Raw genomic sequence first — 144,179 nt, forward strand, 5'->3', positions numbered from 1 at the left:
GTTGGTTACAGCAACAGCTGGCCTGCCTAGACTCCTCCTTCCCACTTTAGCTAACGATCTTTAAGGCAGCAAAGAGGTGGGACTCTTTCTGTAGCCGTAAAGCCATCAAGCACTCAACATAAATGTTTTTCTGGGAAGAGATTATCTTGGGAACCAAAAGGGCAATCTTTGCCATTTATCATTTTGCTAAGCATCCTTGAAGATAAGGGAAACAGTTTTCTCTCAGGAGCTGGGAGGAACTTCAGCATATTTTCATTCTTAAGAATAAAAGTTATTTTAGAGTTTAAAAAGAATCTTCATTTTCCAGCCAATCAATACAAGAATAATTTTTGATTTAGAAAATATATGTTGCAATTGGAAGTGGCTTTGGTATGCCTGGGCATTTTGCCTCCCTGTCCTCATCTTGATGACTTCTGTAATTATATGTCTTTCAAATGCAAACTTGCACCTCTAGGCCTTGGAGTATAGTCTAGATGCCAAGCATATTTTGCCTGGAAAAAGAAAACGAGAGAAGTGGCAAAAAGGATAATTAAAGCTAATACTAGCAGCCATTCACTGGACATTTGTCTTGAGTCAGGTACTACAATAAATGGCTTTAATTAATTATTATTTAATTCTCCAAACAGCTGTATGTTCTAGGAACTAATATCTTCATTTTACAGATGAGAACACTGAGGCTTAGAGAGGTAAAATGACTTTCCCAAGGGTCATATGGCTAGTAAGTAATAGAAATGGAGATTAATACCCAGGCTAGTTGCACTCTTGTGCCCATGCTTTTAACAATTGTACCATATTCTTGTTTTGATAAATAAAAATGTTAGAAACATGGCCCCATGAAATTAGTTTACAGTTTTCATCTCTCATCTTTGTCTTAGAGTATGTTGACCTCACTTGTTTGAGTGAAGAGGGAGAAGGTGGTGAAAACTTGAGGCTAGAAGCCTTACTCAGGTCAGGCCAAGCAAACCCCCTTACTTTATCTCAGAACCTCTGAGTTGCTCTACTGGCTTCAAATGGCTTTAAATTGCTCTACTGGCTTCAAAATGAGGTTTTACAGAGAAACAGATTTAGTATTAAATCCTGCCTCACTACTTGATAACTTTGGGGGCCTCATTAAGCCTCCTGACCCACAGTCTTTTCTTCTGTAAAAGGGGTTACTTTCTGCTCCACAGGACTGGTGCAAAAATTTAAAAAGACACTGCACATAAGAGAGAGTATGGAGTACCCCTTAGAGACCAAACCACAGCGTTAGACAGTCTGAGTTTGAATCGCAACTTCCCTGACTTACCAGTTGCCCGACTTGAGCTTTCATTGCCTCATGTATAAAATAGGGTGTGTGTTGGGGGTGTTAATGATAACACCTACCTCATAGGTGCTGCTGTGAAGGCTAAGCAGGTTAATACAGGTAAAATCTTTAAACAGGGCCTGGCCCATAGTAAGTATCTTATAACTGTGCTGTTATGCAAGGTATAAATGACACACACAAAAGCAGCTCTTATTGCTACAGTGTTGGCCACCAGTCCCACTTATCTTCAGGAATAGTTCCAGCCTACACAGTTGAGAACTCCTTTAAACTAGACTCTTTAAAGCTTGGCTTAGATTTTAAGTCGCAAGCAACTTGCTATAGTTTCCCCCAAGTAGGGAGCCATGGGCTTTATGCCCAGTAACATCCTATCATTATGCCCAGGCAGAAGGAGCAAGAAGAGAGAATGAGACTGTATCCCCAGGATTCTGATAGATGCTGGGGCAGAGGGGCAGGAAAAGATATTAAAGTCATCTTGGAGGAGCTCTCTCTGGAATTGTGGTGGTTTCCCATCCATAAGATTTCCAGAAACAGAGCTGTTTTAGCATCCTGGCACTTGTTTCCTTCCTCTCAGGCCTCCTGCAGGACCTGGGAAATGGTCCCTTTCTCCTAAAAGGCACAAGATGGGCCGCACAGAATGATCTGAAGGCTGTGTAACATTCACCCTAGACTGGATTCCCTGAATAGGGATGGAGTGGGGAGGAGTGCTGAGGATGACAGGGGCAACTTTTCATTCTGTTATAGAAATCTTTCAGAGGGATGCTTTATGGTTTCAGTCTGTGCCATGACGCTGTTGCCATGTTAGGTACTGACTGGCTGCCCACCTGGACAGATTGTAATCTCCATGAGTACAGAGACCGAGTCAGTTCAGCACCATACACCAAGGCCAGTGCTTGGCTCAAAGAAAATAAATGTTTATTGAATGAAAACTGTGTTCTCTTTCTCAGAAAGGCTGGGGAACCTATGAGGAGGGAATGGTTTGCAGGAATACTGTCACGGCACACACATTATTCCCCAAAACTGGGGGGGAGGAGGGCATTAAATTCCATGGTCCATTGGTTATCTTAGTGCCAACTTAGACAAAAATCTTTCCTCAAATCTTCCTTCTCTCTTCAGCTTTTCTGCCAGACAAAGACAATTTATAGCCACATTGTTGTTACAAGGGTTTTTTTTTTTTTTTTTTGTCAATTTTCTTCTTCCTACAGAAATTTGATTGCAACTGGGTATAACATTTATGTAAATTTCAAGTGCCACTCCTATTTGTCTCTGGGTTAACCTAATGGTTTATGTTAATCTCAATCAGGTCTGCCACTCAGACCTCTTATCCCCTTCACCTTTCACCTAATTGCCAATTTTCCTTGAGGACCCGGCTATAGAAGTCCTGTCTATCTCTTCTTCCCCTTGCTTCATTCATTTCTTCACTGCTATATATTCCATCTGATTGTTCCCAGGAGCAGTGAGTGGATGATTTCATGTGTTCCTAACACATGATAACTACATGCAACTGCCATGAAACTGTGCTTCCCAAATGGTCTATGTACATGGTCACATGCAATAACAGGGACAGATCTCCCAAACCCAATGTTAAGTGAAAGAAGCCTGACACACAAAAAAGAGCATCCCACAAGATGCCATTTCTATGAAGTCCAAAACCAGGCAAAATTAATGTGATTAACCTGTGGGCAGTGTAGGGGGACAGGGGAGGCAGTGACTGGGAAGGGGAAGTGAAGGTGCCTCTGGAGTACCGGTCATGTTCTGTTTCTTGATCTGGGTGCTGGTTACAAGAATGTGTTCTATTTTTGAAAATTCATCAAACTGAACACTTATCATTTGTGCACATTTCTGTATGTAAGTTATACTTTAATGAATATTTCCCCAAAGAGGGGTCTATTGAGCCTTCACTATGTATGAATTCCCTTGCTGGGTGATATTAGGGATTATTTTCCCTTTCAAAGAGATTAAAAAAATAAAACCTGAAACAAGCAAAAGACTCTTTGGGTTTCTCTTTGATGGTTAGGGTGGCTACAGCCAAACCCTAGTTCATTTCTAGGCTTTTCTACAGACTCTTCCAAGCCCTTTTCAGCCCACCTCATCCTCCCTTGCTCAAATGCTTTCTTTTCCACTAAGTGTTGTTAAATATCCTCTCTTCCCTTGCATTGATATTTATCAATTTCTACTGAATTTGCCTTGACTCCTTAACTTCAAACTCTGAAAAAGCAAGAACTAAGTCGAGATATTTTGTTGTAAATACAGTATAGCATGACACAGGGCTGGGTACAAATGCCCAATTCATTGGGGTCTGTTTTGTCCTGCAGCTATGAATTGAGCATTTGTACACAGGATGGGGAGCATTTCCAGGACAAGGAGAGAGGGTTCTTCCATGATCAAGATAGATTTGATTTTCCTTACACTTCCATTTCTAGACCTACCCAATATATTCTCTGCTTTCACATGTAACTCATGACCAGTAGTTTTCCAAATTTCACACTGGCATAACGTGGTCTCTCCCTTGAATTCAATCCAGTAACTCAAATACCTGTCCAGATTTGGTGGGGCTGTCATTTTAAAGAATCAGTAGACCCTGGGCATTTTGGGATATAACATTCACAACTTCAACTGTGTATGAGTGGGTCTTAAAGGCTCATGACATGTAGAAATTTGTAATTTTGCTGAGGCATAAATTTGAATTGCACACACTTCAAGGCTGGTGTGATGGAGCAATTGGCTTTGTAAAAATGTGATGATTCTTAGGAGGAAAACAGAAGTTGTATGGAGGAAATTATATGCCGATTATGTAATTGCGGGATTTGTGAATTGGAGAGGAGTTGGAGATGAAGTTTTCTTTATGCCCTTCCTGAATGTCAGGGGTTCGTTGTACTTAATAGTCAGAGATCTGGTTCTTAGCTATTTGTTACTTTTTAATATTCATTTGGTTAAACCTTTCCTAAATGCATGGCATACAACTAAATACTTTTTGATAGGTGGAAAGAGATCCAGAAGAAAATAATCAGCTTTTTTATAAGGAGAGAGAGGGAAAGATAAAGCGAGAGAACGAGACGGAGAAGGAGAGCAAGAGAGAGCGAGAGAGAGCGAGCGAGAGAGAGAGAGAGAGAGACAGAGACAGACAGCAAGCAAGGAATGACATTGAGGGTCAAGAATTTTGGTTTTTAGTCCCACCTTTGCACTGAAATCTAGCTGAACTGACTAGCTTTGTGACTTTGGGCAGGTTATTTTCTTTCTCTAGTCCTTAGTTTTCCCATCTATAAAGTGAGGAGGTTGGAGCAGATTATCTCTTAGGGGCTTCCAGACATGACATTATAGAAATTTATGACCTAAAGCTGCATTTCTGTTTTCATTTCAAGCTCTGTTCTCAGTGATGCCCTCCAGAAGAGATTTATAAATGTCATTGCTGAGTACCCATTGAGATAAAGCCATCAGAACATGACGCTGCACTCACAAGCACTTTTTAACCCCAGAAAAGCTTTGGACAGCTCCTAAGGCAAAATTGCCTTTAAATACACCAACAACCAAATGAGCAAATGATTCACATATTTTCATCAATTTGGAATTGGAATCTTTTAAAAAAATTATTTGGTTTTTCTTTTGACTGCAAAAAGAGAAACATTTTTGTACTTGTTGTTATTTCTTCTGAGTTCTAATGTTTAGTTTCTAGAACCAGAAAAGCAGACCAAGGATCTGCTCTTTATATCAGGAGTCTCAGTGAATGGAGTGAAGTGGCCCAGAAAGGTTGCTGGCTCAGGAATTGGGTGTGGAAGGTGGGGATGTTGTCCAACTTGGAATCACAAATGAGATATAACTGGAGAAAATAATAGAACATTTTCTCTCACTAGATGGGGGGAAGAAATTGAAGTTTAAAAAAGAGAAGTGGCTTCTGTTCAACATTTATTTCAAAAATGTATATTGATACACAACCGAATACACAAGCCATAAAAATGAAGGAAATCCTGTCATTTGTGACAACATGGATGAACCTGGAGGAAATTATTCTAAGTGAAATAAGCCAGACACAAAAAGACAAGTACATCATAACCTCACTAATATATGGAGTCTTAAAACATTGATCTCATAGAAGTAGAGAGTAGAATCGTGGTTACCAGAGGCTGGGAAGCGGGGTAGAGGGGTTTTGGATAAATGTTTGTCAAAGGGCACAACATTTTAGTTAGATGGGAGAAACATGTTCAAGAGATCTATTGTACAACATAGTGAGTATAGTTAATAACAATATATTGTATTTTTGAAAAATGCTAACAGAGTAGATGTTAAGAGTTCTCACCACAAAAATGATAACTATGTGAGGTAATGCATATGATAATTAGCTAGATGTAGTCAATCTTCAATGTATATATACTTTAAAACATCGTGTTGTACATGATAAATACACACAATGTTATCTGTCAATTCAAAATAATAAATTATTTAAAATATATATGTAGTTAGAGATAAATAGATAGAGATGGGGAGAGAGAGAGAGAGAGAAAGAGAGAGAGAGAGAGATAAGGTATCTAATACGTGCCAGGGGCTGGGGATAGAGCAGTGAACAAAATTCAGCCTTATGGAACTGACATTACAGTGATTGAAAGAGACTAACATTAATAAGCCACACAAATAAATGTAACAAGACCTAGGAAGAAGAGATAAAACAGTGCCTTGGGGGCGTAAAATGTGGTGCTTGACCTGGTCAGAAAAATCAGCCGATGCCTCCCTGAGGGAGTGATGCTATGGTGAGAGCTGAAGAATGAATAGGAGCTATCCAGGTAACAAGTTGATAGCATGTTTAAAGGCTGTGGCAAGACAGAACACAGTCCAAGGAATTGAAAGTGGACCATTGTGACTAGAGAGGAGAACATTCAGGAAAGGGTAGTGCAAGATCAGGCTGCAGCTGTGGGCAGGAGTCAGGCTGTGCAGGATCTTTGTCCTAAGAGCAATAGAGTCATTGGAGGGTTTTGAGAATGGGAAAGACATGGTTAGATTTGTGCTTTTACTCTGGCTACTATGGGCCTGAAAAGGAGATGTGGTGAGAGACAAGGCTGGAGGGAGTGTGGGTCCACCTATGAAAGGGCTTGAACAATAGGTTAAGAAATTTGACTTAGTTCTGCTGGCATTGGGGACTTACCAAAGGCAGAGCGAGTAACCTGGGTCCACACATGAGACCAATTGTAAGAAAGTCTTGTGTGAACTCAACAAATATTATTAATATTTTGTAAATACCATAAAGGGGTAAATGAGAAATAGGTGCCCCGATCTTCACTCTCCATATTCTGAAATTGGTAGCTGACCTAGAGAACCACTTAACATTTTTGGCCTTCATTTAATAAGAAGTATGATGCTATTTCCCCCAAACACTTAACTCACTGGAGAATATAACAAAAATATAATTCACTTTTACATAACTCTAATTCCACAGGTATTTATGGAGCCCTGCTATGAGGCTAGTGGCTTGGTTCATAGTAGCAGTTATCTGATGCTGTATAGCAAATTATCCCAAAACTTAGCAGCTTAAGATAAAACCACATTTGTGATCTTACAGTTTTTTGGGTCAGAAATTCAGGCATGGCTTGCTGGGTCCTCTGCTTCAGGGTCTTTCATAGGCTGCAATCAAGGTGTGAACCAGGGCTGGGATCTTATTTGAAGGTTGGACTGGGAAGGGATTTGCTCCCAAGCTCGTGACGTTGTTGGCAGAATTTGGTTTCTGGAGATTTATTGAACTGAGAGCCTCAGTTCCTTGCTGGCTGTTGGCTGGAGGCCAATCTCAGTTCCTTGCCCCGTGGGCCTCTCCATTATGGCAGCTTGCTTCATCAGGGTGTGGGAGCCAATGAAACAACAGGGAGACTCTTGATGCTTGCTCGCAGGAACTTTACAGTCTTCTTGTATGTAAGAAATAATTGGCAAACAAAATATATGACAGACTGTCATTAAATGCCCAAATGTATGATAATAGGCCACAGAGGATTCACCGAGCTTGGATGAGGCGGGTTACTGACGCAGGGAGGGGGAAGGCATTCCAGATAACGGGTGTAGTGTGTGCAGTGATGTAAAGACAGGACAAGTATGGAGTTCAGAGAACAGTAAGGCCAATGGCCTGGGTGGTGGAGCAGAGTACATGTTTCTGGGTGTAATAAAAAGCAGTAGAAGCAAACAGCAGATTCCAAGTCTGCCTTCAAGATTTAAGAGTGAAACAGAGTTGTTTGAGAAAAGAATTGTCATCTCTTCGATGATTGTCACTGTCTAAGAGCATGACCACGTGACTGGTCCTCAAAGGCATACATTTTGATGAACATATACTTTGACAAGAATTGTGATTTTTAACATTTGGAGTGTAATTTTATTTACGTAATCATTGCTACTTTAAGGATTATTTTAACACTCCCCTTTCAGAACAAAATAATTGAGTAGCAGGTCTTCCTTTTCTTACTTTACATTTCTTTTGTTCCCAAATATAAGCAGGGGAGCCTTTTCTTGTTGTTGTATATGAATTCTATTTGAGGTCAATATTAGAATATCCTTCCCTCATGTCTGATCCCTTAACCCTAAGCAGGCTCACCCCACTTTGAATCCACAAGACTGTAAACTAATAAAAGAGCTATCATTAATAAATAGTTGAAAATTATGGAGTTGGTGCATTTTACTTGTAGTTCTTTATGGGGATTAAAAGTGATTTGGGGAGGTGATTTGCTTTTTCCAGACCCTAGCACAGTGACACATAGCATCTGATAAATGAACCTAACAGATAACTGACTGAGTGAAATACCAATGATTTTTAAATGTGACAAGGAATTTGACTTGGTCTGGCACAATTTTACCCAGTTCCTCGTGTAAAATGAAAAATCAATCCAGATATGGGTTGCATTTGTATCATTTAAAACTGCTCTGGGGGATCTCCACCTCCCAGGTAGAGGCTCCGTACAACAATAAGCCAGTTTATCAAAGATGGGATTTACTGCTCGTTGTTTTTCTATTAGGGAGGAATTACACTAAGCCCAGCAGCAGACATTTTGTGTTACCATGGCAGCCCATATTTCCTGCAGGGTTGTGACCCCTAATGACTACAGTGGGAAGGCAGGAAAAATAGAGACTCTTTGAAGATTAGTAAATAAATGCATTACTTATGCAAACCATCTCTGAGATGGCCCCACAGTACAGAAGAGAAATGAGGAAGCTCTTCAGATTGAGCAAATGGTTATATGTAAATACCTACATTGGAAGAAAACAAATCACCTTTCATTTGATTATTTCTTTAAAAGTCTGGTTGGTCTGATAATGCAAGTAATATAAATTGGACTTCATACTGAGAAAATAGTATTATTGTGCATGAAAATACAAACAGATGTTGATGTTTTTCTTTCATTCCTAACAGCTATTTTTTTCCCCCATTGGCTCTTTGGATGTAATATGGTTCCTGAAATGATTTTGCAATGTTTCTTGATGGATTACAGACAGAAAAAAATACTGAGCATATTCAACTTTATGTAAGCATTGGGAATGCAGTCCACCTTTTCTTGTTGAAAGCGGTTCAGTATTGTTTTCAATTGACTTGATTTTTCTTAATTGACCTGCTCCATTTTTGACAGACAATCAAACATTGATTTGGGTCTACTAGTTGTAAGGTATTTTCTCAGTACGTATTTCTCTTGACATCTCATCTGCATTTATCCATCCAGAAAATATTTATGTTTCTTGAGTATCTACTATACTATTACTGTTCAAGACATTGTTCAGGTGAAACTGGTTCTAAACTTGTATTATTTGGGTAGATCAAATACAAATGGATCGCATTTTCTTGCTATATCTCTATTGCTTTTTAAAAGAGTTTTATTGAGACCCATGAGGAGAAAAATACGATATAAAGTGGATTTGCCACACATCCACTTTATGTCATATTCTTTCACCGTGTATTTATATAATATATACATTGATATTTATATAAAATAAATATTTTATATATTTCTTTTTACCATGTATCTATATAAGAAATATTTATTTATTGGGAAGCTATCATGCGCTAGACAGAGCTCCAGCTATTGGGGATAGAGTTGTGGACTAAGACAGCCTTTGCCCTGAAGGCTAACATAATATAGCTATAGTTCCATTGGCTCACTTGGACTTGGAAGTTTGCCCTGCTGGTGTTCTAGCAATCAGAAGGTGCAGCATTTGGGAGAGTGTTTCCAGTGGTAAGGTTCATTCGTGCTGACCCATCAGTTCCTTCACCTGGTTCTCCTTGTATCAAGCGTATGAATCCAGGCTAGGCAATATTCACTTCCTTTTTATTACTCAGTCCTCCTGTAATATTTTTTTACTGTGTCTTCTGTGCATTCTTGCCAGTCAGGAAGATTTTTCAGCTATTTACACTCCATAGCAGATATTTTTTAAATCATAGGAATATTGTTATTTTATTCCACACATTACCTCTGTTGCCTTCTTCAGAGATTCTGATACATCCTTTCTTTGTGCTCCAATGCTGCCCCCCTCCCACTTCAAAATATTGAGACTTACTGGAAAAGCCAGTCTAGGTTCACAAACCAGCCCTCTTAGACTTCCATTCTTCAATTTTGGTTTTAATTGCTTTCAGCAGATCTAAAAGGAATCTGCTGGATGTATTAGCCAGTATTTAAAGTACCTTGGCCAAAGGTGCTAAACCAAATTTTAAATGTTACTACTCTAAGAGGTAGCATTTAACATGAAGCACGTATAGGAGGTAAATTTCACTCCCCAGACCTTTTTTTTTTTTTTTTAGAGAGGCAGGGTCTCACTCTGTCTTCCAAGTTGGAGTGCAGTAGTGTGATCATAGCTCATTGCAGCCTGGAACTCCCGGGCTCAAGTGATCCTCCTGCCTCAGCCTGTCCAGTAGCTGGGACTACAGGCATGTGCCACCCTGCTAATTTTTGTTTTTAGAGAGAAGGTCTCACTGTGTTGCACAGGCTTGTCTCAAACTCCTGGGCTCAAGCAATCCTCCTGCCTTGGACTCCCAAAGCTCCAGGATTACAGGCATGCACCACCATGCCCAGCTCCAATTTCCTTTTTCATAAAAGAAACAAGAACACCAACCATGTACACAAATCACTATTGTTGTTACACCTTGGCGTAAAGTTATGAGGTTTCAGTTGAAACAATCAATTCTTTGTATGAACAAATCTATTCATACCAATTCCTTCTCCACATCATCCCCAGGGGTTGCTGGAGAAGAGAAGGAAGTTAAGACTAGACAAGACCATAGTGGGAGGGGAGTGTCTTGGAAAATGGGAGGGATCGATTGGGCTGAACACTACTGAGAACTGATATTGTGTCTCCATGCTAACCAGCTGAAGGGTGGTAAACCTTGACTTGGATGACTTAGCTGCAGTTCATTGTGCTTGTAGATATTATTATGGCTATCTATCTCTTGGCCTCTGACGTAGCCTCCTACTGTCTAGCTGTAAGGCTGATAAACACTTCTATTTATCAGGTGAGGGCCCAACAGAGCATAACTCTGTTCCTATCTTTCAGAGACAGCAAATTAGCATCGTAAGTCGTGGTGCAAATATTTATGAAAGTGTTTTCCAACTTTAAGACTCTGATTCTATGATAAACTCTTTGACAGTAGCTTTTAGAAGAATTAACGTAATATTATGTCCCTTCTTGCCTTCTGGCTTCCCATAAAATAATTCCACAGAACCTTTCACACCACAGCCTGAACAGTAGCAGAGGGCATTTTTCTCTGCCCCTTTGCAAATTCTCTGATATGACTAGGCTTAATTGCTCAGCAGCTGTGCAGCTGTCAAACACAGGGTTTGGAAAGTGCCAGGGACTGGCACCAGGGAGCGGGCATATGGAGGGAGATATGCCAACAAGAGGAATGTCGTTGCCTCCACCTTGCTGCTACCTGTACCCTCCAGGTTCCAGGCAACTTTCCCAGACATACCAGTGAGGCTTGAAACCAGAGAAGCAGAATTGTTGAATGTGGATTGTTCTAGCCTGCAAAAGGAAATGGAGGAGGGGTACCCCACCTTCTGCACATGCCAATGCGTTTGCCTATGGAACCTGAGGTTGGTAACCCTCTTGTCTGTAGGTGTGGCATCACGTAGAACCAGGAGTGAGGCTTCAAATTTGTTACTGCCTCAGAAGTGAAGTATTAGCTGGAGGAGATAATCAGGAAATGAGCGAATACCCTTAGTGACTCACAGATTATAGAGAAAAATATTTCAAAATTATATATGGATGGACTTGTGAGTAGCCTTCTTTGGCTGGACTGGAAGAGCTCATAATGGAAAATAGACTTTAAGAATGTTTGTAGCATTCAAGAATTACTTTGTGGCAGTCTCCATGACAAGCCTGCTGGTAGAATCTGATGGCAATTCTAGGGGGAGGAAAGAAAAACAGAGCTGTTGAAAGAAATTGGGGCTCAGAAAACGTAAAAAGACTAGAGAGGCGACAGGATGATTGATGTAGCATGTGGAGCTACCTAGGGGCTCCCAGGAGAGGATTCCATTAACTGACCAGGGGTAAGTTCGCTGGCAAAAGCCTGAAATCGAGGAGCTGTTGTGAGGGGATATTTCTCTGGCTGGCCACTGGGGCCCAGGGAAGAGCTCTTTGGAAGTAATTCAGATGAGGACACAGTCACTGGATCAGGGCTGGAGTGGCTGGGGCTGAGACAGGTTTGCTTTACATAAAATCAAATTTTACTTCCTGATGTAAACTATGTATACTATGGATGTAAACATGCTGATAGCAGGAATTTTAGGAAATACAGAATATTAAGCAGAAACTAAAAATAACTCATCGTACTACTACTCAGAGATAACCACTATTGATATTGAAGTACATCCTTCTGGATGTTTTACTTTAAGCCCATATATAGAGAGAGTTCTTTACAAATTTGTAATTAGTATGTTTTATGACGTGTTTTTAGCCCTCACATAGTAACATGTTGTGATTGTTCTCCACCTCTTCACCTGCCTGAATCCTACTCACCTTTAAGGGCCTAACCTAAGCCTCATTCTCTCACAGCAATTTTCTCTGAACTCTAAGCAAGGTGTTGTCCTCACTCTCTGGGCTACTGTGGCACTGTGTTCTTGCCATTTGACAGCACTCGTCACACTTGTTCATTTCTTATCTCTTCTGTGTGAGTACAAGTCTGCCTTCATCACTGCTATATCCCTAGAGTCTAGCACATAATGGGCAAAATTTAAAAAAAAGTTTGTTACATACATGAATGAGAGCACTTCTGATCTGTAACATGGTGGACCTATAATTGAGGGCCAATATGAATGAATTACGGAATCCCAAACATGGGTTCTATGCTGTGATTAAGGAGAAGAATCACCAATGAGCGCTGGAGTGCTTGACTAATGGATGGTTTCTCTGTGCTAAGCTAGCTTCACTTACAAGGCTATGCACCCACAACTAACTCCATCTGAATATGGTTTGAACCCTAAAGGCTCCTTACTTTGCAGTCAAGTCACTCCCATTCTCCACTGGCTGATGAACCTGTGATGTGGGGAGACGGTTCCAGAATCATGATGCTGGAGTCGGGGAAATGTTATGGTCCAGAGGCCACTGTGATATAGGAGGGTTTCAGTTTCCCCTTCCTGTCCCCTTAAGTGGTAGTGGTGGTGGGAGGAATGGTAAAGTGTACCAAGAGTGAAAGCAGTGGGAGAGGCCTGGACACATGCATTCAGTAGGCTTTGCTCCAGTGTGGAGGGGATGCCAAAAAGCATTCAATGGGTCTTTAAGTCCCGAGGTAAAGAGCTGCTACGCACAGTCTGAAAGAAGCATGTCCAGTTACTGAGAGGACTTCTGCAGCTCAAGTGCTTGCTGGAATGCTAGCAAACTTCATAGAAGAAGATTTTGATCTATCTCAGGAAAGTGAGACTGTGAGACCCAGTTCTTTGCTCATAGCAGAAGTGCTATTCTATATGTATATAAATAATCCAGTCACCAGCTAGTTTCTTCTCATACTTTTGATGAATCTGGAGAATAATAGACACTTTTGACTACAATTTCATTGAGAATAGTTTTTCTTAAAGTCCAGTAGAGTTTCACAGTCAATTTCTGTTATTAGTATTTGGTTCCTATATCAATGAAGTCAATGACACTTGTTAAAGCATGGTAAAGAAGACTTTATTTTAGGACCACCACGATAGGTATAGGGATCACTGCAATGGGACATTGTAGTAGGTGAGAGAAATTGGGCTCAACTCTGAATACAGCCTGGGTAAGTGGAAACTTGCAGTTAAGGAGTAGGATGGGGGTCAATGGATTAAAAAATTACAAAAACAAACAAACAAACAAACAAAAAACCAACATCGGGGGAAGGGGGTTTCTGGCTGAACAGACCTAACAGGACATTTGCTGAAGACAGGCCAGGGTGATCAGACATCCCTTGGGTGATGGTGGGTGACGAGGAATCCAATCAGATATTGAGGGTGATCAGACATCAACGGAGGGGAGGGGTGTTCTTACTAAACTGCCTTATCAGTGTTCATTACTAAGACTGGATTTTACAACAAAGTGCACAGATGAGCCAAGGACAATATTCAGGAACACAGCTATAGTTTGGTCAAGCAAAGAATCCTTGTCAATATCTGATAACAAGAAAGAATTGTAAAGCGGAACTCCTAAGCGTTTGATCATCTCAAATGACTCTTCCCTGGCATTTAAAGACCAGCAATCTTTGCAGAAGTAGCAAAGCACCTTTAGCCTTCAAGCAGTATGTGTTTCTTGTACATTTCTACGGTTGATTGCCTCTTTTATTTTTTTCCTTAGAGACAGTGTCTCATTCTGTCACCCAGACTGGAGTGCAGTGGCATGATCACAGTTCACTGCAACCTTGAACTCCTGGGCTCAATGATTCTCCTGCCTCAGCCTCCTGATTGGCTAGGACTACAGGCATGTGTCACCATGCCCAGCTAATTTTTTTTAAATTTCATATAGTAACTACTTTTCTTGTTTTCATGTTTTCAACCAAGTTTAGGACTATGCTGAAATGTCCTGTAAATCTTGAATATAATTGCATTTAGAATTCTTTCTTTCTTTCTTTTTTTTTTTTTTGAGACGAAGTCTCTTTCTCTCCCCCAGGCTGGAGTGCAGTGGCCGGATCTCGGCTCACTGCAAGCTCCGCCTCCCGGGTTCACGCCATTCTCTTGCCTCAGCCTCCCGAGTAGCTGGGACTACAGGCGCCCGCCACCACGCCCGGCTAATTTTTTGTATTTTTAGTAGAGACGAGGTTTCACCGTGTTAGCCAGGATGGTCTCGATCTCCTGACCTCGTGATCTGCCCACCTTGGCTTCCCAAAGTGCTGGGATTACAGGCATGAGCCACCATGCCCGGCCTAGAATTCTTTCTACAAAGATTAACTTTTCTAACGTCTACCACACATTACTTCACCCATTTAACATCCTACCACGTGTAAGCCCTGTGCTAGGAGCACAGTGACAGGTGCAGGAAGCAGAGCTTCTGAAGGCTTTAATGTCGAAACTCTTCTTCTTGGGTTTTAGCGACCCTTTGGATATATACCCAGAAGCTGGATTGCTGGATCATATTCTATTTTTGGTTTTCTGAAAAACCTCCATACTGTTTTTCATAATGGCTGTATTAATTTACATTCTCACCAACAATGCACAAGTGTTCCTTTTTCTTCACACCCTTGCCTGGTGAACATTTCTTGATAAAGTTCCAAACAAAATGAAGTATGGGCCGGGAGCGGTGACTCAGGCCTGTAATTCCAGCACTTTCGGAGGCCAAGGCCAGTGGATCACCTGAGGTCAGGAATTTGAGACCAGCCTGGCTAACATGGTGAAACCCCATTTCTACTAAAAATACAAAAAAAAAAAAAAAAAAAAAAAAAAAAAATTAGCTGAGTGTGATGGTGCACGCCTGTAATCACAGCTACTTGGGAGCCTGAGGCAGGAGAATCGCTTGAACCCGGGAGGCAGAGGTTGCAATGAACTGAGATCATGCCACTGCACTCCAGCCTGGGCAACAGAGCGAGACTCTGTCTCAAAAAAAAAAAAAATGAATAAAGTATGATCTTTCCTGTCCCCCTGCCCTCCAAGCAGCATCCTCCAATCACTGGAACAATTAGAAAACTAAAAATACTCAGTTACATTTTCAAAATGCCCTCTAGGGAGCATTGATGATCCCCTGAGAACTATGGCTCAGCCCAAGGATCTTGCTTCTTTATGCAAAGTTTGTTCCTATCTCAGGACCTTTGCACTTGCTGTGGTTGTCTGTCTGGAAGGCTCTTCTGCTAAGCATTTGGATGACTCTTTCCATCTTCTCCCTCACATTTCTGCTCAAATGACGCTACTTTAGAGAGCCCTTTCCTGACCATTCTGTCTAAAATAGTATCCCTACCCCATCTACCTCTACCTTTTCACCTTCTTAAATTTTGTTCATGATACTGTAACTATTGGTATCTGACATTATCTTATATATCAGTTTTATGGTGTGTTTATTGCTTGGCTCTTCCACTAGACGCTAGTGACTAGGAGGAAGTGTGCTAGAGGTGAGGGACTTCTTCTGTCTTTTATATGGCTGTATTTCCAGAATCTAATAAATAGTACCTGGCCCGTAGTAGGTACTTGATAAATATTTGTTGAAAGTATGTCTGATTATCGGTTGGGTGTGGTGGCTCACACCTGTAATCCTAGCATTTTGAGAGGCCAGGGCAGGTGGATGACTTGAGGTCAGGAGTTCAAGACCAACCTGACTGACATGGTGAAACCCCTGTCTGTATTAAAAATACAAGATTAGCCGGGCATGGAGGCACATGCCTATAATCTAGGTACTTGGGAGGCTGAGGCAGGGGAATCGCTGAAACCCAGGACATGGAGGTTGCAGTGAACCGAGATCACGCCGTCACACTACAGCCTGGACAACAAGAGCAAAACTCAGTCTCAAAAAAAAAAAAAAAAAAAAAAAAAAAAGAAAAGAAAAAAAGAAAGTATGTCTGATTATCAACTACTTCCCCTCTTTTTTTTTCTTTTTTGACGGAGTCTTGCTCTGTCGCCCAGGCTGGAGTGCAGTGGCGCATCTCGGTTCACTGTTAGTTCCGCCTCCTGGGTTCATTCTATTATCCTGCCTCAGCCTCCCAAGTAGCTAGGAATACAGGCGCCCGCCACCATGCCCGGCTAATTATTATTATTATTTTTTTTGTATTTTTAGTAGAGATGGGGTTTCACCATGTTAGCCAGGATGGTCTTGATCTCCTGACCTCGCGATCTGCCCGCCTTGGTCTCCTAAAGTGCTGAGATTGCAGGCGTGAGCCACCGCGCCCAGCCTGCTTCCCCTTTTGTGCACTCCCATGCAAGTTTGCCACATAGAGTTCAGCACTATTATGTGTTATGTGTGGCAGCAATGAGGTTGGCAACAGTTGTCTTCCCTGTGGCTTTCTTTATTATGAACAGGTACCTAAGCATCCAAATGCAGTCAGCTTACTAACTAGCCTGTTGCTTGTCCACGCCATACTTGTATTTGTCTTTTCCTTCTGTTTCCACCGAGGGCAAGCATTTCTAAATTAGCATTTGAATGTCACACAAAATGATGTTATTGCACTGCTTAGGTTTTTTTTTTTTCTTTTTCCTGGACAGGCTAAACGTTGTCCCTATGGTTTTAGGTAACTTTTGATGTACTTAGTAGTTCAACAAACTAATCAAAGTGATGTGCTGGTGTCAGATCTTCCATGTGGGAGAGGGGGTGTCCATCAAGTGGGGCGATTTGATCCCAAAGAAAGTGGCTTGGTGAAGTAAGGGGAAGGGGCTACCCAGAGTGGCAAGAGAGGAGCCAGAGTATGAATGCAGATTATATACAGAAGCAAGAACCAGGGATAAAGAGACACATAACCTTTTATTTGGTGAAAGGGGCAAATGGTGAAAGAGGAAATGAGAAAGAAACCTAAAAGGTTGGGAGTTGGACCAACACAGAAATAGAATGGTTGTTAAAGAGTGACTTAGAGCAACTTCTGCCTGGAAGACTCTTCCTTCAGGGAGCCACATAGCTTGGCCCCTCATTTCCTTCAGGTTTCGGTTTAAATGTCATCTCATCAGCTGGATCACCCCTGAATAAAATGGGACTTCTTCATCATCATGCCATATTCCCCTTAACCTGCCTCTTCTTTATAGCATTGTTACCATCTGACATTATATATTTATATTGCTATTTGTTTATTTTCTGTCTCCTGACCCACCCCACTTCCCAACTAGAATGTCAGAACTGTGGTCTGCACACAATACTCACTTAGTAAATATTTGTTGAATGAATTAAAGAACAAAGGTACTGAGGCATGACTGACCACAATACATTTTGATCTTGGCACTTCCAAGAGAACTCTGCTTGGTGTCTTGTGGGAAAGTGGTAATACCCTAATTCCTCTATCCTAGTGGGCTGTGAGAAGATCATGGGAAAAAAACATTTGGAGAAGGATGACCTCTGACTTTAATTAGAAGGGTAATCGGCAGAAATATTAATGGTAATGATTACTTTTTCTAAATGTATGTCTTTGTTCTCTTTCTTTCCTCTTTCACTCTAAGATAGATTGAAAAATCTCAGAAGGCAGTTACCAAAGGTAGCTTCTTGCCCCCAAATATTTCTGTGGCCTTGACCAGTGGTTCAGGATCAGAAACCCTGCAGAATTAGGAAATTAGAGTCCAGATCGAATTTTGCTGGACACCTAGTTTCTGCTCTGCTAGGAATTCATTTGGTTGTCAGGAGAGTTTATTAATAAATTCAGGTTGTCCTTATGATCCCAGGATGACAGTAACAACCATGAAATAGTTATAGTAGATGCTACCGTATTTATTGAACAATTGTCATGTACCATGTGCTGTGCTGTTCTCACAACCACCCTACAAAGTAGCTGTTATTATCATCCCCATTTGGCAGAGGAGCAAATTGAGACCCAGATAGGTTACTTCATTTGTTCAAGACCACAAAGGTGGTAAGAGACAGAGACCATGATTTTTCTATGACATTTTGCTATCAGTGGAAAGGGTAAGAGCAAATTACAAAGCTATCCTACTCCCAACACCTCTGCCAGCCGAGATCTAGAATGAAGACTGATATACAACCTGACACCTCTAAAGAGACACCCTGTACGGTCCACCCTACAGAAATGTAAGCACACTTTATAACCACCAACGTTGGCTAGGGGCATCCATGGGCTCAAAACCAAATATCCTCCCCCAAACGTCTTTCCTATCTCTCTGCCTTATTATAACAAGGAAACAAAAAGAGTTGGGAAGGCTGACTTATCTGCATGGGTACTTCCTAAACAACTGTGTATTGTCTCCTACTCCTAAGTTATTCCAGCAAATGGATTTTGGTTGTTTTCAAATGTAACTTTCTGCTGTGTGTCACTGTTATTTGTATTAGGTTGGTGCAAAAGTAATTGAGGGTTTTGCCATTGAAAGTAGGGGCAAAATAAAAAAGGATGAGTTTGTGTTCTTTGTAGGGACATGGATGCAGCTGGAAACCATCATTCTCAGCAAACTATCGCAAGAACAGAAAACCAAACACCGCATGTTCTCACTCATAGGTGGGAACTGAACAATGAGATCACTTGGACTTGGGAAGGGGAACATCATACACCGGGGCCTGTTATGGGGAGGGGGGAGGGGGAGGGATTGCATTGAGAGTTATACCTGATGTAAATGACGAGTTGATGGGTGCTGACGAGTTGATGGGTGCAGCACGCCAACATGGCACAAGTATACATATGTAACAAACCTGCACGTTATCCACATGTACCCTAGAACTTAAAGTATAATAAAATAAATAAATTAATTAATTAAAAAATAAAAAAAAAGAAAGTAGTGGCAAAAACCACAATTAGTTTTGCATCAACCTAATAAATACATATCCTATATCCCCTACTCAGTTGAAGCCCCTAAAAGACATGGATCAAGTCTTAGTCATCTTGTATCCTCCTCCTTTGACCTTCAAACCAGACTCGTTATCCCATACCCAGTGGAGCCTTATACATCCCACTAGACAGTCCCCAGAATTCCAAATGGTGCCTAGCATGCAATAGGCACTCAGTGCATACATCTGTGATTGCTGTATCTTGGTCCTCTTTGCAGCAAAACACTAAACCTTTCACTTTGTTTTTGCCCTTACTCATTCATTCTTTTTTACAACTATCTCCTCCCTTGGGGTTCAGAGAGAGTAGGAATTTCTCTTTCTCAGTTTCCTCTAGTCTCATTCTTGTAGTCTGAGCTCTGGGGATGCACAGGTCCACTCCTTAGCATTATCAGTGTTTCCTGAGGAAGAAAGCCCTCCCCCAAAGGGTGGGACCTCCAGGTGGGGACAGCAACGATACCTGACATTTGAATTGCTATTATCAGTTTTTTAGGTACTTTTTTACCCCTCTTGTTTGCACATCACAACATCCCTATGAATTATGCATATATTACAAGAATTCTCATTCTATAGATGAACAAATAATCTTGGTGAATATTAATAATTTCTCCAAGGTCACACAGCAGGGTAAGTAGCAGAGCTGAGATTCAAATCTGGATTTTTGGATGTATACTTCAGAAGGTGCTTTTCCTGAGGCATGTTGTGGGAACAGAAGACCCTGGGGATAATTTTGCCTCCACACCCAAATCCAGCTTGCCACCCTCCATTACCTCACAGGAGTGAATAAATGAGAAGAACAGTTTCACTCTTCATTAGACCTCTGTTAGGCAGTGTCCAGTTTGCTTATTAGCTATAATTAGGAAACTGTTTCAAATCTCCCATGTAGAGATGTGCTTATATTCTCACCATGAATCTTACCTGAGACCAGCCTATCTGGACCACAATCCAGTCTGAGAGTCATTGCACTGGAACAGACTACAAGGGGCATCTGGCATTTGTTAAATGCCAAACCCACACTTTCTCAGACACCCACTCCTTCCATTCTAAGCTTCTTTTTTTTTTTTCTATTTGAAAATGGCCAATATTGTCAACATTCTGAAGTTCATTCCTATTCACTCCTGTTGGCAGTGTGTGTTATACTCAGCCTGTGTTGATCAAAGTAGGTGCCAGTCACAACTAAATTGACTTTGTTCCAGTTTGCCTCAACACACCTTCACAGCAGTCCCTGTGAAAAGTTGAGCATCAAAATCCTGCTTCCTGAAATACATTTTTTAAAAATCTAAATAAATGGGAGGATATTCTGTGTTCATGAATTGGAAGACTTAATGTTAAGATGATAATACTAGCCTAAGTGATTAACAGATACAACGCAATCCCTATGAAAATCCTAACAGCCTTTTTTAAAGAACTGAAAAAGCTAATCCTGAAATTTATATGGAATTGCAGGGAACCCTGAATAACCAAAGAAAAATTCTGGAAAAAAATTGGAGGGCTCACACGCGCCAATTTTGAAATGTACTGCAAAGGTACAATACTCAAGACAACGTAGGACTGGCATAAGCATAGACATACAAATCAATAAAATATAACTGAGAGTCCAGAAATAAACCCATTCATCTACAGTCAATTGGTTTTTGAAAAGGGTGCCAATGCCTTACAATGGGGGAAATAAGTTTCCACAACCAATGGTACTGAAACAACTGAAGAACCACATGCAAAAGAATGAAATTGGGCCCCTATCTCACAGCATATACAAATGTTTAGTCAAAGTGGATCAAAGACCTAAACTTAAGGGCTAAAACTATAAAACTCTTACAAGAAAACATAGGAGTAAATCTTCATAACTTTCATTTGCCAGTGGATTCTTAGCTATGACACCAAAAGCACAAGCAATGAAAGAAAAAAACAGATAAGTTGGACTTTATCAAAATAAAATACTTTTTGCATCAAAGGACACTAACAAAAGAACAAAAAGATAACCTACAGAATGAGATAAAATATTTGTAAGTTTTGGCCGGGCGCGGTGGCTCACGCCTGTAATCCCTGCACTTTGGGAGGCCGAGGCGGGCGGATCACGAGGTCAGGAGATCGAGACCATCCTGGCTAACACGGTGAAACCCCGTCTCTACTAAAATACAAAAAATTAGCCGGGCGCGGTGGCGGGCGCCTGTAGTCCCAGCTACTCGGGAGGCTGAGGCAGGAGAATGGCGCGAACCCGGGAGGCGGAGCTTGCAGTGAGCCGAGATGGTGCCACTGCACTCCAGCCTGGGCGACAGAGTGAAGACTCCGCCTCAAAAAAAAAAAAAAAAAAAAAAAAAAAAAAAAAAAAAAATATTTGTAAGTTTTATATCTAATAAGTCTAGTATTTAGAATATATAAAGAGCAAACCACTATAAAAATGGACAAAGAACTTGAGCAGACATTTCTCTGAAGAAGATATATAAATGGTCAGCAAGTGCCTGAAAAATACATAACATCATTAGTCATTAAGAAAATGTAAATTGGCTGGGCGTAGTGGCTCACGCCTGTAATCCCAGCACTTTGGGAGGCTGAGATGGGCGGATCACGAGGTCAGGAGATCGAGATCATCCTGGCTGACACGGTGAAACCCCATCTCTACTAAAAATACAAAAAATTCAGTCTGTCACTGATGGACATTTGGGTTGATTCCAAGTCTTTGCTATTGTGAATAGTGCCGCAATAAACATACGTGTGCATGTGTCTTTATAGCAGCATGATTTATAATCCTTTGGGTATATACCCAGTAATGGGATGGCTGGGTCATATGGTACATCTAGTTCTAGATCCTTGAGGAATCGCCATACTGTTTTCCATAATGGTTGAACTAGTTTACAATCCCACCAACAGTGTAAAAGTGTTCCTGTTTCTCCACATCCTCTCTAGCACCTGTTGTTTCCTGACTTTTTAATGATCGCCATTCTAACTGGTGTGAGATGGTATCTCATTGTGGTTTTGATTTGCATTTCTCTGATGGCCAGTGATGATGAGCATTTTTTCATGTGTCTGTTGGCTGTATGAATGTCTTCTTTTGAGAAATGTCTGTTCATATCCTTTGCCCACTTTTTGATGGGGTTGTTTGTTTTTTTCTTGTAAATTTGTTTGAGTTCTTTGTAGGTTCTGGATATTAGCCCTTTGTCAGATGAGTAGATTGCAAAAATTTTCTCCCATTCTGTAGGTTGCCTGTTCACTCTGATGGTAGTTTCTCCATGGAATACTATGCAGCCATAAAAAAGGATGAGTTTGTGTCCTTTGTAGGGACATGGATGCAGCTGGAAACCATCATTCTTAGCAAACTATCACAAGAACAGAAAATCAAACACCGCATGTTCTCACTCATAGGTGGGAACTGAACAATGAGATCACTTGGACTCGGGAAGGGGAACATCACACACTGGGGCCTATCATGGGGAGGGGGGAGGGGGGAGGGGGGAGGGATTGCATTGGGAGTTATACCTGATGTAAATGACGAGTTGATGGGTGCTGATGAGTTGATGGCTGCAGCACACCAACATGGCACAAGTATACATATGTAGCAAACCTGCACATTATGCACATGTACTCTAGAACTCAAAGTATAATAAAAAAAATAAATAAAATAAAAATAAATGATTTCAGCAAAAAAAAAAAAAAAAAAAAAAATACAAAAAATTAGCCAGGCATGGTGGCGGGCGCCCATAGTCCCAGCTACTCGGGAGGCTGAGACAAGAGAATGGCGTGAACCCAGGAGGCAGAACTTGTAGTGAGCCGAGATCGTGCCACTGCACTCCAGCCTGGGCGACAGAGCAAGACTCTGTCTCAAAATAAAATAAAATAAAACGTAAATCAAAACCAGCAGTTCACAACCTCTAGGGTAGATATAATTTTTTAAAAAGTAAAACAACAAATGTTGGCAAGGTTGTGGAGGTGTGGAGGAAATGGAAACCCAATGCATTGCTGATGGGAATGTAAATGGTGCAGTCACTATGGAAGTCAGTTTGGTGGTTCCTCAAAAAGTTAAACATGGAATTACTATAGGACCCAGCAATTCCACTTCTAGGTATAGACCCTAAGGTATTGAAAACAGATATTCAAACATACCTGTATACAAATGTTTATAGCAGCACTATTCACAATAGCCAAAAGGTAGAAACAATTCAAATGCCCATCGACTAATGAACAGACAACAAAATGTGTTCTGTGCATCCAATGGAATGTTACTCAGTGAATAAAAGGAATGAAGTGTTGATACATGTTACAACATGAATGAACCTCAAAAACATGCTATTATGAAAGAAGCCAGATACAAAAGGTCGTGCATTGTGTGATTCTATTTAAATGAAATATCCAAAATAGACAAATCCATAGAGATGGAAAGCATATTAGTGTCTGTCAGGAGCTAGGGGCAGGAGGGGAAGGGGCATAGAATGTGACTACTTAATGCATATAGGGGTTTTTTTGGGGGGTTATGAATTGTTTTGGGGCTATATAGAAGTGATGATTGTACACCATTGTGAATGTACTAAATGCCACTCAACTGTACACTTTAAAATGGTTAATTCTATTTTGTGTGAATTTTGCCCTGAAAAAAAGTCCTAGCTCCATCTTTATGCAACACTGTCACTAAGAGGGCCTCTCTCCAAGCACCAAGAAGTTTGGTGGTCCAGCAGGGGTCACATGAGTAGCTCTGCTTTCTTGGCCCTTCGTATTTTGTTAATGGGCTTAGCAGATTATTCATGATCTGAGTTTCTAACCGCCAGGTATCTTTGATTCAGTGACTGAATTCAATCATCACCACCCTGTGTGCATAAATGACGGTACTATTCATCCAGATGGAACATGTTATACTCTAAGTGCACATGTATCTCTCCCAGACTCACACATCACAGGTACCTGTGAGTAGCACAGCAAAGCTCCCATCCCCTTCTTCTGAAAACAGCTTTCAGGATTTGAAGTTGTCTCTCAGAAGACTCACTTTGCTACCTACTTTGGAGTTCGTGGGCTTGGGGGTGTCTTCCCTTTTTTGGAATCAGGATAGAGAACATTTTGTCTTCAACTACAAGGTCTCAGCTGAGCCTTCTTATGTCAGTGGAATCAGAGGTTCGTAAATGATCTTAATGTGTTGAAGATGAGAAATTGGATCTCAGCTTCAGTGAAGAATAATGTTTTTTACATACTAAAGAGCACTAGAAGAGATGGCAGCTCAAACAGAAGTTGTGTGAACATGTGTGTCATTAAAAATTGTAATTAAGCCAATTCCCTGAGGACCAATAATGAAACCTAGTGAAGTTGTTTGCAGGAGGGTTGGGTTACAATTCCACATTGTGAAGAGATCTGTGGCAGCATCTGAAATGGCAGCCGAAACACTGGTGTTGACCATGGCTCTTGGAGCAGTAAAAGCCGAGAGACCCGGTGACAGAGGGACTCACTTGTCTCCACCAAGGAGTTGGTAAGAGTGACACAGTGGCACAGATAAAAAATAATAGGAAATTCTCAGGAAGTTGCTGAAAGGGAGTGCAAATGTGCTTGGGGATCCCAGAAGTAATTTTCAAGGAACACAAAACAAATGGTGATGTTGACTGCTATTTTACTGTAAACAAAATTTTCATGGAGTGTTTGCCATGTGCAGGCACTATGTGGAGCTCTTTATGGGAATTATCTAGCTTAATTTTCAAACCCCTAACAGGTAAGTGTTGGCATTAGCTCAGATTTACAGATGCAGAAACTGAGACTCTGAAAAAGAATAAGCCACCTGCTCATGGCTATGCCACTCATAAATTACAGACCTGGGAATCACATCCAGGACTGCTGACTCCAGGGGAGACAAGTAGGGACTTGTTTTAAGATCTTACTCAGGGTCTTTCTAGGGATGAGTGGGGGGAAAGGGTGGGAAATCAACCTTTAGTGATAACATAATTTGTGTCATTTAATCCTCACAACATCCCTGATGAAGTGAGCACTACAACTTCCACTTGATTCCCACTTGAGGAAACTGTTGAGTCCATCAGTGGCCAATTCTCGTGAAGAGGGTTATTCCTAAGGATGGATTTTTTTTTAACCTTAAGAAGTACCTTTAGGGCACTTCCACAGACCTCCACGGAATAGTTTCAGGCATAACCCTAGACTCCAGGGTCTCCATTGACCTTCCCTGTTGTTAATCTCCTGGTCTGTGCACATGTGCACATGATGCTCAGGGCATCACACATTAGTGGGTATGGGGCTCCATTATGAAGGCTCCACTACCCTCCAAGTGTGCATGTAGAGATACATCGTGCTCAAGTGATTGGCGTTTCCTGGGGGTTTCTGTTGTGTTTGCCTTTTTGTTAGGATCTTTGATATTCTAAGATCCAAACAGATGCTAGAAAATTAGCTGCTGAGAGGCAAGGGCTGGGATCAGAATGGAGAAGTTCCTGAAACTGGAAATGGGGAATAATAAGGATCTGGGTGGTGAGTTCATGGAAACTACCACGTTCATTCCTCCCTTCTTCTTAGCCAAAATCCAAATTGCCATGGGAAACGCCATCAGCTGCCCTGCTTCCTGTGGTCCAGCTGTGCAGTGAGTGAGAAGGAAAACCCTGTTTGTAGTTATCTGACAAAACCATAAAAAGAAAAAAGACCATAGCTGCAGTAGCAGTCAACATAACTGAGCAGCACCCTCTGTTTCATGTGCTTACTTGCTCGGGCATGGTCTGATTCAATCCTCACAGCAGCTCTATGCACCATTATGCCCCTGGATTTAACCTGCCCCATTTGTACTGATGATGTGCCTGAGGCCCAGAGAAGTCAAGTGACCTGCCCAAGGCCACAGAGCTAGTAAGTGGTAGAGCCAGGATTCAAATGCAAGCTGTTACTTCTGAACCAATGCTCTGAATCTGACGCTCTCCTGTCCCATGGGGAATGCAAGAATCAAACTGTCTTTTTGTAATTGCCCTCTACCCCTTTGGGGATCTTCTTGAGGCTCAAAGCCCTAAGACATTGCTCTGAGTGGGTCAAAGGACAGAACTCAGAGATACAGAGAGACAGATGCTGATATGGGTGGGGGAGGCTGGGGTGGGGAATCTGAACGAGGAGTGGTTACACAGTTTAAGCTGAAAATTGCCAGCTTCACAACTGCATCGGTAAGTGGAATTGGGGAGAATGAAAAGGGTGAATTAAATAAAATTGTTATTCATCTTCCCTATTTTTTTTTTCACTTTTGCCCTAAGAGGGCAATTAAAGAAACAAATGGTTTGTGGAGATTAGCTGACTGTAGCTTTGCATATTAATATAATGACACTTGGCTGTGCCAGGCTGACTTTCTATTTGAGGTAGTGCTGTCCTTTCAGGATGAAGAGCTGATTTCAGAGAATTAGGCCCCTGCAGATTAAAAATGAAATGAAATCAGTGTGCTCTCTGTCTCCACCCTGCTTGCAGCCCCACCAAGACTGTCTGCAGAAAGCAAAAAGGATGTGAACAGGCTGTGCACCCTTCTGCCAAGATTCATTGGAGTGCAACGGGTCCAGGGGAGGTGAGGCCTGAGGCCAGGTGAGGGTAGGTGTGGGTGTCATCACTTTTCAGGAAGGGCTCCACATTTGCAAGACACTGCAGATAAAGAGGTTAATGCTAGATCCCTTCTCTTGGAGGAGTGTCTCACCTAGTAGGGGAGAAGGACACATGATACATACTATAATTTTGTTTGGTAGGGGAGCATGTGGCTCAGTCTAGAAGAATGAATAAGAATTGGACAGGCATGGTAGGAGACATAGTTTCTTTTTAGGAGCAGAAGATAGTAGCTTCAGTGTATGGCAATGTATGGTGGGCACTGTGATGCTCACAGTGTCTCCACGGAAACCTGAGCACTCCTGTGCTGCCTGCAGGAGGATCAATCCATTGGCAGTTTGGATGTCTGTGGCTTAGTCCATGAGCAAAATATCAGAATGGAAATGGAATCTTGCGTCAGGCCCACTCCCAGTCCACCTGCAGTATTTTCAGGGAGTGGCTTGGAAAGGGGTTAAGTACAAGAGCTTTTGAGTCAAACTGATCTGCCACTGCCAGGATGTGTGACTGTGGACAAGTCCTCTCTGAGCCTGAGTTGATTCAGTTTCTTCAGGTGAAAAGTAGAAATAAATAACAGTACCTTCCTTATAGGACTGTTGTGAGGATTAACTGATATCCTGCTCGTAGAATCCAGATATCAGCTGCTGAAGTCTTTTTACCTTTAAGACCTAGATAACATTGACTCAAACTCTTATTTCCCCTCCCCAAGATGTCTGCAAATTTCTATGGGGTTTTCAGTTATATGGTCACCTCTGTCTTTAGCTTTTTCCCACCTGTGAGTTCTTGTTCTCATAGTACAACCATTTATAATTCTGTAAACTTAAATTCAAACCCTTTCTATGATTTTGACAACAGCAACAACAACACTACTACCCCCAACATATTAGCAAAAGCAACAATTCGCAATGCCTGTATGTGCATAACATACTTTATTGAAGGCTTGGGGAAGTAGAGGAAGTTGTTGCAGCATGGTAAACAGCTTAAAATGGAAAATGTTCTTCAAAGTCCTCTGGCCATGCCTCCAAGTTGTTCAATTTGCCTTTCTCAGCCCTCTTCTCTGCTCCCTCTCTCTTGGAAACAAAGGAATCCAGTTTTTTCCACTTTATGATACAGAGCAATTCAACTGTCTTTAGCCCTTAACCCCCAAGCTTAGCACTGGGCTTTCCTTTCAATAAGCGAGGGTCTGGCTGAGGCTTGAAAATGTCTTCCTAAAATAATTTAATTAAGTGTTTAAATAAGTTGCCATCCACCTCCTTGTTTTTATGGTGTGGAGGGTGATTTTTTTTTTTCCGTCATTATACATGTAAAGCATATCACAAAAAAACTCATCCATACTAAGGGTACATAAAATAACAGCTGTTGTTATTACAATAATTTTGATACTTTGGACTGATTTGGGCATAAATTAATAAATGTATTATACCTACATTAGTATAAGAGTCAAAAGAGATTATTTCTAGAAAAGCTCTTAGAGATCCAATGTTTCTCAACACTTGTTTTTGAAATACTATATTCACAGGCTGTTTATAGATCATCCAAGAAATAAGGGTTCTTTGCTTAAATGTATTAGATACTACACACTATATCCTACTCTTAGGAATGCAAAATTTACATTAGATTATTAAAGGCTCTGATAAGTCCTGCAAAAAGATTATCTATTTAATTTTGTTTAGCTGTGTGTTCTCCAGTCAGATTTGACCAAATAACAAACAAATGTTGCAATTAATATTTCATGAAATTTACTTTGTCCTGTGTTAACCTGGTTCCAACCCATCATTTTACAAATGACTAAAGTAAGATGCAAAGAGGGAAAGGGCCTGAACCAAAGGCCACCCAGCTAACTAGTAGTTTCTGAGTCTGATGTAGCAAGTGGAATGGAGACTATGATGAGTGTGTCAGAGAAGATCTAACGACAGTCAACAGTCTTTTCATGCTATTCACCTACCTCTGATACAGGCTGAAGGTCTTTATTGAAAAAGAGTCAACTGAAAGTGTTATGTCTATACTCCCTGTCTACCTCTTTTTATCTCCTCCAATCCAAACCAATCAGGCTTCAAATCCTACTGCTTAACTAAAATTGCTCTTATTGAAATCACTAATGCCCTCCATGTTAAATATCTGATGGTTACTTCTCTGTCCTCATCTTACATGATCTTTTGCCAACATGTGATGCAGTCGAACATTTCCTCTTTCTTGATTTCTTATAACACTGGAGTCTTCCGGTTTTCCATCAACTCCGCTTGCTAGAGTTTTTTGTTGCTCTTTATTGTGGTTGTTCTTGTTTGCTTTTTAGTGACTTTTCTGAAAAAATATTTAAAATCTTTAATTATTTGTCATGTGTGGCCACTGAAGTCTCTCTTTGGTTAGCCTGGTGGTCAGCTAATGATTGGATAGAGATTGCTTTAAATGTATAGAAACAACACCTCTCCCAGTCTTTGTTGAGGGGCTGTGTGTACATGTCAGTGCGTGCCTTCAACACTCTGTCAACTCTGTCTTACTCTTCACGTCCTGTTCACACAAAGCTTCAAGCTCAGCCAGAGGTGAGACATTAGGGCCTTCCCAGGACTTTCCTGAGTATGTGCACAATTTTGTGCATCTTCACAGTCCTACATATGTGTATGGCCTTCTAGATTCTCAGGAATATGTCAAAGCCTCTTATAGACATCTCATTTCCCAAGTTTTCCATTTAAGCTTTTTGGCTACTCTATTTTTTTACCCCAAACTTTGTTCATCGCCTGAGGAAACTGTTTTGTTAAGCAACCGCTGCTGATTGTTTTTGACAAAGGCCTATGGGGAAAAGGCTGTTTGCATTAGGCAAAGGTGAGTCCAGCTGGTGCTTTATTTAATCTGTATCTTGAATTCCATTACTTCTCACTACTCCAACCATCATCACCCTGATCCAAGCCACCATCATCTCTCACCTAATTACTGTCATAACCTCCTAACTATTCCCCCTTGATTCCATTCTTGTCCTTCCATAATCCATTTTCCCCATGGCAGATCCCTTAAAAAATGCCCTTCAAATGAAGTTATGCCACTGTTTAAACCCTTTAATGGCTTTCCTTTGGAGAAAATCCAAGCTCCTTCCCATGGTGTCCCAGACCTGACATGATGTGGCCCGTGCCTGCCCACTACCCTCAACGTGTACTTTTTCCCTGTTGCACCTTAAGCTAACAACTGTTGGTTTTCCATTGCTTGAATATATCAAGCTCTTTCCTACCACAGAGCCTTCACACTAAGGTTACTGGCTCGTCACAGCTTTCCTGGAACTTTACTGGTGTTAGCACTAAAAGTCCCATGTCTCAGGAATCCCTTTGTCCTGGGACGACCAGGACAATTGGTCACCCTACTTTGTACATATGGTGAATTCTAGTTAGAATGCTGTTCTCTCTATTCTTCACCTAGATATATCTTACTTATCCCTAAATCTCAGCTTAAATATTGCTCCTTTGGGGAGGATTTCCCTGACCACACAATTAGCAGTAGAGCTTCCCTGTTTTTCTCTCCCATGATTCTGTACTTTTCTCCTTTGCACACTCACTATCATTTGTGATTATTGCATTTATTGCTTTGTTTACTTTTTCCTTGTCTCCTCCACTAGAGTGTAAACTCCATGGGGGTCTTATTCACTCATATGTTCCCAGCATCCTGCACAATATGTAGCAGTTATAGGAGCTTAGTAAATACTTCTTAAATGAATGAATGGATGGATGGGTGAATGTGACACTAACATAGATTGACCTACAACTCCTAAAAACACAAAGAACTCAGCAAGTTCAGTGGCAAACTGTTTATGATGCAACTCTGATCCGAGCAGAAACTAGCCTAGCCCATGCAGTTCCTTTGTGTGAATTAGAAAAAGGTGCCCCTCAATTTGGGCACAATCCTGAGGGAAAGTGGCTTGGTCAGCAGGGCACAGGATGCATTTCAGGCCCTTTGCCTCACTCTCCAGCCATGTGACCTTGTGCAGGTCATAGATTGCACAACTGAAGCCACGACCCTGACTTTGAAGGGAAATCTGTAAGCAAGGTGAGAGGAAGAGTGAAAAGGGAAAGCTACAGAGTCCCAGGAGATGCAGTGTCTGATTCTAGTGGAAACTGGGTTCTTTTGGAAGTGGTTTTAAAAAGCCATATGAGAAAAAGGAACAAAAAGTGACTGGCTCAGTCATCTCAACTGATAACAGCAGTGAAGCGTCAAGAGTGTGTGCTCTGGTATCCCACAGGCCTGAGTTTGCATTCTGGCTCTGCCTTTTACTAGCTGTGAAACCTTAGAGAAGAGCCTCTGTTTTCTCATATGTAAATGGCTTATAAGGTCAATGTGAATATTAAACAAAATAATGTATACAGGATATGCTTACTACAGTGTTTTCTATATAACAGGTCTTAAATAGTCATAACTAATATTGATAGATAATGTTACTTATATAAAATATACAAAATATTTGATTTCAAAGAAGTCAGAATGGGTTTCAAAGGTACCTTTGAACAGGCAGCCCCTTCCTCCAGCAGCCAGCCTTGAGTTTGCAGTTTGGGCTTTTATTAAAAGATGAAATTGGAAAACTTCCCAGATTATACAGCTGGCCAGGTCCTAAGCCAGCGGGGTGACAGTGTAGGGTAATGAGCAAGGTGACTCACTAGTCCCAGTGGAGGCCTCATCTCCTGTGAAACAGCAGGGGTGGGGGTACGGGTGCTAAACAAGATATAAATAAGGTCCCTGATATGGTTTGGATTTGTGTCCCCACCCAAATCTCATGTTGAATTGTAATCACCAGTGTTGGAGGAGGGACCTGGTGGGAGGTGATTGGATCATGGGAGGCGCATTTCCTCCTTGCTGTTCTTGTGATAGTGAGTGAGCTCTCACTAGATCTGGTTGTTTAAAATTGTGTAGCAACTCTCCCTTCACTCTCTTCCTCCTGCTGCAGCCATGTAGGACGTGCCTGCTTCACCTTTGCCTTCCCCCATGATCGTAAGTTTCCCAAGGCCTCCCAAGCCATACTTCTTGTACAGCCTTTGGAACCGTGAGCCAATTAAACTTCTTTTCTTTATAAATTACTCAGTCTCAGGTAGTTCTTTATAGCAATGCAAGAACAGACTAATACAGCCTCCAAGTGCTATGACCATGCTAAATACCCAAGTGCTGTAGAAGTGGCTGGCTGCAGGCCTGTTCTTGGGCAGAAGGCACACAGACATCAGTATGACTTACCTCTCTTCAGGGGTCCAGGCTTCCAAGGCAACTCTTTGCCAGAAGGAGGCATAGCCTCAGGCCCTGTGTTACTCTGGATGATGTCTAAATGGGGGACTGGGTGGGCAGCAAGAGTGGGTTGGGCCTGGAAAAGGCCAAAGAAAGGAAGAAGAGAGAGTCCACCCAGCACTTAAGCACCTCTGCATGACACCACTTTGTTTCCCACCCCTGAAGACATGGAACCTAGGGAAAATAGCTCAAATAAACAGCCATAAAGCCAATCTTCAAAGAGAAAGAAAGGATTGGGTACCAAGTACTAGGTCTTTTTGGGTTTTGACTGGAAAATTACCTCCTTTACCCAAGGTCATTCAGGCAGTGGAAATCTTCAGATTCAAGAAGGCTCTATAGTACAATGCATAATAACAATGTTAATAACAGTGGCAACAACAGCAAAAGTAGTGGCTGAACCCTACATCATGGCCTGGCCCTGCACTAAGTGTCTACACAGGCTACCTTGTTTCATCCTGCCAACAATTCTCTGAAGTAGGAACCATTGCCATCTTTATTTTATAGATGAAGAAAGTGAGATTCAGAGCGCGTAAGTAGCTTAAGCCAAACAATGGAACCTGTATTTATATCAAGGTGCTTGTAACACAAAAGTTTCTAACACCAAAGCAGAATACATATATCCTGACATTACACAAACATTTGGTTCACCAGACTTCTCCAGGAAAAAAATCCAGGGCCTTTGATCATCCCTTGCACAGCCGGAGCCCTGAGCACTGAGAGGCCCAGTATTTTCCCTGTTTAGTTCTATCATTTACTTCAAGTAACTTACTAGCTGTGCAACCTTGAACAAGGGCTTAGCACAGTAACTGGCATGCCATAATGTCAGCGATATTGTTATTGCTTAGCCTCCCTGAGCCTGTTTCACCTGGATAAAATTGGGATAATAGAGCCCACACTATCTACCTCACAGGCCAACTGAGAAGTCAAATGAGATGATGGATAGAAAGGACTTTTTAAACTGAGAAGGTCAGTGTGAACATATTGTGCTATCATTAATGCATTTATTTGTTCCTTCAACAGACTTGTCTTGAATGCTTATTATGGCCTGGGGTAGACATGAAATTGAAAAACAAATAGAAACCCTGCCTTTGTACTATCACATTCTCCCTGAAGATTTTTAATAATTATTTCTTTGTGTACCACAGGGCAGGGATTTTCAGCACCATTTCACAGATCAGTTATATAATTTATCCCAAATCATATAGTAAGACATAATTAAAAATAACAGGCATCTGTGTGATCTTGGGCAAGTTATTTAACCTCTCTATGATGGGTTGAATCATGGCCCCCAAAATATCTAGGTCCTAATCCTGGACCTATAAATGTTACTGCATATAAAAAAAGGGATTTTGTAGATGCAATTAAGCTCAGGATCTTGAGATGGGGAGATTATCCTGGATTGGCCCTAAATGCAATCATGCGTATATATCCTTGTAAGAGAGAGACAGGGGGAGATTGGACACAGACAAAAGGGAAGACAATGTGATCATGGAGTAATCACAGATTAGAGTGATGTAACCTCAAGCCAAGGAATTCTGGGAGCCACTGAAGATGAAAGTAGCAAGGAATGGATTCTCCTCTAGAGCCCTCCAAGGGACTGTGGCTCTGCTGACACCTTTACTGCTATCCAGTTATAATGGTTTTGGACGTCTGGCCTCCAGAACTGGGAGGGAATAATTTTTTCTTGTTTTAAGCCAACAAGTTTGTGGTAATTTGTTACAATATCCGTAGGAGACTAATATACTCTCCATGCTTCCATGGAGAGTAGCCCATCCAATATTAACCCATCCAATAGGGCTAATAAGAAGACTCACTGATATGGTTTGGCTGCGTTCCCACCCAAATCTCATCTTGAATTGTAGCTCTCATAATTCTCACATGTTGTGGGAGGGACCCAGTGGGAGATAATTGAATCACGGGGGTGGATCTTTCCCATGTTTTTCTTGTGATAGTGAATAAGTCTCATGAGATCTGATTGTTTTATAAAGGGGTGTTTCCCTGCACAAACTCTTCTCTTGCTTGACACCATGTGAGACTTGCCTTTTGCCTTCTGCCATGATTGTGAGGCCTCCCCAGCCACATGGAACTGTGAGTCCATTAAACCTTTTTCTTTTGTAAATTTCCCAGTCTAGAGTATGTCACTATCAGCAGCATGAAAATGAACTGACACGCCCACTTAAAAAAAAAGAAAACTTTTATTTTAGGTTCGGGAGTACATGCACAGGTTTGTTATACAGGTAAACTCGTGTCATGGGGGTTTGTTATACAGATTATTTCATCACCCAGGTACAAAACATAGTACACAATAGTTACTTTTTTCGGTCCTCTCCCTCCTCCCACTCTGCACTCTCCAGTAGGCCCCAGTGTGTTGTTCCTTCTATGTGACCATGTGTTCTCATCATTTAGCTCCTACATGTAAGTGAGAGCATGTGGTATTTGGTTTTCTGTTCCTGTATTAGTTTGCTAAGGATCATGGCCTCCAGCTCCATCTGTTGCTCCTGTAAAGGACATGATCTCATTCTTTTTTATGGCTGCACAGTATTCCATGGTGTATATATATCACATATTCTTTATCCAGTCTACCACTCATTGGCATTTAGGTTCATTCCATGCTTTCATTATTGTGAATAGTGCTGCAATGAACATACACGTGCATGTAAGCCCTACTTTGTAAGGTTTGGTGAAGATTCATAGGGTTAATACATGCAAAATTCTTTCAAACAGTGTCTCCTATGTTGTAATCACCATACAAGTGTTAGCTATTTTATCATTGTTGTTATTGTTGTTATCATTAGTGGAATGCTTACTATATGACAGGTCATATACTTAGGCCTTTAGGTACATTTCTTCTGGTAAGCAAAAGTGCTGGACCTATAGCTTGAGTTTTATGAATTTCTTTCTTTCTTTCTTTCTTTCTTTCTTTCTTTCTTTCTTTCTTTCTTTCTTTCTTTCTTTCATTTACTTGTAGTTACTATTATCACTCAAAAGTCCCATAAGAGAAGTTTGTCTCAAGCCCTCATAATAACTCTATTCTATACCCTTCCCTGAACCCACTAACCCAGAACCCAAGCTTGTTTGGCAGAAACTCTACCTTGGGAGGGCAGGTGATCCCGGGTGAGTCAGTTTAGCTCACCTCTGGCTCCAAGTTCCCTGCTAGAAATGCTGGAGTGGGGTGGAATGGAATGAAGCCTTACCCTCTCCTTGGATAGAAATACTATCTCCTATTAGTAGGACAAAGGGCATCATCACCTTTCTCATTTCTCCTCTGAGCATCTGCCACATATCGGCATTCCATCAGTATTTGGTAGGTTATTGAATATCCCTGGGATTAGTGAAGAACAAAATACCTTTACCCAAATAGAGATTTTTGAGACCCACAGGGATTGAGTGTATTCATTAAGGCACAGGCAGGAAAGAGATGGCCTACTCAAAGGTGTAATTTGAGGAGAGTTTAAGGAAAAGACTACTTACAAAGGTGTTTGTAGATTGGGTAAAGGGAACCAATTAGGGATGGTTAACCAATTAGGAATGGAGCTAGTTGCAGCAGGGAGATATTACCACTTCTAGCCTAAAGGAGCAAGGGGAGGGAGTAGATATGGAATCCATTGAAAGATGTAGCTGTGGGAAGGAACTGCAACAGGAGATGTGGCTTTTGGTAAAGCAATATAGGCACTGGCAACCTACAGGCTTCCTGCCCAAGAAGCCTGTGGCCTAGACAGTAAGGGAGCCAGGAAAATCAATACACCACCCTCTCTTTCCTTCTACCCTTCAATCTTCTGCCAGTGCTTCTCATTGACTGAACCCAACTGGATGCCAGAGGACTAGGGAGCCCAGGTGATTGAGTCCACATAGTTCAGCCTCTTGGGGCACACAAGGGTGTAGGGTGGAGAAGGGTGGAAAGAAGATCCAGAGAGACAAATGGAGCCCATCCAACATGGCGATTGTCCCAAGATCATCCAGCAAGACCAGTGTTAAATTAAAAGTAGGACTTGTATTTGAGTCTAGACTCAATCTCTGAGACCTCATACTTCTAAACAACCTAGTCTCATGATGAATTTAGTATTTGACCAAGTGCTTGTTATCCTAATTTATCCTTGCAACTTCTGACACAGTTTTTTTTTCTTTCCATTGTCAATGCATTTGAAAAGTAAAATCTCCCCAACATTGTTCAATTCCTTTGGTTTTTGTGACACCTCTTCCAACAGCCCATAAATGAATTAATACAGAAGATAAATAAATAAAATTTCTGTTGTGTTCCTTCAGGCAATGCTTACAAACTTATAAAAATAATTTGAACTAAAGTGTATAGATTTTTCTGAAAGTTTTGGTTGAGTATAAATTACAATTAGAAGTTAGAAAATTTCCTCCAGGGGATAGAACTTAGTTGCCTGGAGAAATGTTGGGTAAATAATTAAAGAATCCTGACATGTCTGTTGCAGGTATTACAGGCATCAAATCCTTGCTTGGCAAGGCTGGAAAGGTCTGGCCACTCCATCTCTGTGCCTTCAAGGTGATTGCTCACCAATGTATACTTGTCATACACCAATCCAAAAGATTGGCTGGTGGAAGCCTGGGCTCTGGGGTCAGCCAGATCTGAATTGGTTCTAAACTCTACCACTTCCTTGCTGTGTGGTTTTGGCTGAGTCATTTAATTTCCCTAAGACTCCGTTTCCCCTCTGAAAAAGTGGGGAAATGATGTGTTTACCTTTCAGACTTGTTGAGAGGGTGAAACGAGATCACACTGTAAACCCCTTAGTGTGCTACTTGGTGAAGAGTCAACACTCCATACAACACTCCAGCACTAAGCAGGGGTTCTGGGCTCAAGTCGCTCCCTCTCTTCCCCCACCTCTACTGGCTCCCAACTAGCTGGTGTTACATCCCATCTCCTGGTTCTGTACCCTCTAGACACATTCCTGGCATTTTGGCTCTGATGTCTCCTGAGCAGTTTTCAGCCTCGGTCTTTCTTTTGGACTCAGTACCCCTTGCCCTGTTGTCTCAAGTCAGGATTCCCTGCTATATCCTTGGCACCCCTAGAGCCCCACCTTCTAGCCAGATTAGCTTTGTGTCTCCAGGAACCAAGAGGAACGGGTTATGGGGTTCAGATGGAGTTTTCAGCAACCCCGCAGTCCAACCCAGCCCTTGAAAGACAGGATGGAGGGTTTGGCGAATAGCACTAGGGCTGGCATTGGTCAGATCTGGGTTTGAATCCCAGTTCTGCCACTTACTAGCTGTAGAACCTTACGCAAACCATTTAACATAGTTCTGCCTTGATTTCCTCATCTGAAAATGGGCTAAAGATAGCACCTACCTCATGGGGCAGTTGGAAGGAGCAAATGAGGCAGTTTGGAGAGTGCTTAGAGCAGGGCTTGATGGTGGTTAGTTCACCTCTGACCCCACTCATCAGTCCAACACAAAGGCACCCACACCAGACACTCTTGCTACAAAATTCCCTATGATAGCTCATTTTATATATCAACTCGACTGGCCACAGGATGTGCAGATATCTGGTTAAACATTATTTCTGAGTGTGTCTATGTGTTTATGGAAAAGATTACCATTTGAATCAATAGATTGAGTAAAGCCCATTTCCCTCCCCAATGTTGGGTGGGCCTCATCCAATCCATTGAGGACTTAAATAGAGCAAAATGGTTCAAAAGGATTCTCTTTCTTTCTGCCTGACTGCTTGAGCTGGGACACTGATCTTCTCTCACCTTCAGTGTTCTTGATTCTCGGGCTTTCAGACTTGGACTGGAACCTACACCACTGGCTATCTGGCTTTTCAACCTTTGAACTATACCACTGGCTTTCCTTGGACTCTAGCTTGCAGACAGCACAATACTGTAAACTAATACCTTATAATAAATCTCTGGATATATATACATATACATGTACACAGATATAGACATATAAAGAGAGAACAAATAGGAGGTTATAGATGTGTGTGTGTGTGTGTGTGTGTGTGTGTGTGTATATATATATATATTTCTCCTATTGTTCTGTTTCTCTGGAGAACTCTGACTAATACATCCCCTCCATCTTTTGCATCCTCTTCTACCCTACTAGTGTTTTCACCTTCTACATCCCTTTCATTCCCATTTCCTACAATGGCAGCAGTTTGCATTTCCTAGGAGCTACAAGCCTCAGGATCAGTTACTGACTGACCAAGTATTTTACCTAGATTTTTAATCATTCCTTTCCTTTTTCAATCATTCCTTTAAATTATCTTTCTCGTATTTACATGAGTGGACCCAATTCAGGCAGTGGCACTTCTTCGCATTTTTTTTTATAAGAAGATGGAATTATTTCCCACTTATTCTGCCTACAGAAGCAGATGAGAAACATTCACGGGCACTTGGCTGATCACCTCAGCAGAGTCAGCTGGCAGCCCAGCAGTTGGCAAATGGGTCTTCAAGCATAAAGGTTCTGTCCTTGCATTCTGAGTTTTCATACCATCAGCCCCTGGCTGCAGGCTCATCTTTGCATTATGCAACCCCATTATCTCTCTGCATTCAACCCCGAGAATTTCCTTGCAGTAGTCCTCCAGCTTTGTGGATCTGGAAGACCGAAAGAAACCCAGATAGCAGAAGTGAAGTAACTTGCCCAAGGTCTCCCAGCCACTCAGGTACCTTAAAAGTCTCAGGTGCTTCTTCTTCTCGGAGTCATTCATAACATGTAAGCAGTACTCAGTAGTTAAAAGTGAGCACTCTGACAGACCGGCATTCAAATCCCAGCACTACTGCTCATTATCTGGTTAATCTCAGGCAGAATACTGACTTCTCTTCCGTAAAATGGGAAGAATGGTTGCCTCTACCTCATACGGTTGTGAGAATTCCAATTAGTCAGGGCCTGAGTCGTAGTGTGTTTGTATGTGTAACCTGAAAGATCTTGAGCCTTCCTACCCTATGGATAAAAGAGAGGCCACAGGGCCACATTACACTGACCTGTTACCCCCAGACCTCTAACGTCCACCCCACCCTGTGCCAGACGGCCTAGAAGGTCACTCCAAGTCTACCTACATTTGTCCCTGCTGGCCTCCTTAGTGAAGCTTGCATGTGAGAGGGCTGTCAGTCCAGGTGCCAGCTCCCAGGTGAGAATGGCAGTGTCATTCTTTTAGTTCTCACTGCCCACACCAGGTTCTGTCCTCAGAAAAAGGGAAAATTATACCCGACTTTTACCAGGTGCCTGGATCTCATCTGTGCAACCACGTCAGGCAGCTACAAGCAGTTCTGATAGTATGTATATTCCCTGCCTCACCTCAACTTTGCTGAGGGACCCCTCAGTGCCATACCCTGTGTAAAGCAAGCAGCACTGAGTTCTTTGCTGTTCCTATACCTGCCAGCATGTTTCTGCCCCAGAGCCTTCGCACTTAGTTTCCTCTTCCTGGAATGCTCTTTCCCCAGACTTTCACATAGCTTGATCCTTCCCGTGCTTCAGATCATCTTTTCAGTAAAGGTTTGACTCTCCTGTTTAAAAGTGTTATCACTAATCACCACCAGAGTACTCTAGCCTTCTCCCATAAATATGTAGCATTTATCACCACCTAATATGTGTGTTTTGCTTATTTATCTTGTTTATCTGTGTCCATGAAAGTCAAGAGCTTTGTCTCTTTGCTCTTTGTCATATTCTCAAAATGTAGCACCATGCCTGGTACATAGTAGCCACTCAATAAATGTTTGCTTAGTAAGTGAAGGACCCCATGAGGTAGATGCTATTTATGATCCCCATTTCATAGACAGAGGCACAGAGAATTAAGGTTAATTTGCCTTACACCACACAGTTAGGATCCAAACACAAAGTATCTCTGATTTGAGAGTTCTAACACAAAACCACTACCCTGTGCTTCCTTTGGACACAGAGGCTTCTTGGCAAGCCAAAAGTAAACCCTCCAATCAGACCTGGCTGTGGAACTGGAAGCTTCCCTAACTATTCACCTGGTCCTACCTTCCAACTCTGGGGCAGCAAAGGGAGTGTCAACAGTCAGGGGAAAGTGCCCCCAGAATCTTGGACTGTAAAAGCCAGGGTTCAGAGTGACTTGGCTTCTAAACTGGGGATATGTGAGTGGGTAGCTCCAACCCTGCCTATCTAGCACCCCACGAGCCCTTCAGACAGACATCTCCCAGAGACAAAGAGAAGGCTCAAATCTGAGTCCTATTTTGTCTCTTACGCCCATTGAATAGAGCTATCGCTGCCTTGATACTGAGATTTGCTTAACTCTGTGCCCTGCCATCCAAAATTCTGGTCACCTTCAGCAGCCTCTGGAGCATGTACACTGCCTCCGGTCTCTAGGGCTTTGGCTTCTGGTTCATAGTCTTTCTGCCCTTGACTTTTGCCAGGGGACTTCCGTGTGTCTTTGTGATTTCCCTACAAACACCTGGGCCTCTGAGTTCCTTGACTTTTCTTCTCACTTTCATTGACAGTTACCTTCCCCTCATTTCAACTATGCTACCACATGAAAGTTTTCTCAGAACTGCTCTCACCACCTCTGTGACTCCAAACTCTGAAATTTCTCCCTGGTCATTCATGATCCTCTCTTTTCTTCCCACCTCTGCTACTGAAGCTATGCTTGGTGCACATCCCTTCCACTTCCCCACCTACCCTGCTTCCCCACTGGCCCCTGATTCTTCTAGACAGTGGATCAAACTTCTCCTGGCTTCAGCCATTTCAGCCTCACTGGCCAGGATTCTGGAAACCCTCTGTCTTAACTTCCAATGGGACAACCCTGCTTATTCAAACTCCATTGAACAGCCAGTGCCCAAGCTCCACTCTCCTATCGATATTTGCAGGCTGTGGAGTATTGTCAATGGAAGTTTTGACATGCTAGCCTCTTGGGGGTGTGGGGGTCCCTTGTCACCCAAGCTGCCTGGATGCACCTCTGTCCCTTGTGCAACTGCCCTTCTCTTTCCCTCCTGTGGATCCTGCAGCCCTCTTCCACATGACTCCTACTCTTTACCATTTGCAAACCACTGCACTGGACAATAGTAGGTAGGTGGAAAGCCACATGCTTAAAATACATAGAAACACCTGGGCTCCAACAGGTCACAGAGGCAGGAAATGTACGCTAGTCTAATTCGTAAATGGGTGTTTTCTCAATAAACTAAAAACAAAAAAACTCTCTGAAAATGAATTGTATTGCAGTCTTTTGGAGGGAGTGGGGGCATGTGAATAGGAAATGAGTGAGGTTATTTTTCTGGATCTAGGTTTTTGTGAGGGAATATGCTAGAATGGCATTCTGGAATTTCTCTCTCAGAATAATGCAAGTTGGTAGCAGTATCCCCCATTATCATTTTTCAAGGTCCATCAATTGCTGGTACAACAAAACACCTATTAAACAATTAACATTTTATGTTCAAATGAAATGAGAAAAATGTACCTTGCAATATAGCCAAATGTCATAAAAAGAGTTGTAATATTTTTCAGCTGCTTTTTTCAGTCAGTGAGCAACTTACCTCCACTTCATTATTTCTTTCCACTTTTTGTTTATTTATTTATTTTTATTTATTTTTACTTTTTTTATTATTATACTTTTAAGTTCTAGGGTACAAGTGTACAAAGTGCAGGTTTGTTACATATGTACACATGTGCCATGTTGGTGTGTTGCACCCATTAACTCATCATTTACATTAGGTATTTCTCCTAATGCTATCCCTCCTCCCTCCCCCCACCCCATGACAGGCCCAGGTGTGTGATGTTCCCCTTCCTCTGTCCAAGCGTTCTCATTGTTCAATTCCCAACTATGAGTGAGAACATGCGGTGTTTGGTTTTCTGTTCTTGAGATAGTTTGCTGAGAATTATGGGTTCCAGCTTCATCTATGTCCCTATGAAGGGCATGAACTCATCCTTTTTCATGGCTGCATAGTATTCCATGGTATATAAGTGCCACATTTTCTTAATCCAGTCTATCATCAACGGGCATTTGGGTTGGTTCCAAGTCTTTGCTGTTGTGAATAGTGCCTCAATAAACATACATGTGCATGTGTCTTTAGAGTAGAAGGATTTATAATCCTTTAGGTATATACCCAGTAATGGGATGACTGGGTCAAATAGTATTTCTAGTCCTACATCCTTGAGGAATCACCACACTGTCTTCCACAATGATTGAACTAGTTTAGAGTCTCACCAACAGTGTAAAAGTGTTCCTATTCTCCACATCCTCTCCAGCACCTGTTGTTTCCTGACATTTTAATGATTGCCATTCTAACTGGTGTGAGATGGTATCTCATCGTGGTTTTGACTTGCATTTCTCTGATGGCCAGTGATGATGAGCTTTTTTTCATGTGTCTGTTGGCTGCATAAATGTCCTCTTTTGAGAAGTGTCTGTTCATATCCTTCACCCATTTTTTTTTTATTGGATAGGTTTTTAAAATTATTATTATACTTTAAGTTCTAGGGTACATGTGCACAACGTGCAGGTTTGTTACATATGTATACATGTGTCATGTTGGTGTGCTGCACCCATTAACTCGTCATTTACATTAGGTATTTCTCCTAATGCTATCCCTCTTCCCTCTCCCCACCCCACAACAGGCCCCAGTGTGTGACGTTCCCTTTCCTGTGTCCAAGTGATCTCATTGTTCAATTCCCACCTATGAGTGAGAACACGCGGTGTTTGGTTTTCTGTTGTTGTGATAGTTTGCTGAGAATGATGGTTTCCAGCTGCATCCATGTCCCTACAAAGGACACAAACTCATCCTTTTTTATGGCTGCATAGTATTCCATGGTGTATATGTGCCACATTTTCTTAATCCAGTCTGTCACTGATGGACATTTGGGTTGATTCCAAGTCTTTGCTATTGTGAATAGTGCCGCAATAAACATATGTGTGCATGTGTCTTTATAGCAGCATGATTTATAATCCTTTGGGTATATACCCAGTAATGGGATGGTTGGATCAAATGGTATTTCTAGTTCTAGATCCTTGAGGAATTGCCACACTTTTCCATAATGGTTGAACAAGTTTACAATCCCACCAACAGTGTAAAAGTGTTCCTATTTCTCCACATCCTCTCCAGCACCTGTTGTTTCCTGATTTTTTAATGATTGCCATTCTAACTGGTGTGAGATGGTATCTCATTGTGGTTTTGATTTGCATTTCTCTGATGACCAGTGATGATGAGCATTTTTTCATGTGTCTGTTGGCTGTATGAATGTCTTCTTCTGAGAAATGTCTGTTCATATCCTTTGCCCACTTTTTGATGGGATTGTTTGTTTTTTTCTTGTTTTGTTTGAGTTCTTTGTAGGTTCTGGATATTAGCCCTTTGTCAGATGAGTATATTGCAAAAATTTTCTCCCATTCTGTAGGTTGCCTGTTCACTCTGATGGTAGTTTCTTTTGCTGTGCAGAAGCTCTTTAGTTTAATTATATCCCATTTGTCAATTTTGACTTTTGTTGCCATTGCTTTTGGTATTTTAGACATGAAGTCCTTGCCCATGCCTATGTCCTGAATGGTATTGCCTAGGTTTTTTCTAGGGTTTTTTATGGTTTTAGCTCTAACATTTAAGTCTTTAATCCATCTTGAATTAATTTTTGTATAAGGTGTAAGGAAGGGATCCAGTTTCAGCTTTCTACTTATGGCTAGCCAGTTTTCCCAGCACCATTTATTACATAGGGAATCCTTTCCCCATTTCTTGTTTTTTTCAGGTTTGTCAAAGATCAGATGGTTGTAGATGTGTGGTATTATTTCTGAGGGCTCTGTTCTGTTTCATTGCTCTATATCTCTGTTTTTGGTACCATTACCATGCTGTTTTGGTTACTGTAGCCTTATAGTATAGTTTCAAGTCAGGTAGTGTGATGCCTCCAGCTTTGTTATTTTGGCTTAGGATTGTCTTCTCTATGCAGGCTCTTTTTTGGTTCCATATGAACTTTAAAGTAGTTTTTTTTCCAATTCTGTGAAGAAAGTAACTGGTAGCTTGATGGAGATGACACTGAATCTATAAATTACCTTGGGCAGTATGGCCATTTTCACAATATTGATTCTTCCTATCCGTGAGCATGGTATGTTCTTCCATTTGTTTGTGTCCTCTTTTATTTCATTGAGCAGTGGTTTGTAGTTCTCCTTGAAGAGGTCCTTCACATCCCTTGTAAGTTGGATTCCCAGGTGTTTTATTCTCTTTGAAGCAGTCATGAATGGGAGTTCACTCATGACTTGGCTCTCTGTTTGTCTGTTATTGCTGTATAGGAATGCTTGTGATTTTTGCACGTTGATTTCAATCCTGAGACTTTGCTGAAGTTGCTTATCAGCTTAAGGAGATTTTGGGCTGAGACGATGGGGTTTTCTAAATATACAATCATGTCATTGGCAAACAGGGACAACTTGACTTCCTCTTTACCTAATTGAATACACTTTATTTCTTTCTCCTGCCTGATTGCCCTGGCCAGAACTTCCAACACTTTATTCAATAGGAGTGGTGAGAGAGGGCATCCCTGTCTTGTGCCAGTTTTCAAAGGGAATGCTTCCAGTTTCTGCCCATTCAGTATGATATTGGCTGTGGGTCTGTCATAAATAGCTCTTATTATTTTGAGATATGTTCCATCAATACCGAATTTATCGAGAGTTTGTAACATGAAGGGCTGTTGAATTTTGTCAAGGGCCTTTTCTGCATCTATTGAGATAATCATGTGGTTTTTGTCTTTGGTTCTGTTTATATGCTCGATTATGTTTATTGATTTGCATATGTTGAACCAGCCTTGCATCCCAGGGATGAAGCCCACTTGATAATGGTGGATAAGCTTTCTGATGTGCTGCTGGATTCGGTTTGCCAGTATTTTATTGAAGATTTTTGCATGTATGTTCATCAGGGATATTGGTCTAAAATTCTCTTTTTTTGTCGTGTTTCTGCCAGGCTTTGGTATCAGGATGATGCTGGCCTCATCAAATGAGTTAGGGAGGATTCCTTCTTTTTCTATTGATTGGAAGTTTCAGAAGGGATGGTACCAGCTCCTCCTTGTACCTCTGGTAGAATTCGGCTGTGAATCCACCTGGTCCTGGACTTTTTTTGGTTGGTAGGCTATTAATTATTGCCTCAATTTCAGAGCCTGTTATTGGTCTATTCAGGGATTCAACTTCTTCCTGGTTTAGTCTTGGGAGAGTGTATATGTCCAGGAAATTATCCACTTCTTCTAGGTTTTCTAGTTTATTTGTATAGACGTGTTTATAGTATTCTCTGATGGTAGTTTGTATTTCTGTGGAATCGGTGGTGATATCCGCTTTATCATTTTTTATTGCATCTATTCGATTCTTCTTTCTTTTCTTCTTTATTAGTCTTGCTAGCGGTCTATCAATTTTGTTGATCTTTTCAAAAAACCAGCTGTATTCAAATGGAAAACAACAGCAACAAAAAAAGCAGGGGTTGCAACCCTAATCTCTGATAAAACAGACTTTAAACCAACAAAGATCAAAAGAGACAAAGAAGGCCATTACGTAATGGTAAAGGGATCAATTCAACAAGAAGAGCTAACTATCCTAAATATATATGCACCCAATACAGGAGCACCCAGATTCACACAGCAAGTCCTTAGAGACCTACAAAGAGACTTAGATTCCCATACAATAATAGTGGGAGACTTTAACACCCTACTGTCAACATTAGACAGATCAACGAGACAGAAAGTTAACAAGGATATCCAGGAATTGAACTCAGCTCTGCACCAAGACCAAGCAGACCTAATAGACATCTACAGAACTCTCCACCCCAAGTCAACAGAATATACATTTTTCTCAGCACCACATCGCACTTATTCCAAAATTGACCACATAGTTGGAAGTAAAGCACTCTTCAGCAGATGTAAAAGAACAGAAATTATAACAAACTGTCTCTCAGACCACAGTGCAATCAAACTAGAACTCAGGACTAAGAAACTTAATCAAAACCGCTCAAATACATGGAAACTGAATAACCTGCTCCTGAATGACTACTGGGTACATAACGAAATGAAGGCAGAAGTAAAGATGTTCTTTGAAACCAATGAGAACAAAGACACAACATACCAGAATCCCTGAGACACATTTAAAGCAGTGTGTAGAGGGAAATTTATAGAACTAAATGTCCACAAGAGGAAACAGGAAAGATCTAAAATTGACACCCTAACATCACAATTAAAAGAACTAGAGAAGCAAGAACAAACACATTCAAAAGATAACAGAAGGCAAGAAATAACTAAGATCAGAGCAGAACTGAAGGAGATACAGACACAAAAAACCCTTCAAAAAATCAATGAACTCTTTCCACTTTTCTTCCCATATTCACTCTTGCTTCCCTATAGTCCATTCTCCACATAGTAGCCAGAAGAATCTTCAAAGAGTATAAACCAGGGCATGTCTCTGCCCCTTGTTCTCAATCTTCCAGCAGCTTCTAGCTGTGCTTAAAATAAAATCCAATGTTTTACCGTGGCCTGGAGGGCCTTACAGGCCCTGGTCTCTGTCCTCCTCTCCTACCTCATCCCCTTCTGTTCTCTTAGTCATTCAGTATGATCCATTCTCGTCTTGGCCATCATTATCTCACACCTCGCTGGCTGCCTTAACATCTTCACTGGTCTCCTTGCTTCCACTCTTGCTCCTTGTAGTCCATTCCCCACTCAGCAGACAGAATGAGCTTTTGAAAACATAAATCAGATCATTTAAACTTTCAACCCTTTAACAGCTTCTCCTTATAACTAGAAAGATCCGAACTCTTTGGTATGCAAGGCATACCATAATCCATAACTGCCCTTCTATTCTCCGAAGTTATCAATCTTCCCCTAGTGAGTAGATTTTTTTAAATTACAAGAGAAGAAGCCAGTTTAAGGGATTTGGGAAGCCATTGAATCCTTTATTTAGCAAACATATCTTATGTTCCATCTATGTGCCATTATGGGGATCCAAAGTTGAAGCAAGTAATATCTTCCCTCAAGGCTTTTCCAGTCTAAGTTACCCCAACATAGATGAGGAGGGTCATGTCTCATTGTAAACATGGCAAAGTTTTTAGGTGACAGTGCAGACTCTTTGGCAGTCCTGGTACCTGACTTCACATTCCCATTGAAATGTGGAACCTTTCACTTTAAAAATATGTGCATAAGTCTGCATTCAGTTTTCTCTGGAAATGATATTGTTCTAGAATCACACAGTCCCTTGATAGAATCTATGTAGTGCTAAATTAATTTCACAAACCTTTTTGCTCAATATTCTTTCATGGGCTTAGGCCAGCACTCCTGACATTTATCTACCAATGCTGTCTGTGTCCAAGGAAACAAACTTAACAATGGCTCTGAAATAGCTACTCCTATTCAAGTGCTTACCAAAAGCAGACTTTTCTTTTTTAATCTAGTGACTCATGACTGTAAGATTATCTTTTCACACTGTATTGCAGTGGTTCTGAATATACTGGTGACAGGTTTGGTGAATCAGAATGACCTTTGGACATTTAGAAAAATAATATGCCTTGGGAACATTTCACATTAAAGGCGTATGCTCATTTCCAGCAGCACCACCTCCAGTTGAGTATCACAATTTTATTCCTATACATTTTTCTCTATTTTTCCTTTAAAATATTCCCTGAAGAACTATGGTTACGTATCTAGACCATCAGTTGCTTTCACCCCCTCACACATTTTCAGCATATGCCAAATCTTGGTCATTACTTATAAGTGTGGTTCATAGAGGCAACTTTGAAGGGGAGGGATACAGGGAGTCATGAGAGTCATTAAGTCAAGACACCTGAAGTCAGTGCAGCTCAAAGCACCACATACAATCCAATAGAGACCACAGGCAAGAACATGAATTCTCTGCCCTCACGAGCTCTCAATTTAATAGTTCAAAATCAGACTTTGCTCCTAATTTGCTCTATGACCCTGAGCCAGTCTATTGCTATACTTGTACTTCTGTTTCCTCATCTGTCGAGTGTGGGGGCTTAGACACCCGGCCTCTCAGGCCCTTTGCACTTCTACTGTAGTGAGACAATGTTTCCATGAAACTTTACCTCTTCATCTTGCATCATGGAACTTCCTTGGTCTACTCAGCAGCAGAAAAAACAAAAACCAAAAAACTGCAATGACAACTTTGTTCCTTACCTATGCTCAGCTCCTGCTTTCTTCTTTTCTCCTTGGGAGGCTGAGGCAGGAAAATCACTGGAACCTGGGTGGCAGAGGTTGCAGTGAGCCAGGACCATGCCATTGCACTCCAGCCAGGGTGACAAGAGTGAAACTCCTTCTCAAAACAAAAAAAGTATGTGTTGTTGATTATGATTGTTATTAATAATAGTAACCTTTCAAGGTTTCATTTTTTGTTCAACTGGGAATTACCTTTATGATGCATTATACTATATATAAACTTTCCCCTAGGAATTTTGGTAACATGTCTTAGTCCATCCCTCAAGTACATATGAATTCCCTGAAATAATGAAGAAGATGCTGTTAGAAATATGTGGATGAGCATCATACTATACAGTTTGAAAATCTACTAAAAGCTACAGTAATCAAAACAGCATGGTACTGGCATAAAAACAGACACAAGGACAGATGGGAAAGAACAGAGAGCCTGGTAATAAATCTACGTACTTATAGTCACTTGATTTTTGACAAAGACAAGAAGAACACACAGTGAATGCAACAAGAACACAAAGAGAGTGTGATCTCTTCAATAAATCGTGCTGGGAAACTGGATATCCACATTTAGAAGAATCATATCACATCATATATAAAATCAAATCAAAAAGGATTAAAGACTTAACATAAGACTTGAAACTGTAAAACTACTAGAAGAAAACATAAGGGAAAATCTCCTTGATGTTGGTCTGGGAAATTGATACACAATGGAATACTATTCCGCCTTAAAAAAGGAAACAAGTGGTGTCATTTGCAACAACATGGAGGAAACTGGAGGAAATTATGTTAGGTTGAATAAGCCAGACACAGAAATATAAATGCCACATGATCTCCCTTATACATGGAATATAAAAATGTTGAACTCATAGAAACAGAGAGCAAAATGGTGACTGCCAGAGGTTGGGGTGGGGATGGTGGAGAGTGGAGAGATGTTGTTCAAAGGACATAAAATTTCAGTTAGGAGGAATAAGTTCAGAAAATCTATTGTATGTCATGGTGACTACATTTGACGACAATATATTGTATATTTAAAAACTGCTAAAAGAGTACTTTTTAAGTGTTCTCACGATAAAATAAAAATAAGTATGTGAGGTAATGCATATGTTAAGTAGTTTAATGTAGTCATTCTGCAAGATATACATATATTGAAAACATCATGTTGTACACTGTAAATATATACAATTTTTACCTGTCAATAAAAATATATGCATATGAGTGACTGTGAACACAGCCTCCTTTTCTGGTTTTCCACTTGAGGGAGGTTGGCTGTGTCTGTACTCTTTTATCACCACTGAAACTGCCATCTTGGTGCCTCTGCTGATTCTTTGTTTGTGGATTGAGTAGCTAAATAATATAGTGTCTTTAATATACCTGGGAAATTTTCCTGGCACATAGTAGTTCTTTTTGATAATTGAGGCATTCATCTACACTACTCCCTTTGCACACCTGCTTTGAGACAATCAAATAATATAGAGTTGAGACGTGGCCATGAATATAAGAGAAAAAATGAGAGGAAAAAGGAAGAAAATATGTAGGAATAAGTAAAAGCCTGAGGGTCACCCCATTACTCCTCACCAAAACACACACACACACACACCCACATAAACAGGAGATGAAATGATAGCTTTTATCATGCAAACAAAAGAGGTCTTATTATTTTACCTTATTTACCTTAAAGAAGATAAACCCATGACTAAGAAATGAGACAATGTTTTTAACATGAAAATTGTCTGACAGAAGCAATGAATATATATCTCATACACACCTTCAAAGGGATGATGTCTTATTTTTATATTTACCATTTAGCATATTTTTTTCTAAAGAATTTTGCATCATTTCTTACTATCCATTCCCCAAACAACCTCTGAAGTCAACATAGCAAACTTTGACTGGGTTTCCAGGTCAAAGAATGCAGTGAGTAGAGGCCTGCCAGATGGGTCTTCCCAGAGGGCTGTGAGTTCCCCAGTAGCAGGATGGGCCCCTCCACTCTTCCTTACCCTGGCCACTATTCAACAGCAAAGCTATTGTTTTTAAGCAGTTGTTCAAACCAATAATTGAAATTATGGCTCCAGAGGTATTAAATAATTTGGGTGCCTCTGATAAAAACATGAAAAACTTCAATTGGAAAAGTTGATTAAACTTTATAATAGGCAAAATTCTAAGATGACCTCTGTAATTCTTACACTGTGGTAGAAACACCCTTACATAAACCCTTCTTCTTGCATGTAGGTGGAACCTGTAACTTGCATCTAAACAATAGAGCATGGCAAAGATTGTCGTATTTTATAGAAGTAAGATTCCCTAATCAGTTAACTTTGGATCAATCAAAAGGAAGATTATCTTGAGTAGGCTTGACCTAAGCACGTGAGCCCTCCAGTCCTGCCCCAAAAGAAGCAACTGGAAGAAGTCACTCTCTCACCTGCTAGCCTTGAAGAATAAACTTCCATGATTTCTACTGCTGCAAGAAAATGAATTCTGCCAACAACCACGTGAGCTTGGAAGAAGACTTCTAGCCTTGGAGTCCACTCTGGCCAATGTTTTGATTGTAGTCTTGTGAAACCTGAGCAGAGGACTCAGCCATAACTGTTTCCAGATTTTTGACCCATAAAAACTGTGAGATAATTAATTAATGGTGTGTGTGTGCACGTGTGTGTGTGTATGAGATGGAGTCTTGCTCTGTCACCCAGGCTGGAGTGCAGTTGTGCAATCTCAGCACACTGCAACCTCTGCCTCCTGGGCTCAAGAGATTCTCCCGCCTCAGCCTCCTCAGTAACTGGGACTACAGGTGCCCACCACCACACGCAGCTAATTTTTGTATTTGCAGTAGTGACAGGATTTTGCCATGTTGGCCAGGCTGCTCTCAAATGCCTGACCTCGAGTAATGTGCCTGCCTCAGCCTCCCAAAGTGCTGATATTACAGGTGTGAGCCACCGTGCCCAGGCAATTAATGTTGTTTTAAGCTACTAAGTTTCTGGTAACTTGTTACACAGTAGTAGAAAACTGATATAAAGTTCACGAGCCTTACTCACGTTCTGTAAAAAAAAGGAAATGCTAACTAGTGACATCTCAATAAGAAGTCAAAAAGATTCAGCAATAAGTGCTTTAGCTATTTCAATATTATTGGGGTGGTGGCTAACAACCTGGACTTCAGAGTGAGATAGTCTTGGGTTCTGGGACCAGCCCTGACACTTAATAGCTATTTGAGTTTAGGTAAGTCACTGTATTTCTCTCAACCTCTGTTTTCCTACCTTTGATGCCATTTTCCATGACTGTGTTTCTGTTGCCATTTAACAACTGAAGACATGACGTTAAGGAGAGTTTGACTTTCTTACACAGACAAACAGGATATAATAGGGGTTAATCCACACCCTGAATTCTCCAGGCCAGGCTTTCAATGGGAAAAAGTTTTCATAAAATGAATTTCTGGGCCACTTTTGTTTTAGAAAAAGTAGGAATGGTGAGGATTGGAATTGGCGTATACACATTTCTCAGTTTTTAGACTTCTAGAATCTAGCCTGGTGTTTGCTGGCTGCACTTGCTCCGTATTCTGTTGTCCAAAGGCAAATAAATAAATAAATTATCAAACGTTAGCAACAAGAAGTGGCTCGTCAAAGTCACAGATCCTACTAGTGTCAGAGTCAAGAACAGAATTCAAGTTCTCTGACCCTCTATGCTCTGCAACTATATCATCTTGCTCTTCCTGGAATTTCTCCTGATTTGCTGTGAGGCCCCTAGAAAATAATTTCCACACGTGGTTTCTTTCCTTGTTTTGCCCAAAGCCTGCATCCTTTAACTTGATTACATCTTGTCTTTCTGATAGAAAGTAATTTCAGCAAGTGCTTAACTGTAATAGTTACCTCCCCAGTGTGAAGAGGTCTCTGTTCTCTGAGAGAGCAGAGACCAATTTCTAGCACCCACTCACAAATTCCACAATGCACTTTATCTCCATGATTTTTTTGCTCCCTGCTTGCCCCGAGACGTAGAAGTGGCTCACATGCACTTTTTGTTGAAAAGTAAAAGTAGGGTAAAAAAGAGGTAGTGAAAAATATACTCCTATGGATTTTTTTAAAAAAATGAAAATTGAACTTAGTGGATTTCTTGGGAAACCAGTGTTGTTCCTCCTGACAAAATCCCCCTCATCTTTCAAGACCCAGCTTAGCTGACACTTCATCTAGGACTCATTCTCTGTTCCACCCCAGGCAGAGTTTCTCTCTTTCTTCCTCCTCCGTGTTCTCATTGCATTTTGACCAGAACTCTTCTTTGCTATTTATCACAGGTTGCCTTGTATTAAAGTTATTCTCCTCAGCACAGAGGCAGTACACTCTCAGAGAACAGAGACCAATTTTTACTTATCTTTGCATCATCCACCCCTACTGCCATGCCTGGCAAAGAAGAGGCACTCAATCACTGTTTGCTGACTTGAATCTAAAATCAACTTTTAAAAATTTACTTTAAAATTTGTTGTAGCATACTTTAAAGTTGCTTTGGCAATGAATAAAACTGTTTACATTTATGGAGTTAAACCGGGAGTGGGTTGAGGGTGGCGGTGGGAATGATGAATTTTCCTATTACAGATTTTTACCAGAATCTCACATGGAAAAACTGGGTTTGTGAATCGACTTTTGGGTTTTTGTCTCCTCTACTTTGCACTCCATGTTAAGGGAGTACGTATGTTGGTATATCAGTCAGGGTTCAGGGCAACATACTGCAATAACTCAAGGTATACTAATCAGAAAGTATTTAATACAGAGAATCCATACTGAGAACTTATTTGAAGGGATGAAGGTGTGGGCTCTATGCTGAACATCAAAAAATGACTCCTAGAACATGACAGGAATGACCCTCTTGAAAGACTACTATCTTCAAGGCCATTGATGGAACCACTAATTTTTTTTTTTCTTGAGACAGGGTCTCATTCTGTTGCCCAGGCTGGAGTACAGTGGTGTGATCATGGTTTGCTGCAGCCTTGATATCCCAGGCTCAAGCGATTCTCCCACCTCAGCCTCCTGAGTAGCTAGGACTACAAGTACATGCGATGACGCCTAGCTATTTTTTTATTTTTGCATTTTTGTAGAGATGGAGTCTTCCTGTGTTGCCCCGGATGGTCTCTAATTCCTGGGCTCAAGAGATCTTCCTGCCTCTGCCTCCCAAAGTGCTGGGATTACAGACGTAAGCCACCACGTTTGGCTGAACCACCAAATTTAAGAATGCATTGCAATTGCTGTTATCCAGAAATCAGGAAAACAGAATTAAGAAGCCGTCACTGCCGCTATTCCTACCCCAGCTACCTCTTGGCCCCTACAAAGATGATGACTGGGTAATAAGACATAGACTCTGTCTAGTGTCTCTGCTACAACTTGCTTGTCAACATCCAGGAAGCTAGAGAATTGACATGGGGCACCAGTGCAAAAAACATCCCATGTCTCTAAGACCTAGCTTGCCAGAAGAAAACAACTAAAAGAAAAGAGAGATGGCCTACACTTTCCGTCTGACTTCAAAACTCCAAGCAAGTGCGTCTAGTTTGCTTCTTCAGCTACAGGAGAGAAGGGGAAATATAGTTTCTAGCTTTCCAATCTCAGTAGTATAGGAAGGTATGTCAAAAGGAAGATGAACTAGAGACTGAGTGAGATAATACCAATATTTCCACAGGCTAACTCAGGGACAGTCTGCTGGCCTTACATGGCTGTGGCATTGAGGAGCTTTCTACCCTGTGGTCGGATAGACCCATTGTCCTAAAGACATCATTATACTAAAAATGCCAATCATTATTTGCCATGCCACAGCAGGAGAAGCTTCAAGAGAAACTACTTGTCCCATAGCCTTGTTGAATGGTCAGTGGATTATGTGCCCCAGCCTCCTGGCTGTACCTTATGTGATCATGGGTGGGCCCTTGGCCCAGTGGTGGCTCATATGTAGTTTAGCCAGGAACCTAAGTGGCTTGGATGATCTGGTCTGAAAAGGACAGCTAAGCCAATAGACTTATGCCCTTATAAATTTAGTATGGTAGGCTGTGTACAAGGTGGAACTGTCACAAAATCAGATTTGTAGAGAGGTGAATGAAGCAAATGTGCAGGATGAAGCAGACATACCCAGGAGAAGAGACAGCATCCCCTGAGTGGGCCCCAAAGAAGATAGCTGTCTCCATTCTTAGTATCTTTTGAGGCTAGTTCCAATCCAAGCATGCCCTTGCAACACTCTTTCCATTTGCCTCGGGGATAACTTGAGTGGGCCTACCATGTAGCAAAAGGGCTTCGACTAAAACCAGGCCATAAAGGAAAGTGGATGGAAGACTCACTTGCTTTCACTGGTCATGTGGCCAATACAATGCTATGTTCACCACCATATTTCCCCTTCCTGAGCACCCACACCAGGAAGAGTCCATTTCCCAGTCTCTCTTGGAGGGCTACACTAAGTTCCTACCAGTGGGAATGTGAGCTGAAGTGATGTGTCATTTGCAGTCCAAGGCAGTTTAAAATGGTGGAATCCCGCCTCTTGCCCTCTGCATCTATGTGGCTGGAAGCTAAAATCTCTGACATGGAGGCCTGGAACTATAGAAGTAAACAGGATCTCTGAGCCTCTTGGAGGACAGTTGCCAAGGAGATTTGCTTAGCTCTTATCAGATTGTAATTTACCTTTCAGCAGATGGAAGCTACTTCTATTTACAGGAATCAAGGAGGAAAGAGTGTGGGCTTTTTAATTGGAGTCAATGGCAGTATTTCTATGTAACTCGGTGAATGACGGGGCCATATAAACTTCATAAGGAAGGGAACATGACTGCCTAATTCGCCACTGTATCTTTGGAACCAAGAACAGTGGCCATTGTAGATGTTCAATACATATTTTTTCAATGAATGAATGAGCTCAGATGAAGTCACGTTTTTACATCTTTGATTAGGATGCTATTTGAGTTTAAAATCATTTTAATGGACTTTCAGTTAGCCAAAAACTAACTATAAGTTGGTCCCAGGAGCATTTCTGGGTATTCATCAAAAGCTCATCAGAAGTATTCCTAAATGGCCAGCCACGGTGGTTCATACCTGTAATCCAAGCACTTTGGGAGGCCAAGGCAAGTGGATCATTTGAGGTCAGGAGTTCGAGACCAGCCTGGCCAACATGGTGAAACCCCATCTCTACTAAAAATATAAAAACTAGCCGGGCAGTAGTGGCACACGCCTATAATCCCAGCTGCTTGGGAGGCTGAGGCAGGAGATTGCTTGAGCCTGAGAGGCAGAGGTTGTGGTGAGCCAAGATCGCACCACTGCATTCCAGTCTGGGCAACACAGTGAGACCCTGTGTCAAAAAAAAAAAAAAAAGTATTGGTAAGTAATTACTACAGGCAACCCACTAAGTAGACATGAGGGATCTAGCCCTCTCAACAATTCTCCTGATTTTCTGTGTGAACTTATGCAAATAATTTCACTCAGCCTCAGTTTCCTCATTTACAAATGGAGATATAAATCTTTGTCCTGTCTGCCTCAGAGAGTTCTGAGGCTCAAATGACCCAATAGACGTGGAAGAGCTTTGTAAACTATTAGGTGTGTGCACACACACACATGCACACACACACACACACGTATAGCTAGGTGTGTATGTATGTATATAGAAAATAAATCATTAGGAGTCACATATGTTCCCTGCAGAACATAAAGCCCTATTTGTCCCACAGCATTTATACATTTATATTTCCCACTTTCTATGAATATCCTTAAATTCTATTTTAGTGCAAGTGAAATTGGCTGGCACCTCTGTGTAACTGTTGACAGATTAGGAAGATAAAGAGACACGGGTAATCTGCATGTCTCAGGATAATCAATGAAGAAACGGAATGACTGAATCTATTATAGAAAAGCTTGTTTGGATTATGCAAATATTCCACCACCCAAGGTAAACCAAAGTGGGTCTAAGTGGCACAGAACGTGGAGCTGCCATTGCAGATTTGGGTACTGTTTGGACTCTGCAACAACACCAGCATACTTACAGATTGCCTCACTCTGCATAACAGTTGAATTATTATGACTACATGACTACCTGTGTAGGCATTCACTCACTTTAAGTGCAAGAGGTACTCTTAAAATTCATTCACTCAATCATTCATTCCCGGGAAGCACTTTTCCCGTCATTTGATACAGCAAGAATTACTTTTTAAAGTGAATGTTTACTCTCAGTTTTTGCCAACAGTCAACTTTCATCTATTGAGTGTTTTTTATTGTGTCAAGCCCTGCACAAAAGCATGGTGAGGGACATGGTGATGTATAAGGCATGGTCCCTGCTCTTAGAGGACCATAGCTATGCAAGTTAGTTAGGGAAAGCTCAGAAAAGATGGTGTATTAGTTTTCTATTACTGCATAACAAATTACCACAAACATGGAGGCTTAAAATCTCACCCATTTATTAGCTCACAATTCTGTTTGATATGGCTCAACTGGCTTCTCTGCTCAGGGTATCACAAAGTTGAAGTCAAGGTATTGGTCAGGCTGATGTCTCATCTAAAAGGTCCGGGAAAACTTGTTTACAAGCTCACTCAGGATGTTGGTTGAATTCAGCTCATTGAGATTGTAGGACTAAAGTCCTTGTTTCCTTGCTGGCTGTAAACCAGAGGTTATCTTCGGCTCTGAGGGCTGCCACGTTGCTTGCCATGTGGTCCCCTCTATCTTCAAAGCAGTAATAGTGTGCCAAATCCTTTCCAAGGTTTGAATTTCTGACTCCCTCCTTTACAACCAACTGGAGAAAACTCTGCTTTTAAAAGGCTCACTAGATTAGGTCAGTCTATTTGGGGTAATCACCCTATGCCATATCATGAAACATAATCATAGGAGTGATCTCTCATTACATTCACAGGTTCCACTCACACTTAAGGGGTTTATGCAGGGCATGTATCCCAGGGGGCAGAAATCTTGGAAGCCATCTCAGGATCTTGCCTACCACAGTTAAATGTCAGGATAGTCCCGGAGAATGGTAAGCTGTAAATGCTATATAACCACGTTGGAGAGATTTGGAAGGCACAGTTTTCCAGTTTCCAGTCTCCTGTATCTGTTCCCTTCATTATTTTCTGATGATGGCTCTTCCTTCTTTGGATTACTAAATACCAAAGAAGATCATTTGGACCAATTAATGTCCACATGTGGCCTTTGGGTTCCAAATGACATCTGGCTTAGGAGTGGCTTTCTGTATGGAAAATTTGAGGAGTGCTTCTCTTTGTAAATTCCTAGAGGGTAGGCATTGCATTTTCCTTCAATACTCCCACCTCCAAACAAAACAAACCAAAACAACAAACTTCTCTGATTTTTATATTTTCTGAGACATTTCTTTTGAAAACTTTACAGCCAGGTTTGGGAAAGAATCACCTATGTTTTCCTTCTCTGTATCCTTGCCTACAAATCACTCCTCCACCCGCTGCAATCTAGCTGCCATTCCCACTGTTCCATTTGGTTTGACTCAAAAGAATAGACTCACTTGGATTCAAATACTGGCTTGATCACTGTGACGGTTGATTTTATGTATTAGCTTGACTGAGCTAAGAGATGCCCAGGTAGCCTGTAAAACATTATTTCTGTGAGGGTGTTTCCAGAAGAGATTAGCATTTCAATCAGTAGACTGAATAAAGAAGATCTGCTCTCACCAGTGTGGGTGGGCATCATCCAATCTTTCCAGGGCCTACATAGAACAAAAAAGCAGAGGAAAGGAGAATTCACTCTCTCTTCTTGAGCTGGGTCATCTATCTTCTTTTGCCCTTAGGCACAGGAGCTCCTGATTCTTAGGCCTTTGGACTCCAGGACTTGTAACAGCAGCAGCATATTATGGGACTTCTCTGCCTCCATAATCATATGAGGTAAATCCCATAACAAATCCTCTCATATACCAGGATTTATTATGGGATTTGGCACGCGCACACACACACACACACACACACACACACACACCCCTCCTTGATTCCATTCATTTGGAGAACCCTGGCAAATACAATCACTCACCTGATGTGTGACTGTCTCAGCCTTAATTTGCTTTTCTTTTTTTTTTTTTTTTGAGACGGAGTCTTGCTCTGTCACCCAGGCTGGAGTGCAGTGGCCGGATCTCAGCTCATTGCAAGCTCCGCCTCCCGGGTTTACGCCATTCTCCTGCCTCAGCCTCCCCAGTAGCTGGGACTACAGGCGCCCGCCACCGCGCCCGGCTAGTTTTTTTTTTTTTTTTGTATTTTTAGTAGAGACGGGGTTTCACCGTGTTAGCCAGGATGGTCTCGATCTCCTGACCTCGTGATCCGCCCGCCTCGGCCTCCCAAAGTGCTGGGATTACAGGCTTGAGCCACCGCGCCCAGGCTGCTTTTCTATAAAAAGCGAATGACATTCATGCTGAAGTGTTTTGGTGAAGTAGTTGATGTAAAGCATCAACTACTGGCACTCTTACTCTTCTGTGACTCTAAGCACTTTGAGAACAGAAACCGTACTTTAAAGGGTCGCAGGACAGTCTGACGTCACCCTTTTGACAGTGGCATTTTGACAAAATAGCACCAAAATGCCCCCATGTTCAAATGGGCGTATGAAAGCATCCTTATTGAGAATTGTGCTTCCTTATCTCCCACATTTCCTAGCACAGTGCTTGACACACAATAGAAACTCCATCAATGTTTGTTACTGATAGAAATGATGAACTAGTTTATCTCTTTTCTTCATCTAAATTGTATGCTCATTGAGGGCAGATAATTTTTTTCTTATTACAAACATTCCACATGGTTTGTTCTTCCAATACTTGGCTATGGATAATTCTTTCACTCATTCAAATTCTCAGACTTAGATGAAACCCAAGGGAGGATTGAACTCATGCATCCTAGTAAGAAGATTAGCTCTTTAATGTTTAATAATCATCAGGGAAAAAGAGATTCCACAACCTTCCCCAATAACTTGTCTCAGAGTTAGATTAAATAGAAGGAAGACAATAAGGATTATTAAAATTCCTCATGCCCTATGTAAGTCTATTTGCAAATGCTAATGGGTTTCTCAGGAAGTCAAGCAACTTCCTTTCTTCCTTTCTCCCCTATCCTTGCTCTCTCTCTCTCTTTCTCTCTCTCTCTGTCTCTCTCATGTGTCTATAGGTTATTTGCCCCGCCTGAATTAGGGAAGAAAAATGGTCTCCTCCACAGAATCTGAATCAGATTTCCTATAGTGGAGTGGTTAAGGAACAGAGTTTAGGCTTTCAGAAAGATAGATTCTGTTACATATTCAAGCTCCACTGTCTGATTTTGGGGTAGCAAGTTCTTTAGCCCCTCTGAGCCTCAGTTTCTTCAGCAAGAAAATAGAGATGAAAATGGTAGTACCTCCCTCAAGGATGATCATTGAGATTTAAAGAGAGAATTCACATAAAGCCCTTAACACATGCTTAGCAGGTAATAATAAATGCTAGTTGTTTATCTCATAAGTAAAATTCTCTTTTAGCAATAATATTTTAATACCTAACTTGGCATAATGATCATCATGAAACAATTCCCCTTGTCTTTGTGAATAATCTATATAGTACTGTTTTGCCGATGAGAATGAGTGCTCCTGTAAGAACCACACTTCAAAGACCCTCTTTACTTGGCAGTTATTGGGATATAATTATCATCCTGTGAAATCAAAGGTAGGTCTGTATAAGAGCTGCATTTAGACACAGACTCCATATTAAATATAATGTTAGCTGTAATATGGTGCTTTTCCCTATGGATTAGTGATATTTTGGTTGGGTAGATTGGGAAAATAATTGTAAAAATTGTTTTTGGGTTTGTTTTAGGAATAAGCTCTTCTTAAAAGACTGAAAGACTCTTGGTCCTGGTGGAGTTTATATTTTGGGGCCTGATCCTAGAAATAATGAACCTCCTTCCTTTAGGGAAAAGGCAAAATCCAGGGCTGAACAGATGTTTAGCTCTGGATTATTCTGGGTTATTCAAAAGGTTTAGAACAGTGGTTTCCGATTCTGTGGATCTGGGATTCAGCCTGATAATTTGCATTTCTAACAAGTTTCCAGTTTATGCTAATAATTCCGGTCCAGGGACTGCACTTGGACAACCACTGCACTAGAAAGAAGTGAGGGAATAATAGTCCCTTCTGCCTATGTAGTATTTTTTACCATTGCTAATCCTATTCACATCCATTATCACATTGGAGCCTCATTGATGTCAGGTTAAGACAAGGAAAGTATTGTGAACATCAATTGTCCATGAGAAATAAGTTAAATAGAAACTTACAAACTTTGGATTCTGCAGTGTACTATGACTCATATCTTGTAAATGGTTTCCTATCTGGAGGAAAATAACAGGCTCTGAGGGCAAACTCTATAAAGGAGATGGCAAATGTCAGTCACCTACACTCTCCCTACTGCATTCATAAATGAATTACTAATCTGTCATAGCAGTTTTTCGCCCAGATTTCCCCTCAGAACCCTCCTGGTCATGTGCTTAAGGCAGCCACTACCAGTTAATCAGGGTTAGCACATACTGCTATTTTCCATTCATTCTCCAAAGGGAAATGAAGATGAACTAAGTAGGATGGAACTGGCTTTGTGGCTACAGAGATGAATCAGACACAGTTCTTGTATGGTGTAGGAGAGAAGACAAAGCATGTGTAAAACTAGCTACATCTTAGGGATAAATGCAGTAAAAGGCTGTCAAGAGGAACAAGTAAAGTGTAGAGAATGGAGATGTCACTTTCAGTTGTGACATTAAATCTTCCTCTGTTGGACCCACTTCTACCTCTACGTCACAAAGTGACAGAGAACATTAGAAGTTCACTCCCTACAACTTCTGCCCATCAATTATTGACCTCGGTCTGTTTCCTGCTATGTAAAATAGAGGTGATACTCAAACACATCCCATACAGTGGTTAGAAGGATTAATTGTCTCATACATGGTGTGCTCTTGCTCTATGAAAGGTACAATACCTTTCATAGAGCATTGTAATGCTCTCCACTGTAACTCCTCAGGCTCAACTTACTGTGAAGTCAATTCAGAGGATAGGTACACCCAGGTAGTTTGCAGAGGTTTCAGATCTTGTCCATTTAAATAGAATGAATCACTATACTGGCAAAACTACCATCTTCTCCTCTTAGTTTGGCAAATTCACAAAGATAACAACACTCTTCTTCACTCCTATCTTTTGTCTGCTTAATAGCCCTGACACTTCAGAGGAAGGCCTTATATGCACAGTTAAAACTATAAAAGATACATGTATTTGTATTAAGAATGTCATATTATGTTTTCAACAGTACCCATGGAAGAAAGACAACATAGTCATCACATATATCTCCCCATGAGTTTCTACTTTGGGGTTAGCAAGGCAATTCCTTTTTGAATAATACACCTGTTCTTCCCCCACTTCTCTGAAAATAGACAGTACATTTATGTTTCAACTGGGTTGGAAAAAACATCATAATTTGAATGCTCTGATATCTCTTCAGACTTCTTAAAATAAGATTCCACTGCTGTGTATATGGATAATTGTTTTTGAAGCAGATATATAGTAATTGGCAGGTGAATATTAGCTCAAATCCCCACTTAACATTTACCATGAGTTTCATGATTTTGCTGCACCCATCTTTGCTTTTAGTAATGAGAACTCTGACTCTTAATATTTCCACAATTTAGGTCTGAAACAGAATTTGGGTGTGAGAAGGGATTTTTGGCAGTAATGGAGGAAAATGTCCCTCAAGAAAGAAACAAGCTCTGGAAGAAATGGACCATTTGTTATTTCTGAAGGCCAAAGGTGAAAAAATCTCTTTTTGACAGCCTGGAAAATGGTCTTCTGAAGTAATACTGTAGCACCAGGCCACATAAAACAAATGGTAGAGGCTTCAGGAGTGTTGTCAAAAACTCAATTATTGATAAAGTCCAGCTCCAAACTCTCTCTCTCGCTCGCTCTCTCTCTCTCTCTCTCACACACACACACACACACACCCCAACTCAATGTTCATATCTTTTTGTGTTGTATAATGGTGAGAGAGATGCTAGCATTGCTTTTAGAACCATATCAAACAGCATGAGGAATCACAAAGCCATGGAAACAACATGTCTGGTTATACGTAACTATAAAAAGAAATTGGATTTTGAAAACTAACAATAATAAACCAACTGGAGTTTTCTTATGAACTTTCTTGGAATTGTATTACTGATTTATTTGTACTTCATTCCTTAGCCATATATATATATATATATATATATATATATATAGAGAGAGAGAGAGAGAGAGAGAGAGAGAGAGAGAGAGAGAGAGAAAGCTTTATAGATAAATAGATAGATCTATATATAGAGAGAAGAGAAAGTTCTATCTCTCTCTATATATATCTATTTAGTTATATATAGAAGTGTGTATATATATGTGAATACATATACACACACACAAATATATATGGCCCTCCTAAAATAAGCTTTAATAGTTTTTCCCTCAATTTGAGATTTTATTCTTCTGCAAATTTTGCACATTTTTACATGTTAACAATCTCTTACACATGTACATCAAAACTCTTTCACATTTGTTATCTCACCATGTCCTAATACATTTGTGAGACATGTAAAGGCTTCCAGATTCAGATAAGAAAATTGAAGCTCTGAAAGATTAAGTGGCCTATCCAAAGTCACACAGCTACCAGGTATTGAAATCTGGACAGTGATCCCCATCCTCTGCCTCTAGAGTTCTTTGCACTCTACCACCCAGACGTGTGTGTCTGTCTCTGTCCCATTGAGTAAGTGGGACTCCTCCACTGGCCATTCAAACCTATTTTGTGTGATCTATGCTTTATCCCTTCCCTGGATGAAAACCAGGACTAGTACCTGTGACTTTTCTGGTTATGCTCAGATAATATAACATTATCTTGTCACTTTGGGTAATTTTCAGTAAAGAGTCTAGTCCATTTATGAGTCAAAATCCCTATCTTCATTTGAAATGAAGGCTTCTCCATTTCTCCAACCAGGAACTGCAGTGGGAAAGGGGAGATGGTGGTGACCTTATTCTCAAGTTCCATACCTTGCACTTCTACTCCTCTTCCCTACCTGGCTAACTGTGGTTTCTGACTTCCTCAGTGGACAAAGCAGGGATGAAGAAAATAGGTAAGGGGCAAGACCTTGCCTGACTAGTGTGGCTGTGGTAATTCAGCATCAGAACTCTGTGAATTAGGCCAGGTGTGGTGGCTCATGCCTGTAATCACTTGATGTCAGGAGTTTGAGACCAGCCTGGCCAACATGGCATAACTCTGTCTCTACTAAAAATAGAAAAAACAAAATTAGCCTGGAGTGGTGGCACACTCCTGTAGTTCCAGCTACTCAGGAGGCTGAGGCACAAGAATGGCTTGAACCCTGGAGGCAGAGGTTGCAGTTGCAGTGAGCCAAGATGGCACCACTGCACTCCAGCCTGGAGGTCAGAGTGAGACTCTGTCTCAAAAAAAGGAAAAAAAAGAAAAAGAATAAGAACTTTGGGGATTTAGCAGGTGTTTCAAGTTCACTCTTTCCCTCTGGGCTGCTTCATGGATTCCTCTTTTACACCCTCAATGTTGGAGATATTACTAATCAAAAGCCAATTTTTAATAATCTCCTTAGTCTTGGGGTTTCAGCTGCAACTGAGATAAAACTAGTTTTGTTGTAACATCCTGTTACATGTAACTGATTTATTCATTCACAATGTGAATAAAGATCATGAGCTTTGGAGTCAAAGAGACCTAACTATAAATCAAGGTACTGCCACTCACTAGTTGTATGACCTTGGAAAAACTTTTCGACCATCTCTTAGTCTCAGTTTTTTAATCCAGACATTACAATACTTATTTTACAGGCATTATAAGATTACTTGAGATAACATATGTTAATTGCCTGGGATAAAATCGACACTTAATAATTGGTAACAGAAGTGGCTGTTTGTGTTATATAGGTAAGCTGATCCTAATGAATATTTCCAGGTAGATAATATGTCCCTTTAGCATAGTACTACACCCTCTTTTGCCTCCCGATACCCTAAAGCTTACAGGGTTCTTCTCACTTTCTCACCGTGCTTGAAATCCTTCACTAGGTTATCCTACCTAAGCCTGCCAGCCCTGCAAATGGACTTTTTTTCCCAGATTGTAAGGATTAAGTGGGATCATGCATTTAAGATGATTACCCAGAATCTGGCACTGGTAAGTGCTCAAGAAATGGGAGTTACTACTATTATTGGTTGTGTTATTGTTACGATCTTACCATATCCCTGTTTTTTTAAAAAATGTCCCTTTTATCCACAATCTCAACTTTGTCATTCTCAACAAATCAACTCCCTGAGAGTGACTACATACAGATACATTTTTTCTTTTTTTTATTTCTTTGTTTGTTTGTTTGTTTGTTTTAAACAGGGTCTCACTCTGTCGCCCAGGCTGGAGTGCAGTGGTGCAATCTCGGCTCACTGCAAGCTCCGCCTCCCAGGGGTTCATGCCATTCTCCCGCCTCAGCCTCCTGAGTAGCTGGGACTACAGGCACCCGCCACCACGCCAAGCTAAGTTTTTGTATTTCTAGTAGAGATGGGGGTTTCACTGTGTTAGCCAGGATGGTATTGATCTCCTGACCTCATGATCTGCTCACCTTGGCCTCCAAAGTGCTGCAATTACAGACGTGAGCCACCACACCTGGCCAGATACTTTCTTCTCTAAAGAATCCCTTGAGACTCTTCCAAGTGACACAGTAGATTAGTTTTATTAAGAATGCAGGTTCTAGACACTTCTCAAAAGAAGACATTTATGCAGCCAACAGACACATGAAAAAATGCTCATCATCGCTGGCCATCAGAGAAATGCAAATCAAAACCACAATGAGATACCATCTCACACCAGTTAGACTGGCGATCATTAAAAAGTCAGGAAACAACAGGTGCTGGAGAGGATGTGGAGAATAGGAACACTTTTACACTGTTGGTGGGAGTGTAAACTAGTTCAACCATTGTGGAAGACAGTGTGGTGATTCCTCAAGGCTCTAGAACAAGAAATACCATTTGATCCAGCCATCCCGTTACTGGGTATATGCCCAAAGGATTATAAATCATGCTGCTATAAAGACACATGCACACATATGTTTATTGTGGCACTATTCACAATAGCAAAGACTTGGAACCAACCCAAATGTCCATCAATGATAGACTGGATTAAGAAAATATGGCTCATATACACCATGGAATATTACGCAGCCATAAAAAGGATGAGTTCATGTCCTTTGTAGGGACATAGATGAAGCTGGAAACCATCATTCTCAGCAAACTATAGCAAGGACAGAAAACCAAACACCACATGTTCTCACTCATAGGTGGAAATTGAACAATGGACTCAGGAAGGGGAACATCACACAGTGGGGCCTGTCACGGAGTCTGGGGAGTGGGGAGGGATAGCATTATGAGATATACCTAATGTAAATGACGAGTTTATGGGTGCAGCACACCAACATGGCACATGTATACATATGTAACAAACTTGCACGTTGTACACATGTACCCTAGAACTTAAAGTATAATAATAAAAGAAAAGAATGCAGGTTCTACCATTGAAAAGTCGATAAATGGAAAACAAAGAATGCAGGTTCTAAAATCAATAGAGCTTTACTTCAAGCCACCACTCTGTGCTTTTCTAGTTGTGTGACCTTAAATAAGTCACTCAACCTTCTTGAACCTCAATTTTCTCATCTGTAAAATGGGGGACAATAATAGCGTGTACCTTGCAGGATTATTGTGAGGATTAAGTGAGATAATATATGTAAAGCACTTGGCGTGAATCCTAGAGCATAGTAAATACTCAGTAAATGTTGCCTATTATCACTTTTACTGTTATTCATGATTCATGCAACAATCATTTGTCAACTACCTACCATGAGGTCCTTGTTATGATAGAACTAGGGATAGAGAGATGAAAGGCAAAAACACAGTTCCAAAACTCACAAAATGTACAGTCTAAAGCAGTGGTTCTCAAATTTGCACATTAGATTCACTTAAGGAGCTTTTAAAACTCTCAATGCTGCATTCATAGCAATTAAGTCGGATCTAGAGCAGGGATTGGCAAATGTTCTCTGCAAAGGGCCAGAGAGTAAATATTTTAGACTTTGTGGGCCATATGTTCTCTATCACAACTACTGAACTCGGTGGTTAAAATTCAAAAACAGTTATAGACAATACATAAATGAATGGGCATGGTTGTATTCCAATACAACTTTATTTACAAAAACAGAAGGCAGGTCAGTTTCCTGACTCCTTATGTACAGTATGGAAGCAAATCAAAGATTACAATACAGCATGGAAGGTGCTGTGATAGGTCAAGAAGAGCATTCAAGAAACGGTGAAGCTTAAGCTGAGCCTTGAAGAGCATGTAAGAGCTAGTCAGGAAAAGCAAGACAAGGTAGTGGGGCAGGTGGAGAAAAGATCTTCCAAGGAGAAAGAAAGTGACAGCAATACTGTTAAATGAGCATGGAGAGTTGGTGGACCTGAAAATAGTTGGTATGGCTTGAGTATATATGAGATATTAGGGAAGAAGTGGTAGACTAACCTGGAGAGATACAGCAAATAGACAAGAGCCAGATCATGACAAACTTTATAAGTTGGGCAAAGGATTTTAAACTTTACCTTGAAGACCATGGGACACAGTGGCATTATCAGAGTCACATTTTCACAAGAACATTCTGGCAGGTAAGCGGGAGGAGTGCATTGGTGGTGCAGCAGACCAGTAACCATTAGGAAACAATTATAGTGATTATGTAAGGAGAAATGAGAGTATGAAGTAATGCAGTGATAAGAAGTGGGGGAATCCAAGTACACAAGGAAGGAGAACAGACAGTAGGAGGTGGACTGATTGAATTGAGAGGGAGTAGTTAGGAAGAGGAGGCCATCAAGAATGGAGCCCCGTTTTCAGGCTTGTGCAACTGAGAACACTTGAGATAAGGAGCACTAGAAGAGGGGCACTGATGGAAAGATTAAAGGAAAACCATGAGTGGGGTTTCAGACATGCGAAGTTTGCAATGCCAGTAGGATATACATGTAGATATATCCAGTAAGCAGTCTTGAGCATAACAGTGAATTCGGGATAGGTGAGAGAGATGGGCAGTCAATGGCATATAAATTATAGTGAAAGCAGTTTTTATGAGTTCACATGCAGTGAACATGGCCTCCTTCACTATCCCTCTTCCTCTCTTCACAGACAAGGTCTCAATGGAGTTATCTACCCTTTAAAGCATTTTTTTTTTCCTTTCTTACCTCCTATTTGCTCATTAACCAACTGTAGTCTGGCTCCTGACACATCTAACGGATGCTCCTAAAATGTAAGGAGGAGGTAGTTTAAGGAGAAAGGAGAAGGTTTGAAATAACTTACATAGGGAAGGAAAGAGGGAGCTGACAAGAGTCACAAAGGATTGTGTGGCAGTGCTGAGACAACATCCCAGTGAGGCCAAAAGTTGTCATTATGTAGGATCAGAGGAAACAAAGGAATGGCTTGATCCATGGTCAGAATTTTGTCAAGGACCAAATGAGTTCAGAGTATTGGCAAAAAGAATAGTTGAAAAGCAAGCACACTTAGGAACGTGACTGGAGAAAGAAATCATGAAGCTAGTTGATTGCTGATAGACTGGGGTAAATGGATAATATAATGATTACATTTTCCCCTTACACAATCAAATAGTCATTTGAAAATGGTTTGTTTAAAGAGTTCAAACCTCTTCACATCTGTCACCCAGGCAGGGTACAGACTAGGATGAGGCAAGCAAAGTGCCTATGGTGCAAAATGTAAGGATCCCTCACTCTCAGGTGCCAACCCTAGGCCGAGTGCAGTGGCTCATACCTGTAATGCCAGCACTTTGGGAGGCCAAGGCAGGAGGATTCTTGAGCCCAGGATTCTTGAGACCAGTCTGAGTGACATAGCAAGATCCCATCTCTACAAAAAATTAAAAATTATCTGCAGGGGCACCCCCAAGATGGCCAAATAGGAACAGCTCCAGCCTCCAGCTCCCAGCATGAGTGACACAGAAGACGGGCGATTTCTGCATTTTCAACTGAGGTACAGGGTTCATCTCACTGGGGCATGTCAGACAGTTGGCGCTGGTCTGTGGGTACAGCCCAACCAGCGAGAGCCAAAGCAGGGCAAGGCATTGCCTCATCTGGGAAGCACAAGGGGGAAGGGAATTCCTTTTCCTAGCTGAAGGGAATTCCTTTTCCTAACCAAAGGAAATTGAGACACACAACACCTGGAAAATTGGGTAACTCCAACCCTAATACTGCGCTTTACCAAGGGTCTCAGCAAACAGCACACCAGGAGATTATATCCCACACCTGGCCCAGAGGGTCACACACCCACGGAACCTCCCTCATTGCTAGCACAGCAGTCTGAGATCTAACTGCAAGGCAGCAGCGAGGCTGGGGGAGGAGCGCCCACCATTGCTGGGCTTAAGTAGGTAAACAAAGCTGCCAGGAAGCTCGAATTGGGTGGAGCCAACCACAGCTCAAGAAGGCCGGTCTGCCTCTGTAGAATCCTCCTCTGGGGACAGGACATAGCTAAACAAAAACCAACAGAAACCTTGGGAGAGGTAAATGTCCCTGTCTGACAGCTTTGAAGAGAGCAGTGGATCTCCCAGCACAGAGGTTGAGATCTGAGAATGGACAGACTGCCTGCTCAAGTGGGTCCCTGACCCCTGAGTAGCCTAACTGGGAGACATCCCCCACTAGGTGCAGACTGACACCTCACACCTCACATGGTGGGGTACACCCCTGAGACAAAAATTCCAGAGCAAGAATCAGACAGCAACACTCACTGTTCAGCAATATTCTATCTTCTGCAGCCTCTGCAGCTGATACCCAGGCAAACAGGGTCTGCAGTGGACCTCAAGCAAACTTCAACAGACCTACAGCTGAGGGTCCTGACTGTTAGAAGGAAAACTAACAAACAGAAACAACACCCACACCAAAACCCCATCAGTACGTCACCATCATCAAAGAACAAAGGCAGATAAAACCACAAAGATGGGGAAAAAACACTGCAGAAAAGCTGGAAATTCAAAAAATCAGAGAACATCTCCCCTGCCAAAGGAACACAGCTCATTACCAGCAATGGAACAAAGCTGGACGGAGAATGACTTTGACGAGTTGAGAGAAGAAGGCTTCAGTCAATCAAACTTCTCAGATCTAAAGGAGAAACTATGTAACCAGTGCAAAGAAACTAAAAACCTTGAAAAAAGAATGGAAGAATGGATAACTAGAATAATCAATGCAGAGAAGACCTTAAAAGAACTGATAGAGGTGAAAACCGTAACACGAGAACTACGTGACAAATGCACAAGCTTCAGTAACTGACTCGATCAACTGGAAGAAAGAGTATCAGCAATTGAAGATCAAATGAATGAAATGAAGCGAGAAAGGAAGTGTAGAGAAAAAAGAGTAAAAAGAAACGAGCAAAGCCTCCAAGAAATATGGGATTATGTAGAAAGACCAAATCTACGTCTGATTGGTGTGCCTGAAAGTGACGGGGAAAACGGAACCAAGTTGGAAAACACTCTGCAGGATATCATCCAGGAGAACTTCCCCAACCTAGTAAGGCAGGCCAACATTCAAATTCAGGAAATACAGAGAACGCCACAAAGATACTCCTCGAGAAGAGCAACTCCAAGACACATAATTGTCAGATTCACCAAAGTTGAAATGAAGAAAAAATGTTAAGGGCAGCCAGACAGATAGGTTGGGTTACCCACAAAGGGGAGCCCATCAGACTAACAGCAGATCTCTCGGCAGAAACTCTCCAAGCCAGAAGAGAGTGGGGGCCAATATTCAACATTCTTAAAGAAAAGAATTTTAAACCCAGAATTTCATATCCAGCCAAGCTAAGTTTCATAAGTGAAGGAGAAATAAAATCCTTTACAGACAAGCAAATGCTTAGAGATTTTGTCACCACCAGGCCTGCCCTACAAGAGATCCTGAAGGAAGTACTAAACATGGAAAGGAACAACAGGTACCAGCCATTGCAAAAACATGTCAAAATGTAAAGTCCATCAGTGCTAGGAAGAAACTGCATCAACTAGCGAGCAAAATAACCAGCTAATATAATGACAGGATCAAGTTCACACAAAACAATATTAACCTTAAATGTAAATGGACTAAATGGGCCAATTAAAAGACACAGATTGGCAAATTGGATAAAGAGTCAAGACCCATCAGTTTGCTGTATTCAGGAGACCCATCTCATATGCAGAGACACACATAGGCTCAAAATAAAGGGATGGAGGAAGATCTACCAAGCAAATGGAAAACTAAAAAAAGCAGGGGTTGCAATCCTAGTCCCTGTTAAAAAAGACTTTAAAGCATCAAAGATCAAAAGAGACAAAGAAGGCCATTACATAGTGGTAAAGGGATCAATTCATCAGGAAGAGCTAACTATCCTAAATATATATGCACCCAATACAGGAGCACCCAGATTCATAAAGCAAGTCCTTAGAGACTTACAAAGAGACTTAGACTCCCATACAATAATAATGGGAGACTTTAACACCTCACTGTCAACATTAGACAGATCAACGAAACAGAAAGTTAACAAGGATATCCAGGAACTGAACTCAACTCTGCACCAAGTGGACCTAATAGACATCTACAGAACTCTCCACCCCAAATCAACAGAAAATACATTCTTCTCAGCACCACATCACACTTATTCCAAAAGTGACCACATAGTTGGAAGTAAAGCACTCCTCAGCAAATGTAAAAGGACAGAAATTATAGCAAACTGTCTCTCAGACCACAGTGCAATCAAACTAGAACTCAGGACTAAGAAACTCAATCAAAACCTATAAAGAACTCAATCAAATTTACAAGTAAAAAACAAACAACCCCATCAAAAAGTGGGCAAAGGATATGAACAGACACTTCTCAAAAGAAGACATTCATACAGCCAACAGACACATGAAAAAATGGTCATCATCACTTGCCATCAGAGAAATGCAAATCAAAACCACAATGAGATACCATCTCACACCAGTTAGAATGGCAATCATTAAAAAATCAGGAAACAAGAGGTGCTGCAGAGGGTGTGGAGAAATAGGAACACTTTTACACTGTTGGTGGGACTGTAAACTAGTTCAACCATTGTGGAAAACCGTGTGGCGATTCCTCAAGGATCTAGAACTAGAAATACCATTTGACCCAGCCATCCCATTACTGGGTATATACCCAAAGGATTATAAGTCATGCTGCTATAAAGACACATGCACACGTATGTTTATTGCAGCACTATTCACAATAGCAAAGACTTGGAATCAACCCAAATGTCCATCAGTGACAGACTGGATTAAGAAAATGTGGCACATATACACCATGGAATACTATGCAGCCATAAAAAAGGATGAGTTCATATGCTTTGTAGGGACATGGATGCAGCTGGAAACCATCATTCTCAGCAAACTATCGTAAGAACAGAAAACCAAATACCGCATGTTCTCACTCATAGGTGGGAATTGAACAATGAGATCACTTGGACACAGGAAGGGGAACATCACACACCAGGTCCTATTGTGGGGAGGTGGGGTGGAGGGATAGCATTAGGAGATATACCTGATGTAAATGATGAGTTGATGGGGCAGTACACCAACATGGCACATGTATACATATATAACAAACCTGCACATTGTGCACATGTACCCTAGAACTTAAAGTATAATAAAAAAAAATTAGCTGCATGTGGTGGTATATGCCTGTAGTCCCAACTACTCAGGAGGCTGAGTCAGGAGGATTGCTTGAGCCTGAGAGTCTGAGGCTGTGGTGAACCATGTTCATGTCACTGCACTCTAGCCTGGGCAACAGACTGAGACCCTGTATCAAAAAAAAAAAAAAAAAAAAAAAATAGATGTTAACCCTGCATTTGCGTGACTGTGAGAATGAAGGCCTCCTTAAACTTTGTACCCTGAATGCCTCACTTTCTGCCCCTAGCCCGGGCCCTGAACAAAGAGTTCTGATCCCAGAGACAATTATTAACATTTTGGTATATTTCCTCCCAGTCTCTTATCCTAATAATTTATCTATTTCACTAAGAAATAGTGAAATAGCTTATACAATTTTTTATTCAGCCTTATTTACTTGACATTATAATGAAATTGAATCTTTTTTAGCTCTACTTTTATTATGGCTCTGTTCACTGGTAATGCATATTCACCACAGCAAGCCAGACAGTACAGATAAGCAAAAAGAACAACAAAAAAATATCATCTGTAATCTCACCATCCAGAGACAATGACTGTCCTCACTTTGCTCCTTGCCGAGATTGATTCATAATACAAAAAGATATTTCTGAAGTAGAAATATACTGCCAGCTTGTGGAAGGCTGTGCAAAGACCATTTGCAGTTAATAAAGTGTGGTAAAGTTGGGAGAAGGGTTTTGGGAAGGAAAAGAAGGCACCAGGGCCACAACCTTGAGAGGTAACACAGTGATAAGGAGCACTGGAAGAGGGGCACTGATGGAAAGTTCACCCTGTCTAAGGACCCTACATTTTAACCCTGCCTCCTCTGTCATCAAAGAGTCATTCTCCCATCCAAAGTGAAAAAGCTCAATCTATGGGGGAAATTATGTATTAAAAAGATAAAAAAGAAAAATCCTCTTAGTGTCAGCTCCTTGTAATAATTATTCGTTAGGCTTCTTAACACTCTGTAAGTTTGATTTTTTTTTTTTTTAAGAAAATGTCCTGCAGTCCTCCAAGTGAAAGATACATGTCACATCCAGGTGAGAGACAAGATATCTGCTTATGGCTACACCAAATGCGATATGATCATCCTTAATAATAATGTGATTACCATTTAGAGAAGTATTTTAGATTCTAGTTTTCCATTAGAAAGCTTTGATAAATCTTGATGGCTTTTCCATTACCTAGGGAGGAAAAAAAAAAAAACCCCTCCCTGTAATCTGGTTGCAGGCTAGTTTTTCAACATTTGCTCTTTCCCCTAATTCCTCCAGCACCATCACCACTACCATCATTACCACTGCCACCTTCTTTTCTGCTACTACCTCCTCTTTCTCTTCACCTATAATTGTAGCCAAATGGGATTACTCTTCCTGATCAAAATTCATTCCTGCTTTCCAGCTTATTTGTCTTGTTCTGTTCAGATTGCCTCTAAAGCGTTCCCTTTCCCCAGTCTCCATGGTGAATTCTGCTTTTCCAAAGATCCAACCTAATGACAATTCTACCATGAAGTTCTCCCATATCTAGCCAACAAAAAGTGATTTTGAATTGGATTTCTAGTACTGGTAAGGTTCTTACTGAAATGGGGGCTATAGTTTTGAGTAGAATCAATGCATATTTTCTTGTTAGGATATTTAATATCAAGGTACAATAGGAAACTCTAATCAATAAGGTACAGTCTGAGGATATTCTGATAAATGACGGTGTTTATATGTGTAACCTAACTGGAGTTTCACTTCTAAGGGTTGACAGGTACTAAGGAAGCAAAGATCATATTTGTCATTGGGGTGGGTGGTATAGGACCAGTTAAATAAAACATGACAGGTGGGATTCAAACTTGAGGATGTGGCTGGAGAGATTAAGACTAAGATATATGAAAAGAGAGGATAATAATGGCTTATATCCCTTCCCTTCATTAATGGTGGGGTATAATAGCAAGCATATGAGGTTTGGAGGGAAGGAAGCTAAGAGCCGGGTCTGGGTCAGACCCTGTGCTCAGTGCTTTGCAAACACTGTCTCAGTCTCAAAAGCACACTTTGTTGGAATTGGCCGATGTAGACATGAGTCGTGGCTCTCTCACTCACTGACTTTGTTCATTTGGGCAAAAACTTTCAGCAAACTAGGACTGGAAGGTAACTTACTCAACCAGATAAAAGTTATTTACAAAAAACCCACATCTAAAATCATACATAATGATGAAAGACTAGAGGTTTTCCCCAAGATTGAGGAAAAAGATAAGGACATCTGCTCTCAACACTTCTAGTCAACATTTTACTAGAGGTTTTGGCCATTAAAATAAGGTGAGAAAAAGAAACAAAAGGCACTCAGATTGGAAAGGAGGAAGTAAAACTACCTCAATTTGCAAATGACACGATCTTGCATATAGAAAATCCTAAGGATTCCACTAAAACCATTAGAACTAATACAGCAACACATTTTACAAAAGAAATGCAAGACCTACATACTAAAAACTGTGAGACATTACTGGGATAAATTAAAGAAAATCTAAATAAATGGAGATAATTATCTTATCAGTTGAAAGACAGTACTGTTGAGATGTAAATTCTGCCAACATGATCTACAGATTCAACACCATCCCAGTCAAAACTCCAGCAGGCTTTTGTTGAAACTGACATCAGATTCTTCATTTAATATAAAAGTTAAAAAAATAGAATAGCCACAAAGACCTTTGAAAAATAACAAAATTGGAGTATTTCAATTTTTCAGTAATCAGCTCAGTTTGGTATTGGTATCAAGACAGAAAAACAACAGAAGAGAGAGTTCAGAAATAGATGCATATGAATATGGACAACTGATTTTTTACAAAGGTGCAAATTAAATTCATTTAGAAAGGCTCATCTTTTTAATAAATGGTGTAGAACAATTGGATATCCATATACCAAAAAAGAACTTCAATCCATACCTTGCATTACATAAAAAATTAATTCAAAATGGATTATAGACCTAAATGTAAAACCTAAAAGTATAAAACTTACAAATGAAAACATAGGAGAAAAACTTTGCAACCTTGGATTAAGCAAACCTTTCTTAGGCATGACACCAAAAGCATGATCTATCAAAGAAAATAATTGACAAATTTAACTGCATCGAAACTAAACACTTATGCCCTTCGAAAAACACACATGAAAATAAAAAGGCAAGCCTCAGACTGGGTAAATACTAACCAAGCACATATATGATAAAGGACTTGCATCTTTTTTAGGTTGCTAATGTGGTGAATTGTACTGATTGAGTTTTAAATAATAAATGAAACTTGCATTCTAGGATAAAACCCACTTAGTCATACGTATCCTTTCTACATACTGTTGGGATTCATTTCTAAAATTTTGTGTGGAATTTTTCCATCTATACTCCTGAAGGATATTTTTTTTGTTGTTGTTGTTGTTTAGAGAGACAAGGTCTCACTGTGTTACCCAGGCTGGAGTGCAGTGATGCAATTGTGGCTCACTGCAGTCTCAACCTCCCAGGCTCAAGCGATCCTCCCATCACAGCCTCCTAAGTTGCTAAGACCAGAGGTGCATGTCATGCCTGGCTCATTTTTTTTTTTTTTTTTTTTTTTTAACTTTTAAAGCTTTTTGTAGAGACGGGGTCTCGCTGTGTTGCCCAGGCTGGTCTGGAACTCCTGGCCTCAAGTGAGCCTGCCACCATGGCTTCTCAAAGTGTTGGGATTAAATGTATGAGCCAACACACCCAGCCGAGGATATTGGTCTGTCATTTTCTTTTGTTGTTGTTGTTTTTCTTGTAATGTCTTTAACTGGTTTTAGTATCAGGGTAATCTCGGCCTCCTAGAATGAGTTTGGAAGTGTTCCCTTCTCTTGTATACTTTGTTTTCATTAAAAATATATATAATATTTTCCACAAGTTATTGGAGCACAGGTGGTATTTGGTTACATGAGTAAGTTCTTTATTGGCGATTTGTGAGATTTTGGTGCACCCATCACCTGAGCAGTATACATTGCAACATATTTGTAGTCTTTTATCCCTCACTCCCCTCCCACACTTCCCCACAAGTCCCCACAGTCCACTGTATCCTTCTGATGCCTTTGTGTCCTCATAGCTTAGCTCTCACATATCAGTGAGAACATACCTTGTTTGGTTTTCCCTTCCTGAGTTACTTCACTTAGAATAATACTCTCCAATCTCATCCAGCTAGCCGCAAATGCTGTTAATTCATTCCTTTTCATGGCTGAGTGGTATTCATTCATATATATACACCACAGTTCCCTTATCCACTTGTTGTCTTATGGGTATTTGGGTTGTTTCCACAATTTTGCAATTGTGAATTGTGTTGCTATAAACATGTGTGTGCAAATATCTTTTCCTTATAATGACTTCTTTTCCTCTGGATAGATATCTAGTAGTGGGATTGCTGGATCAAATGGTAGTTCTACTTTCAGTTCTTTAAGGAATTTCCACACTGTTTTCCATAGTGGCTGTACTAGTTTACATTCCCACCGGCAGTGTAGAAGTGTTCCCTAATCACTGCATCCATGCCAACATCTACTGTTTTTTTGATTTTTTGATTATGGACATTCTTGCAGGAGTAAGGTGGTATCACATTGTGGGTTTTGTTTGCGTTTCCCTGATCATTAGTGATGTTGAGCATGTTTTCATATGTTTGTTAGCCATTTGTGTATCTTCTTTTGAGAATTGTCTATTCATGTCCTTAGCCCACTTTTTGATGGGATTGTTTGTTTTATTTTTCTTACTGATTTGTTTGAGTTCGTTGTAGGCTCTGGATATTAGTCCTTTGTCAGATGTATAGATTGTGAAGATTTTCTCCCACTCTGTGGGTTGTATGTTTACTCTGCGGACTGTTCCTTTTGGCTCTTTAGTTTAATTAAGTCCCAACTATTTATCTATAAATCACACAATCATTTCAATAGATGCAGAAAAGGCATTCGACAAAATCCAGCACCCCTTTATGATGAAAACGCTCAGCAAAATTGGCATACAAGGGACGTACCTCAAAGTAATAAAAGCCATCTATGACAAACCCACAGCCAACATAATCCTGAATGGGGAAAAGTTGGAAGCATTCCCTCTGAGAACTAGAACAAGACAAGGATGCCCATTGTCACCACTCCTCTTCAACATAGTACTGGAAGTCCTAGCCAGAGCAATCAGACAAGAGAAAGAAATAGAGGGCATCCAAATCAGTAAAGAGAAAGTCAAACTGTCACTGTTTGCTGACGATATGATCGTTTACCTTGAAAACCCTAAAGACTCCTTCAGAAAGCTCCTAGAACTGATAAAAGAATTCAGCAAAGTTTCCAGCTACAAGTTGAATGTACATAAATCAGTAGCTCTTCTATATACCAACAGTGACCAAACAGAGAATCAAAACAAGAACTCAACTCCTTTTACAATAGCTGCAAAATAAAATAAAATAAAATAAAATAAAATAAAATAAAATAAAATACTTTGGAATATACCTAACCAACGAGTCGAAAGACCTCTACAAGGAAAACTAAAAGACACTGCTGAAAGAAATCATAGATGACATAAAACAAATGGAAACACATCCCATGCTCATGGATGGGTAGAGTCAACATTGTGGAAATGAACATACTGCCAAAAACAATCTACAAATTCAATGCAATCCCCATCAAAATACTACCATCATTCTGCACAGAATTAGAAAAAAAAAATTCTAAAATTCATATGGAACCAAAAAAGAGTTTGCAAAGCAAAACTAAGCAGAAAGAATGAATCTGGAGGCATCACACCATCTGATTTCAAACTATACTATAAGATCGTAGTCACCAAAACAGCATGGTACTGGTGAAAAATAGGCACATAAACCAATGGAACAGAATAGAGAACCCAGAAATAAACCCAAATACTTATAGCCAACTGACCTTCGACAAAGCAGACAAAAACGTAAAGTGGGGAAAGGAAACCCTATTCAACAAATGGTGCTGGGATAATTGGCTAGCCACATGTAGGAGAGTGAAACTGGATCTTCATCGCTCACGTTATACAAAAAATCAACTCAAGATGGATTAAGGACTCAAATCTAAGACCTGAAACTATAAAAAATCTAGAAGGTAACATTGGAAAAACCCTTCTTAGATATTGGCTTAGGGAAGGATTTCAAGACCAAGAACCTTCTTTTCTATCCTCTGAAAGAGTTCGTTTGCTAAGAGGGAGGCCAGCTTCCATGTGAGCACCCTATGGAGAAACCAATGTATCAAGGAACTGCCAGAGGACTATCTTTAACATTTTTTAGTGCATATCTTCTGGTGCTATTTTTTTTCCAGCTTTTGTATGTTTTAAGAAATCTTTATTTTGCTTTCATTTTTGAAAGATATTTTCACTAGTTACAGAATTTAGATCAATAGTTTTTTTTTCTTACTTTTCATACTTTAAAGTTGTTGCTCCACTGTCTTTTCACTTGCACTCGTTCTGATGAGAAATCTTCTGGAATGCTTATTTTTGTTGAGCAATTTGATTATGGTATTCCTTGATGTATTGCCATTTACGTTTTTTCTGCTTGGGGTTTGTTGAGCATCTGAGAGCTGTGGGTTCATAGTTTTTATCACATTTGGAAAATTTTCAGCCATTCTTTCTTCAAATTTTTTTCTGTCCCTTTCCTCCACTAGAGACCCTACACATATATTAGTTTGCTTGAAATTGTCCCATAGCTCTTAATGATGCTTTTTTCACTAATGTTTTCCTCTGGTGTTTCATTTTGGATAGTTTCTATTGTGACCTTCTATTTGTTTTCCAATATTTCTATTTCTTTTCCAATATTTAATCTTCCATTAACGCCACCAGTGTATTTTTCATCTTAGACGTTGTTGGTTGTTTTTTTTTTTGTTTTTTTTTTTTTCTAAAAATCTCATTTGGGTCTTTTACATACCTTTCACGTGTCAATTTTTTTGAGAGTTTGCATCATGAATTAGTATGGAGGGTAGTCTCATTACCACTGGGTGGTGGTATCTCAGCTCCCCACTGGGTCTGGGTTGGGGTGCCTGGTGAAGGTGGAAGTCTAGGCTTCCCATTTGACCTTTGCTCAGGTGGAGGTCCACAGTTTTTTTCTGTGATGTTTGGCTGGAGTGCAGTTGTTATTGTCTAAAAGTTTCTGTCCTGTTGGGCTCTCCTTTTCCTGATCCTTTGGCTAGAGAGATTAAGCTTTCTTGGGACTTTAATTGTTTGTGCCTATTGGCATTTCAGGGTTGTCAGCTTCTCCAACACCCAGTCCTAGATACCTAAGGCACAAATAAAAAGTAAAAAACCCAGGATCACACACAACTGTGTTATTCCTTGGTTCCTGAAGTGTATAGTTGGTCCACCTTCGGTCCACCTTTCAGAGCCTTGCTATGTTTGTTTTCTACAGAATGTGCAAGGTTTTTAGGAGCCCTTGGCAAGTGGAATAGGGAAACAACATCAAAAAGGCTCAAGATCTCCAACTCTGGTCAACAAGGAATGAACATGTAGGAGTAGATTTGCAAAGTTTAGTCTCAAAAGACATGAAATTGTGATTTCAAAAAGTCTCCTCAGCAGTAAGTGTTTAGTGGCTTTGGAATGCAAAAACGCTGGAGGTAAGAAAGAGATTTGGGCAACAGTCCTAGCCATGAAGTGATTAGGGCATAAACAAGGTTTCTGTTAGTATTAAGAACTGTCATGAAGGAATGCATGTGAAAAATATTTGGAGAATATTGTTTGGGTAGAAAAGTTGAAAAGTAAATTTGAGGTGAAATTTTAGAGAACTTCGAGTACCTAGCTAAGAAGGTTTGACGTTGCAAAACTTACTAAGACCCTCCTTAACTTTTCTTACATCGTATGACTGATGCCTATTAGGAGCTTGTATTAGTCTGTGCAGGCTACCATAACAAAATAGCACAGACTGTGATATGCTTCGGCTCTGTGTCTTCATCCAAATCTCATGTTGAACTGTAATCCCCAGTGTTGGGGGAAGGACCTGGTAGGAGGCAATTGGATCATGGGGGTGGATTTCCCCCTTGCTGTTTTCATGATAGTGAGTGAGTTCTCATAAGATCGATTGTTTGAAAGTGAGTGGCACTTCCCCACTCGCTCTCTCTCACTCTCCTGCTCTGTCATGGGAAGATGTGCCTTGCTTCCCCATAGCCTTCTGCCAAGATTGTAAGTTTCCTGAGGTCTTCCCAGCCATGCAGAACTGTCAGTCAATTAAACCTCCTTTCTTCATAAACTACCTGGTCTCCAGTAGTTCTTTATAGCAATGTGAGAGCAGACTACTAAAAACTGGATGACTCAAACAACAGAAATTTGTTTTCTCACAGTTCTGGAGGCTGGAAGTTCAGGATCTGGGTCACCAGCATGGTCAGTTTCTGGTGAGGGCTTGCCTCTTGGCTTGCAGATGGCCAGCTTCATATGGTCTTTCATTTGCGTGCACACATCCCTTGGTATTTCTTCCTCTCCTTATAAGGACAACAGTCCTATTGAATTAGGCCCATACCCTTATGACCCCTAATTTAACCTCAATTCCTTCATAAATGTTTTATCTCCAATAGAGTGACATTTGGGATTAAGGTTTCAACATAGGAATTTTGCAGGGACATAATCATTCAGTCCATAGCAGAGTGATTCCTAGAAATACTGCTAAAAAAGATTATGAGATTATGAAATGGTTTTATGGGCAAAGAATTATGTTCATGATAGATAATGATGATTATAACCTACGTTAACATGGATTATTGCTATTCCAAAAACTTTTCTAGTTATGGAGAGGTGTGCTAAATAAAATAATCTGTGTAGAAATTTAGGAAGTAGTTTAGCATCAATATCATCTTTTGGACTCTGAGACAGTAAACACAATAGAATCTATTGATTGCATTCCTTACTCAGATTTGTGTTTTTGAGATGAAAGAATTGTGCTTGATCAGTAATGCAGTCATTAATGTGTCCATGACTGCAGAAATCATTGAATTATTTCCAAAGTAAAATCTTTCACTGATGTGGCTAATGCTGCAGGAATCAAATTCATTGGAAGTGGACATTATCTGATGACTGACCCCGTTAATATATTAAACAGCTTTTACTTTACATGGAGACATCCTGAGCTCTGATTTGAGCTATTATTCTATAATATCAGCTTCACTGGGAATTAGTGCCTAATTATGAGACATTTGAGGCTAATACCACATTGTCATTAGTTGGTGAATTCTTGGAGAAAGAAGACTGATGTGCATGGGTTTCTCACATGCAGCCCTCAGCCTTCCATTCATCTCAGACACCTGACTTTTCCTCTAGCACTTTAAAAAGGCTGTTGCCCTGACTTTCTCTCAGAATCACTTCTACCTTACTATAATGCTCAAAATGCTGCCTCTGGGTACTTCTGGGATTATACACACCTGACTGAAACCAATTCTTCTTGAGGACTCTGAACAAGTGACTTCCAAGTCATTCCCATTGGTTCTGCTCATTAAATTGCTTCTTGTTAATTTCTTGCCCCAAAAGCAACCTGAACTCAGTTTTCTCTCCTCCCACCCCAGGCCTCAGTGACAAAGACAATGTCAAGTGCTGACTCCTCACCTTACAGACCAGGAGCTGGGAATCTAACTCCAGGCCCTTAGTCAGGTGGGTGCTTTCTGGGTTTTTTTTTTTTTTATTATTATTATTTTTTGAGACGGAGTCTCGCTCTGTCGCCCAGGCTGGAGCGCAGTGGCGCAACCTCCACTCACTCCCGGGTTCACCCGGGAAGCTCCGCCTCCCAGGTTCACGCCATTCTTGCGCCTCAGCCTCCTCAGTAGTTGGGACTATAGGCACCCGCCTGTAAGATTAGCCATGCCTGGCTAATTTTTTGTATTTTTAGTAGAGATGGGGTTTCACCATTCACAGGATGGTCTCGATCTCTTGACCTTGTGATCCGCCCACCTCGGCCTTCCAAAGTGCTGGGATTACAGGCGTGAGCCACCGCGCCTGGCCTCTGGGTTACTTTTTACAGTTACTCTGTGAGGCTTTGAGAAAGGGAAAGCCTGAAACAAAAGAGGAGCAAGAAAATAAGGTAGCTACTGCAGCTGAGGGGATGGAGACAAGATTAGAAGTGTAATCAGCAGATAAATGAAGAATGGCCACAGGGATTTGGTTATTGACTGTGTCATCACCTCTGGTAGCTCCTAAGACAATGCAGAGACTATAAAAAGTGTTTGAGGAATTGTTGAGATCTAATAGCAAGGGCTTAAATCTTGAGAGCTCTGGTCTTATCTCTGCCTTTTCATTTGCTGAAGGACCTTTGACTTCACCAATCTGCTTCCTTCCCCTTCAACCCCCTCCCCAACACAGATCATACCTTCATAGTGCCCTGGGGACAGTATGTTCTGCTAGCTGGAACATCCATTTCTGAGGGCTGGAATCCCACCATCTGCTGTACTTTTGGTCTACACTCAAAGTAAGTTATATACAGAGGTCTCTGAGCCTCACTTTCTCTCTATATGTATAACAGAATTATACCACAGAAGAATCTCCTGGAGCCAAGGGGTGTCTATCAGTACAGGATGTATATGAAAATTTACACATGTGTTGGTGTACTTGAAGTTGAGTGATACATGCCCCATCAGATTTTTTTTGTTTATTGTTCTGGGTTTTCTTTTATTTAAGTTGAATGAGAAAACGAGGAAATTTTTTGAGCATGTTTTCATTATATGCAGATCAACTCATGTTACATGGTTAATGAATTTTTAAAATGAGGGATGCTGGTTCCACATAAAAAAAGAATGTGGAAAATAGGAGAGCGCTTGGGGACATTGAGCCACAAGGAGAAGAAAACTAGCATATTTTCCGGCACTTGTTCTGTGCCTGGCACTCAGTGCACATTATTTCATTTAATCCTGTCATCAATTGTGGGAGGTAGGAGCTGCTATTTCACCCATTTTACACTGAGGAAACTGAAGCCTGAGATAGGTTAAACAATATGGCCAAGATCACACTGCTAGTAAATGTCTGAGCAGGGACTAGGAAGTCTAGAAGATTCCAAGGTTATTACACCATGCAGCCTCCAGAAAACCTGCTTTCTCTCTTTAACAACCTATTATTTTATTATGTGAACACCCTTGCTGCTTGCGGAAGCTATTTTGAAGTCTGAGCCTTGTTCACACCTCTGGAATAAAGAGCTGAAGTCACTGCAGGCTTAGAGCATCTTGGAAAATCTGCCAGGCCGATGGAGAAGTTCTCAGAGGCCCAGGCCGTCTCAGTGGGCCTGGGTTAGCAGCAATGTGACTGCCAGAGAGTGACTGGGTCTGATGGGGAAAGGTAAAGAGAAACTGAGTCAGAGCAGCTGACAGAACAGGACTCCAAACCCCAGAGGAACTAACAAGGGTGAGAGATTTCCCAGGATAAGTGGTAGCTAAGATGCAGGGGACCCAAAGACAGAAGTAGATAGACGAGTGGGGTGAATATTCCCCTCTGCAGAACTCTCTGGTGCTAAAGTGTGGGTGTGTGGGAGTGATGCAGGAAGTGAAACCCAGGTGGGGAAAATAAAGGAGACAGAGACAGAGAATACATAGGCAGAGAGAGACAGAGAGAATATATCCAGGAGCACTTTTGCAGCCCAATCAGGGCAGTACAAATATCACAGAACATGTCAATAGTTCCAGAAATGCCATAGTCCTCACTTTGAGAACTACTCCATTGCAGACACATACGTTAGAGTTTCCAGATCGCTCTAACCAGTCAAGTAGACTCTTCTGAGTTTCCTTCCACCATTTCTAGCCAAAAAGCCTGAACAGCAATGACAATAAGCTTCTCAATTACAGATACTTAGATGAAACATGAAATTTTGTCTCGCCACAAAAATGTCCTAGCTGAGCTCTTGTTTACCCAACTATCTAATTTTGCCACCTTCCAAAATAGCATCTCACAGCACCTGGTGTGGAAGCATCTGCGTGCTTGCGTGTGTGTGTGTGTGTGTGTGTGTGTGTGTGTCTGTGGTAGGATGGGAGACAAGAAGAAGGGGAAGAAGGTGGAGAGATGCGATGCACATTTGTATAGCTGACATCCCCCCTTAATAATTTCCCTCCATTGTCAGCACAATGCCCTTGCAACCAGAGGAGAGTAGAAGGACATGCAATTTACTTCACATTGTTTTTCTTCTTTGGATCTCAGCAAGTCAGCAGGTATTCCTGGAGATGACATCAGCAGAGACCGGATGTTGCCAAAGAAGAAAACAGGCACTGCCAAGCGCAAAAGGCAGCTAGTGCCGGTATAAGGATCCCCTCTCCCCCTCTCACATAGCTGGTAAGACAGGGCCTGTTCCTATCCCAAAGATGCTTTCCACTTGGGCTTTTGCTTTTGGGGGGCCTTATGCTATTCTTTTAAAACATATCTCCAGTCATTAGTTGACAATTATCTCAGAAATGGATGATTTGGGTTTCCCCAGTTTGGGAACGAGGCCCTAAATTCCCCCAAAATCTAGGCCTTCATGAAGTACAGTATTTCCTTACCTGCTCTTGACTTTTCAAAATGGCAGAATCTTAAACCAGGTGTTGGGTTTTCTTGGTGGTCAGATTTAACATTACTTTGTAACCGATGTTGAGAAAACTTCCTCCTACTCCTTGGAGTCAGAAATTATTATTTGCCAACTCATAAATGAACACAAACCCTCCTCAAATTTCAAAAGCCCAGAACTCAGCAAGGTTCTCTCCTTGTCAAAATATATTCGCCTCTTCTCTCTTCAAAAGGTGTGAGAGGCTTAATGGGCATTTTTGGGCTCTGCTCCTCCACATACAATTATCTTTAATAATAATAATGCTTGAATGGAAGCATAATGCGTTGGCCTGGAACACTAGAGTGGGTGTTTAATTGGCCCTGCCATTCTCAACACCTGAGATAAAAATAAGACTGCTTAAGAGGGCCCTTTCCAGCTGGGCACTGGGAGAAGTTGGTGTGCTGCCAACTCCTAAACAGCATTATGTGCCTATCTGTCAATCCTTAAATTAGTCCATTTTAAGCCCTTAGCTTCCTGAACTGATTCATTTCATAGAGGGCTATTCTTTTAGGCCAAATCTATTTTTTGTGGTGGCCTGACAGCTCTGAAATGTTTTTCCTTCTGAAAAAGCCCAGCACATTTTTGTTTTTCTTTGGCACAAATGTGCCCTTAATGTAATGTTTGCAGCTGGCAGGAAAACTTTAGAACAGTGGTTCTCCAAGTATGGGTTCTCAAAGTGGGATTGGAGGAACGTTGGGTGTTCCTGAGATGCTTTCTTTTTCTGACTCCATGTGTGTCTGTGACTGGTTTTCTTCATAGAACACATCCCTAACAACATAGCTGCAGATTGAATGCAGAAGCCTATCTGAGAATCCAGCTGTCCTTTATTAAGGCAGACATTAAAGAGATTTGTAAAAATGTTACACAATGCCACTCTGCTCACTGAATATTCTTTTGTTTGGGAAAATAAAGTTATTTTCCATCAAAATATTTTGGGGGTCATATGTATTGTCATGTACCATATTTGTTAAATAATTAATAAATATTTTTACAGCTCTGTCTTAATTTATAATATGGTACATAGAAATAGATATGACTCACAAGAACAAAAACTCTTTGGAAGTTCTCCCAATTTTTTAAGAGTGTAAAGGGGTCCTTAGATAAAAATGTGCGAGAGCCATGGTTTTAAAGCATTTAAAAGAAATGCTGAGAAAAAGACCAAAGCATGTGTGTGTTGAAGTCCTAACAGGACTTCAATATGATGCTGAGGTGATACTCAGTGATACTGAGGTACGGCCCTTCAGCAGAGAGGCAGGAGTCCCTGTGTCCTTCCTTGGCTCCTGCCTCCAACTTTCTGGGCACTACAATTTTCTCTCTTCTGTTGGATATGCCTGGAGCACAGGGACATTTAGAACAGGTATCAGAGAGACTATGAAAAGACAACATGTACCCAACTTAAAGTAAGCATAACATTTTTCAGCATAGTGGCTACGAGCTCAGATTTTGGTCAAAATCCTATCCTTGCAATTTATTAGCTAATTGACTGTGAACATGTTACTAATCTCTCTGAGACTAGTTATTTCTTTACGTATAAAATTGGGATGCCTATTTCAAAGGGTTTTTATGAGAATTAAAGGAAATGATGCAAATGCAAAGTACCTGGCACATAGTGGGTGCTCAGCAGATGATAGCTACTGTCATCATTATTCCACATAGCATCTTAGGAGGGGACTGCAGCCTAAGGTGACATGTAAATACCAGCAATTCATGGTCCCCCAGAGCCCTTCCTTTAGACTCTTCTTACCAACTGCCACCCTCTACACGTGCATGCACTTGTGTATTTGCACATGCATGTACACACATAGATTTACTGGACAAATATTCACTGAATATTTTACTATGGGACAGGCACTATTGGGAGTGAGAATAACACAGTGAGCATAACAGACATGGTCCCTCACCTCAAAGAGCTTTTCTGTCAAGCTGGGAGCCAGAGGCATCAACAGGCAATTGCAGCATGGTGCTAGGACAGAGGTAAGATAGGTGACTATGGGAAGCTGGGAAGGGCACCTACCCAAGCCGAGAACAGCTCTCCAAGACACATTTGTCAGCCATGTCAGAGAAAATCTAACTGACATAAAATACAAGTCATAAAGATTCTCTCCCCTCAAAGAGCAGAAGACCTTCTAGTTTCTCTATAAGATTACAGGCCACTGGGGGCAGACGTGCTTCACTGTGGACATCACGTCAGGAAGAAAAATGTCCTCTGGACATACAAGTCAGCCCAGTCCATACCAGGCATTCTTATCTGTGGTTATCCTTTGATAAGAATTGTCTCCAAGCTCCTCAGGCTTTTTCCTTAAAGACTATGCATCAAGGGTAAGCAGACCAATTCAAAAATGAGCAAAGGACTTGAATCGGCTGTCTCCAAGGAAGATGTACAAATGACCAGTAAGCACATGAAAAGATGCTCATCATTAGTCTTTAGGGAAATGCAAATCAAAACCACAATGAGATACCACTACACACCCAATAGGATGACTATAAGCAAAAACACAGAAAATAACAAGTGTTAGTGAAGATGTGAAGAAATTGGGACTCTTGTGCATTGCTGGTGGAAATGTAAAATGATGCAGCCATTGTGTAAAAAGTTTTGATGTTTCTCAAAAGGTTAAACCTGGAACTACTATGTGACCCAACATTTCCACTCCTACGTATACAGTGGGCCCTCTGTACCTGTTGGCTCCACATCTGCAAACTCAACTAACCATGGATCACAACTATGGTCTTCACAGGATGCAGAACCCTCAGATATGGAAGGCTGAATTTTCCTATCTGTGGGTTTCATGGGGCTGACTACAGAACTTGAACATCTGAGGGACAACTATATATCCAAAAGCAAGGAATAAAATAAATATTTGTACCCCAATATTCATCGCAGCATTATTCACAACAGCCAAAAGGTAGAAGCAACTCAAGTGTCCATCAGCAGATAAATGAGTAAACAAAATGAGATATGTATATCCATACAATGAAATATTACTCAGTCATAAAAGGAATGGCATTTTGATATATACTGCAACATAAGTGGACCTTAGAAACAATATGCAAAAGGAAATAAGCCAGATGCCAAAGGACAAATCTTGTAATTCCAGTTATATGAGGTACCCATATGAGAAAGTGAAATAGAGGCTACCAGAGGCTGAAGGGAAGAGGAAATGAGGAGCCATTGTTTAATGGGCAGAGCTTTTGTTGGGGATGATGAAAACCTTTTGAGAAGAGATAGTGGTAATGGCTACACAACACAGTGAATGCATTGAATGTATTCACTTAATGTATTAATTTAAATTGTAGACTTCTGAATGGTTAAAATGATAATATTATGTTACATATACTTTTTGCCACGAATAAAAACAAAAAGGTAGGCAGAGAACATGACTGTTATGAGCACAAGCTTTGAAAGCAAAGAGATCTGCATTCGAGTCTCAGCTCTGCTGTTTAATAAGCTGTGTGGTTTCATCACTCCACATCTGAACTGCCCCCTTAGCAAAATGGAAAGAATAACTGCAGCTTACCTCCTAAGGTTGTTGTGGGGTTTAAAGATTATGTATGACCAGTGCTTTGCACTGTGCCTGTAGAGCTCAATAGCTGTTAGCTTATATTATTATCTGCCCACAGCCTCCAGAGTGCTCCTTCCAAAACGTGAATCAGATCATGTTCCCCCAACCCCCATTCCCTTTGCTGCAGGTCCTCTACAGTTCCTCTTTGCCCTTAAAATAGGAGGTAAGATACCTGTACTAGCAAGGAAATCCGAGCTAGAAGAGAAGGTAATTCCAATAGAGACGTGCTTCACTTCCCTACTGAAGATTCTACAGGAAGAGAGACTCCTCAGCAGCAGGCAAACCGGAAGAATAAACTGGAATCAAGGCTTAAAAATCAGGTTCAGTCTACTGTGGCCTTCAACAACAGGGCTGCTCAATGGCTTCAAGGACAGCAGGAAATATATTCAATTAAGTTTCCCTCAGCCTGGTTTTCCAAGTGATCTATGAACCTGTTATGAGACAATGAGAAACCAAGGAGCATTCTTATGTTCAGGGCTCATAGTTATAGTTATGAGCTGTCTATGAGCTGTCTTCTGTTCAGGGCTCATTTGTTTTGCCCAAAGAACGTATTTAACTCATCTTCTATTTCTTTGTATTTGTCTCTAAAAAACAAAACAAAAAACTTTTGACTGCAAATTTGGGGATGAATAGGCAATGTTTGTGTATGCCCTGCTCTTCTGATGTGGCCCCTGACTACTTCTCCATCTTCATTTTGCATCTCTCTCCCTGTTACTCTGCATCACAACGTTGACGTTGTTGGTCTCTTTTCAATTCTTCAAATGCACCAGGCTGTTTCCGGCCATGGGGCCCTCTCTCAGCAATATTCTTCCCCTCCACCTTTGCTTGGTTAAGGCCTATTCATTCTCAGATCTCAGCTTAAGCATTACTCCCTGATGGAAGGCTTCCTTCCCTGATTCCCTGGCCTTAACCAGATCTCATAAAGTCATGTGTTGTTTCCTCTCAGAGCACTGATCTCAGTGCATTATTACATTCATATGACGCTTGACTGAAGTCTGTCTTCCCCAGAGGACTGTAAGCTCCATGAGGACCGAAACCATGTGTCATTTTGTTCAGCACTGCCCATGACAGTGCCTCATTACATAATAGCTGCTCAATAAAAATGAGTTCAGTGGCAGAGTGAGTGTACAAATGTTTTTGCTTAACAATTTATGCTCTCAGCCTAGGCCACTTCCATTCTGTACCAGAGAAATCCAAACTCATATTCACTGCTGCATTTCCTCTAACTTCCCTGCCTGTCTGAAATGCCTGTTTTCCTTCCTCTGTCCAGTGGCTTCAGACCTGCAGAACCTGGCTCAGAAAATATTTGCCTATTAAATGAACAAGCAAAACCATCCCCAATCTTCTAGGCTTAGGCTCTCCCTGATTAACCCTTCTCTCTCCCAATTCAACTTATGTGCTACTGTATATTATTGAAGATTGTCTTTTCATAAACAGGTCTTGTTTCCTCTGAGAAGAGAAGGAGGCCTATTCCATATACATAGGGTCATGGCTAAGTGTCTGACTTTGAACTTGGACTCAAATTCTGGCTTTGTTACTTAGTAGTTGTGCAGCCTTGAGATGTCACTTCCCTTCTCTGGGCCTCAGACACCTCATTTGTAATATTAGAGTGTTGGACAACTGACCTTTTAAGTTATTTCCCACTTTAAAGATTCTAGAAGCTTTATGAGATGCTAGATGAATGGTGCTACTTGAATGATGTGGAGTCTTTTTGTTAAAACAGCTTTTTGGAATATCATTTACATACACAAATTGTTTCTATTTAAGGAGTACAACCTGATTGATGTTTTGGCATATATACACACGTACTGTGAAATGATCGCCAAGATCAAGCTAATTAACATATCCACTTCTGCATAGTTACCATTGTAGGTATGTGTATGTGTATGTGTATGTGTATGTGTATGTGTATGTGTATGTGTGGTGAGATTTAGGAACTATGCTCTTAGCAAACTATAATGGTGTTGTTAACTATTATCATCTTGCTGTACATTAGATCTCGAGGAATAGTTCATCCTGCATAACTGAAAGTTTGTACTCTTTGACCAACGTCCCCCCATTTTCCCCACTCCCTGGCCTCTGGCAACCACCATCCTACCCTCTGCTTTGCCGTGGAGTCTTAATATGCTGCTGCACCAGAAAGGGAAAAGTGGGGAAAGACAGACCCAGTCCAACGGACCACCAAAATCAAGGGGAAATAAGGCTATCCTAAAATAAATAATATACATAAAATAAAAGGTGGTATTTCCGGATGGGATTACAGGTGACTTTCATATTTTCTACATTTTCTGAGGTTGGCTTGCCACTCAGTAGTGGTTTCTTGCTGCTCCTTCTTACACTTATTAAAATCAAATCCCAAACCCAATCCTATTGCCTATTTTTCGATTCTGCACACATTTTGGGTCTGTTTGTAGTCTAACAAGTAGATATGTAAACAGCAATGCCCTGAGCTCCCATTGCAGGCCAGACCCTGTGTGGTTTTGGAAGAGTGGGAATGAGAGAGCAGCGTACTTCCCCAGGGAAGAAATGACCGAACTGCTCCATTCAGGGCAAAGGTTTTATACTTGTTCTGACACAAAACGTCCAGATGCTGCTGCCTGACTGCTGAATGGACATCTCTCCACACAGGACTGAGGCATTTACCTTTTTGTTTTTAAACGGGGGTGTTTTGCCCCGTTTCTGAATTTGGTCTTCTTTTCCCCTGCTCTGCTTCCCTCTGTGGTGGGCTTTCTTCTTTTCTCTTCCTTTTTTCTTTATCTCTTTTATTTTTCAGTCCCAACAAAACAAAGAACAGCCAAAAGAAATGATTTCTCATTGACTTTACAGATCTGGCCTAGCCCCAATAACATTATTCCCCACCACTGAGGAACTGGAAGTCTGAAGTGAACTTGAACTCCTATATTGTGCTACTTGGTTTCCATGAAGTGTTATGAATAAAAATAAGCTGCTATTGTTGAGGTAAACCAGTTTCCAGCATACCATGGGTGCTCATTAAGTGTTAAATAATAATGTTTGGTGATGTAGTTAGCTTGATTTATACTCATTATTATTATTTTTGCTTTCTTTCTAATCCATGGAGTTGGATCATGTGGGTTGGGCCAGCCCATTGTTAGGGGAAATTAGTGACGGGCTGCACACATTTCTCCCCACCTAGCACACCACAATGACAATTTACCTGTCAGCCTTCCTGACACTAATCTTTGCCTATGGCTCTTTCTGGTCTGACTTTCTAAATCCCCTTGTAGTTATTTAAATCTTTGAAGGCTGGTTCTTTAGGGAGATTGAGAAATGATGGTCATGGGCAATATATTATTTCAGGGGTGGAAAAAACAGCCTTTTCAGAGCTTTCTCTCACTTCCACCAGAGCTTGAACTATATTGTGCTTCTCCCAGGTATCAGCAAATATGTGGGTGGTTGCATGGAGGCCGCTTTATAGAGTGTGGGTAATTGCTTGGTCATGCCTATCAATCAGCCAAGGGCTGTACTTGAATTTCTCTGATTAGCTACAGACATTTTGGGGGAACAATCAACCTGTGACCAAGTTTTCAAGACACACACTTTCTCTAGAAGCTTATCTCCATATCTTAAAACATAACAATTAGCAAAGGACCTATTTGATGGTTTTCATCTGCTTAAATTGTCTAACTGTGGAGACTAAAAGGAGAAAGCAAAAGTTTATACCTTAAAAAAAAAAAAAAAGCTTGTGAGTAGATGAGTTGGATTTGGTGCCTTCCCTTGGGTGAGCTCTCTCTGGGCCTCTGACTCCACAGTGCATGGATTTCAGACTGATTCCCCTCTCCCCTTCTTGGTACAGCTATACACAGTGTTGGTAACAGGCTTCTGCAGTCAGTTCATTGGGCTGTCATTGAATCTAGATGAGACCAAACATGAACTCTTCCAGGACAAAGACTGGGCCCCATCTTATCTCTTTCCTCTCCCCACATCACACCACAGGCTGACTGTCTAGCTCACAAGGGAAGACAATTATCAGGACTGGCAGACTGGATTTTACAGATCCTAAATTAGAGCATATCAGTCCAAGGGGCATAGGTTTGTGGACTAGGACTATAAGTCTGTGGACAAGAAGAAATTAGAACATATCAGGCTGAGGGACATAAATATGTAAGGAAGGACCAATGAGATGGTATAAAACAAGGATTAGCATGGAAATTCTAAGCCCTTGGGATCACCATATGCTCAGGCCAGTGACCTCCTAGTATTGTAATGCTCTGTTATCTTGAGAACTGATATGAATCTATCAAATCAACGTTTATATATAAAATCATGAATCAGGAGACAGAAGAGCCTGCCACATGAGTTTTGGGGTCACCTAGATCCAGATTCACATGCTGGATCTGTTGCTTACTAAATGGGTAATCTTGGACAGGGGATAACCTCGGAGCCTCTTAACTGTAAATGATGGTCACAACTTACTTCAGAATTATTGTGAGTATCAAATGAGATGATGTGGGTAATGCATGTAAAATAGTGTCTAACTCACAGAAAGGGCTAAGTAAATATAAGCTATTATGAACACTGTTCAATTGTATTAACTTTTTTAAAAAAAATTAAACAATCTGTGTCCACACAAGTGCTTCTGGTGAGATAAGTAGACAGAAAAGTAGAAAAAGCTTGCCTAACCAAAAAGCTAACAGACTCCCAGGAGTCAAGGTATCAGGTCAGTGCACAAAAGAGTTACATTTTGAGACCGGGAAGGTACAGGAGTCTGTGTTTGATCTTACCCTTTTTCTCAGGCTGTTCCCAACAATTCCCATGCAGCCATGACATGCGGACTCTTCTTATATCCATCTTGATACTGCGGATTAGAGAAGTGCTGGCCCACGCTAACAGTTATGTCACTCTTGTTGACACCATTCAGGGAAATTAATTTTGAAACTGGTGGACTTTTTTTAGACTTCACATGTAAGTGAACTATTTCTATAATGCCTACATAGATCAAAACATCACACTGTAATACACAAATATACATGATTATTATTTGTCAATTAAAAATAAATAAGAAAAAAAATTGAAGCTGGTGGCCTAATGTTTGGTCTCATCTAGATTCAATGACAGCCCAATGAATTGACTGCAGAAGCCTGCAAATGAGGGAGATTTTCAGGGTGTGATCAATATTAGTTTAGCCCCAAGACAAACTTGTGGTTGAATAAAAATTCACTTTTAACTTACTAAAAGAGGATATTTACCAATAGTTAATCTAATATTGTCATTACATTTAAATTAATATACAACACATTTTTGCTAGTCATCTTAAGACTATCATTTAAAACAACAGAAAATGCAAAAAGGAAGGTGTTTATAGCAAAGCTCAAGCCCATGCCTGGCACTTTTGGATTGTTAGGCTGTCAATGTTTTAAATCCAAAAAGTTTGACATTCTAGTCTTAAACTTAAAATTAGGCTCTGATTCTGGGCTGAGAACTTCCACTTCTATGTTCCCTGTGCTTTCTGACACCTGCTTTCATCTTTCTCTTACCCTTATTTTAGCCTTGCACTTTCATGGCCAGTTTCCAAACTTCTCAAAGTCAGTGTTTTCCATCTCTGCATGTAGGTGTTCTCCAGCATAAAATGAGATCATTTGGCTGGGAGGGACCTGAGAGCCGTCTCCGTGCTGGCACTCAGACAGGAAGCCTGGGCTTCAGAGACCGAGTTTGTTTTTGCTTGGCCTCTAGGGGCAGAAAAAAAGAGGGAAAAGATCCAGTATCCAAACATTCCAGGATCATAGTTGGATGCTAAACGTGTCCTTGAAGGAAAATACAATAAAATTAAAAGAAGTATAGGCATCTGCAGGTTTAAGGTGCATCAGCTTCAACATTTGAAATGCCACTGTAGTTGTGTTGAAGTGTGTTAACTTTTAAAATGATCACCTAACCTTTCAGGGCTTTGTCATGAGAGCATTTAATACAAATTCATATTGCAGTTGCATAATCAGAGTCCACTTCTCAGATATTTCTGGTCCAAGTCAAATAGTCACAGCACTATTTGAGAGTTTAGGTTTGCCGGATGGCTGAATCTAAAGAGATCTTCATTAAAGTCAATGGAGAAGAAAATTAAGTCATTTAAATTGCTGTTTCTGGAGTTGTGGAACTTGAAAGTGTCCAAACAAGAAATATTCCATTATTTATTATGGTGACTCAATTTGTGCCTATTGAAGTACTTAACTAGTGTTCTTCCATCTTTCCTACATGGTCTGTGCTGGTAGCATGTCCATGGAAGGCAAAGGTAGTACATAAAATAACAGTAGCTCTGGGGTCCAATACTAATTATTGTTAGTTAGTGCAAAGTGCAGAGTGATGTAAAGAGTTAAATGACTGATCATGGGCTGAAATTCTAAAACCATCTCTTGCCCAACAGGGGAGAAGACTTTTCTGGAGTTTCCTTCTTTCTTTCTTCTTCCTTATTAGAATAGCCCTTTGGACCCAGGAGGATTGCACGAGTGATGGTATCTCCTTTGTTGGAAACTGGGAGTTGTTTGGTAATGAAATGGTTGCTTGAGATTGATGGGCCCCATGTGCTGATAAGTAGGTTTAACGAGGTTCTGCTCCTTTCACTCAATATTTGTCAATTATACTTCAACAAAACAGGAAAACAACTACTGAGGTAAATACTGGAAAACTACTCTACTATCTCTTAAGATTTGGAATCCCCAGCTCATCTTTGTGATATCAATTGTAGTCTAACCTACATCCTCGATTGCAGAGGTTCTTAATCTGAGTTTAAGAGGCTCTTAATCTGAGTTTAAAGAGGTCTATAAATCCCTTGAAATTACATGGAGCCTTTTGTGGGTAGGTATACATCTGCTTCTTTCCTGGGAGAACACATAGCTTTCATTGGATTTCCAAAAGGGTCTGTGGCCTCAAACGGACTAACAGTAATTTCTCTGTCTGCAGAAATTTGAACTAACTTGTCATGTTTCCTTTCTGTTTCAATCGATTTGCATTAATCCAGGATGAATGCTACATGAACCATTTCTTTAGTTCTCACAAACTTCTTGTTTCTGAGAGCATCTCTCTTTCCACTTCCTCTGTTTGTGTTCTTTTCCTGACAGAGGCCTGGAGCAGTCAAGGCCAACTCCTTTGCTGCTTTTGACCCTTGCTTGTGTGCTCTGCTCTCCATGCCCAGACGCCACCTCTGGCTCTCTCCTGCTGTTCTGGTGCTGCTGGAGTTGAAAACCCAAGATCAGCCTCTGGCAACTAGAAGTGAGACTCGGGGAGACTCGTCATGATGGCAAGCTTCCTTGTGACTCACACTCAATAAAGAGAAGATGAGGGCCTTTTCCTCCCCTTCTGCATATCTCATCATTCCATGGAAAGCAGTGAGGTTGGCTTCCTGCCTCTGCCTAAATGCTTCTGCTGGCCCATCTGCTCAAATTCCTGTCTGTCCTAAGTTCACTCAGTATATAAGGGAAAGGAATATGATCTTTCTTCTTCTGTAGTTACCTGCCCCTATACCTTACACCTGCTGCCCAGAGCAACTGATGATGCCTGCCACAGCCACTCTGTTTTTAAATAGCTGCTTTAGGTCCCAAAGGGTGGATGGGTGGCTTTTCTAGGGAGGATAAGTGATCAGTATTCAACAATATTTTTATTTTCAGACAGACAAGGTCTCACTCTGTTGCCCAGGCTGTTGGAGTGCAGTGGTGCAATCATAGCTCACTGCAGCCTCAACATCCTGGGCTCAGTAATAGTTATTTTTAAAAACTACTACAAGTAATGGCTACCATATATTGAGTGCTTACTATGTGCCAGGTACTGTGTTGAGATCTTTCATGAATCCTCTCTTAGAATCCCCATAACAACCTTATGAAGTGTGGACTGCCTTTGCAGCCAGAACAGCTGGTGTTCAGAGTTGACGAGTACAATGGCTGAGATTCAAACCCAAACTCCAAAACTGATGGTTCTATTCTCTATACTCCGCATTGCCCTCCCTGTGAATCTAAAGTCTAAATGTGCTTCCAGAAATAAAATGGCAGCTGCTCCCTATGTGGCTAAAATCAGTATCTAATGCTCCTCTCCTAATGGATTTGTTGCCATCAGCCTCCACTTTCTGAGCTGATGCTGAAGTCTTATCTGTGGTTACTTTGCTCATTTCCATTTAAATTCTTTTTCCGGAGTCAATACTGATAGTCACAAAGGTTTCCACTACTAGATCTCGAGTGAGTGACTCATCCAAACACAATTATTATGCTATCCTATTTGCCCATCATAATTAGCTATCCATTTTAAACCTCCAAAATGCCTGTTTCAGTAGTTAATAGCAATGGAAAAATAAATTAAGACATATATGCCAGTGTGTATGTGTGGTCATTACCGCCCTATTATAGTGCATCAGCTCTATTGTCCACCTCAGAGCTGTAATCGCAGACAAGCTTCCTCTTCTCCCCAGCACACTCCAGCAGCCACCTGCTCCTGCTGTTCAGCCAGTGTGTGCTTAGTGAATGCAAATTAATATTAATATCAATCAGCCTAAGCCCAATCAGCCTCTCCTAAGTAGGGAAGTGAATCTGCATAAAATCAAATGAGATAATGTATGTGAAAGTACTCTGAAAATTATAAAGCACTATACAAATCAAGGTATTTTTATAATAAAATCATAATGTATCATAAAATCGAATGTGAATTATTTCTTAAAATGGCCTGCTATTTTAGATTAGCTGCACCATTAGCAAGTGCTCAATAAATATTTGTTCAATTGTATTGTTGAATTGAGATAATCAAGAGTTGACTGTACATGAAAACAAAGAATTCCATGAAAGATTTAACTAACTACAATAGGTTAGAGAGCATATAAAAAATGAAATTTAAAATAAGAATGACTTCAAATACAAAAGAAAATAATTTATGTTTTCATTTGAGGATAGAAGACTCTCTTGAAATTGCCTCCTTTTTTAGACAAGGTGATTACAGTTTACCTTGTTGTAAAAAATCTTTCACCAGTTACTATACAACAAGATCTTCACTGCATTTAAATTTGAAGCAAACTATGCAATTCTAATTAAACAATTTTTATTGCTATCCAAGATGAAAAGGATGTCAGTTGATGTCAAAATACTTTGGCGATGTAAGTCTAGTTTGTGTGAAGTTTTTTGGTGTCTCATCAATTTCTGTAATCCTCCATCATTTACTAATCTATAATTTTGAAACATGCTTAAAGAGAATTCTGGTTTCTTCAAACACATACTCTTTGGAGCAATGTTAATTTAGATTTATTTAAATAAAACCAGTTACTTTCACAGCTAAAATAGCATCCATGAAAAATAAAGTGTAAATACATTATTAAGGCACCAATTTTCTTTGTCTTATGGTGTGTTTGCCCACCTTTTAAAAGGAAGACTGAAGATACCTGGATAATTGACTGAAATTCATCAGTGGGTAAACAGAACCTTGTGCCTGGCATTTGGAAAAGTTGAGTAGCTTGGTCTGTAGATGAGTCTTAAGCATTTGATTCCATATGTGAATTCTGAAACTTCTGTAGATCTTATTACTTGGAAGCTGTAAATGTAACCTGCTAACATTTGGAACGTTTAAGTTAGGCTTAAAGAAGCGAGCTAGGCAGCCTAGTGGAAAATGGTAACAACAGAAATAGATGAAAATTGCAAAACCCTTCCTGAGGCTTTATTTACTAAGCGGATAAACCAGTAGCTTACCAAACTTATGAACAAAGGAAATCCCAAGAGCAATTTCATGAGCTTCTGGAAATAAATTTTCTAATAATACATTTAAGATGAATCTTGAGAAATAATGGTCATGGGGAATTAATATTATATGTTCTTTTTAAGATTAAGCATGCATTTTCTATACATTTCTTTGATATTAATGTACAACTAGTGTCAAACAGAAAATGTAATGCTAAGCTAAGGATCCTATTCTTTCCCAACACAGCTAGATAATCACATTAGTGTATGAGTATAACCGAAGGCTTTAAAATAATTATATGTTTCCAGTGCTACCTTGAATTACACCATTTTCATTTACAGTGGAATGTTGAAAGAACTAATGTAAATCAATTATGGACACACACACACACACACACACACACACACACACACATCCCAAACCAAATATCATTTGTGTTCCTGATTTGCAAATTAATGCCAAATATAATGTTAATTTTAAAATCAGTTTCCTACCAAGTCACAAAGAAAAGAAATGTGAAAAGTTTAAAAGCTTGTTTCCCCTCCCAATTCCCCCAAGTTCTGGTATTACCCGGTATGAAGAAGACATTTTATTTCTCTTTCTTATGCCAATTTATATTACTTCAACCTCAGTAGACTACCAGAATTATGACTGAGACCAGATGATGCTTTTGTTCCCTGAAGAATATGACACTTGGTTTACATATAAAAGACTGTGGCTTGCCTAAACCTGCAACCTAGAAGGAGCAAGTAGGTCAGTGAGAGGCTGTCATAGATCCCTTGTCTGCGTATGGTGGTCTCTCTGCTGTTTGACAAGTGTATGGAGAACACTTTTCTACATTATGCTTCCACAAGCTTTTGATTATTCAAACCCCTCTCTTCTAAAACACTCTCTTCTCCTGGCTTTAAGGACATACTCCTGTTTCTCTCCCCTTTTTTCTCTTCCTACTTCAATTTGTGAGTGGATGGTCCTTGATGTTCACTCCTTGAACATCTATTCGCTCATCTCTTTACATTCTGTTTCAAAGTTTTCACCCACTCTTATGGTTCCAACTATCACCTCTCTAAAGAGGACTTCTTTAAACTCTATCTCCAGCCCTGACTTCTGGTGTCAATGTCACTGTTCTGTCTTCAGATGTCTAGTACATGATGCAACTCAAATATCCAGCCATTATCTCTAGGCAAGTTGACGTGCCTAAAACTGGAAGCATCTTGTTCCCAGATTACTCTCTTCTGCCCAATTCTGGCTCAACTTCCATATTTCTGTTAAGGTTTGTGCTGTTCTTCTGATCTTGACATCTTGGATTAAAACCCTTAGGAAAGAACCTTATCATTTACTGGGAACTTACTTTGTATCAGATAGTATACATTTAATCTTTGCTTTTCTTTCTAACTTTTATTTTAGGTTCATTTAATCTTTGTAACAGTTTTATGAGATAGGTATTCCAATTATTTTACAGGAGAGGACATTGAGGTTCAGAGAAACTGTCAGTGATAATTCTGGATCCATGTAAAACCAAAGCCTGAGAACTTAACTATACTGCAGGGGTCAAAAACTCAACTGCTTACAAGATACCAGACAGGTAGTGTAAATATATGAAGAACAACAACAACAACAACAACAAAACAGTGCAATCTGTCCCTGTTGAGGAAACAACAGAAATTTTGGGTTCTGTAGTGCACCATTCAGCTCCAGCTGTCAGAGAAACCCTTCTTGCCAGATTGTGCCTTTTAAAGAGAAGACATATCTAGACTTTCATGGAAATTTTTCCAATTTTTAAATGTAGACAACCTACCAAATTGTCTACCTTCGTTTCATTTCCACTTTATCATAAAGCATTTCAAACATATACAGAAAAGTTGAAAGACTTTGATATTGACCGCTCATATACTCATCACCTAGATTCTACTGTTAACATTTTGCTGTTCTTGCTTTATCACATATCCATCCCTTAATCCATCTTTTAGATGCATTTCAAAGTCAGTTGTAGACATCAGGATTCTCCCCACTAAATAATTCACCATATGTATCATTTGAGTTAAGTATGTTTGTTCACAGTATTTTGTTTTTGTTACTGAGGTAAATTTCACAAACAATACAATTCAAAAATATTAAATACACCATTTGATGCATTTTGACAAATGTATGCACATGTATAACCCAAATGCTTATCAAGATGTAAAAACATTTCCACTACTTTTTGAGGAATGTTTCTTTGTGCCCCTTTCCAGTCAAATCCTACCTCTCTCCATCCAGAGTAACCACCGATCTGATCTGATTTTTTTTTCCACCACAGATTAACTTTTATGTTCTAGAATTTTGCATATATAAAATTGGACAGCATGTACTCTTTTGTGTTAGGTTTCTTTCACTCAACAAAATGCTGTGGAGAGTCATCCATGTTATTGGGCAAACTATCAAATTTTAAAAATTATTGAATCAACCAAAAATTAAAACCCACATTTGCAATCCATGAGATGTCAAGACGTACCCATCGTACTGGACTTGAATGCCTGTTTTCTCTCCTCATACCCAAATGCTATAAAATTCATGTTTCTTTGAAACATCTTATCTCTCTTCCATTTACATTGCTACAATTCTCCCATCATTCTGTGATATTTGTGTTCTAGCAGGGCATTTGACAAAGGTTTGTTTGACATCCTAGAGAACAAGATCATGATATAAGGGCTGCATGGTGTTTTAGTTAGCTACAGCTACCACTGGTAGGGTGGCTATAACCAGAGTGTAGATTATAGGTGCTGATACCAGGTTATTGCTGACAACCTGGAGGGGCCTTTCTATGAAAATACAAAAGAGGTCTCTTCTTCATCTTGCACTGTTCAACATTTTTTCACACAACTTAGATGAAAATAGTCATACTTATCAAGTTTGTAAATGAAACAAAGATAGTAGAGAAAGTAAATACAGGGGATGACACAACTAAGTTTCAAAATCTTGATATGCTAAAAGGACAAGTCAAAACCAAGAAGATGAAATTGCAAGGATAAAGTGAAAGAACTGAATTTGGGTTTTAAAAAAGTCAATTGCCAAACTACATCATGAGGAATATTTGTTCTGACAGCACTCCAAGTGGAAAATATCTCAAGTACTGTATGAGTCACTGGTATTTCGATAAGAACAAAAACAAAAAGACTGAAGAAAAACTAATAATGCAGTGATAGCCCACACTAATAGAAGTGTACAAGGAAATAGCTCTAATTTAATACAGTGGTTAGAGGTATGGGTCTTAGAGTCAGAAAATACTGTTTTGCCGCATTAAGTTAAATATGCCTATTAGACTTCCAGCTAGAGATGTGGAGTAGGTGGTTGGCTGTAAGATATGGCCCAGCTAGAGATACAAATTTAGGTCTTGTCAGCAAATAGATGGTATTTAGAGTCAAGGGACTAAATGAAATCAGAATAACAGTGAGTATAGATAAAACAGAGAAAAGGTCTATGAGTCTGCTGGGTCTGCTATAACAAAATCCCATAGACTAGGGGGCTTAAACAATAGAAATTAATGTTCTCACAGTTCTTGAGGGTGGAAGTCCAAGATCAAGGTGTTGACAGAGGTGGTTTCTTCTGAGACCACTCTCCTTGCCTTGCAGATACCCACTTTCTCCCTGTGTCTTCACATGGTGTTTCCTCTGTTCATGTGACCCTGGTGTCCCACTGTGGACCCACATTTCCTTTTCTTATAAGGACACCGGTCAGATTGGATTAAGGCCCGCTCTAAGGCCTCATTTTAACATAATCAACTCTTTAACAGCCCTGTGTATAAATACAATCACATTCTGAGGTACTTGGAGTTAGGGCTTCAACATATGAATTTGGCAGAACACAATTCAGCCCATAATAGTGTCCAAGAATTGAGACTTGGTTCTCCAAAATTTAGAAATCAGGCAAAGGGAAAAGAGATGTCAACAAAAAGGACAGAAGTGGCCAAATAAAATAAAAGCCAGGAGAACATGCAGTTTTTGAGACCTAAAGAAGAAAAAGGTTTCAGAAGAGGGGAGTAATCAATCATGCCAAATACTGCTGAGAGATAAAGAAAGATAAGAACTGAGAATGACCAAAGGATTTGGCAAAGATAGAGGTCATTGTGAGCCTTGACAATAGCCATTTCAGTTGAGTGGTTGAACTGGGAGCCTGAGACAAAAGGAAGGGTAGTGAAGACAGCAACTAGAGGCAACTATTCTGAAGTTTTTCTGTGAATAGGGAGAAACTGATGAAAGGCAAGAAATATGAAAATTGCAGGAGCAAAGTTTTTAAAAGCGGTGAGATGGTATGGGATCTAGTCTTTGGGGTAAAAGAAAATATATTACCTATTGCAACAAGAAGGAAGGCAGATTAGGTGTATCTGGGTTGGTGGAACTGGTGTTGAAAGGATGAGGTAGTTCTGCTTTGATGGCTGATCTTGTCGCAACTGTATCATTTTTCCTGCTGTAACTTCTGCCTCATACTCTCCCTCCCTAACCAAATCTTCTCTATTCATCCAGGCTCAGCCTCTTTGCTTTGGAAAAAGTGCTACACCTGGAGACAGAAAACCTGACTTAAAGTCCTAGCTCTTCTAAATATAAGCTGCATGATTTCAAATAAGTCACTCACCTTCTCTGGTACCCATTTTTTCATCCATACACTTGGAACACAAATCTCTCTACATACAATCTATTATATATACATTATTTTAAAATGCAAAGATAAAAATGAAATATGTTCTAGTAAAGCCTACCTGCTCTAAGAAGCTTTTGTGTCCACGTTAGTCTTTTCAGAACCCCTTTGGGTTTTTACCACTCATCTGCTGTCTGATACCGTCACCTAAATGTTCTCAAGTGTATTCCTATTGATTCAATCACTCAATTATACATTTTTGAAGAGCAGGAAACGACTTTTCCAAGTATTATGTTGGAAGAGTGGGTGGGAAGAGGAATGGACTAATTTATTTAGCATCTGGTACTTGCCAGGGGATTGAGGTACATTATCTAATTTGATTCTTTCAACAATCTGGAGAAATAGACATTATTTTACGGGTGAATAAACTGAAGTCTGGAGAGATTCAGCAGCCTCCCTAAAGTCACACAGCTAATATGTGGTGGAACCATAATTGGAATTCTAAACTCCAAACTGACTATGCCTTCTTTTCACTACTGCATCCCACGCACTCTGATGCCAGGACATTTTGGCTGCATTTGGATTTCTTGCCAACGCTTTAATTACTGAGAGGAAATGACATTTTGATTAGCCCATGTTTTTGTAGTTATAATGTCAAACAAACAGCTTCTGCTTTTCTCAGAAATTTATGATAGTACTGGTTCATGTCCAACTCTCTGAAAATTGCTTATCTTGCTACCAAGAAGACTTTTTAAAATGTTTTTATTTTTTTATTTACATATTTATTTATTTTGAGATGGAGTTTTGCTCTTGTTGCCCAAGCTGGAGTACAGTAGTGCAATATCAGCTCACTGCCACCTCTGCCTCCTGGGTTCAAGTGATTCTCCTGCCCCAGCCTCCCAAGTAGCTGGGATTACAGGCATGCACCACCACGCCTGGCTAATTTTGTATTTTCAGTAGAGATGGGGTTTCACTATGTTGGACAGGCTAGTCTTGAACTCTTGATCTCAGGTGATCCACCTGCCTCGGCCTCCCAAAGTGCTGGCATTACAGGTGTGAGCCACCATGCTTGGCCTAATAAGACTATTTTTATTTCATTTGCTTTTCTTGTACCAACATCATAAGGAAATCAGAAATGATGAATCATAAATTGTTGACACTCAAAAGGGCCTCAGAGACCATCTAACCCAAGTCCTTTTTATAGATGAGGACACTGGGGCTCAGAATGGGCAGTTGGTTGACCTGTTGAAGATCACACAGTGAAAGAGGCAGAGCCAATATTGGCTCTTCTTCCCTCTCCATCTGACTGTCTTTCAGTCGACTCACTCTATTTTTCAAGCTATCCCTTCATCCCTAAAGCAGCAGCCCTGATGTCTCATGGATTTTCTCAGTTTTTGCATAGAGTTTGAAGGGCAGAACCTCAAAGCATACCTCGCTGGGTGAATGTCTGAAGAGGCTGAGAAAAAGAGTGGCAGGAAATCCAGGCAAATCCACCCTACTGACATTTATTTGTTTTGTTTCATATATATATATATATATTATTCTATGCCTCTAAGCAGTAACATTTAAGGAACATACAAACTCTTTGGAACCATGGTAACATTTACTTGTTTTAAGATTTCATCAATGAGTTTTTCTTCTCAAAACAGCCCTGAGAAATGGGCAGGCACAGGTAGATTTGAAGGTTATTTTAAATCCAGCTCTCCTTCTTGGAATATGTGAACAACTCCCCTGATCAATTGCTTTGCTTTCAAGTTTATAAATGATGCTCAGGAAACATCTTCATGGAAGACTGAACCAAGAGGACATCTAGGTGAAGAATGGATGACGCCAAAGGGCTCACTTACTGTTTCCATCTGTCTCAGGAGATGAGCTTTTTCCTGACTGCTTTCAGCCCTTGAATGAGGACCGATTAGTATTGGTTGAAGAGGCTTCCTTCCTTGGTTAGGACTTCCTATGGCTTTGCTGGCTCTATAGCTAGGCAGTGTGTGTGGCCCGGGGGTGGGGCCGAGGACTTCTATAACATCGTGAACTGGCAAAATGCACACCATAGCTTTTCCAACACCATATCATATCATAGGGTTAATTATCCCACACATTATTGTTGAAATGGAAGGATTTAATGTCTGGAACCAAGGACAACGTACCATCCACAGATCTGCTTGGAGCCACAATTGCCCAATGTGTGGAGAGAAAAAACCAGTAATAATGAAAAGAGCAAATAAAAAACACTTGCAAACCTGTTTCATTCAAAGAGCCTCATAACAGAGTATATAGCTTTTTTATGTCCTTTTTAATGTGTCTTAAGTTCTTCCAAAAGGGAGGGTCCAGTGCTTGAAACCTTGGTGGTATGAACCCAACTACCCACCGGTCATTGACTCAGCAAACAATTATCAAGTACCTCCCTTATGCTATGATCTGTGCTTGGCAATGAGAAACTGTAAAACAGGGGCCAGGGGACAAACAGGAGAGCAAATCTGAGACAATGAATAACCATTAGATAATGGAACTGAAACCTAGCTCATTGATTGTTATTTGTGACCTGCGCCAACCTTGGATAAACCCAGCAACCAAGTGCTGCCTTCGGGCTTATAGGAAACTTGTATTCAAATCCATTCCAAAGAGCCTTACTCTGCCTTACTTAAATACGAACCAACATCCAAGCATCAAGAACAGCAGCACAAACACATTTTCTTATTTTGTAAAGATATTTTTTCTGGGCTTATTGAAAATTATTTCAAAACTCCACTTAGCTTTTTCCCAATAATGGATGTAGCAAGTAACCAGCTCCTAAAGCAGCCAGTGAACTCAAGTCTATTGAATCATCTGTGCAGAGACGCTGTTCCGTGCCCCCACTATCGATCTGCTTCCATTTGCCTGAATATGCCCATTATGTAGCAGCATACCCAGAAAGAGCTATTATAAGGGACAGAAGATTTTCTCTACTCCTTTTCTTTTCTTTTTCTTTTTAATGAATAAGCTTTGCAAGAGAAAATCAAGATGACTTCCGGTTCTACTTTTGTTTCTAGGTCTTGTTGAAGAAAGAACTTTGATTCAACTGTCTGGAACATATTTTATTTCCCTGAAGATCTTAGAGGCTGGAAGCCATAAAAAGGGCACTGGATTAGGAGTCAGGAAGCTAGGGTTATAGCCCTGACTCTGCCACTAGGTAACTGTACAACTTAAAACATAGCTTATCATTTCTGGACCTCAGTTTCCGCTTCTTTAGAATTAGGGAAACAGTACAAAAGTTAAGAGGCAGAGCTTCCATCTACTAGTTGTGTGCATTTGAGAAAGCCACTTAACCTCTCTGGGCCTCAGTTTCCTCACTTGAAAAATGGAGTGGAGATAGTATCTACCTCATTGTGTTTTCAGAATATTAAATAAGAAAATACATGTGGATGGTTAGTACAGTGACTAGCATAGAGTGATCAAGAAATACAAACAATTCTTAGTGTTCTGGGTTAAAAGAAATCATGATGGCCTCTTTTGATTCCAAGTTTCTGTGAACCTTTAAGGTCAGTAAATATTTTAGCATCATTTTAAGTCAAAATTTTTCTTCATTTTTATTAATATAACATTTATTAACTAGCCAGAGCATGTTAAACAGTTGCCACAGGTTGATTGATAAGAAAGGTCACCAGTAGTAACCTCTTTTCTTTATTTCATAGTATTGTTTCTGACAAAAATTCTTCTTTCTGAAACTCAAAGACTAAAGAAGCAAAGATTTGATACTTTATGTTTACAGAAGAAATACCAGAAGACGGAGACCACTGATTCTCACATAAGCTTGTGCTTTAGTCCATATGAATGAAAAGAGTAAAGGATTTATTCCGTTTGTCAGAAATCTAAAGGTTTTTTTCTGTAATGTTTGTAAATGTAAGATTGTAGAAATACACTTTGAACTGTGGTTATGTTTTATCAGGATTCAGTGAGCAACGTGCAGTTTGAGAGACATTTATCTTCTTACATGTGTGAGACAAGAGATTGAGGTAAGCCTACGGAACTTCCTAAAAGAAAAATTATCAAAATCCTCAGCACAAACCCATTATTGTTTTCTTACAATGCTTAGCCTCTGTATATATGTATATATACTGAATGCAGGGTAACAATTCCTACATATACCTTTGGTAGTCAATATGCATAGAATAGAAAATAGAGCTGTGATAATTATTTTTTAATCCTGGTAACTAATTCAACGTGCTGTATGAGAATACAAGACAGGTAGTCCCAGTCTTCCTTTGCATGAGATTTTTATGTCTTTTCCTTGTCAACAAAGCTGAAGTCAAAATGGCCATGTGAGACTGTATAAGAGTTTGACATGAAAAGATGGGATCTGAGGCTGGTGCTAGGAGAGTTCATTTTGCCCACCTAGGTGGGTGTTATTTAATCTGTGTCTCCTGAAAGAGGAAGCTGTGTGATAATTGTCTTTTCATCTGTTGATGAAAAGTTGCTTGCTCATGTTAATGTTCCCTAGGACAGAAGGGCCAGATCCAGTTTAGATACAGCTGTTTCTCGACTTTCGTCCGACCTTAATAGCACTATCACATCATTTATCAGTGCACTCTGGCAAAACTGATTGCAGCACTCATCTTGCATGTCCATGTGTAGAGGTGTGAGGTGGGGTTGTCTCTTTTGACTGAATCTGTACGTAACAGCATTGCTAAAAGCTTTGCCTCTTTATCCCATCTACATCTTCTATTATATACACTGAGTTAGTGACAGTACAGGAGGTAATTGTCAGCCTGCCTGGAAGATCCAATTTGTACATTAAAATAATGCTGTCCTGATCTTGTAGCACCAGTTTGTTCATTGGTTTTTTTGTGAAGTATTTTTTCCCACCAGTCCATAAACCCATACTCATCATATTGAGCTTATAATAGGGAGAGGTCGTCCTCTAAATTCAAAGAAAAAAAAATGAAACTCCTTGTAAACTTAAAAAAAAAAAAGCCCACAAAACTCCAGAAAGGTAAACCAGTGGTAGGAGTGATGGGGAAGATGACATGGTGTGAGATTAACTTATCAAGCTATTAGTGTACATATGCAATAAGTAATAACCTTACTGGACATGGGTCAGAATGCATCTGGAGCATCATGTTCAAATATAGGTATTTTAGGATCCTGAACCCTGAACTGATGGGAAAACATACCAAGAAGGTGACCAGGATAAGAAATCTAGAAACCATGACATACAAGAAAGGGTTGAAGTAATTGTATGTTTTGCCTGGAGAAAAGATGACTAAGCTAATTAATGCTAACTCTTAACAAGTTTTGAAATGGAAAAGTGAGTACATCTGTTTTGTATTGCTCCATAGGAAAAATCTACAACACGTAGATGGAAATTACAAAAAAAAAAAAAAAAAAGAAAGAAAGAAAAGCACATTTCAGATCAACAGGACAAATAAGTGAAACCTTATAAAAGTGAAAACTATCCAATAATAGAATGCATTTAATCAGGAAGTAGAGCCTACTTCCTGGAGATATTCAAGCTAGCTGAGCCTCTAGTAGGGATGCTACAGAGAAGACATTTGTATCTTCTGGTCAGGTAATCTCAAAGCTATCTTTTCAATACTCTAAATTATTGTTTTCTATGTCCTGGTGCAGAACTAGGAAAATACAATCATATCCCTCCATTCATTTGTCCATCCAGGCATCCATTCATTCGTTCATTCATTCAGCAAACATTTATTGAATGGCTACTATGTACCAGGTACTGTGCTAAGCAAAGGGACATAAGACACAGGAATGGAGGCTGAGGTGGGAAGATTGCTTGAGGCCAGTAGTTCAAGACTAGCCTGAGCAATGTAGCAAGACCCGATCTTTACAAAAAATACAAAAATTAGCCAATCATCGTGGCTTGCACTTGTAGTGTAGCTATTCAAAAGGCTGAGGCAGGAGGATCACTTGAGCTCAAGAGTTTGAGGCTGTAGGGAGATATGATTGTTCCACTGTACTCCAGCCTTGGTGACAGAGTGACACCCTATTTCTAAATAAATTCATAAGTAAAATCTTAAAATTATAAAAAAGATTCAGAAATGTAGAATACAGAAATGTAGACAGATACTTACAATATAGGGTGATGTATGCTAAAACAGATATATGTACAAGTAACAGAAAGCATCACGGAGATGTTAGGGGAAATGTAATCCAAGAAGACCTGGCAGGCAGAAAGTCATCCTAAAGGATGAATTGTAGTTTGTCAGAAAGATAAGGTGGAGAAGGTGGGAAGACCATTCTAAATGAGGGGAACAATATGGTCAAAGACGTGGAAATGTGACACTGTCTAGCAAGTCTGTAAAATTTTAACCAACTTATTGAAGCATAGTCTACCAGGAAAAGGGGAGAGATGGAATGAGGTAAGAAGTGTGAAACTGGGCAGGGACATGAGGGGCTGCTCCAAGGATCTTGAACCCTTATGGAAGCCAGGAAGCTGGGCACTGATGTGCCTTCCTTTTATGTTTGCCCTTGGCTTTACAATTCTTGCATCTAACTTGGAAGCCATTGAGAGCAAAACAAAATTGAAAAGGAGGTCAGCTATTTTCTGCTGTCATAAGTCATCCTAATTTCCAGAATCACATTCCCTGACTACTCTGTTATCATTTTGATCCAAATGTAATGAAAAAATTAAACATAAAGGTTTTTTTCATTTACTGCAAGTTGAACAAAATTATATAAGTTTTGCAAACTATTTCAAATGTTTGTGGACAGGAAATGAAACAACATATGTAGCTATTATGTCGTGGAAGCCCTGTCTCTCAGTTGATAGAATATGTTGTTTAAAAGTTAAAAACAAATGGAACCATTTTAAAAACAAAATACAGTCCTCCAAGATTTCAGTACTTTTTGTTCTGGTTTTTAAAGAAAAACTCTTATCTCTTTAGAGTAATACAATTCAAATGAGCTTTGATTTTTCTAAGACCCCTATAATTGGCCCTATTAATTAGATGGTCAGCCAGGTTTGGGGAGAACTCAGACTTATGAATTTTTTTTTAATAACTTGCCAAGTTATTACTTTCAAGTGTTGCACTTGAGAATCCTGTAAGTGCTTTAAAAAACAATCACATATTCCCGTTTGAATGCAAATGCTGCTGTGACAACAGTTCTTGAAAACAATTGGTCTGTGTTGGGTTTTAAATATTCATCTTTATTAATTTTATTCTGAGCACACATGAGGTATTCTGGATCAGAGAGAAATTATTATCTTGTTAAAAAGCAAATAATGAATTTGCTTTCCTGAACCCTGATTCTCACCCCTGCAGCGACACAATGTAAGCCAGGTCAAATCGCCTACAGATAGAAAGTCTGTATTACAGGTGAGGAATGGAGACAAATAGATTTTGTTTCTACTTTATATACAGGAGAAAAGGCACCTGTCTCCCCCTTTCTTCTCAAAAGGAAGGAATGAAACCTTTGCTCTTTGAAGACAAAATGGAAAGGATCCTGGGTTCTTACTCTAAACTTGTTTAATATAAATGCATCTTTCCAAGAACCAGATATGTCTCCAACTTCTATGACCTAGAAATGTCTTCAAGGTCCCTGACATCATTTGTCCTTGAAATGTAAACATATACCTCTAGAGTCAGATAAATCTCTGTAGAGTTCTATCACCAACTATATACTTGTATATTACCTTACCAAATTTGGCTCTTAGCTCAAGATTCCAAGTTTCCCGCAAAATTTATTTAGGAAAACCTAAACTGCAAATACAAAAAAAAAAAAAAATTATCTTTATACCTCAGAGTCAGCCTACATTATCAATGAGGTTAACATTTCTTTGTGGTAAGGACGCATGCTTGCTTAGCAAATATTTTTCCCATGCACAATAACAAAATTAACCTCAGCTCAGTATGTTCTCATTATAATAAATGTCAGTATAATTCATTCAATATATTCAACAAATATTGATTTTGTGCCTACTGTGTGGCAGGCCTTGTTCTAACAAGGTATTTCACTACAAGTAGACTTCTCCCAGAGTTAGGATTTTACTGTTGCTTATAAACCTTCCTCTTGAATTAGAATGACTCTTCTAAGATCAATTCATGTTCTATTTGATATTTCAAAAGTCCTAAGTGACCATGGTAACAAAAAAAAATGAAGTCTGAAAATTTCTGAGCAAGATTTGGAACATTGTTCTCTGGGGACTATTAAATTCAATCATTTTTTCTTTGTACTTTGCCATTCTTCCTTATCACTTATAATCCTGACTGCTAATCTTTGAGACATTCCCATAGCTTCCTTCACTAAACTCAAGCACATTAATTTGCATGCTAGACTAACTCAAATGACTTCTCAGCTTTAAGCTAAAGAAAATTTTTCTTCAAAATGTTTCCAACTATCAAACAGTTTTGTTTGCCAAATTTTGAAGGCTTCTTTTACAACTAAGTCCATGGTAGCTTAAAAATATATGGGTTTTTCATAACCTGCTTCCCCTTTAATAAAACAAAATCAGAGAATTTATATTGACAGTATCATACGCACTAAAAGTCAAAGTGATCCTTTACTAATTTATATTTCTGGGTCATTTCTTAAGGTAATATTCGAAAAAATAGTAGTTTAATGAGCAAAAAATTAAAACACACCAAAAAATTAGCTTAGTACAGTTAAAGGAGTAAACATTCAATTCTAAGAACAGCAAATCATAATAAATTATTTCTCCTAAAGTATTAAATTTACTCAAAAGAGGTTGGGGAAATTAGAAATTCATTAAAATATAGTTTTTATTACTTTACAGTTAATAAAACACATTAGAAATCTAATATAATTTTTAAAAATATTTTGGACATTTAATGAATCCACTTCTGTCTTTCCATTGTGGTACAGAGCAAGTAAATAAGCTATGCCAGAAAATAATCAATAATATAATGTGAGTTGTTATTTTTTTCCTTATCAATAAGTGACCATGAGTTTGAGCCCAGGCAGAGCCAGGGTATCTACACCTGGCCAAGTGTTGAAGATATGCCTCAACATGCACAGAGCCCTTTGGCAAAACTGAGAGACTTACTGATTCTAGGAATTTAAGGTACTCTCTAGCTCCATAATTTCTAATCTCCAATCATTAGTTGGCCACTACACTAATCACACAGTGACTTCAGTGACCACATGCAACAAAGAATGCAGACATTGCAGAATTCATTCAGAAACGTCACACACACACACACACACACACTCACACACACACACACAAAACATCAAAAACAACAAACTACAACAACAAGAATTTCTATGGGGAAAATATTAGAGGAAATCTGATATCCAGACTTACCAGCTAATATTATGTAAAATGTCCAGTTTTTAACAAACAAAAATAAAGGCATTCAAAAAGACAAGAAAGCATGGCCCATACACAAGGAGGAAAAGGCCAATCAATAAAAATTGTCCATGAGGGAGCCAAGACATTGGACTTACTAGACAATGACTTTAAGTCAGCTATTTAAAACATGTTTAAAAAACTAAATAAAAGCAGGTATAAAGAAATAAAGCACAACAATGATGTCTCACCAAATAGAAAATACCAGTAACAAAATAGGTATTATAAAAAAGAACCAAATAGAAATTCCAGAGTTGAAAAAGTGCAATAACTGAAATGAAAAGTGCCCTAAAGGAGTCCACCAGCAGATCTGAGCAGGCAAAAGAAAGAATCATACTAATATAGGCAATTAAGGTTATCCAGTGTAAGGAACAGAAAGAAAGGGGAATAAAGGAAAGTGAATAAAGCCTTAGTTTCCTATGGGATACCATCAAGCATATTATTATATGGGACTTCCAGAAGGAGAGGAAAGAGAAAAGTCACAGAGTATTTGAAGAAATAAAGGCTGAAAATTCATATTTAAAGAAAAACAGTAATTTACACACCCAAGAAGCTTGATAAACTCAAAAGAGATTCGCATCTAGACACATGATGACCGAAATGTCAAAAAGATAAAGACAGAGAGAATCTTGAAAGCAATGAGGGAAATGGCTCATAATATAAAAGGGATCCACAATATTAAGAGCTGATTTCTCATCAGAAGCCATGGAGGTGAGGAGACAGTAGGATGATATAGTGAAAGTTACAAAAGTGCTAAAAGAATTCTATATGAAGAAAAACTAAGCCTTCAAAACTGAAGTAGAAATTAAGACATTCTTAAGTAAATAAAAACTGACAGAATTTTATGGTAGCAAACCTTCCTTACAAGAAATACTGAATGGCTATCTTCAGGCTGAAATGAAACGATAGTTACTTGAATCGACAGGGGGAGATAAAGAGCACTGGTGAAGGTAACTACCTAGATAAATATAAAAGAGAGAATAAATGAATATGTGTGTGTGTGTGTGTGTGTGTGTGTGTGTATATATATATATATATATATATATATAAATCATTGATTTTAGAGACAGGGTCTGTCAGTCCAGGCTGGAACGTAATGGTGCAATCATAGCTCACTGCAGCATCAAACTCCTGGACTCAGGTGATCCTCCCACCTGAACCTCCTGAGTAGCTAAGGACAACAGGAATATACCACCATGCCTTGCCTAAATATATTTTCGTTTGTAAATCTTTACTTCTCATATGTGATTTTTAAAGGCAACTGCATAAAGCAACAATTATACATCTGTGTTAATGGGCACACAATGTATAAATATGTAATTTACATGACAATATAGCACTAAAGAATGGAGTTATAAAGGAGCGAATATTTTTGCATACTATTGAAATCAAGTTGGTGTCAATCTGAACTAGATCACTGTGAGTTAAGATGTTAATTGTAACTCCCAGACAGACCATTAAGAAATTAATTTAAAAATGTATAATATCAAGAAAATTGAAACCAATAAATAAAATTATTTTTACTTGCAGATGACATGATCTTGTATATAGAAAATCCTAAGGAATTCACTAAAAAGCTATTAGGGCTAAATAAGTTCCACAAGATAGCAAGATACAAGATCAATATAAAAAATCAATTGTACAGTCATGCGTTGCTTGACAATGGCGATATGTTCTGAGAAATATGTCTTTAGGTGGTTTTGTCCTTGTGCAAACATCACAGAGTGTATGTACATAGATGGTATAGCCTACTACACATCTGGAATATATGGTATAATCTGCTGCTCCTAGGACAGCATGTTACCGTACTGAATACTATAGGCAATTGTAACACAATGCTAAGAATTTGTGTCTTTAAACATATCTAACCATAGAAAAGATATAGTAAAAATATGGTATTATAATCTCATGAAACCATCATCAAATATGCAGTCTGTTGTTGACTGAAACATTGTTATGCAGTACATGACTGTGTTTCCATATACCTGCAATAAACGATCTGAAAATGAAATTAAGAAAACAATTCCGCCCGAGACGGGCGGATCACGAGGTCAGGAGATAGAGACCATCCTGGCTAACACAGTGAAACCCCGTCTCTACTAAAAAAATACAAAAAACTAGCCGGGCGAGGTGGCGGGCCCCTGTAGTCCCAGCTACTCGGGAGGCTGAGGCAGGAGAATGGTGTAAACCCGGGAGGCAGAGCTTGCAGTGAGCTGAGATCCGGCCACTGCACTCCAGCCTGGGCGACAGAGCGAGACTCCATCTCAAAAAAAAAAAAAAAAAAAAAAAAAAAAAGAAAACAATTCCATTTGAAATAACATTAAAGGTAATAAAATATTTAGGGATATACTTAACAAAACAATTACAAAACTTACACCCTGAAAACAAGTAAAGATTGTTGACAGAAATCAGAGAATATCTAAATATAGGAAAAGGCATCTCATGTTTATTGACTGGAAAAATTAATACTGTTAATATAACGAAACTCCCTAAATTGATCTGCAGACTCAAAAGCCATCCCCACTGGAAAGCCAAGTGGCTTCTTTTTAGAAACTAACAATCCAATCCTAAAATTCATGTGGAAATTCAAGGCACCCCGAAAGTCCAAAGCAATATTGAAAAAGAAGAACAAAGTTGAAGGACTCATACTTTCCCATTTCAAAACTTAAAGCAATAGTAATCAAGACAATGTGGTAACTGGAATATAGATAGGTATATACTATAGAGCAATGGAATATAACTGAAAATCTAGAATAAAACCATGTATCCACAGTCAACTGATTTTTGACAAGAGTGCCAAGACCTTTTAATGGGGAAAATATGATCTTTCCAATGAATGGTGCTAAGACAATTGGATAGTCACATGCAAAAGAATGAAGTTGTACTTTTACCACACATTATATATAAAAATTAACTCAAAAATGGCTCAAATACCTAAATACTCTTAGCCTATATATAAAACTACTCAGAAAAACACGGGGTAAATTTTTGTGATTTTGGATTTGGCAATAGATTCTTTAAAAAGACACCAAAAACACAAGCAGCAAAAGAAAAATGGATAAATTTGACTCCATCTAAGCTAATAATTTTTACATTAAAGGGCGCTATTAAGAAAGTGCAAAATAAACTCAAAATTTAGTAGAAAATATTTGCAAATTGTGTATATATTAAAGGACTTGTACCTAGCATATAAGGAGCCATTACAACTCAATAAGAAAAAGACAACCCAATTAAAATTAGGCAAGGAATCTGAATAGACATTTCTACAAAGAAGATATGAAACTCGCATATGAAAGGATGCTAAACATCATTAGTCATGAGAGAAATGTAAGTGAAAATGACAATAAGATACTATCTCATGTGCACTAGAATAGGTATAACCAAAAAGTAAGATAATAAGTGTTGGAGAAATTGGAACCCTCATGCACTGCTGGTGGGTATGTAAAATGGAGCAGTCGCAATGGAAAACAGCTTGCAGTGTTTCAAAAAGTTAAGCATAGAGAAATGAAAAGACATCTCTACTCAGGAAAATTGTACCCAAATATTCATAGCAGCATTATTCATAATAGCCAAAAAGTGGCAACAGTCCAAATATCTATTAACTGATGAACAAGTCAAAAAATATAGTGTGTTTATACAATGGAATACTATTTGGTCATAAAAATGAATGAATTATTGATACATACGACACGTTGGATGAACCTTGAAAACATTATGCTAAGTGAAATAGACCAGATACAAAAGGCCATATACTATATTATTCCATATATATGAAATATCCTGAGTAGGCAAACTGATAGAGACAGAAAGTACATAAGTGGTTCTCAGGGCATGGAGTATGGGGATGGGGGAATTGAGACTGACAAAGAATGCAGGATTTCTTCTTAGGATTATCAAAATATTCTGGAATTATATAGTGGTGGTGGTTGCACAATCTTGTGAATATACTAAAACCACTGAATTGTGCCCTTTAAAAGTGGTGAATTTTATGGTATGTGAATTATATCTCAATAAAAAAAAGTAATGGGAGGGAGAATAAAGAGAATGAGGTTTTGGTGTGTTCTCATTGGTTGGAGTCAAAAGTTTTAACAAAAAGTTAAACCATTAGTCCTTTTTATACCCTCCAGTATAAGAAGATATAAACTCTAGTAACATCACAGTATGACTTCTATTTCTAAAAGGAACAATATTTTTAAAGTTGCACAATAAAAGTTACACAAACTTGCATAAAACAGGATATATCAAATTTTGAGTTTACCACCTAGATCACAAGATCAATAGCTTTGTATCAGAGATGCATGTGTAAGGTAAAAATTCTAAGAGATCTACCTGAGCAAGTAAAAGTAACAAATAGAGTGACCAACTAACCTAGTTTGCCTGGGATTGAGGAGTTTCCTGGAAAACAGGACTTTCAGTGTTAAACCTGTAAATGTCTTGGGCAAACCAGGATAATGGGTTATCCTAGATAACAGAATGTGAACAGTTGGGCTTACTGCTCTGAATCTAGACCACACATGGACCAGCATATGCCTGAATCTGTCCAAAAAGCCTCTGGGTGTCTTCAAAGCATCAGAGACAAGAAGGGTACATCCTTGGTTTTCGTTAGTCAATAACTCTCTTATATCTCTACCCTACAAGAATGACAAGGAGGGGATCAATAAATGTTTTTATAAGATGGATTATTACATTAAGTGATACCCCGCCTCCTTGCAGTCATTTTCATGCCTTCTAATTAAAAAATGACCAATAGTACAAATGAAAGGGCAAGTTTTTATGCACACAAATGTGTACACTCTCCTTTTGAGGAACAGCTTCATTCAAAATGAAAGTGAAAAAAAAAAAAAGAAATAATATACTTACCACATGTAAAGCCCTGTTCAAAGCACTTCAAATATAAATTCACTATATCTTTTTATAACTTTATAAAGTAGGTACTATTATTATCTGCATTTTATGTATGAGGAAACTAGTACACAGCCAGGTTAAGTAGCTTACCCAAGGTCACATGGCTAATAGATAATGAAATAAAGGATTCGAACACTGACAGTGGCTCTGGAGTCTAAAGTCTCAGCCACTGTGTTAAGCTGTACATTTAAATGAGACGTATTGCCAGTGGACAAGGAAGTGCTGACCTATAAGGGCAAAGCAAGTGATAAAGGGCTTGGAATTGTAGACAGAAATTTTAATAAATCAGGAAAATTACCTTATCAGTACTATATTGCTAATAAAGTCATAACCCATAGTCATACTCCACCTGAGGCAGGGATTAGAAGATTTTTGTGGGGATAATCTCCCTACAATTCTAATTGAAGTTGCCTACACTTTTGACCTCTATTGAAAAGGGAAGTATATAATTTCCAAAAAGATAAATTTGAATACTTCGGTCAAAATATTCGATATTACTCAGAAGGATTGCACCTTGCATTTATAGTTTGACTTGACTAGCATAAGTCAAAGCATAGTTCTGAAAATGGCATGGAAAAGGGTGGCAGGGATGGGGCTTTGAGAGTGAAGTACAGTACAGTGGGGATCAGTCAGTAAGCACATGAAAGGAAAACATAAAGGCTATTTCCAGCGGAATTCTCAGAAACACTATAGGAAATTAATACAAGCGACTGGCATAATCTCACCTAATAAAACCAGGAGCAGGTGTCTGCTAGTCTTACAGTCAAAACAAGTTAATAAGATTAGTCTACAGTACATAGAGGGCTTGGAGATTGCATGGCTTAGGATAAGTACGATTCAGTTTTCATTAAGGATATAGGAAAACAAGAAACTTTCTGTTACAACTGCAAATCCTTCATTCAATAAGCATTTACCTTGAATGCCTACTATGTGCCAGGGTCTGTACTTAGTGTTAAGGATGGAGAAATGAAAGAGACAGACACAATCTCTGCCTTCATACTCTTACAATCTATAAAGTAGACATTTTTAACATCACAAATAAATACATAAATTCTGATAGGTGCTTGAAGGAAAAGAGTAGAGTTTTATGAAAAATGCTAAATATGAAGTCTAATTTAGATAGAAACTTTGGAGTCAGCTCCTCTGACTCAGCAAAACTTAAGCTGAATCCTGAAGGAAGAGTAGGAGTTGAACAGATTTGGAGGTGAGGTTGGAAGTGAACATCCAGGCAGAGAGTCGAGATGGGAGAGAGTTTGGTAACATTCTAGGAATTGAGAAGGCTTATGTGGCTACAGGGTAGTAAGCAATGGGTAGAGAGGCTCAGGATTAAGAATGAACAGGTGGGGAGGGACCATATCATATAAGTCATTGTAGACGGTGAAAAGAGTCTAGACTTTATTCTAAGTACAATGGGAAGTCACCGTAGAGGATTTTAACTGGGGGAAAGAGAAAGTGATACTAACCAATGTGTGGTTTAAACATCACCAAACTATATACAATCAAGTCCTGAATTAAGAAGCACATATTATTTCCTGATAGAATCAGTGTGAGCTACAGGAAAGGCATTAATCATGGTGATGGTAGTTGGTGGGTGGGAAGTGATCTTCAGCTGAGCCTTGATGGGCTGTATGAGGCAAAGCCATGCTGAACCAGAATGGTGCCAGTACAGTTAAATAGAATAAGGAAATCTGCAAGAAATGAAACAGGGTTTGGAGACCTTTTGGACACTGGGTAAGAGTATGGAACAGTTATTAAAATTTCTATGATTTGGAGCCATTGGACATGGAAAAAATGGTGACTATTCAGATAAATGAGATAAGAGAGATGAGGAAGTGGATTGCTAAAGAAAATTATCATTTCCATTTTTAAAATGCTGGTCATAAATGTCTGAGGACCAAAAGTGTAGATGCCATGCTGCTGATATAAAAGATTAGGCTGGAAATTTATCTGAGAATAAATGAAAGTGAAATGAAAACTGAAATTGAGGGAAAGGAGCAGGGTACATCAGGATGGAAGGAGAAAATGAAGTCGTGGAAGGAGACACCAAAAGAACACTCAGTGGAGTTGGTAAAGAATTCAGATAGATCATCGCCACAAATAGTCAAACACAGCCAAATCAAGATGATGCAAGTGAAGAGGAAGGAACACTGAATTTACCTACCTTACAGAAGCATCTATAGCGTGATGAGTACAGGCATTAAAGAAAAAAACAATACTGCACTTAGAATGACAACATTGGATCAGATTCACCCTTTACTCAACTGAGGAGTCACTAAGAACTGTGTAATGTCATGTTGATCATTCTTATGTCAACTTCCTATATCAGGGAAGAAAATTTTGTATTTTACTTTTGCCAATTCTTGAATAATTAATTACCTCAAAAACTCTACTTCCTGCTATATGAAGTGAGTGAAACTTACTTTAGTTAGCAAGAATGTCTTTATTTTAAATCTCAGGGGTACCCTTCTGCCCAATATTGTGGAATTCAGTAAACAAGTTTTGTCAAGGAAGAACCCCAACCTCATAGAAGATGGCAAGAAGTAACAAGACTCCAAAGGAGATTACTAAAGCAGCAGTTTGTCTTGTCATAGATGCCAAATGTAGACAATGAGACTCAATGGATCATAGCAAGAAAGTTGATTACTCACAGCACAGGAAAATCAGCAGCATCAACACGTAGCACTAGCACCTTTAAATCCAAGTCCCATGGGATCATGCAATGGGCCCAGATGGTCGCTATGTGCATAGCCAGTTGTGCCCTAGGCTGAGGGACCGAGAGTTAAAGGCTATGCTGCCTGGTAGCAAGAAATAAACAAACCAGTCCCCCAAACTCAAAGAGTGAGTAGTTCCGTAGTAGTCACTCTGAGATTGCCTCGACCTACTCAACTGCCTACATGAGTAGCTACAGAAACTACTCAGGGTCGGAAGACAATAAAACTTTGCAAAATGTCAGTCTCAGCAAGGGTGCATAAGAATGCTCAGAGCCCATGGCAGACTGCCTCTTCCAAAAAAGTGGAATTCACCTTATCTGTTAAGCATTCATAAATCAGATACATTTTGGTTATCAAAAGTCTCTTTTGGCCAGGCACAGTGACTCACGCCTGTAATCTCAGCACTTTGGGAGACCGAGGCGAGCAAACCACAAGGTCAAGGGATCGAGACCATCTTGGCCAACATGGTGAAACCCTGTCTCCACTAAAAAAAAAAATTGAAAATTAGCTGGGCGTGGGGGCATGCGCCTGTAGTCCCAGCTATCCAGGAGGCTGAGGCAGGAGAATCACTTGAACCTGGGAGGTGGATATTGCAGTGAGCTGAGATTGCGCCACTGCACTCCAGCCTGGCGACAGAGTGAGACTCTGTCTCAAAAAAATAAAAAATGAAAAATAAAAAGTATCTTTTGTCTTTATTCTTTCCAAAATTAAAAATTCTAATCTTATAAGTCTATCCTCCTGTTGTTATTAGTACTCCCCTTCCCCTCAGTACCCAAAATACCCGAACATCTTAGTCATTTTAGTTCCTTCCTCTGGAATTTTTTCCATTTTTCTCAATCATCTCAATCATCTCTTTCTTTCCTATGGAATAATGACTGAATTTGTTCCCAGAATTTCATGTCTAGACGAACCGTAGTTTGGAGCAGGAGTCAGCAAAATTTTCCCTAAAGGGCCTGATAGTAAATATTTTAGACTTTGCAGGTCATATGGTTTCTGTCACAACTATTTAAATCTGCCACTGTAGTGTAAAAGCAGCCATAGACAAGAATACATAAATAAATGAGTGTGGCTGTATTCCAATAAAATTTTATTAATATTTACAAAAACAGAGTGTGGGCTAGTTAGCACGCAGGCTAAGATGTTTTGTGCTTGTTACAAGAACAAAGTTGCAAACTCATAAGATGCAAATATTCTTCAAAATATGAGACTTTAACACCCCACTGTCAATTCTATCCATCTAACAAAGGGCTAATATCCAGAATCTACAAAGAACTTAAGCAAATTTAAAGAACAACCAAAAAAAAAAAACATCAAAAAGTGGGTGAAGGATATGAACAGACACTTCTCGAAAGAAGACATTTATGCAGCCAACAAACATATGAAAAAAAGCTCATCACCACTGGTCATTAGAGAAATGCAAATCAAAACCACAATGAGATACCATCTCACACCAGTTAGAATGGCGATCATTAAAAAGTCAGGAAACAACAGATGCTGGAGAGGATTTGGAGAAATAGGAACACTTTTACACTGTTGGTGGTAGTGTAAATTAGTTCAACTATTGTGGAAGACAATGTGGTGATTCCTCAAGGATCTAGAACCAGAAATACCATTTGACCCAGCAATCCCGTTACTGAGTATATACCCAAAGGATTATAAATCATTCTACTATAAAGACACATGCTAAAGACACATGCACACGTATGTTTATTGTGGCACTATTCACAATAGCAAAGACTTGGAATCAACCCAAATGTCCATCAATGACAGACTGGATTAAGAAAATGTGGCACATATACACCATGGAATACTATGCAGCCATGAAAAAGGATGAGTTTGTGTACTTTGTAGGGACATGGATGCAATTGGAGGAAACCATCATTCTCAGCAAACTGTCGCAAGAACAGGAAACCAAATACTGCATGTTCTCACTCATAGGTGGGAACTGAACAATGAGATCACTTGGACACAGGAAGGGGAGCATCACACACCGGGTCCTCTTGTGGGGAGGGAGTAGAGGGGAGGGATAGAGTTAGGAGATATACCTAGTGTAAATGATGAGCTAATGGGTGCAGCACACCAACATGGCACATGTATACATATGTAACAAACCTGCACATTGTGCACATATACCCTAGAACTTAAAGTATAAAAAAAAAGACACATGCACATGTATGTTTATTGCGGCACTGTTCACAATAGCAAAGACTTGGAACCAACCCAAATGCCTATCAATGATAGACTGGATAAAGAAAATGTGGCACATATACACCATGGAATACTATGCAGCCATAAAAAGGGATGAGTTCATGTTCTTTGCAGGGACGTGGATGAAGCTGGAAACCATCATTCTTAGCAAACTAACACAAGAACAGAAAACCAAACACCACATATTCTCCTCATAAGTGGGAGTTGAACAATGAGAACACATGGACACAGGGAGGGGAACATCATGTACTGGGGCCTGTCAGGGGATCGGGGGCTAGGGGAGGATAGGATTAGGAGAAATACCTAATGTAGGTGGCGGATTGATGGGTGCAGCAAACCACCACAGCACATGTATATCCATGTAACAAACCTGTACATTCTGCACTTGTACCACAGAACTTAAAGTATAAATAATAATAATAATAATAATAATAATAATAATAATATGAGCAACTGAATCTAGCAACATATAGAAAAGGTTATATACCATGACCAAGTAGTTTATCCCAGGAATGCAAGGTTGATTTAACATTCAAATTAATGGATATTATTCACCATATTTACAGAATAAAGAAGAAAAACATAGAATCCTCTCAAAAGATAGAGAAAAAGCATTTGACAAAATTCAATATCCATTCACGATAAAAATTCCCAGCAAACTAGAACATACTAAAACTAATAAAAGTCATTTATGTAAAATCTATAGCAAATATACTTACTGATAAAAAGACTGAATATTTTTCCTTTAAGATCAGGAACATGGCAATCCTTGTCTCTGATCCCACCATTTTTATTCAACACTGCAGTGGATATTCTAGTCATTGTAAAGCAAGCAATGGAATGCATACCCACTGAAAATGAAAATGTAAAACTGGCTTTATTAGCACATTACATGGATGTGTATGTTTTAGAATATTCTGAAACATCTATAAAATGGTAGTAGAAATAATAAGTGAACTTAGAAAGATAATAGATTAGAAAGGCAATATAAAAACTATTTTTGAAATGAAAATTTGGAAATTGGATTTTTAAAATAATCCAATTTCAACAGTATCCAAAAACATGGCATACTTAGGAATAAGTTTAACAAAATATGAGCAAGACCAGCACACAGGAAACCATAAAACATTGCCAATAGAAATGGAAGAAAACCCATATAAATTGAGATATATATCATCCCTATGCCTCTACATTGATAAAAATTGATCAATTTAGAGTTCTCCCAAAGTCGATTTATAGATTCAATACAATCCTAATAAAAACTCCAGCAGACTTTTTTGTAGAAACTGACAAGCTGAATCTGTAATATATAGGGAAATAAAATGACATAGACATTTCAAAACAATTTAAAAATTAAGCAAACAAACCAAATGAAGGTTAGAGGACTTAAACTATCTGATTTCAAGACTTACTATAAATGTACATTAATTAAAATGGGCAAATTAGCTGGGCGTGGTGGTGGGCGCCTATAATCCCAGCTACTCGGGAGGCTGAGGAATGAGAATCGCTTGAACCAGGGAGGCAGAGGTTGCAGTGAGCCGAGATGGAGCCACTGCACACCAGCCTAGGCGACAAGAGTGAAACTTCATCTCAAACAAACAAAACAAAACAAAAAGAGCAGGCATTTGGATGAATGGACTAGAAGAGAGAGTCAAAAAAGAAATCCACACATACTACCTGCTTGATTTTCAAAAAAACTGCCTTGTAAATTCAACTGGGGAAAGGATAGTCTTTTCAACAAATGATGCTGGACCTACCAGACATCCCTATTCAGAAATAATCAGCATCAACCTTTATCTCACACCATATCCAAAAATTAGCTTAAAATGCATCACATAATTAAATATAAAAGCTAAAACCACAGAACTTCTAGAAGAAAACATGCGAATAAATTGCATTATTGAATTAAGCACATATTTCTTATAAAGCACACAAAATATATAAACCATAAAAGAAAAACTTGATAAAATAAACTTGATAATAATTAAGAACTTATTGTCTTTGAAAGACACAGTAAAGAAAATAGAAAGGCAAACCATAAACTGGAAGAAAACATGAGAAATATATATATATATCTCTTAGGACTTGTATCAAGAATATATAAAGAATTCTTAAAGCTTAGTAATAAGATAAACACCCTCCCCACCACCAAATGGCTAAAAAGCATGAACAAAAAGTCAAAATGGAGATACGGCAATAACCACTAAGCAAATAAAAAACTGCTCAACATTATAGAAAGGCAAGTTAAAACCACACTGAGATACTGCTACACAACTTCTAGAATGGCTAAAATTAAAAGACTGACCATGCCAAGTACTGGTGAGGTTGTGAAACAAATGGACTTTCACGCATTGTTTTTGGGAATGTAAAATGTTGCAACCACTTTGAAAAGTTCTTCAGCAATCTCTTTATTTATTTATTTATTTATTTATTTATTTATATTTTCGTGAGTACATAGTAGATGTATATATTTCTCGGTTACATGAGATATACTGATACAGGCACGTAATGCCTAATAATCACATCAGGGTCAATGGGGTGTTTATTACCTCAAGCATTTATCCTTTGTGTTGCAAAGAATCCAATTATACTTTTAGTTATTTTAAAATATACAATTAAATTACTATTGACTATAGTCACCACGTTGTGCTATCAAATATTATGTCTTCTTCATTCTTTCTAGTTTTTGGATTCATTAACCATCCCCACTTCCCCACCCCCAACACTCACTAACCTTCCCAGCCTCTGGTAACCATCCTTCTATTCTCTATCTCCACGAATTCAATAGTTTTAGTTTTTAGCTCCCACAAATAAGCAAGAACATACCGAGTCGTCTTTCTGTGTCTGACTTATTTCACTTAACATAATGACCACCAGTTTCATCCATGTTGTTGCAAATGACAGGATCTCATTTTTTTCAATGGCTGAATAGTAAGTACTCCATTGTGTGTAGGCACCACATTCCTTTTCCATTCATCTGTTGATGGACACTTAGGTTGCTTCCAAATCTTGGCTACTGTGATGAGTGCTGCAATGAGCATGGGAGTGCAGATATCTCTTTGATATACTGATTTCCTTTCTTTCGGATATATACCTAGGAGTGGGATTGCCAGATCCTATGGAAACTCTATTTTTAGTTTTTTAAGGTACCTCCAAACTGTTCTCCATAGTAATTGTATTAATTAACTTTCCCATTTACAGTATATAAGGGTTCCTTTTCCTCCACATTCTTGCCAGCATTTGTTGTTGCCTGTCTTTCAGATAAAAGCCATTTTAACTTGAATAAGATGATATCTCCTTGTAGGTTTGATTTGCATTGATCTGATGATCAATGATATTGAGCACCTTTTCATATCCCATTTGCCTTTTGTATGTTTTCTTTTGAGAAATGTCTATTCAAATTTTTTGCCCATTTTTTAATCATATTAGATTTTTTCCTACAGAGTTGTTTGAGTTTCTTATATATTCTGGTCACATGGTTAATCCCTTATCACATGGTTAGTTTGCAAATATTTTCTCCCATTCTGTGGGTTGCCTCTTCACTTTGTTGTTTACTTTTGTGTTAGTCCATTTTCACACTGCTGATAAAGACATATCTGAGACTGGATACTTTATACAGGAAAAGTGGTTTAAGGGACTTACAGTTCCACTTGGCTGGGGCAGCCTTACAATCATGGCAGAAGGCAAAGAGGAGCAAGTCACATCTTGCATAGATGGCAGCAGGCAAAAAGCTTGTGCAGTGAAACTCCACCTTATAAAGCCATCAGATCTCATGAGACTTATTCACTTTCATGAGAACAGCATGGGAAAGACCTGTCCTCATTATTCAGTTACCTCCCACAGGTCCCTCCCACAACACGTGGGAATTCAAGATGAGATTTGGGTGGGGACACAGCCAAGCCATATCACTTTTGCTGTGCAGAAGCTTTTTAACTTGATGTGATAACATCCATCCCTTTTTGTTTTGGTGGCCTGTGCTTCTGGGATATTACTCAAGAAATCTTTGCCCTGACCAATGCCCTGGAGAGTTTCCCCAATGATCCCTTGTAGTAGTTTCATAGTTTGAGGTCTTAGATTTAAATCTTTAGTCCATTTTGCTTTGATTTTTGTATATGGTGAGAAATAGGCATCTAGTTTCATTCTTTTCTTATGGATATTCAGTTCCTCCAGCACATTGAAGAAACCATCCTTTCCCCAATGTATGTTTTTAGCACCTTTGTAAAAAATAAGCTCATGGTAGACATATGGATTTATCTCTGAATTCTCTATTCTGTTCTGCTGATCTTTGTGTTTGTTTTTGTGCCAGCACCATGTCGTTTTGGTTACTATAGCTCTGTAGTATAATTTAGAGTATGGTAATGTGATTCATACAGTTTTGTTATTTTTGCTTAGAATAGCTTTGGGTATTCTGGGTCTTTGGTGGTTCCCTATAAATTTTAGAATTGTTTTTTCTATTTCTGTGAAGAATGTCATTGGTAGTTTGACAGGGATTGCTTTAAATCTGTAGATTGCTTTGGGTAGTACAGACATTTTAACAATATTGATTCTTCCAATCCATGAACGTGGAATATGTTTTCATTTTTTTGTGTGTTTTCTTCAATTTCTTGCATCACTGTTTATAGTTTTCCTTGTAGGGATCTTTCACCTATTTGGTTAATTCTTAGGTATTGTATTTTACTTTTAGATATTGTAAATGGGATTACTTGATTTATTTTTCAGATTGTTCACTGTTGGCATATAGAAATGCCACTGCTTTTTGTATGCTGATTTTATATTGTGCAACTTCACTGAATTTGTTTATAGGTTCCAACAGGTTTTTTGGTGGAGTCTTTAGGTTTTTCCAAATATAAGATTATATCATCTGCAAACAAGGATAATTTGACTTATTCATTTCCAATTTGGATGCCCTTTATGACTTTCTCTTGTGAGATTGCTATAGCTAGGACTTTCAGTACTATGTTGAATAACGGTGGTGACAGTGGGTATCCTTGTTGTGTTCCTGATTTTAGGAGAAAGGCTTTTAGTTTATCCCCATTCAATATGATACTAGTTTGGGTCTGTCGTTTACAGCTTTTATTTTGTTGAGTATGTTGTTTCTATACACGTTTTTTTCTGACGAGTTTTACCATGAAGGGATGTTGAATTTTGTAGAATGCTTTTTCAACATCAATTGAAATAATCATATGGTTTTTGTCCTTTGTTTTGTTGATATGATATATCACATTAATTGATTTATGTATGTTGAGCCACGCTTGCATCACTGGGATAAATCCCACTTGGTCATGATGAATGATATTTTTAATGTGTTGGTGAATTTGGTTTGTTAGTATTTTCTTGATGGTTTTTGCACCAATATTCATCAGTGATAGCGGTCTGTACTTTTCTGTTTTTTTTTTTTTTTAATGTGTCTTTGTCTGGTTTAAGTAACAGTAATACTGGCCTTGTAGAATGAGTTGGGATGTATTTCCTCTTTCTCTGTTTTTTAGAATAGTTTGAGAAGGATTCCTTTAGTTCTCCTTTAAATATCTGATCTCTATCAAAAGTTCAGTAGTCAAGTCATGGGATCACAGGCTTTTCTTTGCTGGGAGACTTTTTATTATGGCTTTATTCTCATTACTATTATTGGTCTGTTCAGGTTTTGGATTGTTCATGGTTCAATCTTGGTAGGTTATATGTGTCTAGGAATTTATCCATTTCCTCTAGATTTTACAATTTGTTGGCATATATTTGCTCATAGTAGCCAGTAATGATCCTTTGAATTTCTGAAGTATTGGCTGTAATGTCTCCTTTTTCATCTCTGATTTTATTTATTTGGGTATTCTGTCTTTTATTCTTAGTCTGGCTAGAGGTTTGTCAATTGCGTGTATCTTTTCGAAGAAACAAGCTTTTGTTTCCTTGATCTTTTGCATTGTTTTCCTCAAGTTCATTTATTTCTACTCTGATTTTTATTGTTTCTTTGCTTCTGCCAATTTTGGATTTGGTTTGCTCTTGCTTTTCCAGTTCTTTAAGATGCATCATTAGGTTGTTTATTTGAAGTTTGTCTTCTTGTTTGATGTGGGAAGTTATAGCTATAAACTTCCCTCTTAGTATTGCTTTTGCTATATTCCATAAGTTTTGTTATGTTGTGTTTCCATTATCATTTGTTTCAAGAAATTTGTCAATTCCCTTAATTTCTTCATTGACCCACTGGTCATTCAGCAGCACATTGTTTAATTTCCGTGTATTTGTATAGTTTCCAAAATTCCTCTGGTTATTGATTTCTAGTTTATTTCATCGTGGTCAGAGAAGACAATATTATTTTAAGTATTATTTTAATTTTTTTAATGTTTTAAGACTTGTTTTGTGACCTAACATATGGTCTATCCTTGTGAATGATCCATGTGCTGAGGAAAAGAATGCATATTCTGCAACCAGTGAATGCAATATTCTGTAAATATGTATTAGTTTCATTTGTTTTACAATACAAATTAAGTCCAATGTTACTTTGTTGATTTTCTATCTGGAAGATCTGTCCAATGCTAAAAGTGGGGTGTTGAAGTCTCCGGCTATTATTGTCTTGAAGTTCATCTCTCTCTTTATCTCTGATATTTGCTGTATATATCTGGGTGCTCCAGTTTTGGGTGTCTAAATAGACAAAGAAGTGACCTTCTTTATCTCTTCCTATAGTTTTTGTCTTGAAATCTATTTTGTCTGATATAATTGAAGCTATTCCTTCCTGCTCTCTCGGTTTCCATTGGCATGGGATATCTTCTTCCATCCCTTTATTTTCAGTCTATGTGTATCAGGAAAAGTGAAACACCTATGAAGACAGGTAACACCTATTGGTAACAGATCATTGGGTCTCTCTTTTTTATCCATTCAGTCCCTCTGTGTCTTTTGATTGAAGAGTTTAACTTGCATTCACTATCATTATTGACAAGTAAGGACTTACTCCTGCCATTTTGTTATTTGTTTTCTGGGTTTTTTCCTTCCCTTCCTTCTTTCCTTTCTTCCTGTCTTCCTTTTAGTGAAGGTGATTTTCTCTGGTGGTATGATTTAATTTCTTGCTTTTTACTTTTTGTGTATCTGCTGTAGGTTTTTTGATTTGAGGTTACTATGAGGCTTGCAAATATCTTATAATCCATTATTTTAAGCTGATAACAACACTGTTTGAATAAACAATCAAGCTAAAAGAAAACTAATGAAAACTCTACACCTTAACTTCATCTCCTCATTTTAAATTTTTTGTTGTTTCTATTTATATCTTATGGTACTGTCTATGTTCTGAAAAGTTGTTGTAATTACTGTTTTTGATTGATTCATTGTTTCATCTTTCTACTTAGGATAAGAGTAGTTTACACACCACACTTACAGTGTTATAATATTCTGTGTTTCCCTGTGTACTTACTATTACTAGTGCGTTTTGTACCTTCAGATGATTTATTGCTCATTAATGTCCTTTTCTTTCTGATTGAATACTCCCTTTAGCATTTCTTGTAGGACAGGACTGGTATTAATGAAATCTCTCAGTGCTTGTTTATCTGGGAAAGTCTTTTTTTCTCCCTTAGGTTTGAAGGATATTTTCACTGGAAATACTATTTTAGGGTAATTTTTTTTCCCCCTCAGCATTTTAAATATGTCATGCCATTTTCTCCTTGCCTGTAAGGTTTCCAATGAAAAGTCTACTGCCAGATGTATTGGAGCTCCATTGTATGTTATTTGCTTCTTTTCTTTTGCTTCTTTTAGGATTCTTTCTGTATCCTTGACCTTTGGGAGTTTGATTATTAAATGTCTTCAGTTAGTCTTTTTTGGGTTTAGTCTGCTTGCTCTTCTATAACCCTTTTGTACTTGGATATTGATTTTTTTTTTCTAGGGTTTGGAAGTTCTTTTTTATTATCCCTTTGAATAAACCTTCTACCCCTATCTCGTTACCTACCTCCTCTTTAAGGCCAATAACTCTTAGATTTGCCATTTTGAAGCTATTTTCTAGATGCTGTAGGTGTGCTCCATTGTTTTTCATTCTTTTTTCTTTTGTCTCCTCTGTCTGCATTTTCAAATAGCCTGTCTTCAAGCTCACTAATACTTTCTTCTGCTTGATCAGTTCTGTTATTAAAAGACTCTGATGCATTCTTCAGTATGTCAATTGCATTTTTCAGGTCCAGAATTTATGCTTGATTTTTTAAAATTATTTTGATCTCTTTGTTAAGTTCATTTGATAGTATTCGGAATTCCTTCTCTGTGTTATCTTGAATTTCTTTAAGTTTCCTCAAAACAGCTATTTTGAATTCTCTGTCTGAAAGGTCACATATCTCTGTTTCTTCAGGATTGGTATCTGGTGCTTTATTTAGTTTATTTGGTGAGGTCATGTTTTCCTGGGTGGCCTTGTGGATGTTAGTTTGTGTCTGGGCATTGATGAGTCAGGCATTTATTATAGTTTTCGCAGTTTGAGCTTGTTTGTTCCTGTTCTTCTTGGGAAGGTTTTCCAGGTATTCTAAAGGACTTGTGTGTTGTGATCCAAGCTCTATCTGTGTTGGGGGCACCCCAAACGTAGTAATGCTATAGTTCTTGTAGAGTCATAGAATCACCACCTTGATGGTCTTGGATAAGATCCAAAATTTTATATATTACCTGGCAGAGATTCTTGTTTTCTTCCCTTCTTTTCTCTCTCTGTTCTGAGCCACCTGGAGCTGGGGGCAAGGTGACACAAGCACCCCTGTGGCCACCAGCACTGGGACTATGCTGGGTCAGACCTGAAGCCAGCACAGCACTGGGTCTCACCCAAGGCCCACTTTAACCAATCCCTGATTACTGTCTATATTCACTCAAGGTTCTACAAGCAGCATGTGGTGAAGCCAGCCAGGCTTGCGTTCTTCCCTTAGGGGTAGCAAGTTCCCCCTTGCCCCAAGTGGGTCCAGAGGTGCCATCCAGAATCTAGAAACTAGAGTCAAACATAGATGATTCCCTTCTGGATAGGGTTGGTTTAAATTCTCCCTCTGTGGGCAGGTGTCAGCTGAGTTCAGCTGGGTTTTGCTTTCTGCTGTGGCAGAGCAGCAGTGTGTTCAATGCAATGTCTCACAGTTGCTGTGCTCTCCCTCTCTCAAGTGCACAGATACTTTCTCTGTACCACATGGCTACTTCTTGGGGATAGGGGTGGGGTGGCATCTGCAATTCAAGACTGTCTTTCCTACCCTCTTTAATGCCTCTGTCAGTGAAATGAAGTTAAAACCAAGTACTGTGAGTGCTCATCTGATTTTTTGGCTCTTATGAAGGTGCTTTTTTGTGTGTGTAGATAGTTGTCAAACTGGTGTCATTGCAGAAGGATAATAAGTAGAGCCTTCTTTTTGGCCATCTTATTCTGCACCTCTAGGTAATTTCTTTTAAAATTAAACGTTCGCTTAACATATGATATATAAACCCTACTTCTAGGTATTTACCCAAGGGAAATAAAAACTATGTCCACACAAAAACTCCTATACAAATTTTCATAGCATCTTTTTTTATAATAGCCACTGGAGTCCTGGTAAACTGGCTCCCTCATTAAAAATACCCTGATTTGTCAGTTTCTCTGGTGTAAATACTGCCACTATGGTTGATTTCAAGCTTCTAATTTGACATCACTGAACATGGAGTTGAAAAGAGATGTGCACAATCAGCTCCTGTATGCTGGTATGAGCCAGCTTCAGCAAACCACTTACATATTGCTCAAAACTGGAAATACCTCATATGTTCATCAAAAGGTGGATGGTAAAAGAAATTGTGGTATATTCAGTACAAAGGCATATCATTCAGCAATGAAAAGGAATAAACTCTGAATGCATGCTACAACATGGATGAATCTTAAAGACATTATGTTGAATGAAAGAAATCTATACACAAAAAAGTACATAATGTATGACTCCATGTATATGAAATTCTAGAAAAGAAAACTAAAACTAAATGACAGAAAAATAAATTGTTCTCAGAGTCTTGAAGTGGGGTTGGGGTGAAGGTGATTTTGATGGTAATTACGTGGGTGAATATAGTTATCAAAACTCACCAAACTGTATTCTTTAAAAATGGGTGAAGTCTATTATATGTGAATTATATCTCAATAAAGTTTATTTAAAACATTTATGTTTTCTAGCTTTCGTGCACTAACTAGTAAGATCTCCCTCTGGTTTATGTGCATTAATTTGACTTTTCATTACTGGAAGAACATAGTGTTATTTGTAAAAATAGAAAATTAAATATATATTCTTACTTTTAGAGCATTCATAAAGGCATTAAACAAGAGTAGTTCCAGCACCCTGGAAAAGCCCATTCTTAATACCTCTCAATCTAAAACAGTGTCCTTTAATCACTAATCTTTCTATGCTGCCTTTAAATTGGTTTCCTATTTGTCTTTCCTTTCCACCACCCATTCTCCATACTCAGGGCTGGTTCTCATGTGGTATATACAGAGTAGACATAATGTTCATCATGTACCACCTGAAATGGTCAACTCTCACACAATAATAATATCAGCTAGTAAATAACACCTGCTAATAAAGCTAGTAAAATAATTAATACAGAAAATACTTACGGCTGAGCGTGGTGGCTCATGCCTGTAATCCCAACACTTTGGTAGGCCGAGGTGGTCAGAGCACTTGAGGTCAGGAGTTTGAGACCAGCCTGGCCACTATGGCAAAACCTCATCTACTAAAAACACAAAAATTAGCCGAGCTTGGTGGCACATGCTTGTAATCTCAGCTACCCAGGAGGCTGAGGTGGGAGAATCGCTTGAACTTGGGATGTGGAGGTTGCAGTGAGCTGAAATCAGGACACTGCATTCCAGCCTGGGCAACAGAGCGAGATTTCATTTCAAGAAAGAAAGAAAGAAAAGAAAAGAAAAGAAAAGAAAAGAAAAGAAAAGAAAAAAGAGAGAAAGAAAAAAAATACTTACATAGAACTTACTGTCAGGCATTGTTGTATGAACTTTATAATAAATTAATCCATTTGATCCTCACAACAGCTCTCTGAAGTAAATACACTATTATTATCCCCGTTTTACTACTGAGGAGACTGAAGCACAGAGTGACTAAGTATCTTGTCTAAGGTCACCCAACAAGTAAGTGTGAGAGGATTCAAATACTTTTGCTTACAAAGAACTTTGTTCTTCAAGTTACATAATTTTTTATAACAAACACAAAAATAAGTCACTGGGATGGGTGCACTGGCCCACACCTGTAACCCCAGTGCTTTGAGAAGCTAAGGTGGGAGGAACACTTGAGGCCAGGGGTTTAAGGTCAGTCTGGGCAACATAGCAAGACTCCACCTCTACAAAAATTTAAAAATTAGCTAGGCATGGTGTCTTGTGTCTATAGTCCTAGCCACTTGGGAGGCTGAGGTGGGAAGATTGCTTGAGCCCAGGAATTCGAGACTGCAGTGAGCTGTGATTTTGCCACTGCACTCCAGCATGGTTGACAGAGCCAGACCCTGTCTCTAAAAGAAAAGGAGGTCAGTTCCATGGTAAACACAAAGTGGAAGACAACATTGTTCTTTTCATTGGAGTCATAGAAACCAACAATTTGAATAGTATGTACAATACAATCCCAATTTCATTACTGCATATTACACACACATATAGATACATACATAAAAATCCATGTAAGAGACTTCAAAGATAAAAACCAAAATGTTGTAGCTTATCTCTGTTTGGGGACATTATATACAAAATATTTTTTCCTTCTTCATGCATTTCTGTATTTACTAAATGTTGTGCAATAAATATGTATCACATTTATAATTTGAAAAAAGTCAGTATCTTTTCAACTGTGCACTGCTTCTGTTTTAAATATTCCCTGGCATACTATGGTATTGAATAATCTTTGCAGTAAATAAAAAGTTCTCTTCCCTCAAACAGTAAAGATCCAGGAACATTCAAGTTAGTCCTAGTGTGATACCTGTTTTATAGGATAATGTCATATACTATTTTATACTACTCATAATGGTTTGGCTTTGTGAATTTCAACACGGATGGCTTTTGAGCAAATGCTGCAAACAACATTATGACAATCAATTTGTTTTGCCATACACTTTGGAAAAGAGATAGATTAATTGAAAATGTATATGCAATAGCATGGGAGCAATTATATGTACTAAGCCAAATTTACTTATGATAATAGACATAATTGGAAAATTCTTTAATGTATGATTTTAATAAGGGCATTAAAAAATTGGGAAATTTGAAGAACATCTAATCATTTCTGAATTATAATTGTAAATGAGTGCAGATGACCTAATCTGCTTACATAAATGATAATTATTAATTTAGCAATTGTACAAATGAGCTCAAAACATGAACTACAATAATTACAATACAAACCAATAACTTCCTTGTCTGCCATTTGCACAAATGATTAAATTATGAGGAATGTTTCCTCTATACTTTAAAAGCTAGTGTAAATTTAAGAACCCAGGGAAATTATTAGTGTAATTAAAACTAATAGGTATACACAAATATGGAAAACAAACAGCTGGATTTATAAAGCTTGAAGAAAGGACATTTTATTTCTACTTTAAATGTTAATATCATGCATCTTTCATTGTAAGTGTAATAAATAATGTATCACTAGAAAAATAACACTTCCTGGCTGGGCACGGTGGCTCACCCCTGTAATCTCAGCACTTTGAGAGGCCGAGGTGGGCGGATCACGAGGTCAAGAGATTGAGTCCATCCTGGCCAACATGGTGAAACCCTGTCTCTACTAAAAATACAAGAATTAGCTGTGCGTGGTGGCATGTGCCTGTAGTCCCAGCTACTTGGGAGGCTGTGGCAGGAGAATCCCTTGAACCCGGGAGGTGAAGGTTGCAGTGAGCCGAGATCGTGCCACTGTACTCCAGCCTGGTGGCAGAGTGAGGCTCCATCTAAAAAAAGAAAAAGAAAAAGAAAAAAAAGTAACACTTCCCAGAGTAAGTTACTATCTATGGTACAGGTGTTTTTTTTTTTTTTTTTTTTTTTTTTTTTTTTTTTTTTTCTCGAGACGGAGTTTCACTCTTGTTGCCCAGGCTGGAGTGCAATGGTGCAATCTTGGCTCACTGCAACCTCTGCCTCCTGGGTTCAAGCGGTTCTCCTCCCTCAGCCTCCTGAGTAGCTGGGACTACAGGTGCTTGTTACCATGCCCAGCTAATTTTTTTTTTTTTTTTAAGTAGAGACTGGGTTTCACCATGTTGGCCAGGCTGGTCTTGAACTCCTGACCTCATGATCTGCCTGCCTCAGCCTCCCAAAGTGCTGGGATTACAGGCATGAGCCACCGCGCCCAGCCGTACAGGTTTTATAAAGCATCATACACTTAAGGTTTTCCTCAAGGACCATGTCCTCTTGCCATCTCACTGGAAACAATTTTACACTTTGAAAATAATGATACATATTTCAGTTAACCAAGGGCACTAAGTGGAAACCCAAGGTAATTTTCAAAACTTCTTTAAATGCCAAATGCATTTTATTATATTGTGATTCACCTTGACAGAGTTTGTACAAGAAAGAATGGGGGTGGGGAGGGCGAGAAATATCAGAAAAATGCAGCATTTTAGATCTATGTAGTGTGTGTGTGTGTGTGTGTGTGTGTGTGTGTGTGTGTGTGTGTGGTGGAGAGAAGATAAAGCACAAAAGCCTCTGTTAATTAAGTAGTGGTTGAGCCCAGGAAGTTCCAGAAATGAAGGTAGGCATGGGGGTAGTTGACTCTGGATGATAGAGGAGTCAGTTCTTCTGTGGGGCAAGGAGCCCCCACCGACTCTTGGCCAGTGCCCAGCTGCTCAGCATCGGCCTGTGCCTTTCACCAACCGCTCTTGCGTTCCTTTGCGAGTCCTAGTTTACCCCTGCAAATCGTCCTAGTTTGACCAGGGCACAGCCCGCCCGGCCCTGGGTGGGCGTGTGCTGTGGAGGGCCTGTGACTTCGGGTGACAGGCTCAGGCGAGTCCAAGGCTCCTTGTCACTTTCTCAGGTGTGTGTCCTTCCAAACCAAGCAGGGTAGGATGTAGGGGAACTCACTGGTAGGCCAAGCTGGCCATAACTGAGACACCCCCCCCTACATCCCTTGCAACCAAATGAGGGCAGCAGGCTGAACCTACTATAAAGAGGGAGGGACACTGGCAGCCCGGCCTGGAGGACTGGTCTGGCAGTGGCAAGTCCAAGGGCGGCCACTGGGGCCATTTACCCGGGCGCCACGGCGGCTCTGGTGGCCTGCTCCCTCGGTGTCCAGGGCAGCTTCCCACAGCCCCTCTTCCTGTTCCATCAACCCAACGATTCACTGGAGCTTTGGAATGCGAGTTTTGTATATTAACAGAAGTTCCTCAGATCCCGGACAGGCCGCCTGGTCTCTCTGCATCTCAGGTTACTTATTTGTAAAATGAAGGCAATAATGGAGCCTACTCTGAGGCTGCTTTAAGATTCAGGGAAGTAATATGTGTGTTTGGCACATAGATGTTAATTATTAGCATCTGTATCAGTATTATATGTATATGACTCTAGTTACAGCAGAGCTAGACAACTGTTGGGTCAATAGCCCGATGGAATCTGAAACACACTATTTTGTAAATGATGAGACATATTTCACCTTTAGAAAAAGTACCTAAAGCCTATGTACTTTAAAACACACAGGAATCACCCAGGGATCTACTGAAATGCAAGTCTGGGGTAAAGCCTGACATTCTGCTTTTCTAACAAACTCCCAAGGGATGGCAATGCTTCTGATAACAAGGGTGCAAATACAATACAGGTTAAACATCCACGTAGTCACCATCCACATTAACAGAAATCATAGTGTCATATCAGAGAATCCATTGCCAAATCCAAGGTTCTGAATATCTGCCCCAAGTTTTCTTCTGAGTTTATGGCTTAGCGCTAATCTTTTGAGCAATCATTATCATTTTGAGTTAATTTTGTATATGATATGAGTTAGGAATCAAAGTTCTTTCTTTTATTTATGGATATCCAGTTGTCCTAGAACTATTTCTAGGACAAGCAAGAGGTTGCTCTTTCCCCATTGAATGAACTTGGCATCTGTGTGGAAAATGAATTGACCATAGAGGTAAGGGGTTATTTCTGGACTCTCAATTCTGCTATATACACCAGCATCATACTTACAAAAAAAAATTATTTAGCTTTGAAGTAAGTTTTGAAATCAGGAAGTGTGAGACCTCCAACTTCTTTCTTTTTCAAGATTATTTTGGCTATTTGGGATCCCTTCCAATTACATATAAATTTGAAACTCAGCTTTTCCGTTACTTTAAAGAACGTGTTAAAAAAAAGAAGGTGCTTGAATTTTTTGACAAGGATTATGTTCAACCTATAGGCTAGTTTGAGTTGTACTGACATCTTAACAATATTGTTTTCCTACCCATGAACATTGAATGTCTTTCCATTTATGTAGATCTTCTAAAATTTCTTTTAGCAGTGTTTTGTGGTTTTCCGTATAAAAGTATTTTATCTCCTTATTTAAATTTATTCGTACATATTTTATTTTTTTACACACTATTGTAAATTAAATTGCTTTCTTAACTTCCTTTTCAGATTGTTCATTGCAGGTGTACAAAAACACAACTGATTTGTGTGTTGATTTCATATCATGTAACTTTGCTGAATTTGTTCATCAGCTCTAGTAGCTTTCCTATGAATTGTTTGGAATTTTCTAGATTTTGTATCATTTCATCTGCAAATAAAGATACCTTTCTTTCTTTCCAGTTTGAATATATTTTATTATTTATTTTCGTTGTCTAATTATTGGGGCTACAACTTTCAGTACAATGATGAATAGCAGTGGTGAAAGTAGGCATCCTTGTTATATTCCTAATTTTAGGGGGAAAGCTTTCAATCCTTCACTATTGAGTATGATGTTAGCCATGGGTTTTTTGTTGTTGTTGTTTGTTTACAAATGCCACTCATCTTGATGAGAAAGCTCCCTTTTATGCAGTTTTCTGAGTGTTCTTATCATGAAAGGGTATGGGATTTTTGTCAAATGCCTGTTCTGCTTGAATTAAGTTAATCCTATGGGTGTTTTTTATTTTTATTTTTTCATTCCATTAGTGTGATGTGTTACATTGATTGATTTTTATCATGTGGAACCACACTTGCATTCCTGGGATAAATCCCATGTGGTTGTGTTTTATAATATTTTGAATGTGTTGTTAGGTTCATTTTGCTATGTTATGTTGAGGATTTTTGCATCTCTATTCATAAGGGATATTTGTCTGTAATTTTGTTGTTGTTGGGATATTTATCTGGCTTTGGTGTCAAGGTAATGTTGGCCTCATAGGATTAGTTAGGAAGTGTTCTCTCCTCTTCTATTTTTTGAAAGAACTTAATAAGGCTTGGTGTTAATCATTTTAAACATGTTTGGAAAAATTCACCAGTGAAGCCATCTGGTCCTGGGCTTTTGATGGTTGGTAGGTTTTTGAATGCTGTTTCAATCTCTTTATGTGTTATAGTCTGTTGAGATTTTCTGTATCTTCTTGTGTCAGTTCAGATAATTTGTGTGTTTCTAGAAAATTTTCCATTTTATTTAGTTTATCTAATTTTGGGGGATACAGATGTTTATATTATTCTCTTGTAATCTCTTGTGTTTCTGCAAGGTTGGCAGGAATGTTTCCACTTTCATTTCATTTCTGATTTTAATTATTTCTGCATTCTGTCCTTTTGTCTTTGTCAATGTAGTTAAAAGTTTGTCAATTGTGGGCCAGGCGCGGTGGCTCACGCCCGTAATCCCAGCACTTTGGGAGGCCGAGGTGGGTGGATCACGAGGTCAGGAGATCAAGACCATCCTGGCTAACACTGTGAAACCCCATTTCTACTAAAAATACAAAAAATTAGCCTAGCGTGGTGGTGGGTGCCTGTAGTGGCAGCTACTCAGGAGGCTGAGGCAGGAGAATGGCATGAACTTGGGAGGCAGAGCTTGCAGTGAGCCGAGATCACACCACTGCACTCCAGCCTGGGCAACAGAGTGAGACTCTGTCTCAGAAAAAAAAAAAAAAAAAAAAGTTTGTCAGTTGTGTTGATCTTTTCATAAAGCCAACTTCCGGTTTCCTTGATTCTCTCTATTGCTTTTCTCTTCCCTATTTTATTATCTCTAGTCTGATCTTTATGATTCCCATCCTTCTGCCAGCGTTGGATATAGTTTACTGTTTTTAGTTGTTCAAGGTGTAAAGTTTGTTTACTGATTTGAGATCTTTCTTCTTTTTTAATGTAGGTGTTTGTGCCATAAATTTCCCTCTGAGCACTGCTTTCACTTTCCCATAAGTTTTAGTATGCTGTGTTTTCATATGTATTTGTTTCCAGGTAATTTCTTTCTTCTTCTTCTTCTTTTTTTTTTTAGACAGGGTCTTGCTCTGTCACCTAGATTGGAGTACAGTGGCAAAATCACAGCTCAGGGCAGCCTTGACCTCCTTGGTCTCAAGCAATGCTTCCAATTCAGCCTCCCAAATACTTGGACTACAGGTGTGTACCACCACGACCTGCTAAATTTTGTATTTTATGTAGAGAGGGAGTTTCGCCATGTTGCCCAGGCTGATCTCCAACTCCTGTGCTCAAGTGATCTGCCCACCTGGGCCTCTCAAAGGGCTGGGATTACAGGCAGAAGCCACCATGCCCGGCCTTGTTTCTAAGTATTTTCTAATTTCTTTTGCAATTTCTTCTCTGACCATTTGGTTTTTTAGAGAGTGGGTTGTTTAATCACGACATATTTGTGAAGTTTTAGTTTTTCCTTCTGTCTTTGATTTACAGCTTCCTTCCATTGTGGCTGGAAAATATACCTTGAATTATTTCAATCTTTCAAAATTTGTTGAGACTTGTTTTGTGGCATAATATATGGTCTAGTTTTCCATGTGCACTTAAGAAGAATGTATTCTGCTGTTCGGTAGATAGTTCTATATAAGTCCATTAGTTCTTATTGGTTTATAGTGTTTTTCAAGTCCTCTATCTTCTTATTTCCTATGCCACATTTTAGCTACCCATTCTACTACTGCTGGACAATTATATTGGTCATAGTATTTTGCTATTATAAACAAAGCTTTATTAAAATGTCTCCTTGTGCACATGTTTCTCATACCTAGGAGTGGAATTGCTATGTGTAGGGTATGCACATGTTCAATTGAACTAGCCAATGTCTATTTTCCAAAGTGGCTATATCAATTTACATTCCCACCCTCAGTGTATAGTGAGAGTTCCCAGTACTCCATAGCTTGACAATGGTTGGTATTATGAGACTTCTTAGGTTTTGTCAACCTGGTGGTTATGTTACGATGTCTTATTGTGGATGCAATTTTTATTCCTTGACTACAGTAAGTTATATTTACCACTTTGTCCTTCTTTTGTTTCCTTTTGTATCTCCTTCTTTCCCCTTCTTTCCCCTCCAACCATTGTCTTGATCCTCTCCCTCCCATAAAATTAGAAGAGAATCACACCAGTGGTTAAAAGTACATGTGTGGACTCAGACTTGGTTTCTAGTCCTGCACTGTCACTTTCTAACTGTGTGATGTCTGGCAAGGTACTTAATAGTACCTAGTCTAATCACTTAATAGATATTCACTATTATTATACAGCTTAACTTTAGACTCAGACAAACTGACATTCAAATTCCAGCTTTGCTTCCAACATTTTATTTAACAAACTTTTTAAAAACATTTTATTTTTAAGTAATTGTAGATTCACAGGAAGTTATTAAAAATGTACAGGAAGAGCCTGTGTTCCCTTCATCCAGTTTCTCCCAATGTTTATATCTTATGTAATTTTAGTACAATATCAAAACCAGAAGCTGACATTGAACAATGTATATATATGTTTCATTTTATGATGTGTAGATTCATAGAAGCATGACCACAATTAAGGCACAGAACTATTCCATTACCACAAAGACCTCCCTCCTGCTACTACTTTATAATCACACCCATATCATTTCTCCCACCATTCCTAGCACCTGGCAACCACTAATCCATTCCCCATCTCTATAATTGTATTATTTCAAGAATGTTTTATGAATTGAATCATATAGTATGTGCTCTTTTGAGATTACCTTTTTTTTACTCAGTATAATTCCCTGGAGATATATCCAAGTTGCTGCTTGAATCAATAGTTCATTCCTTTTAATTGTTCAGTAATTCCATGTGATGGATGTACCACAGCTTCTTTAACCATATAACCATCTAAGGTCTTAGTTATCTCCAGTTTGGAGCTATTATAAATAAAGCATCTATGAACTTCTGTGTACAGATTTGTATGATAATATAAGTTTTCATTGGCAAGTACAAGGTCTGAGTCATATGGTAAGCCCACTTAAATTTTAAAAGGAACTGCCAAGTGATTTTCCAGAGCAGTTGTATGATTTTACATTCCCACATGTAATGTATGAGTGATCCAGTTTCTCAGCATTCTCATCAGCATTTGTTGTTGCCACAAGTTTTTATTTTAGCTCTCTTGATTTGTGTGTATTGATATCTCATTGTGGTTTTAATTTGAATTTCCCTAATGGCTAATGATGTTGAATGCCTTTTCATGCACTTTATTTGCCTTCACATGTCTTCTTTAGTGAGGTATCTGTTCAGATATTTTGCCTATTTTTTAATTGGGTTGTTTTCTCATTGTTGGGTTTTAGAAAATTTTTATGTAGTCTAGATACCTGTCCTTTTCCACTATGAGGTTTGCAAAGATTTTCTCCCACTATGTAGCTTGTCTTTTTGTGTTCTTAATAGAATATTCAATGTAGCAAAAGTATTTTATTTTTATGAGGTCAAAAACGTCAAACTTTTCAGTTAGGGATCATACTTTTGGTGTTAAGTCTAAAAACTCTTCACCTAGCCCTAGGTCCTAATGATTTTTTTATTTGAAAAAAAAAAAAAGTTTTTATAGGTGCTAGCTCTTTAAATCTCCTGGAACTCAGCCAGAGGTGGAAAGGCTTGCAACAATGTGGAATGGATAAGATCTAGTATTTTGTAGCACAATAGGGTGACTATAGTTAGCAATAATTTGTCGTATTTTAAAAAATGATTAAATGAGTCTCTGTAATCCAGCAGTCTAATTTCAGAATCCAAGTGCTCAATCATCACTTTATGTGAACTTTGAGCAATTTACGTTATTTCTTGGTTACTGCATTTCTTCATTTGTGAAATAGCGATGATTAATTCTTATTCATTGGGAAGATTAAATGAAATAATTCATGTGCCTGGTTTATGGTAAAAGTGATTGATGAATGTCAGCTGTGGTAGTTACTGTAGGCTTGCTATCAATTCTCAGGGCTGAAGAGGTCTGTGGTTTATAATCAAGTTTACAGACTTTTGGGAATAGGATGATCCTTTCTGGCTAAGCCACCTGTGAAATGGGTGACTGTATTCTAATTTAAGATTGTAGAGCATAAATGGTTATAGACAGCGAGAAATTAGAGAGCCCCTCACTCCTACAGTGAGGCTTTATGTAATATTTATATCCAGTATAGAAGCTCCAGGACTGGAAGGCACCTAAGAGATCCCAGGATATACATAGAAAAGATGTAAGATATTTAATGAGAAGTTTAATATCATATGCATTTATTAAGTTCTCTTTTGTGCAAGGCAGGGCTTATAAGAAAAAAAAATCAAATATTTTCCCTCCCAGTCTTCATACAAGTAGTTGTTCTTTTAGTAGGGATTGGAAGAGGTGTGGAGCAGGCTAGGTTTTTTTGTCTATAGATACATTTTTTTTCTGATTTGTTTTCAGGTGTGGATCAATTGTTACCTTTTTAAACTCAGGAAGCCAGATGACTGAGCAAAACAACTTTCAGTGCTTTTAGTGAATCCCAGGTGGATGTTCAATGTTGCTAGAGGGGATTAACAGGCATACAGAGTGAGCAGTATTTCAGTCAAAGTACACAACTGGGCACTCAGAGTATAGCAGGGAAAAAAAGAAAAGCATAATGTGAATAGAAATCCTTTTTTCCCCCGCCAAAGGTGGTGGCCACTCAGACAGCAGCTCATATAACTGGGTTCCTGTGATGCTGCTTCTATCACAGCTGAGAGCAGGTTTTTGGACCTTTTGGTTTCCATCCTTTTTCAGCTGTGCAGCTTTTCTTCTGTTTTATGCTACCACCACCTGCTGTCCTATTCCTACCACACAGAATCTCTTCTCTTTTCCAGAAAGAACTAATCAGACTGCAAGCCATGATAGGGACATTTCTCAAGAAGTTTAAGCAATGACACAACTTTGGAAGCCTTAATTTTAAAGCCACAGGCTTTTAAAAACAGAAATGTCTTGTTTTTAAATGCCTGTATGCAAAGTATCTTCGTTTCTAGGCATGTAATAATAAAGCATGGAATACATGATTTTCACCATAGCAAGAGGAAACAATTGTATGGACAAACATTGTATTTATTTTTATTTAGCAACCACTTATCTAGCATTTATTGTGTACTAGGCAGGATTTTAAATGCTCTACGAGAATTAAGTCATTTTAATCCTCATATCAGCCCTATGAGGTAAGCTCTGTTATTATTTGCATTTTAACAATGAGAAAACCAAGGCACAAAAAGGTCAAGTGACATGCCCGAGGTCACTGTGGTGGATTATAATATTGTTCAAAATATTAGCTACTCCTCCCTATGGGAGGATTATACATCCCTGCCCTGTTGACATCAGCCTTAGCTGTGTGACTTACGCCCCTCCCTGTGGGAAGAGTCCTCTTCCCCTCCCCATTTGCATCCAGCTCAGTCATATAATTTGCTTTGTCCTATGACATATGAACAGAAGTAAAATGTTCTGAACAAAGGCCCTGAGAGTCAGCTCACGGTTCACCACATTCCTTTCTCCATCCAGGAGACCAACAGTGTTCGTGAGAGGAGCTGTTCCTTCATATTGGATCCTAGACTGAAGACAAATGAAGAAGAATTTTAGTTCACCCAGATAGTACATGACTGATAATTAAAATTTTTGTGGTATAAACCACTAAAATGCTTGATTATTTGTTCCCGTGTTTGTCATCTTTGGCAGTGTAACAACCAACTACCAGATTTTAGTGGCATGCAATAACAAACATCTATTTATTGCTTTCAAGTTAGAAGATAATAAAGAAGCTCTGCTCCAGGTGTCTCATTTTAGGGCCCAGGATGAAAGACCAACAGCTATCAGTGGTGAGTTCTTCTCATGCAATGGCAAAACTATAAGAGGGAAAGTTCAACTGCCCAAGTGTATTCCAAACATCTACTGATAAAATATCCTCTAAAATCCCATTGGATAAAGCAAGTCACATGGCCAGGTCCAAAGTCAAGAGGTGAAAAAGTAAAAGCTATTCACTGTAATGCAATGGCAAGGGAGTGGATGTATAATAATATTATTGGTGTAATAAAGAATTGAGATCAACTACTGAACCTATCACAGTTACTTCCTTATAATGTAGGTAAGATGACAGTGTCAATAGCTGAAATTCAAATCCAGGCATTTTGGCTTTATATGTTTTTATGTACAAATTTTTCAAGATATAACTGCTATAACATAAAATTCACTATTTTGAAATACAGTTCAGTGATTTTTAGTATACTTACAGAACTGTGCAATTATCCTCTCTATTTAATCGCAGAACATTTTAATAGTCCCCTCAAAGAAACACCATACCTATTAGCAGTCACTCCCCATTGTCTCCTACTTCCAGCCCCTTGCAACCTCTAATCTGCTTTCTGTCTTTATGGATTTTCCTTTTTTTTTTTTTTTTTTTGACAATTTACGTGAATAAAATAATACATGGCCTTTTGTGTCTGGATTTTTTCATCTAGCATAATGTTTTCAAGGTTCACTGATGCTGCAGCATGTATCAGCACTTCATTTGCTTTACTGGGCAAATAATATTCCATTGTATGTAGATACCACATTTTATTTATTCATTCATTAGTTGGATGGACCTCTGGGTTATTGCCACATCTGTTTCAATTCTCTTGGGTACGTACCTAGGAGTAGAATTTCTGGGTCATATGGTAGGTTATCTGATGTGTTGGCATACAATTGTTCATACTATTCCCTTATAATTATTTTTTATTTCATAAGGCCAGTAGTAATATATCCTATTTAATTCCTGATTTTAGGAATTTGAGTCTTTTCTCTTTTTTTCTTGGTCAATATTGCTAAAG

The sequence above is a fragment of the Macaca mulatta genome, chromosome X, assembly GCF_049350105.2.
Source record: "Macaca mulatta isolate MMU2019108-1 chromosome X, T2T-MMU8v2.0, whole genome shotgun sequence".
In the NCBI taxonomy this organism is placed as follows: domain Eukaryota; kingdom Metazoa; phylum Chordata; class Mammalia; order Primates; family Cercopithecidae; genus Macaca; species Macaca mulatta.